The 121,185-nt window shown below is 36.9% G+C and overlaps 3 protein-coding genes across 6 annotated transcripts; 2 read left to right on the top strand and 1 right to left on the bottom strand.

The window, feature by feature from the left end:
• The first annotated feature begins 30,860 nt into the window (after positions 1-30,860).
• On the top strand, positions 30,861-32,369 carry LOC126054167 (uncharacterized). Its single transcript, XM_049838555.2, has one exon. The coding sequence runs from the start codon at positions 30,895-30,897 to the stop codon at positions 32,320-32,322; it is 1,428 nt and encodes a 475-aa protein (XP_049694512.2). The 5' UTR covers positions 30,861-30,894; the 3' UTR covers positions 32,323-32,369.
• A 6,312-nt stretch (positions 32,370-38,681) lies between these two features.
• LOC126054166 (uncharacterized) lies at positions 38,682-40,217 on the bottom strand. The gene has a single exon (XM_049838554.2). The coding sequence runs from the start codon at positions 40,195-40,197 to the stop codon at positions 38,752-38,754; it is 1,446 nt and encodes a 481-aa protein (XP_049694511.2). The 5' UTR covers positions 40,198-40,217; the 3' UTR covers positions 38,682-38,751.
• Positions 40,218-42,649: 2,432 nt separating this feature from the next.
• On the top strand, positions 42,650-100,582 carry LOC110374333 (uncharacterized). 4 transcript variants are annotated; one of them, XM_064037239.1, is made up of 9 exons: positions 42,650-42,922; positions 82,152-82,286; positions 85,831-85,977; positions 94,529-94,669; positions 95,129-95,243; positions 95,919-96,015; positions 96,449-96,533; positions 98,237-98,278; positions 100,389-100,582. In XM_064037239.1, the coding sequence occupies exons 2-9, from the start codon at positions 82,187-82,189 to the stop codon at positions 100,514-100,516; spliced, it is 855 nt and encodes a 284-aa protein (XP_063893309.1). In that variant the 5' UTR covers positions 42,650-42,922; positions 82,152-82,186; the 3' UTR covers positions 100,517-100,582. The 4 variants fall into 4 exon arrangements, with proteins under 4 accessions (XP_063893309.1, XP_063893312.1, XP_063893311.1 ...); XM_064037241.1 differs by lacking the exon at positions 42,650-42,922 and adding an exon at positions 58,023-58,045; XM_064037240.1 differs by lacking the exon at positions 42,650-42,922 and adding an exon at positions 70,183-70,346.
• The last annotated feature ends 20,603 nt before the right edge of the window (positions 100,583-121,185 follow it).

The raw sequence follows: 121,185 nt of genomic DNA, 5'->3' as shown, positions 1-121,185 counted from the left end.
AATACTTACAACAAAATAACGCTGATCCTGTGTTATGCAACGTTTATCTGACTTTATCTATACTAATATAATAAATAAGAAACATTTTTTTGTCTGTTCATACCTTAAAGGCTCCAAACCCGATTTGAAAAATTCTTTCACCGCTGGAAAGCTACACTCTTCCCGAGTAACATAGGCTATATTTTATCCTGGTAAGGTCAGTAGTTCCCACGGGACGCGGGCGAAACCGCGGTAAAACGGTTAGTCTTTTATTATATTTATCGGTTCCTTAGTTACGGCTCTTAAAATATTGTGGTTCATTTACTTAGGTACTTATTATTTTTATTGGTCATTCATATTTTTTATTGGCGGTAGGTGCATTTTTTTTTTAACTTTTTTTACGTTTTTTTTTTTGCTCGTTTTTAATTTGTTTGCACTTTTTGTTATTGTTACGATGTTTTAATTATTATGAATAAACATTAATAATGTTAGGTGCCATAATTTATTGAGGTATTTTGTTGTGCAGATTATAATATTGTTTTTACAAAACAATAAATAAATGGCACGGAACAATATAAACGTGTTTTATAAAAACAACTACTTAGATTGTTGTTATTGCATTCAGTATTTGCAAAACCTTGATAAGTTATTTATTTTAAAAATATCAAAGTGGTGACTAACTGCTTTATTATAAATACTTTTTTAGAGACTTCATACAAACATTAATTATGCCGATATACATTAATTACCTAGTGAGCTGTGATTTAAAATGGTTAATAATTTTAGTTTGCAAGTTTTAAGTGAATAATTTATATTTTATTTATCTTTTTTTATTTTAATTTATTTTTAAATGTAATTTAGGCGTGTTATTAAAACAAATACAAAAATCATTTAACAAAACTTGGATTTGCTATAAAGTTGAAACTTATATAAATACCAAACATTTTTGCACAAAAAAAAACAATTCTTCAATTTTTGCACGCCGTAAATCATTAAATTATGTAACAGTCGTTCATACAATATTCTTCCGTACAGAAACTCCCTTATTCATAAAAACTTGACATTTAAGAAACTGTACAAATTACCGCAGTGTCCTTGTAATTTTATGTCATAAGTGAGAGTAACAAACTGCTCAATTGAAATGCGATACTCACTCACACATGCATACTGCACCATAGTTGCATATGCAGGGCAAGAGTAAGGTAACTTCTTAGCAATAGTTACATACTGTATATTAGAATTGATATTTTAAGGTGAATGTAAGTTAGCTTGTTTGTTTGTGAAGCTGAATGAAATATCTGATCAGATTCAGGTCATAAAGGGAGATAGGTGGAATCGTGGAGGTTTTAATTGGATAGAATGTTTTTTTGGTTTTAGAAGAATTTCATTTTTCTTAAAAAAAATCTTCAGTTCCCGGTATCACAGTTTCGTCGTAGCGCAATGGGAGTCTATGCACCCGAATATATCATGTATAAACTTCTAAAAACTTTCTCAATAAATGAGCTAAATTATTAATTATTATAAAGACACTAAAAAAACTGCGCTTTCAAGCAAAAAGACTGCTCCAGCTTTATAAAATAAGGTATTCTCTTTCATCCCTATCCGCTTCCAAATTCAGTTTATTCCTCAAATGTACCATTTAAAACCACAACAACAGATCCGGAGATATTTCTAACCATTTCCTTTTTCCTAGTGTTGAGAAAATTCCAATCTAGAGAAGTTTCTTCTAACTTTATATCCACCATTTTATGTTGACCTACGTCTTCTTATTAATTCTATGAAGCTATGGTTCATCACGCCTGGTTGTTCTAGACATGATCTCAAACTTATTTCAAGTTCTTTAACTTTAGAGTTTGCAATACTGCAGTTTGAAATGAGCGTTTCTAAGCAGCTTTTATTTTATGTAGGTATGTTTTATTATTAAAAAAAAAGTATTAAAAACCTTTTGAACATTTAATACTATAAGCTGAGCAAGAGTTAGTTTAAACTCGCTAATCTTAGAAAGTATTGCACTCCATGGGATTCACACCAAAGTATCTATCTTTTTAGAGATGCACTATACGTATTGACAGTGGTAGGGTATGTATCATGTATCATGAAATACTACACTGCTACATTTTATCCGGTAGAGCTGAGTCGTTCTCACGGGTCGAGGGCCAAACCGCAGATGAAGGCTCGTACCTATCCAAAGTTCCAAATCGTCCAATACAGACGTCAATAGCCGTATTCTTTTGCATTTCCAAAAGCTAAACCACACTACAACATTTTAGACACGCGTAACAAAAGGTTTCTTAAGAATCTTCACTGTTAAATTTTCCCTACGTGACCACATCCTTTACAAGATCACGACCATGCCCTAGTGATATTTATCTTAGCCAGTAAAATAATACCTAATCGTTTAAAAACTAAAGTCATGATTAACTTTAACTAAGTAACTAAACCAGACGATTCTTCGATATGGGAAAATCCATTTGAATATTGCAACCATTGCTGGGTTTTTAAACAAAAGGCGAACGATTGTTTAAAGTAAAGGAGCAACGTACGCTGTGTCGTTGATATTAAATTCATTGAACTGTATAAGGAAATTATGTTAGTTTTGTTGCTAAGATTGCGATTAAGATAACGATTAACGAGTAAAATATAACTTAACAGCTGTGGTTAACTTGTATTAAAAAAACCGGCCAAGTGCGAGTCGGACTCGTGCACGAAGGGTTCCGTAAATTACAGTTAAATCAACCTATCTCAAAAACTATAAGAGATACTTTGATCAAACCAAAAATCGTTGAAAAAGTTAATTAGCATGCATCACCTCTATTTTTTTTAGAATTTTATACCCCGTAGTTATAAAAATAGAGGGGGGGGGACATACTTTTTACGACTTTGAGAGCTGATATCTCAAAAACCGTTCACTTTAAGAAAAATGTTTTTTAGAAAATTTTATATCATTTTAAAAGACCTTTCCATTGATACCCCACACGGGTATGTACATCGAAAAAAAAAATTTCATCCCTCAGTTACATGTATGGGGGGCCCCACCCCCAATTCTTTTTTTTACTATTTAGTGTCATATTTTTGTAGCGGTTCATACAACACATATTCCCATCAAATTTCATCACTGTAGTACTTATAGTTTCCGAGTAAATCGGCTGTGACAGACGGACAGACGGACAGACGGACAGACGGACATGACGAAACTATAAGGGTTCCGTTTTTGCCATTTTGGCTACGGAACCCTAAAAATGATGATCTGTTATAAAGAAAATGATAAATTACTATTATAAGTTAATAAAAAAATGAGTACCTTCATTTTTTTATTCACTTCCGTCGATTAATTTTCCCGTATCCGGATAAAGTATAGCTACTCGAAAATAGTGTGGCTTTTCAACGGTGAAATAAATTAATTTTTATAATTACTACACCAGTTTTGGAGTCTTCAGGGTATGCACAAAAATTTAATGAAAGAATTTTAAAAATTGCTACAGTAGTTTCGGAGTCTTTAGGGTACAAACAAGCCACAAAATGTACCTATGTAAATGACAATCTACATAATGTATGTATTTAAGGAGATTATTTATTATAGAAATAACTATTATAGGTCCATGCACGCAGGTTGTCTACGTGACAAAAGCCTGAAAAATTCATTAAAGAAAACAAAAGCCGACACGATAAGCCGGTTCACTGACAATGCCAACAAACTTAAACTACGTACATAAAAAAAATAACAATATGACGTAACTAATTAACTATTTCACAACTAAAAATTGTCTTGTACAAGTCATTATCTAACGGTAACTGATAATAATGTTCTACTGTTTTTATTTAATTGTGTAATCTTTGGAATAATAGTTGACCTCTGTCGCTGTCTACCTGATTGTAGAGTGTTCCTATTCAAAGTTTCTTTAGGATTCTAGAAGGTAAGGAAGGAAACGATTTCTTTAACCTATCTATCTATTAGTTGGGTAACTAGAGTTAGAATTTTGTTATAAGCCCCGAATGAATTTAATTCCAATTTCTAATAAGCAAAGCAGCAGATAAGCAAGCTTGATAATCTATACTTCTAACATCATCATTAACTATCTAGCCTTTTCCCAACTATGTAAGCGTCGGCTTCCAGTCTTACCGGATGCAGCTGGTAATCTATAATTCTATACTACTATGGTAAAGAGTATGTACCTAAACATTATTTTGTTTGTTTTACCCCTAAGGCTACAATACTTTTGAAATGATTTGAAAAATCCTTTCACTATTCGAAAGCTACACTCTTCCCAAATAACATAGGCTATGTTTTATCCCTGTACGGGAAATAGTTCTCGTGGGTCTTGGGTGAAACCGTGGGGAAAAAGCTAGTAATTATTTAACATAATAAAAACATGCACCAAATGAATGTCACTCCACAGTTTCAGTATCAACTTACAAGCTAATTAATATGACAATAATCGATTGTGTAAAATTAAGAGATCATGTAATTAAGGGTTATCTACTTATAAAACAAGTCTAACCTTTCATGTTTGATGTATTTCTCGTTTTGAGAAAATGCGACTGTTGATAAGTATTTAATGAAGAATGACTTTATTTTAATGTTAATATGCGGGGGTTATGTGATAAGGTATATTGTAGTTCTGTTACGAAAGTGCAGTTCAATTTTAATTGGTGTCAAATGTTTGGGTGATCGAAGATAGTAGTTAAGTAAGTACGTTCTAAATAATGTGTAGTCTTTTATTAAAATATTATATAAAAAAATGAAACCGGCTTGACCGATTTGGCTGAAAATTAGAGGGGAGGTAACTTAGACCCGGGAGAAGGTTTTAGACTAGAATTGTTTTTGTCACCATCCGGCTACGGGACGCGGGTGAAACCGCGGGCGAAAGCTAGTATTTGATAAAATTTTAATGTGAAAAAGATTATTGAGGAACAAATTACGGACATGTTTAATAATATATGTATATAGGTACCTACCATCAGAAAAATAAGTAAGATAATATGCTTGAAATTGAGTAGCTAGCAAAAACAATTCAAGTTCAACTTCAAGAAGCAAAATAAAAAGCTGCTCGCTTTAGTATTAAAATTATTCATTCATTCATTCACAACATGATAAAATAATGAAATATTCAATCATGTTGTAAGAATCTATGACAGTTTCATAATAAACTCGAACCTATACTTACGTGACCTTTTAAAATATCAAAACTGTTTCTATTTATAATAAAAAGGTAAAAAATAAGATAAAATTAGACATTCGTTTTATTTACCTACTAATTGTATAAGTTGACTTAATTAAAAATATGCAAATTGCGTAATTTGTATGGCGGGATAACTGATGTTGTTTTGTTTTTTTATTCGCTGTTATATAGAACTGCTTAGATCCTGGAGCGACTCATATTTTGTTGACTAACACAATTATTTTTAATGTTGAGATCATACAATTGTAAGTCTTTTTGACTTCTTATTTATATTTCTACTTAGACTTATTGAGGCTTCTGCCCTATCTCAATTTCATTTTTTATTTTCTTGGATTTTCTGTCACCTCCTTCTTTTCCATGTATTTGGTGCCTTCTCACAGATAATATTCTTTCTAGCCATATCGTCTTTCATACAATCCTTTAGCCATCCACTTTTCTTATTAAGCCAACTTAAAATTACTAAAATCGTGTTCACTCCAAAACCAGTGATGAAAGGTAGATGAGATACTTTTTACCCTGCCCAAGGATGTAATTTTCCTGGAATTTGGATGAAACCAAGGGAAACAACAACTTCGAAAAATAAATAATTAAAAAAACTTCGTACTTGAAAATATCTTTAATGAATCAAACTGCATGTGGTATAAGACTTATCACAATGACCTTGGGTTAAATACAACTGATTTGCTATCGTTACTATTCAACCATGAACTTGAAAGCATTACATGTTTATGCTAAGTGACACACGGGTTTTTGTAAACATTACATATTAATTATTGTGTTAATTAGTTTGTCATGCAACTACTTTGTTAGCTCCTATCTTGGTAATAACCATTATGAGCTGATTAGGTCGGCTGGGTGAATCTTGACAAGCCGTGGATATTAATTAATGGGGGAATTAAGTCCCCCTTCGTACTATGAATCGAATTTAAACGGTGTTTCAATGACCTTATATTATGTCAGATGACTTTTTGATCAAACTTAGGTATGTACCGGGAACTGTTCTCACATACATACTTATTTTACATATTAAGTTCGAAACAGTTCTAAATAGATGATGACCGATCAGGGAATGGCCGTTACTAAAATATGAATAGAGAGTATTTCGTACTTCTAGTTAGTGACCAAATACCTCTAATAGCTACTTCTATAGCTTATCCTCGCAAATAAAATGGATTGCTTTTCTTCAGTAAGTACAAAGATAAACGCAAAATTAGGCTTAGAAGATCTCGTTCGTAAAATGAAAGTTATCTCTGTCAGCATTCCGTGATTTCTAAAAAGGTTTTCTACAATATCTATTGTGGGTCCTAGAAATACGAACATAGACTCGAAATATCTTTTGTACTAAAAGTATATTTAGGTTTCCAGCGGTCTAATTTTGGTAGGAAAGTTTTTCTTTTGTTATCTTTGGTAGATACTTACAGAGAAAACGGGCTGTTGAGCTCGTTAGGTACTTATTGGGATCGAATTTTAATAGACTTCAAAAAAAGAAGATAGTTTCATAAACCGATTTAACCGATTTATTAATGTCTTTCATGAACCGATTTCATAAAATGTTTTTTTCGTGTATACATTTAAGTGCAAAAAAATTTGGCTAGTCCATGTTGCTGATTTATAACTCACGTGAGCCAGTTTAATATTTGTACTATATGTATAATTTATTTTAATTATTCACATACGAGATTTAATTTGTTTAGTAGTTTTTCTCGCAAAATCTGATTTAATATTCGCAGAAATTACAACATTTCCTGACTCTGTTTTGGCCTAATAAATTTAGTTTTTTCGTATTTTTCAAATTTTTGTTCTAGTATGTTATTGTCGAATTTAAAAACATTACACGTTACATACTTGTAATCATTGTTATATGACAATATCATTTATTTTTCTCGACTACGAGTTGATATTTTTTTATTTTTAAGTTGTTTATTTTTTACATACCTACTAATCGTTGTTTATTTTTTTATTTTTAGTAAAGCGTGTCATTCACCATGACCGCGCAACACTACTGGCCTACTTTTTAACTTCCTTGTTCGAACTCGAAACCCGTTTTACTTTTGATTATTGTAACTAATACAAAAAATGCGTAGAATTAAATGTTTACAAACAACTTCGGTAAGACGTAGTTAAGTACTTCGCAATATAAAATAATATGCATTTTTTTTATAATTATATAAGCGACGTAATTTCATTGATTTGAGTCATAGAAATTATAACCTTTGGTCTTATTTTAGTAAACATGGACTATTGACCTTTTGAATACAATTATAATAGTTAATAATTTATTTCGTTATGTATTCACTAGACATTTGTATATTATACCTATGATCCCATGTAAGTACGCTTGACTTACTAAGTTTATTTTTTAGATACATACGTAATTCGCATGACAAGCAACAAAACTATGGGTTTTATTATTGTAATAGTATGCTAGTCGTGATTATTACTTTAGTCTAGACATTTTTTTATGAACTAGGCTGTTCATACAAACAATGATGATTGATAATTACAAATATTTATTTACTCTTGTACAATCGCTTGATTGATTATAATGATAATGAGTCATGGTACAGTTCTCCTTGTAAAGCACTGGTACACAGCTACATCCGGTTAGACTGGAAGCCGACCCCAGCATAGTTGGGAAAAAGGCTCGGAGGATGAGGATGATGAGTCATGGTACAGTTCCTTGATAACTATGAGACTACTGTTGCTAAGCAGATTCGTCTATACTAATATTATAAAGCTGAAGAGTTTGTTTCTTTGCTTAAATCTGATCTCAGGAAACAGTATTTCCGATTTTATAAAAATATTTCAGTATTAGATAGCCCATTTATCGAGAAAGGCTTTTTGTCCAGGTTAATGCAGAAGTTCCCATGGTAAGTTGGTGAAACCGCTGGCAGTAGCTAGTTCCTTATTAATTTAGTTTTTTTTTTTTTTAAATGGCCTATGTATTAATATCATATAATATCGTGTGCTAGTTGGACGAATTTGATTACCAAGCATATTCAAGTTAATACATATGTATGAAGTAATATTTTTTTTATTACCCATGAATGACATAATAAGGCTTATTAGTCATTGATTCGAATTCTGCCGATTTTCTATAAAAAAAAATGTTTTTACGTAGATTCTGCGAAATTATGCAAAATATCTACAAGGAAGCGTTTAAGACAATAACACTGATAAAATGACGTAAGTTTCATCAAATAATCTACAGTAATAAATCAAGTTTATTTGGCTAAGTAACAGCCGCAGGTGAAGCATCGCTTAGCCCGATCGGAAAGTGGATGGGTGACAATCTATGACATATGACACATCTACGTGTTTCAGTATATGCAACGTATTGGGAAAACGGTCAGGTGGGGGAAGAAAAAACATGATATACGAAATATAAAATATTTTATGAATCTAATAACAAAATAAAGTGACCCAATTTGATGGCACTGAACTGTACGAAAAACAATATTAAATACGCAACCTTCAGTCTGAAATCGCTCAGAAAAACTACTCAATCCTAAGAGCATTTAACGAACTGGAGACGCCATTATTTCCCCTCTGCCAGAAGTATGAAAGCGTATTACTCGTGTGCCAAGTGTATGCTTGTATTTGTCAATTTTGTCGATGCGTGCATAAAAAGCGAATGAAAATGCAGGAGTGAGCCATCACTATCGTCTACTATACTGTTGCCTTGCAAATAGGCAGACTTTTTCGCAGTCATTTGTGCTCATGGCAGCTCCAGTTGGTAAACAATCTAAGCCTCAATCTATCGATATAAATGTTAACGATCATTTTATACATAAGGAAAGGGAACACATTTATCATTAAAGCGTATAAAAATAGTTTTTCATGTTAATGAACTTGATCACACATGATGCAACAAGCATTAAACTTTCATAATAACTGGTTATGTAAAGTGCATTCTAACTATTATTGTTATGGTGATAAAGTTATGATTATGATTAATGTTTTTTCGACTATGTGCGTACCCCGGTTTGGGTTGCATTCCATCGCTATATTATTGAAGTACACAACTAAGATAATGGTGTGTCCTTCTCCGTGTGAGAGGAGGGCTGTGCCCAGCAGTGGGACGATAAAAAGGCTGTAACAGTAAACAGTAACACAATTAAGGGACAAAATCAGCCGGTCAACTTTTTTATCATGGTCTCTCTCCGAGCTAATCTCTCTATAGGTACTCAGATTTATAGGATCGAAGGAGTTACTGTAACCTAGAATGCAAAGGGTAAAGAAAAAATAAATATAACAGAAAGACTATTTAGCTCATTATTCATGTTTATTGGAATTCATTTCTAATCCTTAAACAAAAAGCAAATGGTCACCCATCCCAGTATTCTATCGTACGTACATGACTCAGCTTCAAAGGTGAGATAGGCAGTCGCTCCTTGTAAGGCACTAGTACCCAGCTGCATCCGACTGGACTGGAAGCCGACCCCAACAAAGAGGTAGTTGTGAAAACGCTCGGGAGATGATGACCTACATGAACAAACCATAACCTGCTTGAACAGCTGAAATGCCTTTAAATGCAAGTTCCTCAGTAAATATGATGATTACCTATTACATAACTTCTTATACTGGACCGTTTTCTCAGAAAAACACGAACAAACAAACGTACTAATTAAATATACCAATCAACACGTGGATAAAGATTAGAATAAATAAATCCTCCGTATATTTTGATGACGTATTCAGCAACAAAGATACAGTTCAACTTAATATAATCTCATTATAATTTATATTGATGTGATTATTATTCAATTATTTAATCTGTCATGTGTATAGAACCTAATGAATATTGTTGCTCCGATTTGTGATAACAGTCATTTAATATAACTGTCACGGTTCCGTATAAAGATTTTGATAATAGGTACTACTATTAATAATAACATGAAAGTGGTCGGCTAACAGGCTACATTAGGAGATCAGCCAACTGCGCAGGACATTATTATAGCGCACAAGCATTTGCGCTAACACAGGTGCACTCACTATTCCTTAAGTCTCATAGCCCGATGGAACGGGGATGAGAGTGATCTGGCGCAGGAACGATATTTTCGGGCACGGCATCACCAAATTCTAAGCTTCACCAATTTTCAAACATTGGCAAAAGCTACTATCGAAAAAAAATGAAAAAGGAATCACGATCTTATTAGTATGCATGAAAAGCATTCGCTCCTGGCATCAGGAAAACGGGCAGTTACTAAAGATAAATTAACCTTTCAAAACAAAGGTGTAATCGAAGTGTTTACTTACTTTACCTTTTCTATAGGATTAGAAATCAATAGGTCGATTATTTGATTACTTTGATGTCTCAATAGTTTTCCTGCTGCTGCAATAAAGTCTCTTAATAACATAATTAAGGAAACTTGTCTTTGGTTTTGTTTGGTTAAGTGCGAATACTTTACTTGTAGAATAATAATTATTGAGACAAACTTTGCTAATTGCTCATAGAATTAGGACGCTGAAGTACCTCGAAGTGAGTCGGTCATGTCTGCAGACGGACGGATAGTCAATGGAACAGACATGTTTTAGAGTGGAGACCATGTTTGTGCAAAGGTAGTGTAGGGCGTTCTGCCAAATAGTGGTAGCTAGCTACCCAACCCCGGGAAGGTTGGCGCTCATTGTATGTTCCTATATTCAGCAGTGGGCCATTATGACGATGACTGAATCTTCTAACTTAGGTACCCCAATCGACGGCATTTTTGCTTGCCATAATAGTTGGCACATCTGCAAGATTTTCTTTCTTCGTTTATCGCAACAAGTTTTTCTTTGTTGAACCCTAATAGCTAACAATACAAACTGTATCTAATTGTGTCTGCTAGATTTACGATTTGTTTATGAATTAGAAGCAGATAGAGCAACGAACCGAGATATTGCATCATAAACTTATGGAAGGTTGTTGAATTAATTAGTCGGACACTTAGTGAAGCTGTTCAAATGTTAATTTGATGTGGTTTACTACTGATTAGAGTTGTGTAGAATGTTGTAGAAGTTTCGTGTCACGGTTAGGGTTTATCGCGCAAGCTATGTGTACTAATAGACTTTGTACCACGTTCCCAATACAGGTGGGACACAATTTTTTATATTTATGAGTGTTTTTTTATGCAGTATCGAACATAAAAAAATACTGAAGAGTTTGTTTGTTTGTTTGCTACGCACCAATCTGAGGAGCTATTGGTCCGATTTGAATAGTTATTTCAGTGTTACATAGCCCATTTATCGAGGAAGACTATAGGCTACTTTTTATGGGGGTACGTGGAAGAGGTTTCTCCCGCATCCCGGGATGGCAGAAGCTATTGTAATTATAGGTATTTTTTAATTAACGAAATCAGAAGATAAACGCTTTACTGAAATAAGACTCACAATGAAGAAGATACAACCATATTAGAGGATTTTTATGTTTGTCCTTGGAATAAGAAATGGTACCTGCGGTGACTTATAAAAACGCGTAATTCCTATCTTCTAGTATTTAAAAAAAGAATTTTAAAAGTGTGTTAAAATAAATAAGAGACTAACGCATAAATATAAAATTCAAATTACTTCTTCAGGTAAACTAGGTTTACTTTTGCACAGTTTTTTTTTGTTAGCATAAAGTTTGTGTTCTTATTCAAATTGCTCGCCTAATAAACATACTTTGCTTGCTTTTGAGGTTTTAATTATGAGTTTTTCTACTTTTTTATATAGGTACAACTAAAATTAAACCTATATTTACTTTAAAAAGAGAATTCATGAGACTAAATTTAAATCATCAAATAATAATTGTTCACCCTGAAGTGCCTACCTATATATGTATACCCAAAAGACTGGCAGCATTACTACATTGAAAAGCAAAAAAAACATGGGTAGATATAAAAATAAACTAACTGGTATCGAAGTCAAATAAATACTCGTTGAAATTGGCTTGTTTGACCATTTCAAAATTTCTGCGTATCACAAATTGGTTTTCCAAAAAATCGAAAAATCGGATGGTTCAAATCAAAGTTCCAATACCTATCCAATCCGAATGATTGATACCCATCTATTTGTGCTATGTCATGTTTGCTGCCAAAGTAAATACTGTTTTTATTTCTACTTTCAACTTACCAAGACTTTTCCAAATGTTTAATTGACCTCTAGTCTTAATTGCAGCTATAACTCAGTCTGGCAAATTATCCTAGAAGGTTCGAAGTTTTGGCAGATTCTTAGAGCATTGAACCTATCAGAGATGCCAAGAGCATAAATCTCATTCTCTTTACGGAAAGTCTGCACGTATTCTACGTGTAGGGTATAAGGCATTGCAACAAATATTGATATTATGATAGCTCACTCGTGCAATTTTTAACATAAGACATCGATACGTACGAATATGATTTTACAAACACAAGCAAAAACTACCTCTTTATTTTTTATTTTTGTAGGGATACACCTAGTATTAATTTTAAAAGGATATAGTTTAAGTTTTAATATATAGTGTGTACATAATTTACTTGTATAGAAAGACTAACAGCATAAACTTGATGCACACATGTAAAAGTACGAGTTCCTATGATCAGCAGTCTCGAATCGTCTGAAAAGAAGGCTTGGCAATAGGCGTCTCCTGTTAGTTAGATGCTCTTCTATCCTCAAAATAACTGCATCTATTGTACACAAAGCCACAGTATTTGCTCCCAGTTCCAAACGAAGATTATTTCAGAGTAACTTGAACTGTGAATCAGCCGCAACAGTAACTTGGTAATAAAGTTGGAACATTTATCATTTTGTTGCTCTCCTCAAATGTTATGGTTTGCCTTAACTTGTGCTGTTCAGAGTTTTGTATGGGTTTTGTATTGTTTCTTCTTATTGTGTGGGTCGTAATTGCTTTTCTTTTAGAGTGGAAGTTTGGCAGGAATCGTAGGTAAATCAAGGGGAATGATCTGCCATAGGTTGATTCGTAGCATCTTGATATGGGCGGCGAAGATTGGTGGTCTAAGGCTACTTTAAACAGATCTACATAGGTACATTTTCATGTCTAATTTAATCTAGTACAAGTCTATTTATATGTACTTTTAGTGTCGTATGTACTAACATTGTCTGAAATACCTCAATTCCAGAAACATTTCTGAAGACACAAAAATATTTTTTTTTCCTTTATTTCAGGTACATTTCAGGCGACTAAAGTCCATATAAACTACAAAGTACATACATAAAGTATTAAAAACTTAGCAATATTTATACAAAAAAAAACAGTCACCCATATTATAAACTACAAAGGACTTACATTAAAAAATCAAAAAACTTAGCAACATTTATACAAAACAACAGTAACTATAAAGGCGAAGACTATAACACTATTAATGTAAAAAACTTTAAATAGAACACAACTAAACCCAATTATGAGCTTGAGAAAAGATCTCAAACAAAACCTATTTTCTAAGTTAACTTCACTATCTTCCATTATCATAAAAGAGCCAACATCCGAGCATTTTATTTCCAGCGTACTCGAGCACAATAAGAAAGTTTTCAGAGATCAAAACAATCTTCAAGTCTCGAGACCGAAGTATGAAAATTACTTTCAAGACTATTAAATCTCTTTGTTGGTTTCATTTCTTTAGTTTAGCGGAAAAATAAATTGTGGGCGCTATTTTGAGGTTATTTTGGTTTAAATAATTGTTGGTTTGATTGACAAATTATCTGAGCTGATATTTATGGGACGAGTTTTGCTGCATACGCCTACCTGGAGGGTCACTAACGAATTTTCAGAGCTATAATTACTTACTATAGCTAGCTATACTTACTACTGTTCAATGCACGGAATAGTAGAAAAGTAGTTAAATGAAGTTCCAACCATGTTCCTTGAACAATTTACGGATAAAAGTAGCTTATGTGTTCGGAAAGGATCGTTCCTTTTCTTTCATTGGAAAGTGAAACTTTAATTTATATAAAGAACATTGGTTGTTTGGTTCTAAAATTAAAAATTTTGCTTTCTTTATCAATATTCAAAATTTCTTAGTCTTTAGGGAGTTCCGAAAAGTCTATTCAGCAATTTTATTACTAGTTAGTTTAGCAAACTGGGCCTGGAACTATGCCTAAGTAAACTGAACTTTGGTCATTCATCATTTACTTTAAGACTCGTGTTTTAATATAAACGACCTCGATGGCACAATGGTCACCATGCCGGACTGCCGAACCTGAGGTCCCGGGATCGATTCCCGGCTCGGTCGACATTTGTGTGATGAGCATGCTTGTTAGCCGTGGTCTGGGTATTACAATATGTAGCTATATGTAGTTTATCAGTTGTGTTCGCACCCATAACACAAGTTAATTAATAAGTTACCATGGGACTAACCGACCGTGTGTGAAAAAGGTGTCCCGACATTATTTATAAAATATCAAGACTACAAAGATGAATTGATTTTTGTGGAAGTTTAAACTTAGAAAGTGGACCTACTCTTAATTTAACTAATGCAACCTTATATACTCAACCCTTAGCCAGTTAGTTAGTTTGTTATTTCAACAAGCGAAAACTGGTGGTGGTAAGCGGATTTGGCTGAATCAACTCACAAATGTGAGTTCATTTTTGAATGCTGCTTTTCACTGCTAAGCCGCTGAAACTATTGAAATGAAAAATATAAAGGTATATAGGGCAGAAAAAACTATTATTTTATGATGTGGATTAAGTTACTAAAAACAGCATGAACTTTATTTTCATATTGAATATTCGATTTTTATAGATCATGCAGACAAAGTAACGATCAAAAGCCAGTTAAATCAAGAAGAAGATAACAAAATCCTTTGACTTTATGTAGGTTGTTTCGTAGGTGGATGTTTATTTATCCTCCAACATAATTTCCTACGCATTCCTAAGGCTGTCAATCCAATGATTTTATTTGAAAATTCTATCGAGAGTTCCTGCCTACACTCTCATAATACTCCTACACTTGTCGTATTTAGAGGAAGAAAATGTTAATGAGTTATTTGAGATGCAAGGGTATTTATACTGACACCTACAGAAAATCACTCGATTGCCGATCTGTCTACTATTTTATATATCTATTCTCTTTAGCATCCCACGTAGTCAACGGTGTCACTAACGAATTTACCTTCTTTCTAATGCTGTGTGAATTAAAGTCTTCGATATCCTGTGCTCACCTTTTGCTTGTCGATAACTTATTATCCGCTTCAAAATCAGAATGTATGCCATACCACAATTCATATAGCAGATATCTGCTTCTTTAGAAACTTCACCTACCTAATGAAAAAGGCCAAAAAACTTTTTAGCTTTCAAAATTGGTTATCTTCAACTTATAGTGCATCTGCAGGGCAAAGACCTGACTTCCCTCCTTCCATTTTACTGTCTCGAGTGACCTAAGGCTATTTCTTTAGTAAAGAGTCCAATTCATATAAAAAGTAAACTTATTTTCGAAATTGAAAACTAAAGTGAATTACATTGTCTGTCAATCTTGCAGGTCTTCTTACATAATAAAATATGGATTACATAGTTTGGTCAAGCAATCTCAGATTGTAAATCGATTTTAAGATTACGTCAATGGTCGAGGGCGTGCGAGCGTTGATTTCGCCAAGTCCAGACGGCCATTAGATTTGACTATGCTTCTACCTTCAGCCCTCGACAAATTGAGCGTAAAACGATGTACCTACAAGTAAACATTGATATAGTGAAACTAGCTTTTCCTCGAAGTTATGTTCGCAAAACGAAGGAAAACAATCCAGCACATAATTGTCCCAGCACATATTGTGTACCCAATTTTAAATCGGTTCAGTAGTTTTGGCGTGAAAACGCTACACAGACAGAGTTATTTTTGCATTACCAATATTAGTAAGGATTATACTATTTCTCTATACCAAAGGTTTAAGCAAAATGCTGCATTTAAACCAAGCTTTCCATACATAGAAATGCGGAATTTTCCATTTCAATTTCCCTAGTATTCCAAACGATTATATTAAACCATTCCGTTTGTGATACGGATATCGTTGTTCAAGGAATTTAATATATAACGTGGAAAGCGTCTTATTTTCGTTTATAAATAAATCACATAAGTACTAGGTACGATCGGTTGAACAATTGTTATTTCCTTGTTTTCTTGTTATTTTACTTTCTAACTAGTTTTGATGCAAACAGAAGTTTTTATGTAGATATCGAATGATTTGGCGGTATCTCTCTTCTCAGTTCAAACAATCACAATTTTATTATTTGCATTTTTGCGATAAACTACTCAACAAAGGTATTGTATAGACATCATTTAATTATGGTTAGTAATTTTCGCTAAAGGTTCCTTCAAATTGGATGTTTCGTGTACCTACATGTCGCTGCTGCTGTGACATACTTTTTGGCACCCTGGTTTCTCTAAAGTCCAACAGAAAAGAATGTAATTTATATCAAACCTTAAAACATATTCCCAATTACAGACATATAAAATATACATTACCCGGCCTGAGTCATAATATCCTTAATGTACCGTTAAATAAAATTAAATTAAATGTGTCCCTCTTTAAAAACGCTGGTTTCACCGTCACATACCGTCTATCTGCTTCCATTTCGAGACATTCAAAGCCTCGAGGCGGATTTCACCAAAAATATTCGCTCAATCAACTGGAAACATCTCCACTGATTACGGCTAGGCTTTTAACTAAATGAAATGATGTAAAATAACGCTGAGAAAGTAATATAAACGCAATTTCAGTAGATTTGTGTCTCATTTCTTGAAAGCTTTGTATTTACAGGGAATTATTATTGTAAGACTAATAACATTCTTGTGAGGTAATAACGTGAGTTGGTATTGTAATATTAAGAATTTTATAAATATTTTACTTTTATAAATGGAGGAGTCTTATACAAGATTATTATTATATTTTATTCAATGTATAGTTATCAGGGTGAAAATAATTTGAACACAAATCTAGGTAAGACACATACCTACTCATTCTTTTTTTTATCATTATAGTTTTATTAATACTAATTTAATAAAGGGAAATATAATAGTTTTTTTGTTTATACTCTAAAGACTCCGAAGCTACTGAACCTTCTGAAATATTTTAATACATCATCTAAAAATAGTTTTACTAAACTAAAATAAAACATAATCCCCATTTTCACTTCAAATTCGCTTCAACGGCTTTACTTTCCTTAACAGCCAGTTAGAGTAAGTACTTAACTAAAAGGTGAGGTTAATAGGGTGAAAGGGACGTAACTGCCTATTTCTGGTTCACCCGTATCTTAAGGGTCTGTTGACGTTAGAAGCGGAATGAAAGAATAACACTTTTTCTTATAGGTTGATTGGAGTAGGTATACTTACCTATACATTGTACTTTTAAGTAATTGCGTGAGAAAGTAAGGAAGGATGACGACTCAAATGGGAAAAATTGCAATAATTTTTGCTTAAATTCTATGAGTTAGTGACATGCCGATTGTAGACCAAGATGATGAATAGAAAAAATAAATCTTTATATTGTTGTAGAAATTGATTCTAGATAGTCTTAAAGTTAGAGTCTAACAGTTAGACTAAGACTAATATATTATGACATCCTGGAATAATGTAGTTTCCTTAAAGTAAAATATTTTTAACGGATTCAGTAGTTGAGGAGACATTTAAAAATTCGCCTTAATAATAATAGTTTGATTAATGCCTTTCTAAGCTTTTGGAAGTCGGTTTTATTACTCCATCTTACACCCTGTCTAAAATAAAAATCTTAAGTCTGGTCGTCAAAACAGAGCTAATAGAGGAGAGCCTTAATGAAGCTTGAAATACGGCACTAATTGGAACATTAATATCTCATCATCATTATGTCCTAAAAATACAGACAAAAGTCTAGAAGCTTTTCTACTTGGATGACGTCATAATTTGGGGTAGAAAGCTGATGGACTGACGAAGCTTCGTTAGATTTTGTAATTTGCTTGTCAGTATTTACTTTAGGACAATCTTTAATTGTAGTCGCGTCTTTTTGGACAAGTTGCAGGTAAATGAAACTTTTTCGTTGATTTTCTTTTGTTTTCTTAAAAACTTATTAATTTGATACCTCTGCAAAGGCTGTACTTACCTAATTATAACTGCTTTTACAAACTATATGAAAAGAGCAAAATTGATAGTTTTGACCTTTTGAAAAGTAGCCTGATCATTGCAAAAATAATTATCAGACCCCACAACTAGTTTTTTTACCATTCAAAAATCTTAGGTTGGACCCTTGGCAGTCGAGTAAAAAACACTTAAGATGACGTAATAAGAAAATATTTTAGTAATTCAAATTTCACCCTCTTCCTGTCAACCGATTAATCTGAAATTTTGTATACACCTTTAATTCCGATGACAATACAATATAGTAATATCAATAACATTGTAAATCCAATATGGCCGCCGGCACAAAATGGCGGATAACGTAGATTTTATCAATCCCATCAATATGGGTATCAAATGAAAGGGCTCAACAAGCAGAATACAATGTACTATATAAAATTAAAATCCAAGATGGCGGCCTGTACAAAATGGCGGATAACTAAGATTTTATCAATCCCATCAATATGGGTATCAAATGAAAGTTCTCAACCAGTAGAATACAATGTACTATATAAAATTAAAATCCAAGATGGCGGCCTCTACAAAATGGCGGATAACTTAGGTTTTGTAAATCCCATCAACATGGGTATCAAATGAAAGGTCTCAACAAGTAGAATACAATTTACTATGCAAAATTGAAATCTAAGATGGCGGATAACGCAGGTTTTATCAATCCCATCAATATGGGTATCAAATGAAAGGGCTCAACAAGCAGAATACAATATACTATAAAAAATTGAAATCCAAGATGGCGGCCGCTACAAAATGGCGGATAACGTAGGTTTTATCAATCCCATCAATATGGGTATCAAATGAAAGTTCTCAACCAGTAGAATACAATTTACTATGCAAAAAAAAAGTTACCGCGGCCCTGGTACATAAAAGGCCTCCGACGGAACAAAACGGTTTTTAGTCAAGAGTCTGGCACTCCCTCACCGCTGCTGACCCACAGCAGGAGAGGTCATGTGATGATTTTTGGGGTTGTTACAAAAACAAGTTTCTGGAAGGGCTATGTATTGAGGAATTAGATTGTAATAAATTGTCAGGTAAGAGACCGTGTAATAATGATGCACTAAATGAATTAGATAGAATGAGGAATATTCGGTAGGCATTTTCATTAAATACTAAAAACTAGAAAATAAAAAATCGTTAAAAATCTTTTAAGTTAAACGGTTTTATCTTATGTGTACTGAAAACTAGAAAATAAAAAAATAGTTACTTACATGTCAACCTACGTAGGTGGTCCCGGTCATATTAAACTAAAATAAAAACGTGGGGCCCCTGTGAAATCCTACCTATGGCAAAGCATATCGTTATACTTTGGTAGATCATGAGCTCGGCATTCGCTGGTGAAGCCGCTACGGCTGATTATTGATTGTCAAAATCTCCAGTTACGATTATAGTAAGTCGATGCAATCCACACCTATTATACCTCTAGAAGAAAGTACTACAGCAATAGTTAATGGGCCCCACGTTTTTATTTTAGTCTAATATGACCGGGACCACCTACGTAGGTTGACAGGTAAGTAACTATTTTTTTATTTTCTAGTTTTCAGTACACATAAGATAAAACCGTTTAACTTAAAAGTTTTTTTACCGATTTTTTTGATACCTAGCTTAGCTAGTAGGTACTTATACTTATATATTTTTTTTAAAGTTTGATGTCGCAAAGGTCATTCACCTATTGTAAGTAATAACGTGAATGAGAAACATAATAGTTTCACCAATTAAGTGGTTTACAATAAGTTATCGTAACTTGTGAAATAAACAAAATGGTTTAAAATCATAAAATATTGTGTAACCTAACGCTTCTTAATTAATTTCTAATGAGTGGAACAGTTTAATGGAATAGTTTTAATTAAATATGATATTAAATTCATGTGTAGGTATATTTTTGCACGCTTTTTACGATGAATTTTGTTGTATACGAAGCACAGTTAGGAATATAGAAGATAATTAGTAGACCTGAGTAAGTACATACATATAGGTAGGTATATATTTGGAATCTAAAGTTATCCAAAACTGGTCATTTCTAAGTTACTTCTACCTATTCTCCTAAATTTAATTGCAGACTAATAGCATTTTTCAAAGAAGAGATGTTAAGACAAGTAAATTTATTTTCGCACTCATTACTTAGTTACCTATAAGTACCTGAGTAACTTACATATTATGTATTAACATGTAGGCATTAAAGTAGTAAGGATATATGGAAAGTTTAATTAGCTTATCTCTTAAGAATGATGAAATGTTAGGCAAATACCCCCCAGAAAGGTAATTATATCAAATTGCCCTATTTTTTTATCTAAAGTTAACGAGCTTGTTAAACAATAACATGTTTGTTGATCTGATTAGTTATTTGTTAATGGTTCTTATAATTAATATTTTTTATTGTTATTTGGTTACATAATAAATATATTTTTTGCATTTTTATGAGTAGTTTCATAAGTATTTACTTAGGTGCCTGTGTAAGAAACCAATATATATACCTACCTACATACCAAAGAAACGATGGATGGATTGTGTGAAAGTCGACATGGCTAAAAATTATGTTACTTGTGAGAAAACACATAGAAGATAATGGAATTATCTGAAAATATTCTGCGCTAACCACAAATAAAATTGGGATAAGGGGATGATGATATCCAATAGTATGTACCCATGTAGTGTATAAAAATACAAAATTAAAGTACATAATATATTCTACCTACGTAACCTTTACAAAAAATGCATTCAATTACTAATTATATTATCGATTTAGACTGTCTACGCAAGGTAAAAAACTGAATTACCTTGCTAGATATCAAATTACTCGATAAAAAGTAGGTGCTCGCAATAAAAAGTATGCAAGCATGCGCTTAAACACGTGAATTCTATAGTACAACATATGAACTTGAAAGTTTTTTATTCGTTTTTCTAAAATCACGTGTCAAAACTAGTAAGACCACCCTGGACTAGTTTTGTTTTTATTTGTTAGTAAGCTGGCACACTGGAAAAGTTTGAGCTAAAAGCCAAAATACTGCAGCTAAATGGTATACCTCATGGATGTAATACGGAATTCATAATAGTAGGTACGTCATCTATCTAGAGTTTTTCCCAATTATGTTAGAGTCAGCTTCTCTTCTAACTAACTAATCGAACCACGATGCCTCATGGTGAGACTGGTTGAGAGACTTTCTGGCTTCCACCTGCCGTAACGACGCAGCGACGTCCCGGGTCCCAATAGGTAATTTAATGCGCCTTCTTAAAGCGACCGACAAGGGATATTGGAAGTGAGACAGTCTAGGCTGTATAATATGTCTGAAATCATCAAACGATAAGGAAACATTATGATTTCAGCCAATGAACGTAGGTCATTGATTCTCAAAAAGCGCGAAGTCGCCTGCATCAAATATAAATCAAAATCTATTTATTTAAACCCATACAATAGCCTATGATTTTAAGCAAATACCTAAGTGTACACCTACTTCATTTTATATTATGTAGTCAGTAACTTTATCCAGCGGTTTATTACGTTCTCACGGTAAACCGCAGAGCTGAGATTTTATTTTGGTTTAGTCTTAACCACCCGGTAGTCTATAGGTATATAGGTTCTTATCTAATAGTTGTGACGTCATAATTATGAACGTCGTTTTTAAAAAAAACATTTTATTATATTTTAAGCGACTGCTGAAAAAAGAGGACATCATACCTAGTCCGACCAATAAGTAAGTATTTTGGAATCCCATTTTGTCCAAAACACAATCATGTTGGCTTGAGAAAAAAAAAGCATTCAATTGGTTCGAAAATACTAGTAACAAATAAGTGGGAAAAGCTTGAATACTCAAAAAATTTCAGTTAAACAATCTCCAACTATAGAATTTCAGAATAGTAGCGACATCTATCTATGCTACGTAGAACTGCCACAAGTCCACAGAAACTTATTACCCAAACAATAGCACTGCCCTATGTGCACTTTAAGTTAGTTCCGCTATTACACAACAGATGGCGGTTAACGAGAATGTATAAGAAGTAAAGAACACCAAAAATGATTTTACAAGATATAGTGCACGGTACGCGGTCGAGTACGGACGTGTTTGCGCTGCACTGTATGAATTTTAAATTCGCGAATTGCGCGGCTATAGCCGCTGCCCGGTTTTCGCTATGAGTGCGCAAACGCTCATAGCCAACGAAGTGTTGGCATTTATCAAACATGCCATCGACTACATGGACGAGGTTAGCATCTTGCAGATCTGCAAGACCTCGTTCAAGGAAGATGAAATTAGCAGTGCCAAGTTGCTGCTGTTCACGACGCTTGGCAAAGTTAGCCAGATGCCGTCTCGTCGTAGAGATGGCACAGAGAAGAGTCTCCAAGACATCGTCACGTTGTTGAAGGAGACCGACCCGGACGACGTGCCTGAATTCGTGGCGAAGGATCTCCACAAGCTTCCTCCCGTCACATTCGACCACGTAGACGTCACCAGGCTGCTGAAGGACATCACACTCCTGAAGCAAAGCCAGGCCGAGATGCAGCATCAGCTGGAGGTGTCCAACAACACCATCAGTGATCTCGAGAAGGTCCTCAAGGAAGATTTCTGGCCGAAAGGTGTTGTGTACCGCCGGTTTCGTGGCCGGCTACGTGACACCAGTCAGCGAAACACGACGCCGACACATCGTGTGCATTAGTTTTAAGAATATTTGTTATGTATTTATAGTATGTTTAAGTTTTTTTATAGATGTATAGTATTGTATATATTAATATGGATAATTGTATGTATTAGTTTATAAGTATTGTTATGAATAATATGTGTGTATTTGTATTTTTATGGGCCCTAGTTGCCTGAAATAAAGGAATAAATAAAATAATAAATAAATATTTACCCACGTTTTAACAATATGAGAGATAATGTTTTGAATATTTTCATAGGTTTTCTTACAGAAGAAGTGGTTTCGTTGTAAGTTCTTCCATTTTGGTTAACTTGTTTCTCAAGGAACCTGAAATTAATAAAGAAAGTTATTGTAGGTTCTACCCTGACGTGATGGCAAGGCGTCTTATTCGTGCGTGCAAACTATTGCTGCGTGGCGAACCATTATAAATAACAACTTCAAAATAAACATTACCTAGTAAGAAATATTACAGAAAAACAAACGATGAAAAACTTTTAATATATTCATCGTGCTTACTTTATTGTAATTGTTACACTATCAAGGTTCTTAGTGTATGCTGATAAACTATGCAGGTGGGGGAAAAATTATGCAGGTAGATGGGCTATTTCCTTGTTATTCATTTTTATATTATACATATATCAGACAATCTAAACCATAAAATAAAGATGGGTTTGGGTACACATTAATTAATTTAGAAGAACTATATTTGTACCGAACACCTATTTTACAAGATGGTTTTTATAAATTGAGAAAACTGCGTTTTTATCAAAACACAGGTATGTATGTAAACATAGGTATGTAGTCACCTACTTACCTTTTTTCTTTTCAGCTGTCTTACCTCTTCTTATCTACTTGATCATAAAGCCAGATTCATACAAAACTAAAATCTCGAGAATACTTGAAACTATTTAAAAAGGTCAAGTCCAAACGTACACTTGCGTGCAAAATAACGTCAAAAGTTTCAGTCTCCGCAGAGTAATTTAGTTCTCTGTGCAGTCCTTGGCACGTTCACACACTTGATGTGGAAACTGGATTTTCTACGTGGGGAAAAAGCATTATTGAATCACTGTTTTTTAGGAGAAAATAGCTAACGTAGGCACTATTTTTACCATTTCAAAGTTGAATGAAGTATTAGGAAGTATTTTATAATTTAAGTAGCTAGTTTATTTTTATTTGCCATAAGTTCTATCAGACTTGAATTGAGAGAATTAAATGTATGAAAATTATATATGCCATAGGCTGCTTTTTATTCAGTTGATGGGCTAAGTTCCTGGGACGCGGGTAAAACCGCGGGTGTAGTCGTATAGACCTAAAATGTGCAGTTTTGTGGGTGTCACCTAGGTACTTACCTATCACTCATATCTAATGTACTCGTATATATGATTTCAACTATGTAAATAGCATCACTACCAGATTAGCTACCAAAACTTCTATGAGAAATATTATTTTTAAAAGTACCACCTACCACCATCTAATCATTTTGTTAAATTAAGACATGAATAGTTTCTTTGATAAAATCACGGTAGAAAAATCAAGCATAAACTAGGTTACAAACTAAGTTTAATCTAACCTGCCCTTACTACCTCTATAAATATAAATAGGCGTGTGTATTGGAGCGGGAATCGAACACGTGACCCGAGCACTCGCGTTCGACTGTGATTAATTGACACGAAACCCCTGTGGGTTGGTGTTCAGGCGTTACTTTGGTGCTGAAACTGAAGGATTCAAATACTGTAAAACATAGTTTGACAAGGGGAAAAACTATCATCGTCCTGCCCCAACTGCTTACCTCACCTGCCTGAGGCAGTCGCTCCTCCTAAAGCGCTGGTACTGAGCTGAATCCGGTTAGACTGAAAGCCGACCCCAACATAGTTGGGAAAAGGCTCGGCGGATGATGACCTGCCTATGGTGCACCCTGCTGAAAAAGTGATGAGGTTTTGAGGAACAACCTTTAAATGTATGGTTACTTAAAAAAAAACAGTTTAAAGTAACCAACTTAATTTCAAAGGAAGCCGGTAAAATTTAAAAAAAAATGTTCAAAGTCATTCAAACATTTATTTGCGTTTGTGACGAAAAGGAAAATAAGACTACCTAATTCAATTCATTAATATTTAATTCATTAATTACTTTGTGTCTATGCTTAGCACTTGTACCCTTGTACATTTCCATGGCAATCTGACCTCTGAGTTCCGAATTGTTAATTAGGTAGGCACCTAATTTAATTACTATTTACCGTAGGATTCGCAGGTAGAAAATGAAATTTTATTTCCTGCTCTATAACTCACTAATATTTTTTAATTCATTCAGAATATGAGTTCTAGTTTATGTAATCTATTGGTTACTAAATAGCTGAATGTTATCTAATGTCTATTTTCATTCGAAAATAATAATGACTCTATACGTTTGTTAATTTTGATCTATATTTTAAAGCCTCATAAAAATTAAGTATTATTTACTGTGCTGAAAATACCATACAAAATAATCCTTTTTTCATTTCCCATTGCCATTGTACCGGGACAAAAGCCTTCTGTCATGAAAACTGCAACTTGTAAAGCACAATACGTCCTGCCGTCGTTTCAGAACCTTAGAGAATCAAACCAACTGGATACGCCATTGCGGTGCCTTTCTCTTACTCTTACGCAAACGTATGTGTCAATTTATCATGAGCGTGCGCAACGATGTAATGGAAAACGCATGAGTTTAGCTAAGTATCACTATTTGCACATTGGCCAATATAGAAAACTAGCTTCCGCCCGCGGTTTCAGCCGCGTCACGTGGTCAACTGTTTCCTTAAGCAGAATGGTAACAAAAACTTACTTAACTATCCTAAATCGTTCTCCCGGGTCTAAACCTCTAAAACTAAACGGGTCTAAAACTAACCTCCCCTCAAATTTTCAGCGTAGACGGTTCAGCCCGTCTCAAGTAGTGTAACTAAGACGACGATCTTTTATATATCAACTCCTCTGTCACAAATTGATTTGTGCTCAAGTCTGTTCCAGTTGTTCGAATGCTCTAAGTCAACATTAACAATTGATCGGTGCCCACCGAGCCACCGGCCGTTCCCATTGGGAAAGTCCAGAATGCAGGCTTAATTATTTAAAATGGCGGTTCGTGGAATACTGCATTTTATTGGAGCAAAAACCTCTTTTGCACTTTAATGGGATATTATTTTTTGATGACGTCAGTGTTTTGTTTTGTGGCTTTTGTTGTTAGGACATTGTTTTTTTTATAGAAAAATGCTGTCCATAGGTAGGTATTGTTCCAAACGGCGTATTTCTCTTTGGAAAAATTGAGAAGATGGAAGCTACTTTGAACGATTTACTTTAGGAACAACTTGTGTACTTACATAGATTAGCTTAGAATGCATTACAATAAATTGTTTACTTTTTTAAAACAACGAGCATAATTCATAAAGACAGTTAATGTCGAAGTAATAATTCAATGGGCTTTCATTTATCACAAATTAGAGAACAAAATGACGATCACATTTTTATTCTGCGTGATTAATCCTAGCTTAGATATAAACAATACTCACCAATTACAAAACTAAACAAAAATCAAGCTCTTAATATTCCAACAGCAACTCCCAAACAATTCGAGAAGGATGAAAGAAGAAAATATTCCTAATATAACACCCGTCGGAATATCGGACGAATATTAATTTTATAAGGGACCGCATTTCGGAAGGCTTCCATGCGAATACGTAATGTGATTCGCTTGGAGGTACATTTCTGCTGATTTCAAGGTAAAAGGAAAAGGGGAATATTGTGATCTCGGATAGTTTGTCATGGATTTTGTTGAGGTTTGACGATAAGGATAGTGTTAGTAACATTTTAAAATCTTCGTCATCAATTGTGTTGCATCTGGGTCAGGAGCAACCCTGACTTCCTAAACCCAGTTACTTTGGCAACCTGGTACTCCTTGGTAAGACTGGTCGTCAAACTTTCTGGCATTTGACCACCCGTAACTTAATTTAAAGCTAGACATTTAATTGAACACCAGTTCCTGTAATGCTTTAATAATGTTTTTTTTATTTCTGAGTAAAATAAAATAAATGCAATTGGAGCGTCAATGAAAGGCAGCGATTAGCGACAGACTGGTTTATTGACCTAAAAGATTAAACTACCCACCACCTATATTTATTACATCTAAGAACGCCACACTTCTCCCTCACTAAGTTTTCGAATACATAAGTAATAGATTTTCAAACCAAGTAACTTAATTAATTTAACAATGACCGGCCACTTCGTTTGGCTCTGTGGTACGCTCGCACTGCTCGAGCAGACGCACCAGGCGGTGCCGGGGTTGGCGCTAAGTTAGGCTCGGGCGACACCGGCGCGGCCCCGGGCGGTGACTGCGTCTGCGGGGTGGGTTCCTGTCCCGTTACAACCGGTGCCTCCCCCGCTTCACCGTCACCGCTGGATGCGTCTTCAAACACCTCACCTTCGGCTCCCATCTCTACTACTTGCTGGGGATGCGGTTTCTGTTCTACGCCCGATAGACTCATTCGCGATAATGAGTATCTATTTTTACTAATTATCTGGTCGGCGTGACGACGCCATTCTAAACCCTTACCAATATCTACTGTATATGATACCGGACCCGTCTTTTTTACTACAGTTGCTTCCGTCCACTTTTCCCTCCTTGCTGAATAATTGCGAGCTAGCACTGCATCGCCAACATTAAAATGTCTGTCAGTACCGGCATTACGTGCCACCTGCCGTTCCTGCTTGGCGCGCACCACGGCCGCGACATCCGGTCGTAGTACGTCCAGCCGATTACGCAGCCTCCGGCCTTGTAATGCCACTGCCGGAGACACTCCCGTTGTGGCGTGCTCGCAATTCCTATATTGGAAAAGAAATTTTGACAGCGCGGCGTTGACGTCTTCGTTTTCATATAGTGCTCGTTTTATAGCTTTTTTTACAGTTTTAACCGCGTTTTCGGCCGCACCGTTTCCCTGGGGTCTATACGGAGCCGAAGTTGTGTGTTTGATACAATTATTTTCACAATATTGCTTAAATTCTTGAGACGAGAAAGGTGGTCCATTGTCAGTCACGAGCTGTGCTGGCAAACCGAACCGTGCAAAAATACTTCTAAAGACTTGAATGGTAGATAGTGCATTCGTACTACGCATTGGAACAGCCTCAATCCATTTGGAATGCGCGTCTACTATTATCAAATACCGCACTCCACCACAATCACCAAAGTCCGCGTGTACACGCTGCCACGGGTGCAATGGAAACTCCCACGGGTGAAGCTGCGCACGCGGTGGCGCGTCTCGCACCATACGACACGCCGTGCACGACCTACACACCTCCTCTATATCACTATCCAAACTAGCCCAATAAATATAATTCCGTGACAAGCTTTTCATTTTGTTTATGCCTAGATGGCCTTCATGGATTTCTTGTAATATTTTTTTTTGTAAGACGTACGGTACTACAATTCTATATTTATAAATTATACAACCCTGATTAACTACTAAATCCTGTTTCCTAGAAAAATACGGCTTTTCCGCCTCACAGCTCGGTACCGATGGCCAACCAAAAAGCACATAACCTTTAATCTTACATAATAACTTATCGCGTTCCGTCTCTTTAGCAACATCGGCACAATTAACAGGCAGTGAATCCTCCACTAAATATAAGTATTCTATGGTGTCAGCGAAGCGACCCTCCTGAGATAACGGTAGTCGCGACAAAGCATCAGCCGGACCGTTGTCCGCTGATCGAACAAATTCAATACGAAAATCATACGCAGCCAGACGTGCTGCCCATCTTTGTAAACGACTAGCAGCCGTCTGCGGGATGCCGCCCTTTTCCCCAAAAATATGCGTAAGCGGTTGGTGGTCAGTGCGCAGTGTAAATCGTCTCCCAAATAAATATTGGTGATGTTTTGTTACACCAAATAAGATAGCCAAAGCCTCTTTATCAAGTTGGCTATAATTGCGCTCGGATGCATTGAGTGTTCGCGAAACACAGCTGACTGGCCGTTCGCTGCCATCTGCGTAGCGGTGCGCCAGCACGGCACCCAGTCCATACGCGCTACTGTCTACCGACAGCACCAAGTCGCGCCCCTCCTCATAGTGTGCTAATACCCTCTCACTCAAGAGCGATCGCTTGGCCTCACTGAAAGCATTATCACAACCGGAGTCCCATTTCCAGCTAACATCTTTTTTTAATAAATTATGTAAGGGTTGTATAATTTATAAATATAGAATTGTAGTACCGTACGTCTTACAAAAAAAAATATTACAAGAAATCCATGAAGGCCATCTAGGCATAAACAAAATGAAATAAACATGTTTCTCTGCAGCCTCTAGCGCCAAAGCTAGCTCCACCGCTTCCTTATATTCAATTTTCTTCTCCGCAAAGATCCTCGAACGCATCACGTCATTAGATAGTCCCGATACAAATTGATCACGTAGATTCTCTTGTAGCGTTGAACATGACTGACACTTGCCAAAGTTACATGTAGACGCTAGATGTTTTAAAGCTTGAAGATACTCTGTGAGTGATTCACCAACACGTTGTCGCCGCAATCTAAAAATATGGCGTTCGGCAATTTCTGAGCGTTGTGGTTCTAAATGTCCTTTGACTAATTCCACTAACTCATCATACTTTTTCGTCTCCGGGAAATCAGGTGAACACAAATCACACATCAACGCGTACGTTTCTTCGCCCACCACCGTAATTAACAAGGACACCTTCAGATCATCTTCAACTTCATTTAGTTTTATGTATTGGTTGACTCGACGTATATACGCGGGCCACTGTTTGGAATTTAAGTTAAATGGTTCAATTTTTCCAATCGGCATTTTTGTAGTCCTAAAATCACTCGTAACACGCGTAATAGGATTCCAAATTAGCTCGTCGCCAATGGAGCGTCAATGAAAGGCAGCGATTAGCGACAGACTGGTTTATTGACCTAAAAGATTAAACTACCCACCACCTATATTTATTACATCTAAGAACGCCACAGCAATGAGCAATCATAGCCAGAAGTCTGTATATAAAATGTTCCTGACAATATATTACTGTTGAAATGGTAGCCGACTAACATAGCTCCTGTTTTTGAGCCAAAACAATAGCTCTGCAATAAATTGAGGATGCGTGCCAAATAAGTTCTGGAAAAATCTAGAACAGGCTAGACTTGCTGATTTAATGTCTGTTGTTTATTTGATTATGCTCTGATTTCCTTTATCGGAATACGACTAGATATTAGCATTAAAGATAGAGGTTTATACAAAACCTCATTTTCACTATGCACTCGACAAGTCTCTATGTTACGTCTATTTAATTATACAATAAACTAACTGTGCCCGACAGGGTCCATGTGAACTATTTATGTATAAGTATTACCACCTAAGAATACATGTGGAAAGCAATAAAAGTATTGAGTCTGAAAACGTCCACTGCTGGACCAACCCCCAAGCTGGGAAATTCGCTCATACTCACCTTATACTCAAACTAACATATTACATATATTTATATAGTTGCCTCGGATCTATGTGGAACCACAGGCGTAAGCTAACTCTGATAATTACTTAAAACTTTGATAATAAGGTGTACCTACTATATATCCATTACTCATAGTACAGTCCTGACCTTTTGACCCTTTATTTATCGAAGACTTTTGCTTTTAATTTCTGACGCGTATCTGCTCGATATTAAATATATTTTTTTTACCTATTACATGTACATTGAGAAATTAGTTATATCATCCCTTAGATGGAGCAAGTTGGAAGCGCTCAACTGCAACTGTCAAAACGTGCAGCAACTGCATCAAATTGGCGGCATCTGCACTTCTGGTTCATATTAAATAGTATTTTAGCAGTAGCAGCAAAATGCAGTCACCTTCAGCTACCGATCGATTACATACAGTCATGCATAGTTGATGTCATGTGAACAGGAAAACCAGAAAGAAGTTGTTTACAAAAAAATTGAAGCTGATAAAACGGTACGCGATTATATTTATTTTGGATACACTTAATAGATAATGGAGGGGAGTCCTAATATAAGAACAACAGAAGCTGTGAGACACCATATCAAAGTAATACAATGACTAGATCAGTCGTACTATTGTGTGTCACAGCATCGCTGTTCTCTAGTGTGCTGTGCTCATGGGAGTATCACTCCTACCTTGAAGCATTAACTGACGATAATACCCGGTGTTTGGGAGAGTGTCTTCTGGGGCAGTGTGTCTACTATTGGAGTACAAATATTAAACCATGTCATCCTACGAAAAATGAAACGAAGTTCTACACGTCCTATGACAATTATCCATGCCAGAGCAACTGTGACAAGTTCCGAAAAGGATATGAATGGTGCGTTACGGGTGAAAATCAATGGGACTACTGCAGTCGTGCTGTCGCTCTCAAAGGCCGTCTCAGACACACCACACAAAATGATTACTTGACATGCTCTGACGAGTGTGGAAAGCACGACTATCCAAACTACGATAATTGGTGTCACACGATCAAGAACTACCAGTATTGTGATGTGGACGACAAAATCTTCGTGCCTGAATATCCAACCTACGATGGAACTACGTGTGTAACTCCGTGCATGTTCTACGACAGTGAGACTGAGACCTACTGCTATGACAACTACGGCTCCTGGAGGCGATGCTACCTCAACCCACAGTACGAGCACGTGCTGCACTCACTCACGCGCAAACTACGAAGCAATTGTATCAAAAAGTTTGGCAACTACACCAGCAAAGGATACAAAGTGTGTAAAAACTTGTCAAGATCGAAACGCTACGATTTTTCATTCCACGAATGCGATTTGGACGTGAGTGCTATTGCGGAACGACATAGAGCTGAGAATCCATCCGATCAGGTGCGTGTTATAGACCCACATGAACCTATAACCCGCGACACGGATCCCATCTTATCGTACACCATGATGCCGAGGCGAGTGCGGTTTGGGGATCGCAACAACGTGGCAAATGTCGACCTGCCACTGGTATTAGAGGCGCAATTGACACGCTACACTCTGTTACCTGTCGGCGCTGATAGAGAAGGATTTACTCCCTATGTGAGTAACCACTACAATCGCATGAACCCTAACCGAAGATTTACCACTGTCAACAATAACTACGATGAACGAGGTCACATCTTGGCGTCTAGACTAGGTGGACCTATGGAGGCCTTCAATATCTTCCCGCAAACATGGCGTTTGAACCACGGCAGTGGTTCTTCGTGGTTTGAAATGGAGCAACACATGGCAAACTTTCTGCGGAACCGCGACGACCGGTACATCGAATTTCTGGCGGTGCTCGGCTACCTGCGAGACAATAATGGCCGTCTGATCCCTCGACCTGATCACATCGGAATCCGACTGAGATTCCATCAGAACAATATTTTGGTGAACCGTTACGGTAACAGACTCAACTCTTTTGAGGACAATGAAACTGAAGACATGTTCTTTTCTAATGATCCAGATGATGATTGTGTTGTGATGGTGGCCAATGGAGTGCTATAGAATACGTAACAACTTTTTTGTGAAACAATAAAAATGTATAAGTGTTATCTGTATTTTCCTTATATGATTATTATTCTACGAAGGTGGTGTTATGAAGGTGTACTAAAATTTGTCACTGATTTCTTAGTAATATTTATAGTGGTAAGTTTAGTGTTATTTTGCAGCCTTTGGAAGTCCTATTATTTTTATTCAGTTGAAAACTGTCAATATTCACACTCATATTATCTATCTTGCCAAACATAAGTTTTTCTTTGTAGCTGTAAAAATACAAACTACAGATATACCTATTTTTGAATAAAGTTTGTTACTGAAATAGGTTAATACAATTTCACAGAATGCATAAAATTATATTTCCGTAGCCACTGAACTGTAATTAACTTATATGAATAAATTCATTCCAACAATATATTTTCCATTCCTGACCACATTGCAATTCACGGTGAATAAACATTTAAATGTATGTAAATAACGTAAATGCTCACAGGAGAATTAAAAATGATGAACAAGCATGAATATGTCATGTAAATATTATATTACTAGCTTCCGTACGCGGCTTTGCCCACGTGGTATGTTGATAAAAAATGGCCTATATGTTATTCCAGGGTATCACCTATCTCCATACTAAATTTCAACATACATGAAATAATAACAAACATACATCCATACATTCCCACAAACTTTCACATTTATAATATTAGTAGAAGTAGATTATTCTGAACACATAAAAATGTTTTCCATATTTTTATAAGATCCAATACAAAAAGGTAATGGACAAAGACCTAACCTAGAGTTGGGTTGTTTTACCTTTAGCCTAAAGATACGATAGGGAATGGTAATCAAGGAATATACCCAATATAAAACCACAATATCCTAAAATGGAAGGAATCGTGAGGAAGAATAACTGTTTCTTTCATTTTTTTTCTCACTGGTGCAGTAATTTCTGAGATTACCGCGTTCAAATAAACAAAGAACCAAACTTTTCAGCTTCATAATGACTAGTTTAGACTAGACTGTGACTATTGCCACCTTCTTTAATTTCAGTACTCGTTTCAATAAATGTCTTGCACCTGTGTCTTAGCGATAATGTGTACAGTCTACAGTACAACATGTTACTATGACGTTAACGTGCAATATATTGCTACAAGTGGCTTTAAACACGGCACACACCTGATTCACAACATAAGCACAGGTGCAACAAATATCCTTTAGTATCTCGAGTAAGTAAACCTACTCAAATCTTGCAGACACATGTGTAGTTAGTAAGTTATATAGCGCCACTTCTTTACAGCAAAAACAATTTATAAAACTAAAATGACTTCAGTATCTAAAATACATAAAACCTTCTCCTAAATAAACACAATGCTGAAAATACCATTAAAGTAAATTAAGCCAAACGTGCCAATAACTGTTCACATAGCCTCGAGATGTGTAAAAATTTCTAGCAGTTTTTTATTCATATCTTTCAAGTCAGCCAAGATAAGCCATAAACCGCAATGGCTTATCCAATAAAATCTAACTAGCTCATATTTCACTACCCCTTTCAATCTTTAGGCCGCGTTTCCACTGACGCGGAGCTGGGCGGAGAGGAGCTTAGCGGTGCATAAATTGACCAATGACTATGCTTGAAATCTCCGCTCCGCTTCAATGGAAACAGTACGAGCGGGGTGGAGCAGAGTATAGCGAATATTCATACATCGAGGCGGTGCAGTGCGGAGGACAGCGAGCATTGGGGTGCAGAGCGGAGGACAGCGGGGCGGGTACGGAGCGGTGCGGAGCGGGGCGGTGCGTGACTCGCGTGCAGTGTGTCAGTTGTCTTCGTTACGTCACTAAGTGCATTCAAAATCTTCATCGCCCCTCTCCGCCCAGCTGCGCTCCTCTCCGCCCAGCTACGCTTCAGTGGAAACACTGACCACTTTTCACCGCTCTTCTCCGCTCCTCTCCGCCCAGCTCCGCGTCAGTGGAAACGCGGCCTTAATGTTGTGTTTACCTCTTTTAAAGGAACATCTTAATAGCTGTCAATGAATACGTCAATCAAAAATAAACTGTATATCTCAAACTTTAAAGTCTAGTTTTAATTGCGGTGGGAGAACTTGATAGCCTGCCAAAAGCAAGCAATCAATAAGTTTATTTGGCCACGGAGGCACTTTAGGAAGCTAGAAGGAGGTCCCGGTTATTTTAAAGGAAATGCGGAGATAGTCTTCATCTTACTATGCATTTTTTAAATTATTTTCTGCAGTATTAGATGGTTCACACACTACACCGCGGACCACCGGGGTATTTTTAATTTAATAGTGGGTCCACTAGTACTCTGCTGGTCAAAAGTTTCCCCCAAGGGCGATTTGCCCATACTCACCAGTATGCATATGTAATACATAGCATATGTAATGAAACTTTAAAACACTAAAATAAAATAAAAAGAATTTGCAAAAAAAAACACTTTAATAAAATTTCACATCACATGGTCTTGTAAAAATATAACTTTCGTAAATCTTTATAGATTGCCGACACGCTTTCTTTTAATACTCATAATTCTCATCAAAATAGCAATATGCTCCTATTTTTATGTAGCCTACAGGACAACTTGCACACCGAAGGGGCACAGCTTTCGGAATAAATCCTGTCGATGCTGCTCCATCTTTCGTCGGTACTCTAATTAAAGGTTTTTCTGAAGTCGTCACAAAATTCTCTCTCTTGTCAATCTCTGTTGAAAGTACTGGGTACTTGCCGCCCTTATTGTTCCCCTCTGGAGACATTGGCACTTCATTGTGTTGTAGTGTCAGGCAGTCGATGCACGCGACCAGAGCCAGGCAAACAGCGATCTTCACGAACATTATTACTACAACTTTGATGAAGAACGAATGGTGGCAAGATACGAAGTGTCGTTGTTATCTGTTGAGAGCAATTTTTATATCTTTCTGTCGGTTTTCCCTAACTCAACGGTCTAGCACGTTCGACTACACTGCGCACACGGGGTCTAAAGTAATAACTATGAGCATTTTAATACGGATACACTGATTTAGAGGCGATTATTTTAATTAAAAGCTGGTGTTTTTATATTGAGTACCCTTCGAAAAAAGCTGTGCGGTGCCTTAATCTACGCTCTACGTATCTGATAATTACCAACTCACAAGTCTTAAGACATCAGTATTTCCATGAGGATACGCTAATACTGTGTCATCAGCTAAATATCTGCCATTACACAGGGTCGGGGTACAATCATGAACGCAAATCACTGACAGAAGCATTAGAACCCGGAACATTGGGTTAAGCCTTGGGCATTATAATATTACTATGTGACTATGATATTTAATATCAGGGGGCATGAAATTATGCACATAAAAGTGATAGGCTAAAATATTAAATACCTACTCGAAATAATGGTGTCCCTTGGTTTTGCTCACATCACGAAAAAAACATAATCAAATGGATAAAAATGACCAAACAATTGGATTTAATCTGACTTATAGTGTGTAGTAATATAAAATTAATAGTATTAGCGTAGGTATTCACTTTCAGTGCTTACAAAATCTTAGGTTATGTTATGCAAATTTTCTTACGAACCTAAAAAACCCAAACTTTTGGATGTCGTCTCCTGAACAAAGTCTTTTGTGAGTTCTTTATTGTTTTTGACAGACTTTGCTACTATGAATGATGGTCTTCCAACATTGTTTTTAGTTGAAGTAAAGTTCTACATAAACGTGTCAGCTTCTATAAACCTAATCCAATTTTCTATGATTGAAGAGCTGACGTACTAAAAGTATAATAATGTATGCTAAGAGATGTATAAAAAGAGGTTTTTTTTATTTTGTTTGTACTCGAAAGACACTGAGACTTATAATTATTTCACGGTTGGGAATCTACAGTCTTCCCGCGTAATAGAGGCAATATTTTAACCCGGTACGACCAGTAGTTCCTACAGGACGCAGGTTAAACCGCTCGAAAACTGCTAGTTTATTATATAAATATGTTTATTATATATATAAAGTTGTCCATAATGTAAATGCAAGTCGTTACGGTTCAACAAAGTTTGCTCAAGGCTTATCGCGTACCCCACTGAGAATTTGTTTAAAGCATTAATTTCCAATCATGTAAAATAGGTACATAACATATTATTGTTTGGCTAAATGATTCACCAGAATGATTCAAGCACAAGTCACAACTCTTTCTTCTAGGGAATCACTAAGCTCTTTGCACACGAAGTCGTAGCGTAACCGTATCGTTACCACTGATATCTGCAGTGTTGCACAAACCAATCGTCGCTTATACGTATTGCTTATAATATCCTAGCATTAGAAATAATTATAGGATAGAATTCCTATGTACCTAATTGAAAATCAATTCAATTTTATCAACTCAATTTCAATTTAGGTGTTTTTTCATGAATAGGTATAATGAAACGTCTAACTTATTAGGTACGCTACGAATATCTTAATATCAATATCGACCTGAAATATTTTTAAATATGTTTTACAAATAATAAATACTTTGACTTTGAAACCACCTGCCATTCGATGCACCATGGCTTCTTGTGCAGTGCTCTATGATAATGCTCATGCTCGTATTGATGTCGTTGTACGCGCGTATAACATACGCTTACATTAGGTACCGTATGCAGAGTGCTTTAATCAAACATGCTTGACCGTTGACTTAGGGAAAAAAGACATCAAAATATAAAAATGATCTCAACAGATAACAACGACACTTCGTATCTTGCCTCCATTCGTTCGTCATCAAAGTAGTAGTAATAATGTTACACATGTAATCTGTGCTCTAGTCACGTGCATCGACTGCCTGACACTACACCACAATGAAGTGCCAATGTCTGCAGAAGACAAATACCCAGTACTTACAACAGAGATTGACGATAGAGAGAATTTTGTGACGACCTCAGAAGAGCCGTTAATAAGAGTGCCGAAGAAATTTGAAGAATCATCGACAGAATTTATTCCGAGAATACAGTCCGGCTACTTGTTGACAGTCCCCAAATGTCCTCCTGGATATATAAGAGTGAGAGCATTCTGCTTTGTTGATGATGATTATCCTAAATTTAGATCCGATTTTTCTATCACTAGATAACTTTTTATCTAAAGAATATGTTTGACAGTTTTGTGTAGAAAATATGTCAAACCGCTATATCTATCCCTCAAACAAGAAGAAGTTAACTGCAGATGAAAGATCGCCTCTTAGAATATTAAATAAACATTACTCACAACTGATAACAACGTTATTCCGTATCTAGCTGCCGTACGTACATTACATGTGTAACAGTAATACCTAATAATGGGCTTGAAGATTGCTGTGTGGCTGGCTGTAGTCGCGTGCATCGATTGCCTAACACAACACCATGCAGTGCCAAAATCTCCTCACGGGATTTTCCTGCAGACCATACCGAAAAATAAGGGTGATAAATACCCAGTGTTTTCAACAAAGATGGACAAGAGAGAAAATTTTGTGATGACTCAAGGAAAGCCTTTGATTAGAGTGCCGAGGAAAGTTGGAGAATCATCGACAGAATATATTCCAAAAATAGATTCCAGGAGCTTCATAACTGACCCCAAGTGTCCTATTGGCTATGTTAGAGTGGGAGGTTTCTGCTTTTTTGATGATTATTATGAATATTAAATGTAAGCGTTTCGACAATATGTGAAGTAAAACTTGTCAGTGTTTATTAAAAGTGTTTTTTTTTTTCTTTATAAATGCTTTTTCTTTAATGTTGTCCTCATCATCATCTTATCAGCCAATTGTGTTCCCCTGCTTACCGTAGGTTCCCGGTCATCGGCAGCCTCAAGTTTTGCCAAATGAAACCATATAGTTGTATGTATATTGACAAAGATGCGTCACATAGGAAATATTGTTACAGTAGACGTTCATTTTACGACGTTTTCTTTGTTAGTTTAGTTATCATTTGTTTATACATCAACTTTTGACCTCAGACTGGCAATTTGATAAATATAATCACCACTTTTTCAAAAATAACATGTATTTAATCAATGAGTTAGATGATACACATTACAATTTACATTGGGTTTTTCCTCCTATTTATCTTCCAAAATATTTTATGGCAGAACAGATTTTACCTCAATGCCTAAAATACTTGGGAATAGTTTTTCTTTTTAACTTCTAAAGCCATCATTAGCCACTGATACTATTACTAAATTGAAATGCTCTAATCTAATCTCATTCTACTGTTTCTTATATTTAACAGTATAAGATTTTTTTTGTTGCTTCATAAACACTTACAAATACATAATTATTGCTTTTGCTTCCAGAATATTTCTCTTTGAATTGGAATAGGTTTGTATGGATTTATGAAATGGCTTAGGGTGAATTCGAATAATGAGGTAATAAAAATATACGTGTAAGAGTCACACAAACACTTTATTTTGGCATAAATTGCTGTTACACCAATATTTAAATGCACCCCATTGGCTACCATATATGACAATCTTCATCTGGATCATTAGAAAAGAACATGTTTTCAGTTTCATTGTCCTCAAATGAGTTGACTTGGTTACCGTGACGGTCCACCAAAATATTGTTCTCATAAAACCTCAGACGGATTCCGATGTAATCAGGGCGAGTTATCAGACGGCTGTTATTGTCTTGCTGATAGCCGAGTACTGCCAGGAATTCGATGTACCTGTCATTATGGTTCCGCAGAAAGTCTGCCATATGTTGCTCCTTTTGGTGCCATGCCGAATCATCACCTTTATTCAAACGCCAAGTTAGTGGGAATATGTTGTAGATCTCCGTGGGTCCACCCAATACAGACCCCAGTAGGTAACCTACCTCATCATAGTTATTGTTGATATTGTTGACATTGCGCAATCTTCGATCGGGGCTCATGTGAAGGTAGTGATTGTTGAGGTAGCTATGAAATTCTTCTCTCTTCGAGCCTTCAGGTAACAGGGTGTATTGTGTTAGTCGCGCCTCTAATACTAGTGGCAGGTCAACATTTGCCACGTTGTTGCGATCCCCAAACGACACTCGCCTTGGCATCATGGTGTACGATAAGATGGGGTTGGTATCTCGAGTTATAGGTTCATGTGGGTCTATAACACGCACTATGTCCGATGGATTGTCAGCTCTGTGTCGTTCCGCAATAGTACTCACATCCAAATCGCAAGAAACCTCGCGTTTGGCTCTTGACAGGTGACCAGAACACATTTCATATCCATTGCTAGTGTAGGTGCCAAACTTATTGATACAAGCACTTCGTAACTGGCTTGTGAGTGAGTGCAGTACAGGCTCATAGTGTGGATTGAAGTAGCATCGCGTCCACAAGCCTTTGTTGTCATAACAGAAGGTCGCGGTCTTACTTAGGTAGAACATGCACGGGGTTACACACGTATTTCCACTTTGGGTTGGATATTCCGGTACGAAGACTTTCTCGTTCTTTTCTCGATCGTTACAATACTTCCAGACACTGATTGTGTGACACCAATCATCGTATGTTTCAAAGCCGTGCTTTCCACACTCATCAGAGCATGTCAAGAAGTCATCACGCGTGGTGTATCTGAGACGGCCTTTGAGAGCTACAGCACGACTGCAGAATTCCCATTTAACTTGATCTTCATCAGTAATGCACCATTCAAACCCAATTCCGAACTTGTCGCAGTTGCTTCGGCATGCGTGATTGTCTAAGGACGTGTAGACCTTCGTTTTGTTACTCGTCGGGTGGCATGGTTTAGTCCTTACCTCCCCTTGAACACAATTTATGGCGCAATAGGAGACACACTGTCCCTGTTGACACTCCCCTACACACCGCTTATTATCGTCAGTTAATGCTTCGTGATAGGAGTGATAATCCGATGAGCACAGCACACCAGAGAACAGCGATGCTGTGACACACAACAGTACGACTGATCTAGTCATTGTATTACTTTGATATGGTGTCTCACAGCTTCTGTTGTTTTTATATTAGCCACTCCCCTCCATTATCTATATCTATATACATATTTATAAATCTGTGGAGGAGTCATTTTTGTACATTGAAAACGTAACCAAAATGGGTTCTTGTATTATAGCATTTTTGGGATTTTCCTGTTTGTGTACGAATTAAATATAGACAACGTTTGCAACGAATTATGTACGCATTTTAAGCTATAATTTAGTTATTGTTTCATCAAAATCAGTTCAGACAATCAACAGTTCTAATCAATTTAATGACTGTGTTCAAGAAGTAAAATATCGAACACACAAGTCAGTTACTGGTAAGGCCATCATACGGAACTAATGTATAGCTGTTGACAGTTCAACTCCATATTTGATAGATGGCGTTGTAATAACCATTTACGCGGACGAAGTCGCGGGCAAAAGCTAGTTTTTTTATAAAAGAACTTTTGACCTCAGAATATGCATTATTGATAAATCCTTATTATCGCCAAAAAAAAAAACGAAATGTATTCATGTTATCATTTATATTATGTTTAATGAGTTGTAGAATTTATGTTAGGGTTTCCTCCTATTACTTCCTAAATGGTTTTGCAGAAGAATAGGTTTAACCCTGGGTTTTACTGAAATGCAGAAAAGACTTAGGGATAGTTTTCTTTTAAACTTTCAAAGCCACCATTAGCCAATGTTGATGACTTCGTTTAATAAAATCTTTCACTAAGTTCTGTATGCTGTCAACTTATACTCGGTTGATAGTTCGATCTGGCTGATGAATCAGTACTTATAGAGATGAATGGAAGTGCGTACACTGCAACGATTAGGTATACCTATATTGATGAAATCCTTGATTACCTTCAAATTAAACTGGCAACCAACCATCGGGCGAAACATTGGCTGACAATTGAGTCCGAGGGGCTCTATAATAATATAACACAGAAGAAATATTTGTTTGTATCCTAAAAGCTTCAAAACTACTCAACCGATTTGAAAAAAATATTTCGCTGTTGGAAACCTACACTCTTCCCGAGTAACATAGGCTACTCTATCAAGGTAGGGAATTATCAGTAGCTGCCTCGGGACTCGGGTAAAACCGTAGAAAAACAGGTAGTACCTACTAAAATAAAATAGTTATGACCTCGATATAAACCTCACAGCTGACAAGTGGAAAGTTTGATAACCTCACCAACCAATTTCCAGGAAATATGCCAGTTGCTTTATAATGCATCGGAACATTACACAACGAGTTTTCAGAAACGTTTAACTACAAAACCGGTATCGATACTTTATTATATAAAACTTTTGATCGAAAATCGAGCACCTATCGATACTTTGAAATTTATTTCAAGCATTCGTGAATTGGACAGTTAATAAGTTTGCAACTCCTTAACTTTAGCGAGCTGAATATTTGTTTATACGTACACTAGCTTTATTCAGCGGTCTCACCTGCTCAAAGGACCTGCTTTTGTTATTCTGATTATAAGCTAAATCACTGTCATGTTTCGTCAAAATCCATTTGATAGTTTTTGCGTGAAAAATGAACAACGTCTATTCATACAAACTTTCCCGTTTAGGTATTATATTACCATCCTGTTGATTTTTTGGATTCTGTTGAAGTTATGGAAACTTATATTTCAAACTAAGGTTCGTCTATCTAAGATGAACTAGTGTTTTTGGCTGGAATTATACCTTCAAAGCTACTAATGAACCATTGAGTACCTACGTATACAAATTTTCGCCTGTTTCAAAATAGAAATATTAAAGTTACTGATTTAGTTAGTTCAAAATAACTCTATTAGTAAAGTTTTAAGTAAGCTTAGCTTCGCATAGCCGTAGTGCCACAGTTGACTAAAATGTATTATTTACCACAAAACGTTGGGGTCTGTCTGTCTGTTTCTACTGCGCATGTGCAGAATATTTATAGGGATGAGACACGGACCGGTTGCGGGAAAACTTTGAAGCGGTAATTTTCGGTAAAGTAATCTGGTAAATATTTTTTTATGTGATTTTACTACCTATACAGTCTTATTTCGGATGTGAAGTGTCATAAACTCTTAGAAGCTCATGTATTATTTAATGAAATAAAATACAGGAGAAAAAAACTGGTTTTGTGTGTTAATAGATTAGATTAGATAACTTTAAGAAAATGCACTTTTCATTAAAATAATCCCCCGCCATGAAGATTTATCCCTCGTACTCATTTATTTTTATGGCGGATACCTTATTTGAAGATAAGATACAAAAGAAGAACCTACATATATTTTTATTATGCAGTTAAACACAAGCCAAGTATTTGTGTAAAAATTTAAACATAATAAAACATCATCATGAATTTATGACATTAAAGTTACTAGAAGCCAAAATTACCACCAGTAATGTACCGGTACTTTACCACACATTTTACCGGGCGACGACTCAAGCCCAGCCCTAGTAGCGTCATGCAGGGTAGTTCGCGGCCGTACGGTAGAGGCCGCGCCCGCTTCCACGTTCCCCCTTAAAATATTCCGCATTGCACACACCATAGGTCATCAAAATTGAACCTAAAATGCAATCACTAAAAAAATTCAAGTGACGCGTCCTTGACCAGTGTTTCGGGCAAAAGTGCGAGCGATTTTGACACATGTGGCAGAGGGGAATACGATTCAATACCGCTTGGCACAAGCCTGGATAGCTCAGTGAAAAACAGCCCTTTGTGCGCCGGAATGACACGGTGAGTACGTGTGTCTAATTTTAATACGCTCCAGGTATATTATGTGGGTTAAAATGAAGCTTTTTGTGGTGGTATATGCGGCGTTTTTCAGCTATTAACATTTCTTTCTTCTGCGTTTTTATTTTTGGACGGCGGAGGTTATTTTCAACTTCTTTAAATAGTTCTTAAGTTTGTACTCGAATCGAGTTACTATTTTTAGTTTTTATAACGCAATATTTTTAGTATTTATGTACAGGCTACTGGAAAGTCTTTCCTTCTTTCTTCTTTTATATTATTGTTTTAAACGCTGTATAGATTTTCCTTTAATAAAAGTACCTGACTGCGTCAACGAACTTTTGTTACTCCAAAACAAACCTGAATATGTATTATACATACCTACAATTTAAAATATTACACACCTACAGTAAACGAAGTAAAACTAAATACCTGAACTGCAGTACTAACTAGATTTTTTTAATTGATATGTCTCTCTCTCGCTGTAATCTGCCAAAATAATTAACGAGTATTCAATACACTTTAATGGAGACCATAAAAAAGGAAAATAAAACACCAAACAATAACTCCCAAGCGGCGACATCCCCATGCAGCCGTTGAAAACATACGGGAGTTTCAAATTTTGTGCGTGTGCGCTGCGGTTTTATTTCATCATGTTTCTTTATGATTTGTGGCTGTATAATGTTTGCAGAGGTTGCCAATTTTTATATTTCGTATCTGCAGTCCACAAGCAGTCGACAAAGGTTTAAAGAAGCTTCTAGGCTAATTAAACAGAACTTATATTTTGTTGAATTATGTTTGAAGTATGTTGTGGTGGGCTAGTGGGTAATGTACAAACCTCTCAAATATGAGTGTTTAGATTCGAGATCATGACAGACAAGTACCGTTGTAACTTTTCTAAGTTTGTATTTACTACCTATCTGAGGTCACCAATCAAGGAAAACATCTCAAGGGTACCTGGACTATAAAGTCTGAAATCACCAACAAATATTGAGCAAGCATGGTGTTTATCGCCAAATTATTAATAGAAGGAGGTGTGAAACTAATAAAAAGGCTTACAATGACACTAATAGATTTACTATTGTAAAGCGATATCCTTATTACTAACTGCTGGCTCTAAACGCACAGTTAACTGTCTTATGTATAAAGACCAGGTTAATTCAATATCATTTTTATGCTTCAGACTTCATTCCATCATGCAGTCGAGACGACAAAACAGCTGAATCTACCGTATGTGTTACAGTGACATCAAACTTTAAAGCCACTGCAAAATCAAGGATTTTCGTCGGCGTCTCCGCCCACTTTAGCCACCCATATATTTACAGCACGGCGTGTAACATTATGCGTTTTTCCCTGGCACCACGCCAACGATGCCATGGAATCAGGCCATTGTTCACGGATTAAGAGAATAACGACAATGGTTCACCATGCTAGTATATTGTCCGGATTTTTTAAATGTTCTCGTAGGCCTAATGGTTTTTTGGTGAATTGGCGATTTTATAAAGGAAAAATATAACGGTGCAAAAAATTTTTGATCAGGATAGTATGAAGAACGTTTTTGCGATGCTTGTTTGAGACATTTTACAACTGCACTGCACTGGACTTTTCTAATGCAAAAACCAGGAGGAAAAATCATCGGGACGTTAAAAGCTGGGAACAGTCTTGCATCAATATAATACGTAACTACTTAATGACAAAATGCAATTATATCCACTGTCTTCAAGGTTACCTTTAAGTATCTATTAACGCAAGCTCCTTCGATTTTTATGCTGGAGTGAATTACCTATTACACGGCTTTCTTCCTTGCTCATTAAGCAAAACAATCTAAGCATCTTTATATATCATTACTAATTCATATTGTGCTGTCTAGACATTTTCAAAACTCCTTCAAGTTTAATGGCACTCGGTAATAAAATCAACGTAGGTAGACGAAATTGCATGATTCGTTTATAAGCTACTTTACGTCTCAAGACGTTGATGTTCGAAACAGCGTTGGTGCAAAGACGTGTCAGGTTTCAAGTAATTTAAACGTTTAGCTTTAAGCATAAAATATTAAACATCGAGTTCAACAAGCAATGAAACTTGATGAATATATTAATACTAAGTAGTTTAAAGCTGGGCGATAAGATTTACTAAGCGAAGAAATATGAGCAGTAAAAAACAAGAGATATAAATATAAAAGCTGCAAAAATGTCCATAAATCTTGTAGATGCTATAAGTAATGATACAGATATAAAAAATACCGAAGAAGCTTAAATCAATGCTGCAACGACACATGTGACTCTAAACGATACAATTTATCCGCGACAAGAAAATGTGGAAACAAAATTGGAGTCAGGCGAAGGATTGCTAAGCCACGCCTTATGTCCGCAATGGAAATGTCGAAAGCTAAACTTGTGTAATCTAGCACTGGGTGAGCGATTTAGCAGCGAAAGTTGGACAGAATGAATGTGAACTAGTTAGGAAAAGTTACGAATGAAAAATAGAGGAATTTAGATAATAATGGTTTTGGTAATCAAGGCTGAATTTGGCATTGTTGGATGCACATTACAAGGTAAAATCGATTATATGTTTGATCTGTTATGACAGATTTGAAAGAAGTAAAATGGGGAAGCCTTTGCCCAGCAGTGGGAGATTATAGACTAGTAAATAGTAAATGACAGATTGCATCAAGTCATTGCTTAAAATGTTAAATGAAAAAAACAAAATAAATCACTTCAGCAACAGTTTTTCTTAATTCTATTTCTAACACTTTTTCCAGTAGATTGACATGTAAACTTAGATTAAAATGTTCTCTCATTTGTTTATTTTGCGTAGGTTGTATTGGAGTTGGTAAGCAAACATTTGCTAGTGAAATGGTTTCTTAGGGAGCGCTTCTTGCTTATACAGAGGTCGGTGTATGCGACAGCTCATTTATGAGTCATGTACCCTTATCAAGTGTCTCGAAATACCCTCACCTGGGATGATGGCTCTCTTTTCAAGAGTTATTTTGATCTGGATTGAAAAAACAGACTGGTGAATAAAACTTTGGAATAGGAAATGTTATTTTCGTTAAAGGTTACTTCGCGGTTTGTTATTTTGAAATTGGGTGGCTTATCGTAAAGATATTCTGACAGTTTATAGATTTCTGCCTCCGAGTCGTTGTTTTTGCTTTATTTGAAAACAACAACATCCTTGTTTGAGGGATTTGGTGTTATTGGATATAGAAAGTTGTTTTGCTCATTTTGAATGTCACCTCTTTGAACTTTGGTAGATAATAATATTTCGGATTGATACACAAAGCTATTTTTATTATTAACTTTTTGTTTTAAGCCATCATAAACAAAATATGTCCAGGAAATAAGTTTGCCCTTACGTTATTTAATAAATTAAGTATTTCAAAACACAATAAGTTAATTAAAGTCAGATGAAATTAATAAATCAGTATTCAACAGCTCATCGAATAAATTAATTTGCAATTCATAATTTCATATTGGAGAATGACAATATTTTCGAAAAGCTCACAAAATTATTCCTGTATTGCATTTCTGATTTCAGCTCTTATTGTTTTAATGTTAATTTTCGGTACCTACTATTTTTACGTAATAAATAGGATCGGGTCGGGAGAAGAGTGGTTTTTTTTTTGTCTGGTTTTATATGTTTTCCCTCAATTATTTGTCCTTTGGATTTATTTATTCAATGATACGTACAAGTGCTTACTTTAATTATTAATGTACACACTATACATATATTGTCCTTTTAAAGTTGTAAGTTTTATTTCTCTAAAGACGAATGCCCACATTTCCTGAACTGCAGTAATATTTCAGTCTGTAAAATTATTTTCACACACACAATTAATTTTAAAGGCACAACATTACTGTAAATTTTCAGCTCTGGATTTTAAGTCTTTCAACTTGCACGGGGTATTAAGCCGCGGATACATAGCTTTCTTCTTTTTAAAGTAAATACTTTATATTATATTATGTACTAATCTTACTAAGAGGTTCCTAATTTTTTAGCTTTCACATTTTACGCAGCATTTTTTCCATCTTCTACCAAATATTTGTCAATACATTTAGTAATTCAATCCTTAAGTGGTTTACTGTATCGTATTACAATATTTTCGTTGTCTCTATTAAGAGTTACTTTAATTAAAAGCTTGGATTTTTCTACATCCAATGTTAAAACGTTTTCTGTGTTCAGTTTTTATTTTTTTATTATTATTATCTACATTTGTGTCTGACATTCAGCTTGTTGGAAAACGTCTCTAAAGATAAGTGCTGAAGCGTCTATTGTGTCTCGAGTTGAATGATTACAATAGTCTTCAAGTATTGACAATATCGGACCATCGTTTGTGAGTTCTATTGAAGATATCTACCTACTTGTGTCTTAAGAGATTGTTATAAAAAATCTAGTAAGAGTCAGGATGACGGGTCTACTTTTGTACACTTATTTTATCTATATTATTTTATCTATATTAATCTAAATCTATGGTAGATGATAGATATGTGACTGCAACGTATGTAAATGGTCTGTGTAAAGTCCTACGATTAATTTACATCTAGCAAGTTTTTAACCGACTTCCCAAAAAGGAGGAGGTTCTCAATTCGTCGGGATCTTTTTTTTTTTATGTATGTTCACCTCGGAGACGCCTGAACCGATTTGCAAATTTTTTTTTTGTTTGATAGGGTTTACCTCCCAGGTGGTCCCATAGTCACCAGGTCAGGATCTGATGATGGAAACCCTGAGAAATCGAGGGCAACTTTCGAAAATTGTAGGCATACGTAGGGTAAAAGCTTGACACTAAGGCGTATGTCTGATAACACTATGCAACAGTGAAGGTTAGAAGCTGACCTGATAACGGAGACCAGCGAAGGTCGAGGGAACTTGACAATTGAATATGTAAACTACCTCGTGTTTGGGCTTATATTGTTCGTATTGATGAGAACTTTCCACTGCGGATATGACATACGGATAGTGACAACTATGCTTGTCACTGAAAAGCTAAAAATAAAAAACTTTTTACAAAAAAATAAAACCGACTCCCAAAAACACTGAAAAGCAAAAAAAAAAAACTTTTCTTAGGTGCATCGGCCTAGAATTCGGTGGCGAAATAAACTTAGTTACATCCATTAGACACTGACTTCTAGGCCGATGCACTTAAGAAAAGTTTTTTTTTGCTTTTCAGTGTTTTTGGGAGTCGGTTTTTGCACCCCGAATGCTTTACGAAAAACTTCAAAATCTTTTGCCTTCCTATTTTCATACCGAAATTATTTGCCAACAGACAGAATTATTGGATCACACCATTGGATCATAATCATTCTGATATAATATGTAAACGCACAGGAGGATAGTTTCATTGGGCGACAAGAAACAAACATACCTGAAAACGCTTATTTCGGTTAGAAATTCGACCCACATTAAATCTTCCTTCGCAGTTATTATACATGAAGCCACTGAAAAATACCTATATCGTAAAGTGTTCCGGGACACCATTACAGAAAAACGTATCTATTGTCAGTCGCTCATGCGGACTCAAGTCACGTTTTCAACTGATCCCGTCTCGCAGGACCATCAAAAAAACAAAAAAACTTTAGACTGCTCTCAGTAGGTATAAAAAGTCACGTTTTTTGCCTACTGAATGCTTTCCACGTAGTTTTTGACCTGCTTTTTTGATTCGTTATATTTTAATGTTACATAAACTGAAAATGCTGGAGTATGTTTGTCCTCGTTTATATTTACTGTTTATTTCAAAAGTGCTGGTTAGGAGAGTGGAATAAAAAAGGCTGGCGTATTATTTTTTATGATGACGTTGAGTGAGGGTCGAATTTTGAGACTGGTTTGTCATTTTAATGAGAATCTAAACTAACAAGAAGGAACTTCCAATAAAAGACAACAAAAACAAAATAACAAAAGAAACTAATAGCGATGTGAATCACATAAGAGCAAGAACAATTTTCTTCAGAAAACACGTCTGATAAAACCTGACTCGTGTCATACCTACTAGACATAGATAAGTTAGTTCGTAATGTTACTTGCGAACAAGTTAGAGGAACAAGACTGTGCAGAGAAGCTTAGGCAGAGACTATAACGAAGATGGATCAACTAAGAAAAAAAACAGTGTAATGATAGTTAGTGAGAAGAATGAAGGTTAAAAAACATGTCTTACAAAATCATTATACAAAAGACAAACTTTTAACATTATGGAATTGTAAAATAAGCCACTTCTTGGGGAATGTATTTTCATTTTTCAATAAAATCCGTACATTATATTTAAAAATAAACTAAATCTATATTTACATGAAATAAAATTAAAAGCCACTTCTTTATGTTATTTTCCGAGCTACATCCTCTCATGAAGATACAATAGCGCCGATACAGTCAATCAAACTGATTAAATCTTCATTAATATCCAGTGCACAAGTTTCCTTATCAAAAGCTTGAGTTACTTAATGTTTAAGTAAATCGTTAACAAGTTCAGCAATATAGATCTTGAGATCAACTTCTTGATCAAAATTCATTAAACTTCGTAGTTTGTTCGGAAGTAGAACTATCGCTCGCGATGCTGTTTTGTTTATTATTTATCTCGGCTCTTGGAATCTAGATAGAACTACTTTTATTCCTATTTTCTATTCTCTTCTGCCTTTAGATACGAGTTTTTTATCTGTATTATTAATCTCTTAATCATTGTTTTTAATATTTTATGCTCTTACCTATTTAATGGTAGTTAAATATGAATTGTCGTTTAAAATGAAGCAGATATAGTTTCTTATCTTTTTAGAAATGTTGTATTTTATTTATAGTTTTAGATGCTACAAATACAGGAAAAGGTTCTCATGTTGTTTTTACGAGGAAAATATAGGTGTAAAGAAACTTTCTTCGCGATAAAAACATTACAATGTCCTAAAACTCATATCTTTCCAACGGTGCGAAAAAAATCTTCACTGCAATTATATAAAACTGTACCATTATACTTCTGGGAGTAAGTAGGACAATCCCATCTTTTTGTTCCAATTGTCTAAAGCACCGACTGATGAGACCGCTTAAACTGCACCAGCTAGTAATTTATTCCAGCCGCGAACCTTTTTATCACAGTAATTATTCCAAGAGACCCGAGTTTAAAAGGCTCAATTTTCTGGTTTCAGTATGCCCTTAATGAAGTCCATAAATTGGCATTCGCTCCAGATTTGGTAGAAGATGGTCGTTAAGTTTCCATTTATCTTATGTCGTATACTCGCATAATATCATGTATGTGCGATCCAAGTTTTGCGTATAAAACTGCCCCTGTCAAAACTTTGTTGTTTTATCATCATCCTCATCTAGTCTAGCTTTTTGCCAAATATGTGTTATACATGGACTGCCTATCTTACTTTCTGAATCCATTTACCATTATTGGTTGAAACTATTTAAATTGTCTGTTTAAATATTCAAACTAATGGCTGACGCTAGATGTATGCAAGAACTTTTGCATTAAGCTCTGCAGTATTATTCAAAAATAAGTCCAGATTTAAAGTGAAAATTCTTGTACTATTGATGACTTTAGTAAGTAGAGATTCTGTTTCAGTTCTTCTATAAGCAGCTGGATATCGATTTTTACGTGATACAATAACTATTGACCTTATATGCTACTGAATAATTCGATACTACCATGGGTAAGATTGGTTACAGCAAACCCTAATCTACTATATTCAGAAAACTTTCACCAGGTCATATTAAAAGTTACATTAGTATCAATTAAGTGTATTCCACCTATACTTCAGGCTATTAATATTATCATATATTTTATGTCACAACTCTGTACCAAGGGGAGACTTGTACGGTCCTCGTTTCAACTTGGATAGTAGATGTGGTTACCACTAATGAATCTTTTAATTAATGGTTATAGGGACTGAAGACTTTAAAGTGATGTTTTTTTTAATGTGTGCCATTATCAGTAAGGCTGTTTCGGAGATATATATTATACTTAAAAATACAAAAATAGTATTATAAGAGACTTGAAAAGCTCTTCAACTTTCTAATATTAGCATACCTAGAAACAGAATTCTAAAAATACATTGCGAAGTAACGGTTCATTTAGAGGATTTGCTTTCCAGAAGTGACGGATGAATGCCGGATATTATGTTATCTGAAACCGGACACGGTTGGCGGCTACCAGCCCGATTAGCAGCCGGTTATCGATTGAAATCGGATCGTTCTAATTTGCCAGAATGATGATCGAGAATCGTTGACAGCTACGAAGGACATCGTTTTCAACTAATTTCCCAAAAAGGTGGTAGTTTTCAATTCAGATGTTGCTTTCACGGAAGAAAAACACCTTCACCCGCCTTTTAGAAGCCGGTTATTTTTGTAATAAGTTTTGTTACAAATACTTTGAACAAAATTTTCTAAGCTTAAAGTAATGTTCTTATTGAGAAAGATTGTGTTGTGTTTAAGAAACGTCTTTGTAGTGTGGGGACTGAAGTTGAATCCGTGAAGTTGTGTTATCAAAGCAAAGCCGAGACTGGCTTGTGAATTTGATGAATGAATCTCAGGTAGTCGAGACGAAACACTCAACCTTTATTGCGTTGACTGCAAGATAAAACGTGGCTGTTGTATGTAGGTACCGAAGTTGCTTAAAGTAGGCATTCATATCTTCAAACAACTTAGGTAAGTTCCAAGAAGAAAAGCTTTAAGAAACTTACAATTACTCTGGGCAGCATTTCATTAATGATTTTCTCATTATGCTTCCTTCTTTTCACGAAGAAGAATATAATATTTATTATCAAAATCATTAATGCAAAGAAAGAATATAGTAAAATATAATACCACCAACGTAGGCCACCAGCGATGTGGTTAAAAAGCCTGACAAAAGTTGCCGCCAGGCTCTGGATGCAGGTCACTCCAACCAGTTGGTTGCCTATGTTTGACAGTGGACGTCCTGGACAGAAATTATGAAAATTATGCTAAGACTATGCTAGGTTTAAGTAGCGATCCTTTTCAAACGTGTCCTAGTTGAAAACCACTTCGATCATATTTGTTGGCACGACTCCAGGTCACTTTAATGTCGTCGACGTACAGATTTTGGGTTTACGGCGAATATTACAGCAGAATTCAGATTTTGTATTTTATTTATTACACAGATACGTATCATAATTTTATTATGTACAGATGTAAGTAACAAAGCTTATTTTCATTGATAAAAGTTTGTATTTAATAAACATTATGCCACTAGTTTTTGGTCAATATCTCATTGAAGAAAGCCAGGACAAATGTCTACACAAGCCATAGCAAGGCCCTATATTTTCAATTTTTGTGTTTGTGTTTACATGGCAAGAAAAACTGACCATAATAGGCTATTATATTTGTTCCATATATCGTATATCGTTGTATAACATCTTATCTGTCAGTATTTCGTAACAAATCGCTACTGGGAAATTACAAATTGCAAAAAAAAATAATATTTATTTAACCTTTGTAACCGTTTTAAGATAAAAATGTTTTTTTCCATGTCTTAATTACTCAAACAACCGGCGTCTTTTAATTACGCGGTTAGATAGGCAGATTTTAATGTTTTTTTTTATTATTATTTACTTATTTAGAACCTACCGTTTCTGGGTTTACACTTGCGTCCTAGGGAAACTTTTTCCCGTAACTAGATAAAAGATCATCGGATCGGAAAGTTTAGCTTGTAAACATTGAAATATGTATATTTTTTTAATCGGTAAAGTTTTGGAGCTTTTTAGCCCAAAAATCACAATCGTCTTGATAATAGCTACCTAATTTTGATTCTTAATGCTCGTCAATATTTTACATAAACATAACGAATAACCTTACTTTCTTTCTCATTGTATCTGGGTTACTATGGTAAAGGAAAAAATCATCGTGCAGAAATCTGAACTTAAAAGTCTGTATTCACCAATCTATGTAACATGAATATTACACATGTCTCATTCTCTATCAGTTACCAATCAGATTAACAAATACCTACTCACCCAATTAAATAGGTATATAGATGGGTGATCAACAAAAAGTCCAATTAGACCAGTCTTTTCTAAACGCTTGATCAGTTCGTTTGAGGTTCAGACTAAATAAATGAAATGTAGTACTTACCTACTTCCAGTTCTCTAGTCTGATTGCCTAAATAAACTGAACTATCGCTATAAATGACCTTGTCAAGGGCACGGTTCCCAATTGATTGGTCTAATCGATACGACTCGGTAGACTGAATACTACCACTATTTTTACCGAATACCGATTCAATTAATAATTAATTGAACAGTGTTTAGCGATGTAATTGATTCGTGGGGATTTGGCAGGTTCAATTGATTTGAAAAATGGGTTACAATTTGATAGCTGTAGTGATTAATATAATAGGATGTGTCTTTTTATTATAGTATTACTTGATGGTTTTACACTTTTTTCATTTATTAGGGCATTATCGGTGGACAAACGGCCTAAGGGCGGTGTACAACTACTTGAGTGATAACAAACAATGGACCGCTAATGGCGTACAAACAATGACACCTGTAACTGCGCGACAGGTTTCTTTCCACGCGGAATGTGACGCTCATAGAAAAACTTGTGATATAGAACCAGTTCTTCAAGCCATCTCCATCTTCCGAGCCTTTTCCCAACCAAGTTGGGGTCGGCTACCAGTCCACCCAGATGCAGCTGAGTAAAAGTGTTTTCAAGGAGCAACCGGTTCATCAAACCATAAAATTGTGTTGCTGGGCAGTACGTTCCACCATTTTTTATTCTCATCAAAAACGGCGAACAGTGAACAGCGGATGTTTTTTAGTCTTTTGTAAACTTAACCTTCAACAAGTGCTGATTTTCAGCCGACCTTGAATAAATGACTCTTTATCTTTTTAAAACAAGCGTATGCGCACGAAAAAAACCTCGGGTTTGTGAAGCAGTTACAATCAGTTTAGAAAAATAAAAAATAACATTAGAAAAATTAATGCTCAAACATGTATAAATTCAACGCAATCAGACTGGAAGCTTGAAAGCTTGGCTGAAATCGTAAGCGTCTAAGCGCTGAAAAGGATTACATATTATTTTTCTTTTCACCACTCTTTCAGACAACGAGTTCGGAAGTAAAGAGATTGGATTGGTAATATCTTTTTTATATATTTTTTCGGGAGCTTCCGAACATTAAATCTTTCGTGATTATAATTTCCTTTTTGGATTCGAATTTCTTATTTACTTATGTACGGCCTCAGTATTATAAGATGGTGTTTTGTTTAAAAAAGTTTTTTTTTTTAATTTTTATGTAGCCAATATATTTTGTATTAATATTTTATAATCAGCAACAAAACTTGAATGGTGTTAAGTATTTAAAAAAAGTTAACTTTAATTTAAACAAATGTGTGTTTAAAAAAAAAATTGTATTAGATTTTTACCACCATATGACTTAAAGTCGTTTCAAATCGTTATCTTAAATAACAGGCTCACTAAGAAAATCAATCCCAAACGAGCAATAAGTACCTACTCGATAGTCGCTTAGGTACAACTTTCCCTGCAATTCAAAACTATGACCTAACTTCAACGACGCTCGACTAACGTAGCATAAGGCTAATTAGATATCTATTTTACTACAAAGTAACTGAATAAAAAATACATTTTATAATTGTACTGTTTACTACATCATCATCATCATCAGCCTATCGCAGTCCACTGCTGGACATAGGCCTCTCCAAGTGCACGCCACTGAGATCGATTTTCGGCTACTCGCATCCAGCTCCTGCCAGCCGTCTTGCGCAAGTCATCACTCCACCGTGCCTGAGGACGTCCTACACTACGCTTGCCGAGGCGTGGTCTCCACTCTAGAACTCGTTTACCCCAACGGTTATCGGTTCTTCGGCTAATATGGCCAGCCCACTGCCACTTCAGCTTGCTGATTCGGTGGGCTATGTCGATGACCTTGGTTCTCTGACGGATTACCTCATTTCTGATGCGATCCCTCAGAGAAATGCCAAGCATAGCCCTTTCCATAGCCCGCTGAGCGACTTTAAACTTGTGGACCAGCCGTACCGTCAGTGTCCACGTTTCGGCTCCGTAAGTCATGACAGGTAGGACGCACTGATTGAAGACTTTCGTCTTTAGGCACTGTGGGATCGACGATGTTAGGACTCGACGTAGCTTCCCAAATGCAGCCCAACCCAACTGAATTCTCCTATTCACCTCGTCCTCAAAGTTGTTTCTACCTAACTGCAATGTCTGCCCGAGGTATACATATTTCCGAACAACTTCGAGAACGGCGCCGTGTATCGCAATCGGTTCCGGTAGAACATGTTCATTGAACATGACCTTGGTTTTGTCCAAGTTCATCCGTAGGCCGATGCGTAGAGAAGATTCAGCCAGGTCGTTCAGCATCTGTTGTAGGTCCTGCAGCGTTTCTGCCATGATGACGATATCGTCAGCAAATCGCAAGTGAGAGATGTGTTCGCCATTGATGTTGATGCCACGTCCTTTCCAGTTCAGCGTCTTGAACATATCCTCCATTGCATTAGTGAACAGTTTCGGGAAATAACATCCCCTTGTCTCACTCCTCGATGCAACGGTATGGGCCTTGTTTGCTGATTTTGTACTTGGACGGACATTGTAGCGGCTTCGTAGAGACATCTCATCACTTGGATGTATCGCCAATCTACTTGACAACGCTGCAGGGACTCCAGAACAGACCAGATTTCAACCGAGTCAAAGGCCTTCTCATAGTCCACAAATGCTAGACACAGGGGCTGATTATACTCTTCGGTCTTCTGTATAATCTGCCGCACTGTGTGGATGTGGTCTATGGTGCCGTATCCGCTCGAAACCCAGCCTGCTCCGGTGGTTGGAATTCGTCGAGTCTTCGCGCAAGTCGGTTCGTGATCACTCTTGAGAACAGCTTATAGACGTGGCTTAGGAGGGAAATGGGTCGATAGTTCTTCAACTGGGTTTTGTCTCCTTTTGAAGAACAGGACGACAACACTCCTACTCCACGCCTCTGGAGTTCTCCTTCAAACAGGACGGCATTAAAAAGCTTCTGGAGCTCCCCCAGTACGGGCTTTCCTCCTGCTTTTAATAGCTCTGTTGTAATGCCATCCTCGCCAGGGGCTTTTCCATTTTTGAGCTGTCTCAGAGCGATCTCGATTTCGCCACTGCTGACTTCTGGCAGGTCTTCGGTGAAATGGCGCGTTAATGTGGCTCTAGAGTCCTCATTTCCGGGATCAGGTCGAGATGCATGCGATGCGTATAACCGGCCATAGAAATTTTCCACTTCCGAAAGGACTGCCGGCACCGAAGAAACGACTTCTCCACTTGTTGTGGTCAGCTTCGTCAAGTGGCTTCTTCCAAGAGATTGTACGAACACCTTTGACCCCCGATTCAGCTCAATTGCTCTTTCAATGTCAAGAGTATTGGAGCACCGGAGGTCGCGTCGTACGTGCTTGTTGATCTCTTGGTTTAGAGCCCGCTTAGCTGACGAAGTGACAGGTGGGTTTTCACGTCGTCTCTTCATAAGCCCTAATGTCTCTTCCGAAAGCTTTGATTTCTTGCCCTTACGCTGCATGTTACAGAATCTCGAACCTTCCTCCTGAGGATCCGAACCACATTTTCGTGGTTCTGGTTAACGTCTGTTGTGGTTTCCACGGCGGCAAATCGGTTCTCCAAATTTGACTGGAACGTTTCAGATCCTGTCATGGTTTGGAGCAGTGTTGGTCGGAGCCTGGCCTTCATCAGACGGAAACGTTCAGCCTTGAAGTTGATATTCAGAGAGCCTCGGACAAGTCGGTGATCGCTACCGGTATTAAACCTATTGATCACGGAGACGTCTCTGAATATGTGCTTCTTGTTCGTCATGATGAAGTCAATCTCATTTTTAGTCATAGTGTCGGGGCTTTGCCACGTCCACTTCCTTTGGGGCTGCTTTTGAAAAAGAGTTCATCAAAAGAGCCCCTCACGTTCGAGGAAGTTGACGAGCATTTGCCCCCTATGATTCCTGCTTCCAAATCCATGGGATCCTACTGCCGATTCGCCGCAAATCTGTACTCCCACTTTAGCGTTAAAGTCCCCCATGACAACGGTGTAATGGGTCTTTGTAGTGAAGTGGAGGGCCCTTGATATGTCATCAAACATATCCTCCACTTCATCGTCTGAATGTGTCGAGGTCGGTGCGTACACTTGCACTACCTTGAGGCTATACCTGTCGGTGAGCTTTAAGATAAGGTACGCTACCCTGTTCGACACACTAGACACCTCCACAACGTTATCAGCTAGGGACTTATTAACCAGAAACCCAACGCCACCTTGGGATTGTTGGTCTCCCTCTCGGAAGTACATTAGGTGACCTGATTCGAGGGTTATGGTGTCCTCCCTCTCTTCGAACTTCACATAACCCTAATATGTGCCACCTAATCTTCCCAAGTTCCACCTCGAGTTGCGCCAGATGCGAGTCAAGCCGTAGCGTGCGGCCGTTGTACGTCGCCAGAGTCAGTTTTGTTTGGTGGCCTCCCGTAACCCGGAGATTCTTCGCACCCCCTGCCCCGCCGTAACCACGGTCGCCACCATGACCGGGAATAGCGGGACTGCCGGGAACTAGGGGCCGTGGCTTTTTTGTGCTGCTCATAGAGGTATTTAGCCTACTGCTATCACGCTGGCCAGACGGGTTGATAGAGGGTTTTTTCCGAGTTTTCCTTCTCTTGCACTGGTGTTTGGTGCATTTTATACTCCATTAGTCGACTTTTACGACACCCACTGGAAGAAGGGGTAGCGACATATGTATTCTTAAGCCGTCGCTACACGGCTACATAACACAGAAATAACTCCGCTAAACACTGCAGTCGAGTCCAATGACACTTCAGCACGTCAAACTTCGTGACAAACGTTGGCCCAAATACTTAAACTGTTTCCAATTGACCATATGTTTGTACAAATATATGTTGCAAACATGGTCGTACTTTTTTTTCAGTAATGGGGAGTCCACACGCGCGCCGTCGGGTCTAACGGGCGCCGCGCACTGCGGTAACAAAAGTACGCATGCGTAGAGCTTTCAAGACGAAAACAACTTTATTTTTATTGCGATAAAGTTTATTTTTCTTTGGTGCGTGAAGAATTTCTGGGTGGAAATTCCGGGTGATTGAAAAAAGTGTGATTTCACGCCGTACGGACTAACAATGGAGTGATTGGACGGTATGTTTGGTTTTGGAACTAATGAGAGCTATTCCTTATCTGGTTTTCAATCTTGATTTTATTAAGGGCGCACAGAAGCTGAAAATTACTTAAGTAAACTAATAATGAGTTTTGAAAGTTAGTTTTGTGAATAAATAAATGGGTCACATCTAACATTAATTTAAAGAAGTATTCCTTGTGTAATGCTGTAGTAGGCGTTTTTTCAAGTGATTTATGGTTAAGGTGCCAGGAGCGACTTGTCACCAGTTTTCGGCAAAATAGTGTTGCCATGGTGTGCAATTTAATGTCATTGACATCACTTTTTATAAACGTATGGATCAACATGCAATATAACTATTAAAGCTTTGATAATAATGTCGTAATGACCACTGTACAATACAATTAAATTACGAATAAAATGAAAATATATCGTTTTAGGTATAAACATTATTTAATGTAATATAATTAGATATGCATTTTAAAATCTTTACGAAACAAACGATAGGTACGTATTTTTTTTTTTCAATCTATACGTTTCAGTCATAGATTTGTTATTTCAACTCTGGCTTCTTGAAAATTTGTTTTGAATTAGGAAATTGAAATCAATTGAGTGTGGATTAAGTGGTTTCTTTATAGCTGCAGTCGTAAAAACAATAAAGATTATAGCGATACCGATTAAATTCCTGCCCCAATTCACTGATGGCCGTTTCCTATACAAAAGAAACGATTCCTTTTGCTTGACGACGATAACTTTGGCGCTTTCTATGAAGCGTATATAAATGATAGAATAGGGAATCTATATATAAAAGAAAGTCGTGTTAGTTACACATTTTTTAACTCAAGAATGGCTGAACCGTTTCTCTGAAAATTAGAGGGGCTTAGACCCGGGAGAAGGACATAGGATAGTTTTTGTCACCATCCGGGACGTGAGTGAAACCGCGGGCAAAAGCTAGTAAAGTAATAAATATAAGCGCATTTCTTTAACTCCTATTTAAAATGATTTTTCTTTAATAACTAAAATATATTCAAAAACTTAATAGACGGCAATTATAAAGCAGGTAGACATACATATAGGTCCTATGCTAACCTAAAAGCGTTCTTAAAATAAATATCACCAATTTCATTTAATGAAAACTAAACGCAGAAACCATTGAAACAGCAATTCATTACACAGAACAAATAAAAAGGCAAATTCCATCGTACGTAACCATATTTACTTTAGCGTGTAAACGCTTTCCCGCAGCCGGGAACACACAACCACGTAGGTACCGTATCTGTACATATAATAAAATGATAGGAAAGTCAAAACTGTACATTGAATATTTTTTTAAAAGAATACTTGGGGGGTGATCCATAATCGATTCTGAACCCAAATATGAAGTTTTTTGATTTTTTGTCTGTATGTCTGTTTGTCTGTATGCTTGTCTGTATGCGGATAAACTCAAAAAGTATTGCATGGATTTAAATCAAATTTTGCATGACTATTACCTGAGGGGCGGTTCAACACATAGGCTATCACCAATATTATCACGCTATCACCAACAGGAGTTGAGCATGAACGATTAAATAAACGACATTGGAAATCTATATTGCCCACGCAGACGAAGTCGCGGGCAACAGCTAGTATTTTCATACCACATTATATCCGTGACTGAATATACACGAACCGTACGATGGAAATTCCGTGTCAATTGGTAATGGTATATCCTAGACATGTTATCTGTCATATCGATGGATATTCATCATCTGTAAGGCTGGCGTTATAGGTTTCAAGGCCCACAGCACAGGTGACATTGAAATTACCAATGACATACATTGAAATGACTTACCATTATAAATTGATATGTATGTGTATGATCTTCGTATCTGCTTTCCCATCACTGCTTCTACTCTTCATCATTTTCTTCCTTCTCGCTATGTTGCTGTAGGCTACCAGTCTAACTGACCTTCTCAAAGCATGGTTCGACCGTCAGGTTTTCTGGCTTTTGACTATTTGTAAGCATCAATAAAATCAACAAACAAAGGCTTAGGGTCTTACTATATAAACGTTGAACAGGTGTTCAACACACGTTTAAGGAAACTTCTCTATTCAAATCTAAAACATGTTTCGTCTGTTTAACTTTTTTTGTAGTAAGACCATTGAACCTTAGAATATAGTTTTGTTACCTCACGGAAAAATAAAACCGGCCAAGTGCGAGTCGGACTCGCGCACGAAGGCTTCAGTACCACTATTTATAAAACCAACAAAAAAAAACACTTTTGTTGGGAGCCCCCCAAAATATATTTAATTCTAATTTTCAGTATTTGTTGTTATAGCGGCAACAAAATACATCATCTGTGAAAATTTCAGTTCTCTAACTATCACAGTTCATGAGATACAATCTGGCGACAGACTGACTGACGGATGAACGGGCGGACAGAAAGAGGAGTGAAAACAATAGGGTCCCCTTTTACCTTTTGGGTACGGAACCCTAATAAGAAATGGTATTCAATTTGGCACTATGTATAGTCACCCTAGCTGAAGGGAGTAAATCAAGTTACAATCGATTTCGCTCGAATAGCAACATAATAAATGGTTGTGAACGCGTGCTATGTAACATAGTATTATGTATCATGATAGGTTTTCCGTGAAATCACGTCAAACCTATGGTTATCAGTGGTCGTGGTTATTATTGGTTACGATTATCATGAACGCAATCATTACGGATATCGAAGCTTTTAGATAGGTACAATATAATATTATTATCATCACTTTCATGTTATTAAATAGCAGATTGTTTAAAATTAATTTGCTTAGTAATTTCAATTTCTGATTCAATTTGATTGTAATTTCTGTTGTAATATGCAATACCTAGAAAGTTTACTATGTTAAACATTTCGCATGCTTTAAGATCTCTTTTTCCAAAAGAACACATCTGTATACCAGGTTTCATGCGAATAAACAAATCTTATCTTAAATTAAAAAAGTTCTTAGCCACGTCTGTCTGTCTGATCGCGATATGCTTACTCTAAAACGACTGCACGTAGTGAAAACACCAACTAAGCCTACATGAAATATAACAGTGATTTTTTAGACAATCAAAACGAAGAAAAACGCTTTCATTAAAAATTTTATTCCGCAATACATTTTCTTATTCTTAACAAAATGAATCACGTTAATTTTGTCGCCGACGTTACTTGTAGGTAGCTCTTATTTATTTTCGACCTTGTTACTACGTCATAAGGTTTGATTTTGTTCGCTGGCTAAAAGATAGGTCGACGGAACCTTAATAGACAAAATTGTCGCCACGCAATAAGGAAATGTGGCTGCTTTTTTGTAATATTGTGAGAAATAAAATAGGAAAAAAATGTTATTTTTTCTCTAATTTTCTGTATTATTTAACCTAATGGCTGCTTCCCCTAGTTTCAGCTACATGTACACAAGTTACTTTTCATATTTATAAAATCATCTTTTCATATTTTAAAGCACGTTTATAAAATCATCTTTTCATATTTTAAAGCACGTTTATAAAATCATCAAATAATTCTTCATTACCTACAACATTTTTATAGTGTAAGCTTTGTTTAAACCTGCTAATTGTTACTGTTCATTTATTCAATTAATTGTGTGCGGTCTCATTAATACGCGGTTGGGTCATTAGTGTTTCGGAATGTTACCTTTTTGTCCTACTTACAAACAATGACAATGTAAGTTATAAAATTTTTGTAATCTGAAATTGAAAATGGTGTTTAGGCATATAAAGAATAATATCCAGAATTAAATGAAAGACTAAAATATATAAGGTAATCAATAAAAACTACAGAATAAAGTACTTACACTTTTGACGTGATTTGTGCGATTAGTGACTTTCTGAAATAAACGGCAAAAATCGAGCAGTTTTACCTAATGCTACTTACCCTGAATTTAAATGTAAACTTAACTCTCTGATCTGCCAGACATCTTGCGACGCCAATCTCGATCTCACGACTCCTTTCGACACGTTAAATGAAATTGAGTTTTTAATCCTGTAGATAAAGTTTAAATTGCTTTTTTCTGGCAATGAATCTTACGACGTTGTTCCAGTAATTTGGCTAAAGTTGCTTTATTCAAATACCTACGTTATTGTGTTTCTGTTAACATTATTATTTTACCCTTGTACCGTCAAGTTTAATTAAATGTCAAAACATTTGCTTCAATTACAAAATGTTAGGTCGTTTTAATTATTAAGGCAAATTAATCACAAAGTTATAAATAGAAATGTAATTTAGTACCTTTAAGTATTTTAAATCCGAAAGCATGTCGATTCCTAGGAAATAACTAAGGCCTGAAAATACCAAAAATAGGTCCCATTTTGCAGTGTGATTTCGAAATTTCTTCATTGCTGTATTTAAGACCAAAAGGTGTCTTCATTTTGTAAAAATGCTCACTACACAATAATATATCATGGTTGTCTTGTCTAGTTATAGTATAAAAACTTATGGCGAAAAAACACCTTAAATATCCTAATCTAGTCATCTAAAACTTTCTCAGAAGTTTATATCTATAATCTAGTTTCCTAAAACTTTCTCAGAAGTCTGACAAACATACACACATACAGGTTACACTGAGAACCTCCTTTTTAAGTCTGTAAAAAATCCGACTCAATCTAAATTGAAAAAGGCTAGACGGGACACTGAATAAATTCTTTCAACAGTGTACGCATTTCCTCGTCAATATTTGCTTGGAGCTGCAACAATTCAATCTGTATATTTGTTTTGTCCGTTTGTTTGTTCGTTTGTATTCAATCAAGTGGACACTGCACGTTTGAAATTGTTTTATTTGTATGCCTTTTTATTTTCCTCGCAGTGTAAAGTTATTTTTATTGCAAGATAAATGTTTTAGCAGTTAAAGCAATTGGGTTTGTGTAATTAGTGACCTGTCTGTGTGATGCGTTTCAATTGAACTGAAACTCTGTTTAAACAATTTATTTGAAACATAACTAAACTGTCATACTAGAATAAACATGATTTTATTAAACACAGAGGCTAGTTCCTACACTAAAAAACATACAACTCAAAACGTAATTATTATTATAGTTTACATAAAAATATGCTGCCGTTTTCATGAAAGAGAACGGTCAAAACACTTTTTCAGTTCGTTAATAATTTTCAGGACACACAATGAATAAAATAAATTATGTTTTTTGCAATGTGGCGTAAGTTTTACGCATTTTTTTCTTTAAAATTATTTCACAATATTCGCAATTTTATATTCATGATCATGAAAACTGTTACATATTCATGAGCAACCACGTTATTCTTTTTATAGCACAAACGCAGTAAATTAAGGAAATATTACGAAGCCAGTATTCTCTGAAACAGCTGTGTTTAATGAAAATCGACGATGAACAAGCCAACTACTGTAGTTTTTATATTTACCAACTACCTTCCACCCTCTCACGGGAACCAATTCACGCACCTCGATAAATATATTATAGTTTTCATCAATATTTTGGCTACCTAACACTGAAAGACATATTCAAATAGATCTATTGATGTCGGTAATTAGTGCGCTCAAGCAAACCAAAACTGAAAACCACTTTTCCTTATTTCGTGTATCCCACCATAAGCCTGTAAAGTTCACACTCATTGTTTCTAACCCCCAAAAATTATACAGCTAATTATAAATACAACTAACCCCAAAAATTACGTACAAAAGCCAACGAGATTAAACCCGGAACCGCGTCATTAAAAATTAAACTCTACCCCATGAAATTAAGGTCTAATTTAATTCGTGGCCGCGGTAAGCAATAAACGGTCTTAGAAATTATAATTGGTCGGTGCGTGAGGCACGCACTAGGTAGGAATATTAAATCAATGCGAAGTTCTGCAATGTAAGTATTGCTTGTACTAGGTGCTTTTTAGGGTTCCATACCCAAAGGGTAAAACGGGACCCTGTTGTTTTCGCTCCTCTGTCCATCCGTCCGTCTATCACCAGGCTGTATCTCATGAACCGTGATAGTTAGAGAGTTGTTTTCACAGATTATGTATTTCTGTTACCACTATAACAACAAATACTGAAAACTAGAATATAATAAATATTTTTATGGGCTCCCCTACAACAAACGTAATTTTTGGTCCGTTTTAAAAATAATGGTACAGAATCCTTCATGCGCGAATCCGACTCGCGCTTGGCCGGTTTTTAGTTAATCTTGTTTGACAACGAAACACGCAGCTTGAAGTGAAATGTTGGAGTTCTTTTTTCTTGTTATTTTATTTGGAGTAACATGTTCATTGAATTTGTAAGCAAACGTTTTCGGTGGACTTCAATCAAATTATCTACCTAGTTCCTTTGTCGAAACTTATTTTGGGAGCCCCGTCAAATACACGTTAAAGATTTGAACACCTAAGAAATAACGTGTTTTTTACGAACATAAATTCGCTTTAGAACTCGTTTAGAAATGCGAAAAGTTTGGGCCCAAGTTTTTCATTTCAAACCATTATAAATGATTTGTGTTTAGATACGCAAACGAAATTAAAATTAGGCACCTCTTAACCGTCTTCGCAAACTTTGTGCGTGAGTGTGTTATGTTAAGAATGTATAGGTCAAATGATATTTCTTTTGAAAATGGGTTGTAAAAAACACTCAAGAAGTCAGTATTTCCTATTTGACTTCCTTGAAAACAAACACCGAAACAAACTCAAGGGTCACAGTCTCTTAAAATTCAAACATAAGTAGCTTCCCTTTCATGACCCTTCCATACAAAACTATGTACCTGATTACCATAGGGATCCATTAAAATTCGCTTACCGTTATTAAAGTACCCAGATACCTTTAGGCTGTACTAAAGAAAACTCGTTCTAGCTAATGGGTATCCGATATCAGGCGCAAAACGCAGTAAATTCGCGTACCTTTTTAATCTTTTATAAGCTAGCGTATTACATTTTTATGAGAAGTTATTTTTGGATTGTAATAGGGATTCTGGGTGTTGAATGGGATGTTTCGGAAGTCTTGTAGCCTTATTGCTTTGTAAACAATATTTTAAATATTTTTATACATTTTTATGTTTACTAGAGAGAAAACTTAAGGTAGAGCTCAGCATTGAGCCGTTTAATTTTGAATTTTAATCAAAACGTGGAACATAAACTTCTCTTCAATAAGTTGCCTGAGTTAATTTAAAAGCCTCCTAAATGAATCTGGTTTAAAAGTCAAGGACCTATTGACTTCTGATTCTAAGACTTCAGTTACTTACAAAGCTAACAATACTTGGTTCACCTCTAAAACTCCTGTCAATGTCACCCATATAACCCCTAGTTATATCAATGATTAATGATTGTTTTGAGTGGTAATTTTAGCTTATAGTTTACCGTGTAAGAACTGTCATTATGCCAAGAAAATTTTGAGTAATAATCCATACAAATTATTGCTGAAAGCACTTGTTGGTTACATTTGCTTTGATAATAACAAAACAAATCTTGACCACTTTAAAGCAAATAAAGAAAAAAAAACTAGTTTCCTTAGAGCATGTTAAAAAACACGAGGTGACAAATTCCAAACGTATTATTATAAAGATCAAAATACATACCTGAAAAAACAATATTTTCGGGAAAACGACAATTTCTGAAAAATTGCCTAGTTAGAAATATTAATTTCAGGAACTTCATTAAAGCCGTTGTAAATATCCAGATAATAATATGTACCTTTCTTTACATATATATCTGCCATCTTCAAATTCAATAAAAATACTCTTCCATAATATCACTTCACTGATATTACTTAGTACTTATCTACTATATCTATAGGAACGAAGTAAACATTAGGAAAATTCAATATTTCTTGCTTCATCAATAAATCATTTCACTGTACATTAGGCAAGGAGTCGATAATGACACAGACAGTACTGTATTTAAATGATCATAAATCTTCTTGACTTTCCTCACGTAAAATCATTTTTCGCTCGCAATTTTGATGGTACTGCGAAAAATGATGGATAGCGTTGATTATTTTTCCGACCCAAATATCGACCAATAGAATTGCACCATTCGACGTCACGTGGTACAACCTACAGGGTATTATACTGATAATTTTTTTTGAATATTTTCTCTGGTCGTTGCTACGTCAAACTGACAGGTTGTGGCCGACATTTGGGACGGAAAAATAATCCCCCGAATACCACACGAGCTTCAAAATTATCTGGCAATTCCCTCAATTTCTGCAACAAATAAAGTCGTCAAGTTTTTCAGGAAAAATCACTCGCGCTTCGCGCTCGTTATTTTTTAACCTGAAAAACTTGACTCCTTCATTTGTTTGCAACGAACCTATCGGAAAATACCCGATAATTTTGAAGCTCTTGTGGTATTATAAGTGAATGTTATTTTTGATGGGGACTCGGTAAATTACATCAGAGAAGAGTACCCGCAAACTGCGGACTAAACAGTCGGCCGATAGTTGTTTTTTTTTAAGAAGTTCATTAATTCAATAAATAGTTTTTTGTCGATCTGATACCGGCAAAATACCTGATCGTTATTACGTGTGTACATCCATTCATTTCCATATTGATCTATGCTCCCGAAGAATCTGTCGGCCGACTTAAAGTCTGCAGTGTGGTACTCTATCTATAGTCAACATACTCGTATAAACGCTTTCGCGGTTTGTAATTAATTAGAGCACTTTCAAAGTAACAGATCATCTGCTCGAATTTCCCGCTCACGTATAACCAACATTTTGCCAAATGCGTGTCCCGAATAAAATTTGTCGCGTAAAGTCTGATGACGAAGAATTTTCCGTCACCAGTATGTTCTAAAGCATTAGCAGCTTCAGAAAAGATTAAAGGTAAGCAGTTGTCGTGGTATAGACCCCTTGTACCGATCTATTTCAGATATGATATCAGAAAGTTAATTGTCTATCCGCCTTGAAGAAGCGTGGTGATTTATCGCTCATTACTTTTGTATATACGAAGATGCTTACACCTTGCAGTAGACCAGTGTTAAGAGGACGAATTGGAATTTTTGGCGCCAAGGATCTCAATTTTTCTCAGTAAATACAAAACGGATCAAAATACAACTTGGTTACCTGAAAGTTCATGATATAAACCTTATTTTGTTAGAAGTGAAAACTAGATACTGATTAGGTAACTTTTATAACAGAGAAAAATATATCAAACATACCTCTTTTTAAAAAGAGATTCACATATTATGGGCAAACGGGACCGATTTAAGCCTCTTAACTTTTTTAGTAGTTGAGTATATACATACTCTTTAAAATTGTAGAAAGAATTTTTATTAAATTATCATTTCTAAATATTAAAATTACAAAACCATTTTGCCGCTTACGACTTTTAGTTATAAGCTAGCGCGCGTATTGTTATCCTCGCCCCGCTCAGACGCTCCGACCCCTTTTGGCGCCTTAGATGCGCGTGCCGGTTATGGAATTATTGTTGACCAATTCCTCGCCTTAAGACGCTGATAATTTTACACCTAGTACCTACATTAGCCACACACACACACACAACCTTCCAGAGTCAATTTGCCCCAAAGGCACAATTATTCGACACCAAACATTATACAGTACATACACACTATTGAGCCGTCTTCTCCTTGGGGAAATTCACTCTTCACGACTTGATTTTTCCAATAAGTTTGTGAACGGTTATCCGCTTAGCGTTTCTTTTTATCCCCAAGGGAAGGAAATAACTACTTAGTAGGTATGTTATTCGTATGTTGTGTAATGTGATATAGCATTTGTTTTTTCGTTTCAAACTATGCTTTCGTCCGCGGATTTACTTGCGTCATGGTAACTAAGACCTCAATATATGCATGTTACGTTACACAGCCTTTTTATCGACCTACTGCTGGTCACAGGCCTCCTCTCACACGGAGAAGGAACCTATATGTGTGCCTTTCAGCAATTCGTTAAGCAAAAGTTTTCACATTTATAAAATTCACTTAAGATACTTACTATACTTACTATCAATACTTCATTTTACTGAAATACTTGAAATAAAATTCAGTTCTTAATAGCAATTCGAAAATTCTAACAACCTTTTCTTCAATATTTAAATTCATTCATTAAAAGGCAAAATCTGCTAAGAGTTCTTCAACTAAGAACCCTTAATTTTTAATTACGTAATTCAGCAAATTACTTAAGTATTTTCTAAACTTCATAAAATAGAAATAAGGCATTTGCTACAGTAAAAGCTAAGTACTCAATAGTTCGTTATTAATTAATTAACACAAGGTTAAAAACAATGACTCTTGAACTTTCAGTTAAAAGGCATATTTATTATTAAGTCATTCGCAAATAGGCTTACGATACTTTGTTTCAGAAACTTTAATTATGAAATAAACTGAGTTCAATTGTTTTATTCGTCTTTTGCTCGACTCAAACAATATACTGCTGTGAAGTCATTCAGCTCTCAAGAAGAGTCAGCAAACCTCAGTGTAGACCACCAGGACCAAAGCCTCAAATTTTTTGCGCGAGCTACCGCGGCCCTAGTACATAAAAGGGCTTGAGAAGGAATATGATGGGTTTTAGTCAGTAAGAGACTGACACTCTAAGTTGCTTATCTACAGAGGGAGAGATCATTATCCCACAAAAAAAAGAACGGCACGGCTATTTAACAGCTGTAATTTTCATTGTGTATTCAAAACATTTGTGTTTTAACAGCCATAACAAACCAATTATGCTTGGTTTGTCATAAATACATTAGATGTAACTGTTATGACATTATATGTACCAGGTTAACCTTTGACTATGAAGCTTATCTATACTAATATTATTAAGCAGACTTCATTTGTTTGTTTGAACGCGCTAATCTTATGACCTACTGGTCCGATTAAAAAAAAAAGCTGTTAGGTAGCTTATTTACTGAGTAAAGTAATGTAAAGGGGTAAAACCTCTGGCAGAAGCTAGTTTTTATTACAATTTTATATCATTACAATGTTTCTGGCAAGACACATTCTGCTACTTCTGCAGTCTTGAGTATAATGTCTTTTGTACTCCAACCTCTAACACGTTGGCCTCAGGCCAATACCCATTTGGGCCGTATATGGCCATTAAGTCAGTAATCCTTCAATCATTTTCTTGAGGCTTTGCCCAGTCGTAAGATGGTCTTAAGATTTGCTTGCTGGTTTAATTAAGTTAATTGCTAGATTGTTAATCCTTGGTATGTGAGAGTATGTTTGTCTGTTTTTCTACGTTTATACGGTTTAAGCTTCCGCCAGCGGATATCAAGGGGGAACTACTCTTCATTCTTTCCATCAAAATCTAGTCAGCAGCTTTTTCATGGAAGAGGAACAAACATCCATACATACAAACTTTCTCGTTTATTACGTCACTAGGGTCATATAATAGAAAGAAGCACATATAGGATTTAATGTGATTTGGAGGATCGAGATACTTTGAGACCATAGGTATGTAAGATACTGTATTTAAATACCTATGTATGTGAGCAAATCAAAATGTAGCGTGAAGAAAATCTCGTTTATCGGAATTTCATGATATACAATTATAAAATTAAAAGCTATTAAAATGTCCAGCAATAACAATTAAACCGATAACAATGCATACAAAATTACATAATAACACACTTGTTGCGGTTTTCTATTATTATGTGTGTTTTAGTTTCAATTATCCATAGTTAAATGTTAAAAGGTATTATTTTTAAAACTTTACATAGAATAAGCAAGCAATATTAAGTACATTTGTTTTTCAAAAAATATCTTATTTTGTTCCATCACCGGTCTAGCCTTTTCCCAACTATGTATGTTTGGGTCGGCTTTCAGTCTTACTGATGCAGCTGAGTACCAGTGTTTACAAGAAGCGACTGCCTCCCTGACCTCTTCAACCCAGTCACCCGAGGAACCCGATGCCCCTTGGTAAGACTGGTTTTCAGACAACCTGGCTGTTTAGTTCAATTATCTTTTTGCTCTCCGAAATTTTCAAGGTATATCAATCGCTCTTTTTGTAGTAAAGGTGACGGGTGAAACCGCGAGCAGAAGCTAGTTAAAGTTAAATGACTTGTTATTATAATAAAAACTGATAATATTCTTAATATAAACATAATTATCATATTCTAGCGTCAGCGGAATCGACATACAGAGTGCTGGTTTATGTGCTATCAAACGCAACGAATATTAAACAGTGAAAAAGTTTTAAATCAGAATTGTACAGACTCAGTGAAATAATTAGGAAATAGTACGATAAGTGCGTGCTTATGGGAAATAAGTTTCACGAACTGAAAAAGTGTGTAAAGTGAAAGAAAGATTTGTGTACTTCAATTTAGTTTATTTCAATCCATTAAATAACTTGGATATTTTTACTGAAATATTATCAAATAGTAATAGTGTTACTTCTTCGAAAAAGGTATGTAAATTGGTTGTAATTTCTATATCAGTTCAACTTCATTATAGTGTAATATTTAGGCTCTGTTATGCAGTGAAATATAAACGAATCCTTTAGTAATTTTAATGATGCTTAGTATAGAAAAGACTGAAAACAGCGGACAAAAATCTAGAAAGAATTTATTCTTAACATTTTTTGGATGGCTCAAATTACTCCTTCCAGCTTTCTTTAAAATATTTTCATATTCATTCAGACTGAAATTTTAATCCGAAAACTTTATAATAAATCTCGATAGACTTTTTTAATAACCTTCAAGTCAAGATTAACAAAGTTTTGTACTAACGTTGCTTGTTATCGTTTTCACAGTCGTATATAAAACCTCATTGAAGTTTCTTCGCCTTAATAAGTCATTTCTTGACAAAATGTACGCGGTCAGCAACGAGAGTCCATCAAGAAAATTACCTGATCACTAAATCTGTCCCATCATCTCTCATTATATGTAATTGACGTGACCACGGAATAAATTAACCTAGACATAGGTAAGTCGCTAAACAGATCCTATGCATTTCAGTTTTGTTTTTGGTGTTCAGCGACATTGTAGTTTTGTATGCGGAAGTACAGAAGGGTCTAAACTTATTCTTATTCTAAGGCTTATTCCATTTGTCATTTTTGTGTTCATATAATTTGAAAATTTTCGGGTGAAAGACTTTCGTGCTGACTGTACGATCAACATCAAAAGTAGCTGAACAAATGAAACTTTCAAAAGTGCCTAGCGTAAGGGGTCATAATTTCTTAACTACATAAACATAAAAATTTAATTTTACATCTTCAACTTCAAAAAAAGTTCATGAATACTCTAATACACTGTATTTTGAAGCAGTTTTGAAAATTTTAATTTGTTTAGCTACTTTTTAGCTGTATATTTTTTAAGCTATATACATATATCCAGCTTAAATAAATACAGGGTCTTAAGTGCCAAAGACTACAAGGTATTTTTCTCGTGTACCTACAAATTCAGGCTGTATTTCTCACATCGTGGGAAACTCGTGTAAATAGGTCACGATCGATTGGTGCATAAATACAATTTCGAAGCTGTTAAGCAGGGTTTGCACTACCTGTGCTTAATTTAGAACTGTAATGTAGTCTGGGAATATCTAAGTTGTTCGCTAAGTGCAAATGCTGTTTTTTCTCTGTGTTTATCTCGTTCGATTTTCTTTAAATGAAGATTTCTTTTAGTGTGGTGTAAGGTAGGATGCATTCAGTGAATCTGCAGTTTCCGTCTTGGCTATGCTCTTCTCTTCTCGGGCTTAGTATAGGTGTTATTTATTTGCGTCAAAAGTGAATTGAATTTAATAATCTTCTCTCTGTCTTTCTGTTGCATAATTCCTCCTGCCCATCATTTCAATTTATGTTTGGAATTGGCGCAGCATTTTTTTGTCTTCCATACCTTACTATCTGACGTCATCTCATAGTTATTACTCTTATGAACTACATCGTCATTGTTTCCTAAACAGTAATAACTCCACGAATCCAATATTTTATAAAAAAACAGACATCATGCCTAAGGTTAAAACATTTATCAACAGTATCCAAATAGTGTCTAAAAAGGTCTGATAAAAGCCGAGCTTAAACTTGTTAAGTAGACTGTGGTTTGGTCTAAGCTTTTTGCTTTCACAATTTAGTACCAACTTAGTGGTGGTACAGACTTAAGAGATTAGTGAGAGATACTGTTGACTGATGTGTGGTCAGCCTTTAGTCGGGACTAAGTAGGTTCTTTATGGGTAGCCATCACTTACAGAGAATTTAGAACTTTGTAAGTACTTGGAAGATTAAGCGACTTTGTCGCTTTACTGACTCGATCTTCATTAAGAACTAGCGGTTTCGCGTACTACTATCCTGATATAGAATGTACGAGCAGTATCAGGATGAAGATTGACCTCTTAAATAACGTGATACTCTTCAGGTCAGTAGATACAGAGGTTTTACGGGGTAACCTCACAACTCACAAACTTTAGTAGGTAGAGATATCGAAGGTAGATATTTGACGTTTACGGATCTCGGGTAGTATGGTGACCATGCTTTAGGTTCTTGTTTTTTATGAAAATCGTTCTGTGAAATAACTCCTACAAAAGCAACAGCATCATTATATTTGCAATTACACCTATCACCTGAATATTTTAGGATTATCTTAGTAAATTTTGAACAGGTCGTGAACTCATTAAAACGTACTGAATTTTCTAAAGAGATTCCACTACACGAGTTTCGAAGTAGTACAAAATTAATCCAAGTCTCTCCAGGGATGTTCTTCGTGTTTGGGTCACGTCTAGACTTGATGACGTCACTTGGCATGTGGCCAGTACAGTTGGCATTGAAATGAAAATTATTGTTATGCGGTGACAGAGTTCAGTAGGTGACGACTGCCGCAGTACATTTGAAATCTTTAAAGGCTTTTTATGGTGATTTGTAGGGAAAGGAAGTCAGTCGTTATTTGTAACACAGATCATTTACACTTTTTTTATTTGTACAAGATTGTAGTAGAATTAAATGGTAAAGGTTTTTTTGATACAAACTAACTGTATATTCCGCAAAAGGAACGCCTCTTCTTTGATCGTAATTTAGAAGGTTTTTAGAGATTACAAGGTAGAGGAAAATCAGGTAACTAATGTAGGAAGATCCTCTAAATATCTAGATAAATATTTTTAACAAACATGCTAATAAGTCTAGGTTTTTACCTCAAAAACTACCAAAAAAGGGTACAATATCGATACAAGAAACCCGAGAAACTTTCATAACATTAATTGACAGCTTCTACGTGAAAGGAATACTCTTAAGGAACCTTCGAAATTCCGAGAAAATATTTAACGTTCAGTGTGGTACAGTCAATCGCACATCAGTGGTAACTGTCATGCACCTTAACTCAATAGTAATAAGAACGATTTTCCTATAAAACTGTTACCACTGACCTGAAGTTGACTGTACGAGCCTAAGGGTTGATTTATGCTGATTGGGGATCCCAACAGAAGCCAGGGTAATTGCCTGTCAGTACGGATGAAGTCTTTATTACGCAATTTGTGTCAAACGCTTGTCAAAAATATAGAATTAGGTTTCTCCTTTTTTTCTGTTTTGAATTGATTTTCTTCGGGAATTTGTTAGATTTTGGAGAAGTTGCGTTTTGATTTAATTTCATAGATTACTAGCAAACCCGGCGAACTCCGTTTCGCCATCTTCATTCATTCTATGTTACATTTTGTTTGGTGATTAAAAGTTAAAGATTTTTTTATCCTGAATTTTCTATTAGGCTATAAACCTCATGGAGATCGAGAGCTTTCCAACGAATGCAAAACCGTGGAAATTGGTTCGTGCGTTCTGGAGTTATAGCGTAGAAAGGAAACTATATTAGATTGAAATACTGAAGAAGATACTTATATTTTTTCTACGCATATGTACACCGACAACGTTTAATTTTGAAAGTTGTTTTGAGAAAAACGGAGGGATATTGTCGGTGAGTTCGAAGTAGACTAGTTAAATTGTGTAATAGGTAAAAATATATTCTGTTTAATCTAATGGTTGAAGGTAGCTAAAAAATTCAGAAATACACACATGAGAATTAGACATACTAACCATAATTTAAATTATTTTTCACCACGTCCCAAAATATCTTTGCATAAATACACGTAAAACTTGGTCACCCTCATCAGAATATTCTGGCATCGGGATACATATTTTTATGGTCGACGCCTGGTGGCAGTCATGCGTGCATGTTTGTATATTTGTCTGTACGTGATTCGAGAGTATAAGCATGAGTAAGCCATAGAAAATGTATGTGGAATGTTATGTTTTATTTATTAATGGTTTTCACTTGCAGTATTGGTCTGTTACCGTTAAGACTTAAGGTACCTACTTAAGTAGTCACGCTGGTAACCCACAGCGGAAGGGGTCTTTCGTTGATTTCCCGTAAAAAAAGGTACTTCAGTGAAAGGTTTTTATTTCGTATAGACCTGTTATAGGTTATACACTTATAACTACTTATCCATTTATTTTTTTAACCTAAATATATTTTAACAGTTCCTTGGTTATTTTATTTTTATTTTATTACATAGGAACAGCAAACAGCCAGAATATACAGTATACAGCAGAGATAAAAACATGCATAATTGAAATTAACAATATTCTAGCCCACAACACTGTTCACAAATAAACAAAAGTATAAAAAAACATAAAAATACGCTAGGATAACTTACACTAGATACAAATTAACTTAAGAAGGTACTTAATTATACTTATCTCTCTATACACTTAAATACTAAAACATCTAGACATGTGAAAACTAAGCTCAGCGGGCAATATCTAGCTAGAGGAGAGTTCCTTAAGAATAAGTCCCTTGAACCTACTGAGTGAGCATGCAAAGATGTCTATATGTTCAAAGGACCTATTGTAGGAGTCAACCATTCTGCGGATGGGTGAACGTAAGCCAGAGTTTGAGTGACTAACACCCACTGCGAATAGTGTTCTCGCTCGAACCCTGCGTTTGTGAATTGTCCTGGGGACAGCATAACACAGCATATTAGATAACTCGATGCAGTCGAATTTATTATTCACAATATTAAATAGAGTTATCGCTTCTAGATATCTGCGTCTGTTTTCAAGTGTCTCGATTTTGTACTTGCTGAGTAATTCTTCATACGTTAAGTATTGACCAGAGCATCTATAATGCATTGCTCGTAGGAATTTGCGTTGAACAGACTCAATTATATCAATGTACTTTTTGTAATATGGACACCAGACGGAAACAGCGTACTCGAGTTGAGATCGAATTAACGATTTGTATAGGCAAATATAAGAAGAGGACTTCCTAAAATCTACTGTAGAGCGCATGATGAATCCATATAGTTGGTATGCTTTATTTACAATTTTACCTATATGTAAGTCTAGACAGAGCTTGGAGTCCAAAATAACTCCAAGATCACGAATAGATGTTACTTTATTCAGAGGGGCATCGCACAGCGTGTATCTATAGTCTAAAATGTTTTTATTTTTGGTAAACGTTATGCAGTTGCATTTAGGTAAGCTAAGTTGCAGCCTATTTTTTTGACAGTAATGAGTCAGTCGATCAAGGTCTTGTTGAAACAATTGATTATCCTGTGGTTGTCGGATGGTTCTGTATACCTTAAGATCATCAGCATATAATAGAAATTTAGTATGAAGAAAGCAACTGCTGATGTCGTTGATGTACAGAATGAATAAGAAAGGGCCGAGGATGGAGCCCTGAGGCACACCAGAGGTGACCTGCGCTATGCAAGACTGATAACCGTTAATCACAACTCTTTGACTGCGATTAGTGATATAGGAAGTAAACCACCTTAGAAGATTGCCACGTATACCATTAAATGCCAGCTTATCAAGCAGCAATTCGTGGTCCACCTTATCAAAAGCCTTGCAGAAGTCTGTATATACTGCATCTACCTGTACTCGATTGTCAATGCTATCAAACAAAAAACTTGAGAATAACAGCAGGTTAGTGTTTGTCGACCGCCGTTTGACAAAGCCATGTTGTTGTTGTATTACGATATTGTGGAGTGCAGGGTAAATTTCATTGTGGACTAACCGCTCAAAAAGTTTTGACAGAGTAGACAAAATAGAAATTGGACGATAATTTTCCATACAACGCTTAGATCCACTTTTGTAGACTGGCACAATATACGCATGCTTCCAGTGCATCGGCACCACACCTTCAGAAATGCATTTATTATAGATAATGACAAGAGGTTTACATATAGTATCCGCAGTATTCCTAAGAAAGTAAGGAGAAAGACCGTCAGGACCAGGGCCTTTAGATAAGTCTAGACATTTAAGCTCCTTCAAGATGGCGTCCTCAGTAAAGGATATGTTAGATAATGATACTTCGTGCAAGGCATTTTCGCATGGGGGTTTCCAGTGTTTCAAAGTAGAGGATGCAGGTTCGTACACCGAGTAAAAAAAGTCTGAGAACATGTTGCAAACTGTAACAGGGTCATTAGATTCAGCATTATCATATTGAAGCTTAGCTGGTATACCAGGCTTATCCTTACGGTTGTGTATGTAAGTCCAGAAGTGCTTAGTATTTTTCCGCAAGTTATCCTCCACAGACAAGATATAAGAGTTGAAACATTTGAGACATAAGTCCTTGAACTTTTCCCTAAGATCTGCAAAAGTCTCATAGTCAGAAATGTTCTTATATTTTTTCCATTTAATCCAGGCTTTTTGTTTTCTTTTAAACATTGTTGTAAGTGTTCGAGTGAACCAAATGGGACCAATTGGTTAGAATAAAAATGTTTGAAAATAAGAGCAACGTTTAAATATTCTTACACTCACATCCAATTTCCAAGACAGACTTCCAAATAGCCATACAATAAAGCCCAAGTTTTATAATAAACTTCTTAAAAACAAAAGGCAAACAACGGAAAGCTCGACCGTCACGTAATAATATTATGTCGCAAACAAAAGAAAATCGAAAGAAATATTGAAACAGCGACGCTGATCTTCATATATTTCTGAACAAAGCGGGCAATTCTCAGTTACATGAATTTTTATCTTATTTACTTATGTTTAAGTTTCTTATGCTTTGTTTTTCCTCGTTATGGTACAGCCGTGTTATCGTCCCACTGCTGGGCACAGGCCTCCTCTCATACAGAGAAGGATTGAGCGTTAACCACCACGCTTGCTCTATGTGGGGTGGTGATTTCAAACTTGATAGTCCAGGTTTCCTCAAGATGTCTTCCTTCTTTCTTCTCAATTACGGAAAAATTGGTGCAAAGAAAGACGAAAATCACAGGTCTTAATGAATTATGCTAATGAGCTAGCTTATTTTTTTTTTACAGTAAAAAACCTAAATTACATCATATGATAATTGGTATGGATAGATAGCACAAAAGCTATTTTTTTTCAGAATTTTACCTTTGCCTACAATGCCTGGGTGACATGACCTAGTCTTTTTTCACATTGACAACCTATACTAATATTATAAAGAGGAAAACTTTGTTTGTTTGTTTGTTTGGTTGTAATGAATAGGCAAAAACTACTGGACAGTTTTTAAAAATTCTTTCACCATTCGAAAGCACATTATCCACGAGTAACATAGGCTATATTTTATCCCGGTACGGGCAGTAGTTACCACGGGACGCGGGTGAAACCGCGGGAAAACGGCTAGTATCGTTATACAAAAGCAGAGTAAACTTCATAACACTGAAAGCTGTTGGCAATTCAGTAAAAAAATATGATTTTTGTATACAACATAATTTAACTCTCTCGGCTTTTGAGATACTTTCGCATAATAACAAAAGTTTCACAATTCATATTCTAAGCTTATAACAAGACGCTTATACGAAGAAGTCTGGAATCCAGAACAATCTTATTAGGCGGGAGTATTTTGTCACAAAAGTAAGGCTGTTGGTACAATACATATAAGTAGGCAGGTTATGAGGGTGAATAGAGCGATAACCCTCGTTTGGAAGGCAAACGACCCTTAAATGGTGGGTTACAAAGCAACTGAGTCAGAAGATTTACTCTATAACTTATATTGTGGAGAAAATATTTGTTAATTATCGTGTTTGTATAGTCCTATAGAGTAGTTTTTGAGACTTATAAGTGTGAAAGCCACTTCGCTAAGTACATATGTTTGTTAAGTTTAAGTTTTTAATGTAAGTATAGGCAAAGACATACTCAAAATATTTTTTATACTGTGACATAGTTGTATAGCGCTATATTTATCCTAAACTGAGCCTTACGTACTGTATTCTGGGTTACGAACGCTTAGTACCTTCCTACATATAGTAAGTATCACATATGATGATCTATTCAATCTTCTATTCATTCCTTACAGGACAGCGCTTTATGAATATTTTATTCTATGTAGTTATCTCAATAAAATAGGTACCTACTTATAGCGTAATAAACATTCTGACTCCCTATCCTAGTGGCGACAACCTACAAAATAAACCCTGCCCGATCTTTATCTCTGCTACTGAACCCATACTATAAGGTAGAAAAGCAGTGACCGCAGCTTGATTTGACAGAATTAATTGACCACTTGGCCTTCAGCGGGATTAAGGCTAAACTTTTATTTCGGTGAAACACGCTTGAAGTGACAAAGCGGCTTACTTATTTGTTATTGGTGTAGTAAGCTGGTGAAATTGGTCGATGTGTTTCCGACTTCGTTATAATGTTGCCGAGTTGTTATTTTGAATGTTGCAGTTACTGTTACTGTTACAGCCTTTTTATCGTCCCACTACTGGGCACAGGCCTCCTCTCACGCGGAGAAGGATTGAGCATTAATCACCACGCTTGCTCAAAGCGGGTTGGTGATTTCAGACTTTATAGTCCAGGTTTCCTCAAAATGTTTTCCTTCACCTTTTTTTATTAGCCTTTGGCGTCTAATATTCTTGGAAAGTAGGTACATACAAACTTAGAAAAGTTGCATTGGTACTTACCTGACACACGTTTTACACAACATTCAAATTGCTGTAGTTTCATTAATTCTACGAAATAGTAAAAAACCATGTAGCTTTTGCTTTACCAACAATAAAATAATTGTTATTTGACATACGAAATTGCTAGCTATTACTTTAGAAAGAGACAGCAACAACAATAACTGTAAAATCAAACAAAAACTTGAATGCAAAAGATGAACAACGTTGACATCCAGATTATTTTATTCAGTAATCCTGACAGATAATTACGGGATATTTTAGAGTTCAGTTACTTCGTAATTTTAGATGTTAAATGGTCTTTTGTTGGTGATCGTACAAAGCTACACTAAACATCGTTGGTAGCTAAATACCAGCAATTTAGTACAAGTGCTTCGTTGAAAGCATAATTGTCTAATGGGTTTTGTATTCAACAGTAAGTCTTATCTTGCAATTTCGTCCATTTCGTCCATGATAAGGACGAAATATGGCCGACTGTTAGACCGTAATCCATTAAACTTCTTTGCAGTTGTCGCCTGTTAAATGGAAGAAGAATCCACTAGAAGGCAATAGGATAAACCAGTTCGAAAGAATAAAGTTACTTTTATATAAGTAAAGAAAAGAAAACAACAATGTAGAAAACACTAGGTATAGATTTATTTATACAGCTACCTAAATAAAATTGATGCCTTTTACCCTTTCAAATTCAATCATTAAATATGCATATTTGTAGAGACTGAAGTACATTGGTTTAGCTAAAACATAAGTACCTATGTCAAAATAACACGGGCTACTTTTTATATCAAGGCACAGAAATTCGTTTGTGGTGAAACAATTAGTAAGCCGAATAAACCAATGTGCACGGCGTACAATATATTACACATCAAAGATCATAAATGACGTCTTAAAACAAAAGAAAAACGTAACAGCCATGGAAGGTTTATAGAAGCATTGAATTATCCCCGAGTCGTGACGTTACAATTTCAAGATCCGATCCTCACAATACAAATATACAGTTGTTACTGCGTCTCGGAAAGAAAGTATTCGTTCTTCGAATAACTTTTAATACCAGTCAACAGTATCTACAAGCAAATACGTAGGATTTAACAAACTGTTGCGTACACAAGGAGGATCGAAGTTCTATTTAAGTAACGCAGATTCTCCTTAAATGTTTTACTTGATTCCGTAAAGTTTCTTCGGTCTTTAACTTTTTAAACAGACGGCTCTGAATTATCTAGCGAATTAAGCATTCTTCCCTCTTTCATAACTTTCGGTCTTTCAGGTACCTCCGGGTTTATTTGAAACTTATAAAAATACTCGTATGAAATAGAAAAGTCACTAAAGCAATCTTTAAACTTGCAAAAACAAACTTCAATCAGGACTACGTATTTTAAGAACGTAACAAAACGTGAAACCAAAAATAAAATGAATAACATTCGTGGAAATAAAAATAAAAATCCACCTACATTTAGGTTTCAAAAAGTGAACCTAAGTTCAATCAAAATAATATATTAAAGTGTTTGTAAGCAGAAAATTCTTCAAAGCTCAAATAGAGCGTTTACTGTAAGAAAACAGTGCTAACAGCTCCAATGATAGATTGCACCAATCATTTGCGTCATTTCTCAGCAATCTATTTCCTTCAGAGTTCTTCGAGATGACAGGCGGAGTAATTCACTTTATTCCTTACTTCCCCGCGATATAGATGTTGGCAATAGCAATTTGATTGCTTTTCTCGAGATGGGACGTCATTTTCATTCTTTTTTTGGAATATTTAAATAGAAAATTGAAAGTTTGACTAGCAGTCTTACCAAAGGGTATCGTTTTGCCTATGTAGCTGGGTTGAGGAGGTCAGATAGGCAATTGCGCCATGTAAATCACTGGTACTCAACTGCATCCAGTTCGACTGGAAGCTAACCCTGACAAATATTATTACATTAGGTAGCAGGGTAGGTAGGTCCGTACCTACTGACACAATATTCATATTTTCATCAAGAGGCAGATCGACAAAAATCTATCAAAAGTCTATGCACAGATTGTATTGATACACAGGTATAACACATACTACTGATGATTAAAATCGTGCCTAAATCCAAGATTGCTATCAAATAATAAGGTAGACCAAACTCATGGTCACACTAACCCCTAAAAATAGGTACAAACTTTTATGTAAGTCTCACAAAATAACCGTCTTGTTTCATAAGAAAAGGGATGCTGTTTCTCCCTTAGTTTTTGCGATAACACTATTATGTAAGGCCGTAAGACCCTTCGGACCTCCGTCTATTTTGGCGTGTTTAGCAACATTAGGCTTCGGGAGAAAACAAGTGTTGCGGATATTTTGGACAAAATATGTTGTCTTGAGATTGAAGGAATAAAGGGCCTTTTCAGTTGTGCTGTTTTTGTTGAAGGTTCAAACTTTGCTTATATTGTGTTGGAGGTTTTTGATCTATGGTACCTTTTTTTAACGACGTTGTAGCCATTTTTTGAGATAACAACGTCCTTTTTGTTGACAAGGTTTTTTTTCATCGAATTTTACTGCCGTTTTAAGATCTCGACAAATTATTTAAAGAATCTACAACTTTTAATTTCCTGTAGTCTGCACTATAAAAACTCTCTAGAAAAAATACAAAACTCTCAGTATAGTTGCAGGTTATTGTACTCTCTGCAGATGTTGAAAATCCGTTTATTTGGTCTAGACTTTTATTCTTGTTTCTGAATCCTTTAGATGAAACCGCGTTCATTATTGAGAAAGCTTGCAGCAGATGGTACATGCTTTAATAATAGTATTGAACGGTAGCTCTAGACTAGAGTTTATAGCCTTTTCTGTAAAGGGTATTTCAGTTTATTTGAATTGAGATTTGCAAAAACAAAAGAATAAAATAATGATGGATTTTTGAAGGTCTATTCAAAATAAGAGGTATAGAATAAGGACCAATCGAATTATGAACATCTTATCATTGCAATAGTCTAACCAAAACTTATCGTTGATGGAGGTGCACCATTTACTTCTATGAAAACTAGACTATAAGTAGGCGTACTCTTCCTGACCATTGGCCAAATAAGCGATTTACCATCTGAAAATGTGTTATATGTAACACGTCTTACGTTTTAAGTGACACTTTTTACTTTTCCAAAGCCATTTTTTTTTTGCGACGTCAAAAATCATCAAATGAGCCCTCCCGCTGTGGGTTAGCAGCGGTGAGGGAGTGTCAGACTCTTACTGACTAAAAACCGTCGTGTTCCGTCATAGGCCTTTTATGTACCAGGGCCGCGGTATCTCTTTCGAACAACCCGCAGTTTCCAAAGCCTCAGGTCTCTATAGTCTCTTACCTACCTATGTACAACTATGTATGTATAGGTATTAATAAGTTTATTCTATTGTTCACAGGCATATTGGCATGTGACGCGGGCGCAGTGAGCGGCATGCGTGGCGAGCGCTCGACGCGGGCGGCGGCCTCGCTCGCCGCGCTCGCGACGCTACTGCTCAGCTTAACGCAGCGTGGCTCCGCTGAAATTACATCTGGTAAGTCTTTATCTGCCTAGCCTTTTAGCTGGTGTAGCCTATCTAACCTTGCCAACCCGATATCCCTTGATAAGACTAGTTTCTAGCCACCAAATCAAATCAAGAATCGTTTTATTCAAACTTGGCAAACTTGCAATACAGCACTTTTTGAACATCGGTAATTTACAAAAGACAGCCCCCAAAACCTTTCACTTCCTATGTGTTTTTGCTAGGAAGAAGATGTGGCGCATCAACTCCGGTAGGTCCAACTGTCTGTAGGTTAGAAGAATGAACCCGTAATGACCGCCAAATATGTAGGAACAAATCACAATCCAAATCTACAAATATTTTATGTATATCCCAAAATACGGAGGAACTTTTTCTCACATAGGTCACCCCTCCTCGAACCGTAGAAACTGAGCAGAAAAGCCACTGCTGTGAAACTGCTGTAATTGTATTCGTAGCTTTATTCAATCGAGATAAAGCTTTATTTATTTAAATACGAGAAAGTTCTCATGTACTGGTGTTCATCTTTTATTCAATCATTCTTATTTCGCGAGTAAAATGTTAATGTTAAAGTATGGCTTTTACTAGATACCGTATCGTGACTGACAAGTGATTGTGTACATAGCTTAACACTCTTTGAAAGGTATTATGCCGTATTACACTTTGTTCACGCGTGAAGCTTAGTTGTAAGCCCCTTTACGATGCCGACACCATTTTTATATCTACAGGTCTCTATATATTTTGTACAGGTAGGTGGAAGTAATATGAGATTCCGCACCAGTTAATATAAAAGGGGGTGCATGAATGTTCATGGAAACTGGGATAAGATCATAAGACGTCTCATATCAAAAATTCTTATGAGGTTTATTAGACGAAGGATTATTGAATTTCCTTTTCGCGGTTCTGAAAAAAAATAATAATAACCTAGACTAGAAGTTAATACCCAAAAGAAAATAAAGTAAGTATATTTTTTCACATTGAAAAGTTTTATAGCCGCTTAGTCCTACGTACCACCAGCTATACGAATTAACAATACCCATAAAAGAGGAGAGGCCTAAACATTTATAACTAAACAAGGAAAATAAAGCAATTCCAAGTGAACATGATACCTACAAAGTACACTGTTCATTTGATCCTCGTCTAATCATGACACCAGTAACTCGACCGTAAACCGAAGTGCTTCGATCACACGGAACGACTTGTCACGTCACTAGCCGTTACTAAGTAAGTGCTAACAGTAGTTTGTCATTGAATGAGTTCTTTTTATGGAACACTGGACTGTGTTAGTACTTACCACCTCTAAGCTTTGCGATACGAACATAGTATAGTAAGGCCTAAAATAGTATATTATAGTTTACTAGTTCCACAGTGAGCTGTGACTGTTGCAATAGCACTACTAAAGATATACTTACAAAAACTCGAAAATTAAACTTAACAGTTTTTAATATTAGGTTTCACAAGGGTACATAACTAATTTAAGTGTAGTATTACAAAGCAAAGGTTTTCGATAAAACAGATTGACTTGTGACGTCACTCGTTACTAAGTAAGTGCTAACAGTATTATGTGATTGAATGAGTTCTTTTTATGGAAGACCATACTTTGTTAACAGCAAGTCACAATGATACTTAAAGTTGGTGAGGATTTTGTTGCGCCACTTTTTCTTCCCAGCAAAAAACCTTGGGAAGTGGTGAAGGGTGAGCGTTTTGGGGGCTGTGTTATGTAAATTCCTGACGTTCAAAAAGTGCTGTCTTGCAGCCAAGTTTGAATAAATGAATTTTAATTATGATTTTTGATTTTGATTTTCAAAGGTTTGTGTGGTACTGACATTGGCTGAAAAACTACGAAAAAACGTATCATTAACTTTCTAGCAATACTTATACTATTTTAATTATTAAATAACATAGCCTTAATATAATTCCTAGGCATAATTATGAACGTAGACTAAGATTTTTAAACTAAACAAAAAATTAATAATCTACCTGTTGACGGATAAGGCCTTAATAAACCCTGAACGCCGATTTATTGGTGCTCTTCACAGGATTTCTACCCTTTAGGAAAGAATATTATTTTACCCGTCGTTTCTTATTTTTGAGGGATCACGTAAAGGCTGAATTTCACGAAGTCCAATATCAATTTTTCGGAATTTATTACCTACACAAAAAAAATCTATTAAATTGCTATCCCTTGTCATTTTATTCCGAAAAGAGGAAAATAAATTGGAACCAACTTTTCATTTAGCCGATACCTACCAGTGTGCGATCAATTTAGAAATATTTCAAAAACAACAACCAACTTTAATAAACCACGTGTTGGAGCTGAATTTTAAACGAATTCAGAGGAAAGTTAATTAGTTTCTGTGTAAATAACATTTATATTGTACCTACATTTTGGAGCCCTTCTTGTCAAAGCTGTAGTAAAACTTAATTATACGCTTTCATAATTAAACCTTCACAAATTGTGTTAGCTAGATACTATACTTTATGGACAGAAATACAAGTTTATAAAAAATACATATTTACTCTTAGTAACACTGTGAATTTTTGCATGTATTCAGTAGAGAACTATTTCGTAGGTCTTGACAATCATATTTATTTACACAATATGTCTTCAAGATTCGTTAATTATGTCGAGAAAAACGTTAGTTATAATTATGATTTTATTAGAAAACTTCATTAAGTGTTCTTAACACAAATTAACGTAAAATTAGAAAACTTCGAGATTGTCAACTTTTGTAACAAGTCTTTGACTCAGGATTTTGGCTACCAAATTAATTTACCACGAATAATCACTGAAAACAATGTTATTTTCCATTTTAACCCCACTATGCAAACCCTAGCAAAAAAAGCTCCTAACAACTTAACTAATTAATTACAAAATAAAAATTCTCCAATGAATAAAACGCATAATGAGGTGGTCTAATGACAATTGACGCGATCACCGCCTAGCATGGTTCTACGTAATCAATATGGCGGTGCAATGAACCGCACTGCAGTCACTGAACGCACCGCTATTACCCTCAATAATAGGCTGACGGCTTATTTCCTAGTAGGCCGTCAGACTGGTCGCAGCTGGGTAGGTTTAATCATGATGATGACACGTCATTATGGGATAGGTAAACTGACTTTTTTTGGTGATCTCTATCATGAGTACTCGTATTTGAGAATTCCATTTTATAGCTACTGGTTCAAAACGCTTATATGCAATGCTATAGGAATCAAAACTTTTCCATCCATCCGTCATAGCTTGGTCCATTGACGTAGGCTCAACAGGCTTGTCTGACTGAGCTCCATCGTTAGCGATCCTATTTCATAACAGACTCTAGGGATAATTTACTTATGTCATCGTAATATCAGGTACAAAATACCTACCTATTGATCAGTCTCCGTGGAACATCAGTAATAAGGACCTTCTTTTGTTATTTTTATTATCTAGGCCGATAACTTTTGTTGGCCATTTGATTTAGGAACATTCAAATCTTTTGTTCTCTTTGGAAATTGCTTTCGTCATCATTAATAGCTTGGACAAAATAGGTACTAAGTCTTGTCTATTCTCCCACAGATCCACTAAGACGAGGCCTGTATGGTGACCTGTGTTCCACCGTGGAAGACTGTCACTTCCCAGAGGCGGTGTGTGACGACGTGCAGAAGACATGCCAGTGCCACCCTGACGTGCCAATCAGCAATTACAAGGACAAATGTGGGAAACGTAAGTGTTATAGGCATTTTGAGTCTTATGACAAAGAAAATATGGTTTAAACTTCTTTGAAGATATTTTGAAGTATCTGAAGACTTGACCTTACCTGCTGCTGTGAGACGTACCTACACCTACTGTTACTACCTAATAATAATGTTATTCAATTCACAATCGTCTTAATAATATAAGGCATTTTTGGCATATTTGCAAGCGTGTTTCCAAATTAGGTGGGAACGGTTGCAGTTTTTATATGTTCGATTTTTATGTCTTCTGAATACATGTTCGTTACCAAAATAAAACATTGAAATGTATGTAGATTTACGGAATTGCAACACTTTTGGCGTTTACTTTAATTTCCATTTCGTGATTTTATTTAGTACGCCGCCACTCAAATTGGATATCTGGGTCAGTTTTATTGCAATTTATAAACGTTGCCTTTTATTTGATGTAATTGGTTAATGTGGCTATAAAAATGCAATCATAAAGCCAAACGACTCTTTGGTGTAAATTATTTTGCTTGCGGTATTTCCGACCCAATAGGACCTTCTAACCTTCAGGACTTGCTACTTGCTCGTCTGATGTTCCATCTGCTCTTAATGTTCTACTAACCGACTCTTGGGTTGAGAAACCGAAGACTGGAAGGAATGTTATATTTTTTGTATATGAATTTCTAAATAGCTGAGTTATGCATGGCGATAGATGTAAAGGCAAATCATCAAAGTACTCCCTAAATGATATCTTATTTTAAATGAAATTTCACGGTCATTTTAGAAATGTTCACCCGCAATATTTTACTGTTTACTAGAGTAGACCATAAGTAACATTTTGTGTGCATCACAGCGTTGAAATCTTGCCTTTCACGAAGTCGTGTAAACATGAACATTTTTGAGTCCATATTCATCCCTCGGAGATTTGATACAATTGTTTTTGCTCGTCCCTCAGTAATGGAAAACATTGTGAGGAATACAATGTCGCTACATTTTCTTTTTGAATAAATTATTCATAACTTCGTGGTTTTTGTGAAGCTCCATTTTGTGTTTTATTACCGACAGACTGAAGGACAGAAATTGTTCTTGTAAAATGTAAACTCAGCGCTTTCTTGTAGAAGAAAAATCTTTTAGAAATATTAAATTAAAACTCTTTCAAGATAGATCGCATGATACTGTTCTTAAAGAAATTTTTAGATTTTCCAGTATTAAAAAAAAATATGAATGTAATTATTTTTTTAAAACTACGTAGATATAACTTAGTAAGGACTTTTCAAGCTTACTTAGTCATGAGCTCAAAACAAGGTCGACTCATACTTAACTAGAAGCACTAATTATGAAAATAATGTGGAGAAAGTTATGATTTGAAAAACACGAAGTTATTCATACTTCCACTAACTTTGTTTGATATAAAAACTTTTGCTTGTGCATCAAAACTTGTTCTTCGAAAGTCGTTATGAGTAGTGAGTTGGTGAGTCAGGTCTTTTGTTGGGTGACTAATATTTTCAAAATACGGCTTAATTATTATTTTGCTGAAAGTAGGTCGGGGTTTTGTGTCTCAAACTTTCGAATTTAGCAACGCTGCACTTTGAATATGGTAGTGAAAGTCCAGTGCCATAATCTTTTAATGTTGAAATCTGTCCAAATTCTTCAATTCGGTTAAGTTGAACTGCTGGCGTCTGTACTTACCTCATCATCCTCCGAGCCATCTTCCCTACTATGTTGGGGTCGGTTTCCAGTCTAACCGGATTCAGCTGAGTACCAGTGCTTAACAAGAAGCGACTACCTATCTGACCTCCTCAACCTAGTTACCCGGGCAACCCAATACCCCTTGGTTAGTCTGTAGGTACTTACCTATTGCTTAAAAAAATTAAGGCTAATAACACCTTCCACAAATTATTTGAATAGTTCGAAGGAAAAATGTTTCCCTTTTACGCGACTTTACACAAATCTCCTTTCTAAACTCCGTACTGAGATATGAAATTATGTTCAGTTCTTTCTTTGTTCACGTTTAAAATGTCAAACATATTACCACAAGAATGGCATTAGTTCATATAAATGTTAATATAAATAGTTCGTGCTTAGGTGACTATGTAGCTATAATTTTCTTATAAAATCACGTTTTCTTTGAACTACGAGAACGTTAAATATAAATTATAACCCTAAGGTACTTTAAAGGTATGGGTCATTCATGAATGTGCTTCAAGTAGTTTTTTATTTTTTTTATTTTGATTAGTGAGTCATCATTAATTTGCATACTTCGTGGTTATAAACTCCTTTGTTATTTTTTCTTACAAATACCGACTGAAACATATTTAATAGGATTCTCCTTGTTGGGTGAATGGTTCATTTTTACTACAGTAGCCGTTTTCAGAAGTCATTATGTATTTGATCTCATTAACTTGAAACTCTCCTCTACTGATTAAGACTGGTAATCAGACTTTCCGACTCCTTTCCTTACTAACCAAGGGTACTGCTAAATATGTTCGAATGCTGACAGCCGGGGCACAAAGTGTCTTGTACTTTAAGGGTGCATCTACACGGTGCTAGTAGCTAGCGCATGTTGAGGCACATGTGCAGGTTTAAAAACGTGCGGGTCCAGCGACTCACTCATATAGGTACCAAAGCAAAATACCCAACCGCGTGCTCTTGTCACTTGTCATTTGCGCATGTTAACTTTCTCCAGCTATAAAATGCACCGTGTAGACGTACCCTAATGGTCGATCGACCCGTGATACCCAGCTTTAAGCATATTTTTCCTTATTTTCGAAATTAAATAACAAGCAATAAGTATTTTTCCATAAAAACTTCCACAATCAATGTTGCCATAATGCATATCGCGTGTCCACCTCCCAATATAATGCAGTAATTCAGTCCTTGGTTGTAAGTAGGATACTAAAGTCCTTCGCATGTTTGGTGTTAAATGTCGTATGTTTGTGTTTCCTTGGCATAATTAGTGTAGGTACCTACTTAAGTAGATTTATTTTGAGAAGAAATCTGAGTCAAATGCTTTCGTATAGACTTTAAGTCGATGAAAGTATCAAATGCAGATTAGAATTATTTTGTTTTCCTCTCAAGGTAATCATTAAAATTGTCTGTAAGCTTTTGGCAGAATGTGATTTTGTACGTGGTAGACAAAGACAATTGTTTTGGCTTATTTTTACCATTGGGCAGAAAATAATTTTGTCTAACCAGTCTTACTATTTTCCTGATTGTAAAGTACTGGTAACCAGGTACATCCGGTTAGACTGGAAGCCGACCCCAACATAGTTGGGAAAAGGCTCGAAGGATGAGTCTTACTATTTTACTTTAGGATAAAATGGCCCAACCGTTTCTTTAGCTTAAAAAAACAGTCGATTGAACTACCTACGTGAAATAATTCATAGTTCTCTCTGGATACGAACAAAACTGCTATTAACAGATCAAATATCAATTATTCTCAAAGAGACCCGTATCAATTAAACCTTCAATTTATATTCCAAGATATAAACCCAGCGAAGCATTAACAGCTATCGATCGACATTGAGCCTCCGTTCACAGTCAAGTGTGGCGGGTCACGCTCTTGCCGGTGGAACGTTACCATGGCAACGGGCTATAGGCTTGGTTTATGAAGGAAGATGGCGGATATAATTATTATACTTACTTGTGTTTTATAGGATGATGCGGTGTTGTTTTCGTGTTTTGGCATTGTGCTAAAAAGATATTAGGTATGAATCTGAAGGGTTTTTTGTTTGCTTGAATGTAACTTCTATTGTCTAGGGAGCAACTGGTGTTAGATAAATCCATTTATTGAGGCTTTTATGTGTTTTATCCGTATGTGCGGAGTAGTTTCACGGGATGCCGCTGTTACCGCTTGAAGAAGCCACAGCTGTAACTTTCTATATCTATCTATCGATTATCTTGAAACGGGTTAACTTTTGCCCAGTATATCCCATGGTCAAATTTGTCCGTATTGACCTATACTATTACCTCATGAAAGGATGCGGTCTACTTACCAGTAACCCTGTATATAAAAATTAAACCCAGGAGGTTTTAGTTTTAGTCACCATCCGACTACGGGACGCGGGTAAAACCGCGATTGAAAGCTAGTTAATAAAATAATAAAAAATGTTTTATTGACATAAAAAATAAAGTTTCTTAGTTATAAAGCTCGTATTCATTACTATAGTTTGAAGTTTTCAATCAAACTTCAACTACTAAATGCTCCTTACTTTGCTCACAGCGTATGGCAAAAGCTGATTGTAACAATTTAGAATGCATGCCTCATACTAAATTCTATTCCCATTTAGATCCCCAATCACGATTCCGCTGATGAAAATTGAAGTCAAAATCAAAACGAATTTCCTCGAAACGGTTTACTATTTAAAATGCACTTCAGGTTGTGTGTTTCATATGGTTGCTTCATTTTTATTTATTTAAAACAATTAATAATTGCGAAAACTTTATTTCGCTCACATATTTTGTTTTACACTTCTATAATCAAAAGTGCCTGGTTTTCCATGCCATCCTTTAATTATTTAATAACAATTTCACCTTATTGAAAGAATAACCAAACAAATACGCTCCTCTATTTTGAATGCTTGCTGGTTCGCGGCCATGGCCCATGGATGTCGAAAATGCATTGATGATTTTAGAAAATATATCGATATCATCATTTACATAATTTCCAAAATTATAAGAAAAACTTTCCTCAACTAGACACCACTTGAACTATCGAATCCACAGTCTTCCATAGGTACCAATTCTATACCACCACAACCAACATTACTATCTCGATTACCTTTCCGATTATTCAATAAAGGCACGGACGGACACTTCTTCCTGAATATAGATAAGCAGTAGCGAACATTCGAGAAGTCCGTTACAAATGACTTGGAAATCTCTGGACCCCCAGAAGGGTCTATGAATAACGATTCCATTAGCCGATAGGGTGAATCTTTTATTCAACATGGGAGAATAGCCAGTGGTTTCTGTTTCCGTTTTATCCTTATAAATAGAATAAGAATAAGAATAAGAATCTTTATTTGCAGAGACACGGTATTAGGTACAGGTGTTTTGGTAAATTACATAACGTACATGCATATCTCACCGCTCAATCGGTATGCAAATTTCGAGTAGACACTAGTACATACTACATTGACATAAAATGAAAAATAAATATTACAGTGTCATACACATACAGAAGTGTTATTTCAGACAATTCAATAATATTAAAATAAAATTACAACAATCAAGATAAAACAATTCAAATACTTGGATATAGCGTCTGGAGGTTAGTTATTTATGAATAACAGCGTTTTCACACCAAAAGATTCTCTGCTTGATTTTTTACCCACGACACAGCATTAATTAAAACTCATCGGGCGGTTTAAGTTTAAGGTCCTTGTTTGAATAGGTAGTTATCAATTGTTTTCTTGTTCGATCACCGTATCGCTCAGAAAATCCGCTAGTGTGAAATTGCTGATAGACTTATATTTTGCCGTATTCTATGAATGGGCCGTATTATAGTAGTAAAGATTAAGTAAGAAAACCAAGTCAGAATTTCCAGCTACCTATACCTAGCTAAAATTTACCTGGCAGAAAAACGAATCAACCCAAACGGTATTCTAACTAAGGATATGACCAAAGGCTGAGCCATTCCAAAATGAAACCAGATACCAGATAGATCGTATCGCTTACACAACGGTCGTTTTATAGCAGCCCTGTTTTACAGCACAGTAACGATCACAAGACCTTTACAAGCACTCTTTTTGAATAATAATGTTTAACAATTTGATGGATTAACAAGACCAAAAATCTATTTAAATTTATCAGCATTCCAGAACTCATTTGCATGATAAAGTCACACTAAAACATTTCGCGGTTTAATAAACGCCCTAATTTCAGCCCTGAATTCTCTAAATAATTGTCGTGAAACAACGTTACAGAATTTATAATACAAAATGACCTTTTATATTCTACCATCTGGAAAAGGGACAGAATTATCTCGACACGAAACATAGTAGTTTAGGGTAAAAAAACCGGCCAAGTGCGAGTCGGACTCGTGCACGAAGGGTTCCGTAAATTACAGTTAAATCAACCTATCTCAAAAACTATAAGAGATACTTTGATCAAACCAAAAATCGTTGAAAGAGTTAATTAGCATGCATCACCTCTATTTTTTTTAGAATTTTATACCCCGTAGTTATAAAAATAGAGGGGGGGGGACATACTTTTTACGACTTTGAGAGCTGATATCTCAAAAACCGTTCACTTTAAGAAAAATGTTTTTTAGAAAACTTTATATCATTTTAAAAGACCTTTCCATTGATACCCCACACGGGTATGTACATCGAAAAAAAAAATTTCATCCCTCAGTTACATGTATGGGGGGCCCCACCCCCAATTCTTTTTTTTACTATTTAGTGTCATATTTTTGTAGCGGTTCATACAACACATATTCCCATCAAATTTCATCACTGTAGTACTTATAGTTTCCGAGTAAATCGGCTGTGACAGACGGACAGACGGACAGACGGACAGACGGACATGACGAAACTATAAGGGTTCCGTTTTTGCCATTTTGGCTACGGAACCCTAAAAAGACGTGGTGGCCGTGTGGGTAAAGAACTGACCTCTCGAGTATGAGGGTGTGGGTTCGATTCCAGGTCAGGCAAGTACCAATGCAACTTTTCTAAGTTTGTATGTACTTTCTAAGTATATCTTGGACACCAATGGCTGACAAAAATGTAAAGGAAAACATCTTGAGGAAACCTGGACTATAAAGTCCGAAATCACAAACCCGCATTGAGCAAGCGTGGTGATTTCAATCCTTCTCCGTGTGAGAGGAGGCTTGTGCCCAACAGTGGGACGATAAAAAAGTATAAACGATAAAAGTTTTCTTATTATTTTTGTGGTACGTTAAGATGATGATGGAGTGTTATTTTATTGGCGATATATCTTTATTATTATTGCTTGTTTACGAGGTAATAATATCACAGAGGGGTCGACTAATATACTGACGTAATACACGAACCTACAATATTAATTCAAGATCCTTAACTTATCATCAGTTAGGAGGTACCTACTTATCTACATATAGACCAAGATCCTATTAATAAGGATTTACACGTAACCTGTAAGGCATCTGCTTCAAATCAAACTCAAGACTTCAAGAAACCTCTGCCACAAAGAAGTAAATATTACATACGTAATTATTCTGAGGACCTATTTCATAACGTCTGAATAGGTGAAATTCTAATTATAAATTATTATTGCCATGATCGAGAACTTAAAGGGTCGTTTGACTTGAATAACCTATTTGGCCAATGTGAACAGAACCTTAACCTCTTAGAAATCAATAGAATATACGAACCCAAAGTTAACTCAAGATGAAAATTTTAATACAATATTGAATTTGAATACGAGACCTATAATGAGGGTCGTTAACGATTGCGTCGGTAGAATTAATTACAATCGTTTGCGAGTTCTTCGCGAAAACTCGAGAAAATACCTACCTAACAAGTTTCGTGTTATAAGTAGCTCTGAATTGTCGGTCATTAAGATAAAAGATGATATTCAGATAGCAATGTGGGTCTTTGAGGAGGTCTTTAGAATAAATTGTCCCTATTTATTGTATTTATGAAACCATCAATTTAAGAACTTTAGATTGTGGAACGAAAAATTCGTCTGAGAGTTTTTCCGGAATTTTCTTAGGAAAATAAAATCTTATAAATGTGTACTAGTTAATAAATTGTCATACATACATACCTTAATACTGAATTAGGGCTACAAAAACGTAGGTACGCAAGTAGAGTTTTTGAGCTGGTATTGTTCACCCATATTTTAATAGGTCTCTAGTCGAAACGACTGCTCCTGTGTGTATAAAAGTAACTTAAGTACAAAGAAAACTAAGCACCAAGTAAGCTGATTTTCGGTTAACTGCTTGTGTTTGAGCTTTAAGTTCAGGTGTTGGCAAAATTCCAAGCTTCTTACGTAAGTTAATATAGGTTAGGACTTTGGATCCAAGGGCCTACTATGACGCTCTATCCTATAGATACACTGGGTAGAGACTCTAGCTAGTGCTTTATAAACCTTTATAAAGTCTTTACTCTATTTTTCAGTTAGATCATAACGACCATAATTACCCATCTACATTTATGGATACCTTTGCTATTCCCTACCGGGTCCATATTGTTACTAATATATTGTTTAAACTTTATAAAAATACCACCTGTATTACATATGGAACGCAAATAAAGATTTGAATTTAAGTTTTTTGAATAATAGCTCTAAAGTATGGACTGTTTATTTTAATAAATTCTTTGAGCACTTCGATTGAACGGCTATTTAAGCAGATGGCTTGGACATTTATACTCAAGTACATCAGAATACGAAGACGACGCTGAATGCAGGTCGCTTCCAACAGGTATCTGTGGAGATCTAAGGGGGAGGCCTTTGTTCAGCAGTGGACGTCCTATGGCTGAGATGATGATGATGATGATAACATCAGAATAATGTAAAACCTTCCATATCCAGGTGTGGCACGTAGTTCGCAGACTTCATATTTGACGATATATGTTTATTTATATTTCCAGCTGCCAGCATCAACGAGACATGTATGTTTAACGAGCAATGTGAGGACGTGTACTTCAAGACAGAATGCAGGAACGAACGATGCGCGTGCAAGTTCGAAATGGTACCCGAAGTGACGGTAGATGGCGCTGTTATATGTACTTGTGAGTATTGTCACGTTTGTGTATATTTTATTACATATATGAGGAAATGGTGAATTTTGATTTGGTTTTGGAATGGTCAAATGGCAACAAGAGCTGAGGCACTTCGCACGGCTAAACATCAAGCTATACAAAACCCGTTTGTCTTGCACTCGCTTTATATGATCTATCTACAAATTGCTTATACTCGTTTTGTATAGATTGAAATGTAGCCGTGTGTAAGTTAACTACTAGACCTGTACCTATTTATTTTATTGCTTATTATGATGTAAAGGGTCTATCAGTAATAAGCCATTCATATCACCATTTCCCCTTAATTTTAGTTCTAATTACTTTTTGACACCGGACAAAAACGAATCAAATCACATTTACCTACAGATTAGGAATTTTCGCTTAACATAACTTTAGCAATATATTTAAGTAGGTACTAAAGTAATTAATCTCTTGTTCTGATATTTCCAGCGGTGAAGCCGGTGGAAGAGTCGACAAGGACTTTGGATCCGGCTATGATCGGAGTCCTGGTCGGCATGGCACTCATGTTTGTCATCATTTGCGTCGTGCTGCGGCTGTTTAGCAGGTTAATATTTATTCCTCACTTAATATCTCTACTCTATCTATCTCTATAGATTAATTGCCTCGTTGGTCTAACTCTTGCCAGCGCGGCTACTGAGCACGAGGTCTCGGGTTCGATTCCGGGTCAGGGTGAAATCGCTTTATGGGTTTAAGAAACTTTCACAAAGCAGCCCATAGTCTGAAAGTTGGTGATTGATTCACCTGTGGATTGGATAGCACGTAAATGTCGGTCCTGCGCCTGATCTCTCTCCGGTCGTGTTGGATTGCCGTCCCATCGGGCTATGAGAGTGAAGGAATAGTGAGTGCACCTGTGTCTGCACAAATGCTTGTCCACTATAATATGTCCTGCGTAGCTGGCTGATCTCCTTATATGAGAACAGCCGCCATGGCCGAAATTGGCCTTTGACGCCATTATTTATTCCTTACTTTATAGATTATATTAATTTCTGAAAAAGAAATGCCAATCAGTCTCGAGTTAAGCAACTCACATTTGTAGTCCTTCATCACTCTATATGCGAATTTAATTTATATGTGTATTTTATATAAGCGTATTTAATTTGAACTTTTACTGTGGCTCTAACCTGATCCTAGCGGCAACCGAAACATGAATATTTCCAGATAAATAGAATACTTAAATACATTTATAATTAATGCTAAACATAACTTGTAATGTTTCCAGAGCGAGATGGAGGGAAAACCGCACGATCTTCAACACGCCCAACCCTCGGCTGATGAACGTGTCCTTGCTGAGAGACTCCAAGCTTTTGCATTCGCAGGTAACTTGAAAATCCATAATTATTTATACTTTACTAGTATTTAGTTGTTGCCTTCAAAGTCAAAGGGTAGCTGATAATTAAAACCTGTATTTTTGCTGGAGTTCTATACTCTGCAAATCTGCAGTAGTGTTTCTCGATAATACTATTCTGTACAAGCAATTTGAAAACAGGATTAATTTATTCCCAAAAGGCACCTCGTAAAAATCCAATTATTATACTTACTATACTGTCCCTGAAAATTTACATTACATTATTTTTTTTTCGTCATACTGCTGGGCACAGGACTTCTGTCACACTGAACAAGATTGAGCGTTAATCACCGCGCTTGTTCAATGGGGATTGGTGATTTCAGACATTATAATAGTCCATGTTTCCTCGACATTTTTTCCTTCATGACATGAATATATTATAACATTTTTTTTTTATTTTTCAGGACCGTCGTGGCTCCCGCGTCAGTGTTCGTCCTCCTTCGAGACAGGCGAGCCAGCAGGAACTTAGACCTCACTCGCCAAGTCCAGGTATTCATATAGATTAAACAAGGTCTACTTTTGTTAGACATGTAGGCGTATTACGTGTATTGTGCGAAGGAAATGCTTTTTACTCTGCTATTCTTTAACGTTAATGATGGGAGTCTATCTTTCTAATTTGGTAAAAAATTGCAACCGTCATCATCAGCCTTTTTTTATTTCCATCAAAAATAAAACATGTACTAGATACCCAAGTATTGTTTGCCTTCATTATTGGTGAAATATTTTGGAAGAATAAAAAGTATTTCCTTCGAAAATGTGTTTTGTTTGGATTTCTTTTTGAAATGTAATTAGTACAGTAAGTTGCAGAAGTAATAGTCATGTGTACTGAGGCTTCAATCTTAAAATTATAAATGAAAGGGACTTCGTAATGAGAACATTCCTATTGATGTCAATTATTACAAGTAAACCTACTAATTGATTTCAGGTCGTGTGAACTTTCGTTTCACGTGAAATATTCTTTGTTCCTACTGAATCCTTAACAACCAATGAACACAAAATAGTGTCCAAAGTACCTATTGTCCTGTGATTTTCAGCCTTACTACAAGAACTTAAACATCTGTTGAACACTTGTCCACAAAAAAGTGTGGCTGCAAAACAGACCTTATTTCAACGTCATAATCAGATTTTTGAGACAAGTGTTCAACAGACGTTTAACAGTTTTTGTGGTACGACGGTTTTTGTCTAAGTTTCCATTACGATTTCTCAAACAGTCTGTATTATAAGGTATTGTGCACTTGCAATGCAGCCTCGCCTTTATTTTTGCAGCAGACTGTATCTTGTGTACTGCACCAATGATGTGATAGATTTTGTTTATAAGTGTTTTTAACTATCTAAATGTGGTGTCTCCTAAAGTCCTTTTGTTACACAATTTTAGGGGAACGGGCAAATTAGCACTGCATATTTTCTTATTATTTGCTAAGCAATATGTTCTATGAACAAAACAGAGTACCTGAACTCTATACAAAAGTTCTGCACAGCACTCAACAGCAGTCCAATTTTTTTCACACTTAATTCGTTGTGCTAACTTTCTGTCAAGCTTAGCTTTTTTACACATGTAAGAATAAAGATGATAGTACACATATCAGCAAGGAAAAGGATTATAACCTTAGCCGTCAGGCGTACATAACAATAAAATTAATAACACAACCAATTTCCTCGAACGCTGGTTGGTGGTATATGTTATCGCTTGGCAAGAAAAGGGGGTTTCCACACCGGAATGGCAGCGGCCGGCAGCGATGCGGCCAGCATTTTTAGTGCGAAATAATTTTAAACTTTGACTACATACTTAAAATACCCGTACAGATGTTTCCGCCCGCGCTGCGGGAACGTCAACGAGACGAGCGACCTTTTCAAGCTTTTCAAGAGATACTGGTATTTTAAGTATGTAGTTGAAGTTTAAATTATTTCACACTGTCGTTGCCGGCCGATGCCATTCCGGTATGACTCGGGCCTAAGAGATCTGTGGCAGTTCGCGTCTGTCACTATCCGCTGATCGCGTCAGTCACGTCAGTTGAAAGGGCAGCTTAACAATTTAAAATTTACATTCAATAGTTGTTGGCCAAATACGTCTCACACCCAAGAGATGTGAATGCCATTATAAGGGAAAAAATATATTAAAATTCACTTGCCAAATATTGCCCGTTCCCCTCATCACTGACAATGCTAATCATGACTATTTCATGTATCGACAGCACGCCCTCATCAAAGTCATCAGCTACACCGAAAACCCTCAGGTTACATACGATGTCATATTGCTTGTTATGCTGTATTTATTTAGTTTTATATTTATTATATTATTATCTATTACTTAGGTACTACTATGTATACCGCACGATTAGGTTTTCCTCTGAATTTCTTTGAATGTAGGTACTTAGTAAGTATTTTTTTAGAAAATTGCAAGTTTCTCCTAATTTTCTTTAGTAGGTATGTCTGTCTAACCAGGTTTTTTTCTAGACTATTTTCTTCTAGAAAAAAAATAAAGAACATGATTTTCCTATAAGTATTATATGGGTTCTTTTCATAAAAAACATATTAAAAGTTCCATCAGTAAAATAAATAGATCAAGTATTTAGAATAGATTATATATTTTGATTGATTTATGATATTACCTTCTTACAAGTCAGTTAAATCTCTTATAACTACGTACATATTCACACTCACCAATATTACCAATATTATTATTATTAAGTAGTACTAATATTGTATTTTGATAAATTAAATCTATGATATCCACGCGATCTAAATAGTGACGTCACATTTTAGTTTACCGTATATCGTTGTCATACACCGTTTGTAAATAGTTTACACACAATATTTATTTTTAAGCGACAATTAACTAATAGGTACCTACTAGTATATTATTTCCTGTCCTCGATTTCAAAGTACCTAGTTTATTAGATAGATTCGGTATACGTAGGAATAGATGTTTTATTTCACGAATGCGGGTGAACCATAAATGTGTGCGTGAATATACATGCACGTTGTCTTTGTATGACGCGGCGACTCAGCCACTGCTGAGCGCTCCAGCGCTTACGCATACAAAGACAATGTATATGCATGTTTACACACACATGTATGCTGCCGTCGTAATTAAGAAAGGCACAACTAACATTTTACAAATGTTGAGAAAATCGAGTTTAAAATATTTTTTGAATTTTGTAAAAAAAAACACGTTTAAAATGTGTTTTTCGAAATTGTGAAAATGTAAAATAAATGTGTTTTTTTGGTATGTACACAACGATAGCAATATTATATTTTATTTTAAATGGATATATTTAATAATTAGCATAATTCTTTTTAACTTAACATAAAAAATAACAAGAAAGGAGCAATATTATGTTGAAAAGGCACATATAACCAAAATGCCTTTTCAATGTTAAATTTTTAGTAAAAATTTAAAATTTTACGATGAAAAGGTAATTTTTTAAAATGAATATATAGGTACAGAAAATATTAGAATTAATTCATAACGCCGATGTCCCTTTTTTATATAACATAAATTTATTAGCGTAGGGGTAAATAGAAAGAGCATAACTGCCAGTTGTGACTTTTCTTTCTACATTAATTGCCAAAATGTTCGTTCCATTAAAATATATCGATAGTAAAAAGGTAAAATAAAAGTCACATCATACAATATGCCTTTTTATTGTAATAATATTGTAATAAAACTTAAAAGGTGATGTAGTTGTGCCATCACCTTTTAGTTTTAAGTTTTAAGTTTATGCTATCTCTGTTTATTTTGCAGCTAAAAATCCACAAAAAATCAGGCAGATAGGCCTTTTTTTCCTGATTCCGAATATATATATAACTCATTTTGACAAAAAATGTTAGTTGTGCCCTTTTTCGGTAGCACGGCAGTATGGCCCACCCGCTTTTGTGAAATACAACATTTATAACAATATGCTACCCAATTTTTTGGATTGCTGCTACGTTAATAGAATATCCAAATAATGCTTCAGCCTAGCTAATGCTTAAAACAGTTTAACTAGGCCATCTCATTCAATAACTTCTGTAGTATAAATTTTCAGTAGACTTCATTATTTTACGAAGCTGAGAAATACCTGTTAGAAACATATGAGATATTCTAGCATGAAAGTTAAAGTTACTCATTAATTTATGAATTGATGCAGATATTAAATAAATGAATTTGACATTCTTACAACATTTTAGAAAGATTTCCTATTAGAATAGACTAAATTCCAGTAAAGCTTTTCACTAACAAAATCTTGTCTTCATTAAACAAGTTCACGGCATGTGATCTTTCAAAATCATGCTCAAAGCATGCTTTGCGTTCGTATTTTGATAATTTTAAATTTGTATCTACACATTGCTCTTTGCTTTCAGGGTCTCGTCGGGGTTCTAGGGCCAGCAGTGGTCACTCGGCGACATCTCTGAGGTCGGCAACCCTAAGGTCCCCGACCACTCCTGGGCCAACATCTGTTACCGTCGAAATTCGCGCTCCAGATGTGTAAAAAAATGACGATCATTTAAATTTTTAAATGATATTTAAAAAGGAATGATGATACAAAGAATGAAGATTGTAAAGTTCAAAATGAATGATCTCGGTCATGATAACACGCATCTGAGACTCTCAGATAGATGATATAAAAGTACTGTAAAAACCAGTCCATCGTTTAAATTATTTGTGATATATTATACCGATGGTTCAACAAATATTTAGGCTTATATTCATCCATTTTATAGCAATAATGTGCACTATATCTGTCTATTCAGTCACTTGGAAAGTGCCTCAAAAGTTACATAACAATTTTGATTCACATGAATATAATTTTGGTAATAAGATACAAATATAATAACACAAAGTTAGTAAGTAATGTTAAAGTAATAGTTATTAACACATTCACAACCCAATATAAGTCACGTTTAATAGAAGTAGAGCACACTTCAACGATTCATAGATTAAAACAACTAGGTTTACTTACGTAAGCTTTTTTAGCAATAAAAAAGGAAGCTTTTTGGCAAACATTTTTGTAGTTTGATAGTTTAAAATTTAAATTGTCGATTATTAATAGTTAAGTCGTAATGGTTTCTTCTTTTCGGTATCCCATGTAAGTAACTATGCTAGATTCTACTCCCTGCCTTAGGAATAAAGTTTAGCTTACAATAAGCATCGTAGAACTAAATATTTATTTACGGGGACCATCCTCCATAAGGGAGCGATCAGAATTTTGAACGGTGGATATTTTAAATAAACGGTGGGAAGCTTCGACGCTGCTTTCTATACTATGAGACTTTTGAATTTTAGCTTTAAGAGCCATTCTAGCTTTTCTTTAACCATTTCTATGAGAGAGAGTTGTGAATCGAAGTTAAGATTTCATTACTGAGTTCTTTAGTATCATTAGTCTTGTCTATGTGTAAATCGGGGAAATTTACACAGAGTAAAAATATAATAACTATTTCATAGGTTACTTCATTGCACCTCTGGAGCTTAGACCAATTTTTTCTGCAATGCGCACAAAATGTGAGTACATTAGTGGTTCTGCGATAAAATATTGTACAACGGCGAAAAGCGTAGGAAAAATGTATAGGAAAAATATATAAATTCAAAAAAATATCACCGTCATTAAAAAAGTGTGGGTAATACTTCAATTAAGGGGAAGAATTGACGTATGGCCGATACTGAATCATTCACTGTGGAAAGATAAATTACTGTAAGCTATTGTACTTTTAAACATGATAAAAATATGCTCACATTGTGAAAAAAATGTATTTCGTACACTGTGCTAGATATTACGTACCTACTGAAAATTTATGCTGTAATTTAATTATATATAAACTTTTATTATAATATAACTTATACTTCCCAAAATTGGAGTTTTATTTAGGACCTTCAATACCTAACTATTGATCCGGTTTGAGTCCCATCTCAAAAGGAAAACCTACCATTGTAAATATATTTGTGAATGTGATCAATAAACCCTTTTCTGGATCGTAAAAAGTTATTTAGTACATAGAGTTCCTGGGAGCATTCATACCTCTAGACTGTGGCTGCTATCATATTGGTAAAAATAAAAAAATAACTATAGTTACTGCCATAACCAATAAGAGTAAAGATTAACAATCCTCATAAGCGTTCACCTGAAAAAGTGAAAAATCCAGGCTTACTGCTAGATGGCGCTAATAATAATAAACCTGGAAACTTCAACCTCTGCCGGTTTTCACGAATGTTCCGTAAAGAGAGCGTTGAACCCTATTACAAGTTTCATGAATTTCCCGTTAGGTGGCGCTGTAATGTAAAACAAGATACTTTAGCATTAATTGGCCTACAACGAAAAGCCTATAGTAAGCGAGGGAGGATAAACCACAGGGAAATATCATCTAGTATCTCTTTTAGTATAAAAATATAATTGAATTGTGTAGCAAATTGTAGTAGGTGTGAGCTGATTGGCTTATAATACCATCTAGGCCTTGACTTTCGTGATAGTACTTCATCAAAATCACTATACGAATCTGAAAAAAACATCATTTATGTTTGAACGCTGCAAATTTTCGTAAACTACTATTCAGAAATAACGCTAGACGACACGACACGAAAATGTTCACACTCACCGCCACGACAGTATCCACAGGTTATAAGCAACAAATATTTAAATCATTCGTTCCATCGTTCCGCATTCTTTGCGACGTTCCTTTTTGGTGAACTACTTTCATAGGAGATTTTCTGTTATGGCACCTCCGTAGTAATTTCGTTATCCATGATTTGAAAACATAATACACAAGGTCCACTTCTTGAAGATAGTTCCGCCTGTACTATAAGGGAGAGTAAAGTAGGTACCTAAGTAGCATAGAGTGTCAGACTTTTACTGATCAAAGCCCACCATTGTTTCTTCTGAAGCCCTTTATAGACCAGGACCACGTCATAAGAGAAGCAGCTCTAGCAGGTTTTGGCCCTAAGGGGCCCCGCTGATGACTGAAGTAGCTAAGTACACTAAGAAACATGATTATTCAATATTTTGCCTTTTTATTAGGAATCTGGCTGGAGTTTAACGTAACACTTGATATTGACAATGCTAAAACTAAATCCAAAACGTCTGTGTTTATCGGATCAACGAATTTAATAAGCAACCATTTTATATGTCTACAAATGAAAATAGCAAACAAGATATTACCTTCAATACACGCGTACCATACAGGGTAACAAAAGTAGTGGAGCAAATATCTTATAGTATGCGAGCAAACAAGCTCACGAGCCTTGAATATGTGTGGAAACATACGGGGCTTGAGCTGAACGAGATGTACCGGTACCTACATTTTCAACTATGAATATTATAAACTAGCGACCCGCCCTGGCTTCTTGTATATATAAATCTTCCTCTTTAACCAGTCTATCTGTTAAAAAAAACAGTTACAGCCTTTTTATCGTCCCACTGCTGGGCACAGGCCTCCTCTCACACGGAAAAGGATTGAGCATTAATCACGACGCTTGCTCAATGCGGGTTGGTGATTTCAGACTAAATAGTCCAGGTTTCCTCAAGATGTTAAAAAAACAACGCATCAAAATCCATACATACATAGGGACATAGGGACACAGAATGCGACTTTGTTTATACTATGTAATGATGTGAACATGAAGCTTGAGATTTGTATTTAGGTAGATGAAGGCACAGACATGTAGCGTGGAGAAGGAGATGTGCTAGAACCCAATTTGATTGATTTTCGGCACACAAATAAATGGTATGTAAGTAGGTGCCTTGGAGATGTTGATAAACTCCTTACTAGTCGATTGCTAGAAGTTCGCCTACCAAGATAAAGATAAAGATAAAGATAAGTTTATTTGTTAAAAACATATGTTATAAAGGTGTTACATTCATTTACAGTGTCAATATGTTTTGCCATGTCAGGCGTACAAATTTACATTTATTAAACTAAAAGTGTCAGAGTATCCTCAAATATGCATAATGGCTACTGATAGGAGATTTTTAATACAACATTCAACATTCTGAGTTGCTGTATTTGGCGGTGTTGCTGTGTTTTTTGTAACAACTTATGAACCTTATGAACAGTATTCATGTGCAAATAAATACTTTGACTTTGTGTAAAAGTTTCTTGATCCACCAGGAAATGTCTCAGAAATGAACCTGAGTTCTGCAGTTGTACTTACGACCATCGGCATAAGGATCATAAGATGCGGCTTAACTGGTCACTACTGGTCAACGTGCTTACCATAGGGGGGTCAACATTAAACTCACGATTGCCCCGTCTCAACTGCTATCCCCGTATATTTCCATCAGAGAAGGCAGTCAAGAAGCTTATAGTCAGAACTGGGACAGTGGGGGAACTCACTATATTTCAGTTTCCAGTGAATTTTCACTAAGTCCGACATTCACGAGTTCTCTTTGAGTTAACATTATTTATTTTAAGTTTTATATGTAAATCTTGAACTCGTTCGTCGCCGCAGCTGCGCTGAATATTCCTAAACTGTTATTCTTATATTGGAATTTGAATTTCATGTAGTATTTCTCATTTTTATTTACGTACAATGTTCCGTGTGCTGCGGTAATACGGTTGAACGCACATACGTTTAACAGTTTGCTTGAGAAAATCTCAGTACATTACAATTTTCAACCTCTTATTTATTTATACAGCTGACATTCGAAGCCATTGTCCTGGAAAAATGTTGTAAAGACAACAAGTCCATGAAAATATGTTTACTAGAGTTGAGGTAGGGAAAAATTACAAACTGATTAACTAGGGTAAACCGAGGTATAACTGGCCACTTTCAATTATTAGCCACTATTCACTTTGACTGCATAAATTAAGAACTATTCTCATAGAACGCCATCTATTATTTATTTTTAGTATTACCTACTCAACTAGCTTTCATTATAGTGACAGTTTTTTCCTCTATGAACACTAGCGCCAAAAATATCGGTCATTTTGTGACAGCACGCGTACGAGTTCCGTCGTGAACGGTAAATCCTTAAATTTTTTTTAAGGTAATGATTGAATTTAAAAGTGAATTTTGTAATACTTCGTGTAGTAAACGTGAGTTGATTGTGTTTGTGGTATTGTATAGATGGTAAACGATCGTTTTTTAAGGTTTTATTCTGTCAGTATCTATAATAAAGCGAGATTAGTTGGGTGGCCAGTTACTGACGGATTTTTTTTTGTTGGACAGATTTTCTGAAATGTCTTTAAAAAAAACGCCAATACTCTAAAGAGGCAATAGAAAATGCTATCAAATTTATTGAAAACAATGAAGGTATCCAATCCAAATAAAACAATTTCTGTTGTCTCAAATATACCTTTCTCGGAATACCTGAAACAAAATCATCATAATCCTGCCCTTATCCCAATTTTATTTGGGGTCGGCGCAGCATGTTTTCTCCTTCCATACTCTTCTATTTGCCGTCATCTCACAAGTAACATTCCCACAATCCATCTACTTTCACACAATCCATCCATCGTTTCTTTGGTCTTCCTTTTCCACTATATCCGTCCACATTCATACTCATCATGTTCCTCACAACATGATTCTCATTCCTCCGCATCACATGCCCATACCATGACAGCCGGTTTCCACGCAGTTTTTCTGATACCGGCGCTACTTTCAAACTTCCTCTTGTATACTCATTCCTCACTCTATCCATTTGCGTAACACCACACATATGTACCTCTTAACATTCTCATCTCTGCCGCATGCAATTGTCTTTCATTCGTCGCTTTTGTGGGCCAGCACTCTGATCCATACAAGACAGCAGGTCTGACAATACTCTTGTAAATTTTCCCCTACCTGAAACAAAATACCTGAATACCTGAAACAAAAGTTGCCCGATTTTCCCAAACGACAACGAAAGCACCAAATTGAGCGAAACATCCAATCAATATGTTGACAAGATAAGAGAAAAACAATTAAAAAAAGCAAGAAGAAGATGCCGCAAAAGAAGAAAGGAAGAGATTACGAGAAGAGAAAAAGAGTCAAAAAGAGAATGATGTACCAAATAAAAAACTAAAGAATAAAACAAAAAAGACTGCTACTAACAAAATTATCAATAGTCGAGTCCAAGAAACTGTTGGAAAATAAGAAAAACCGATGTGTTACTTGTTGTGACTATTGTTTGAATCTAATAACAAGAAGGGTGATCCTATGTAGGCTCTGTAACAAACAATTTCATGAAAATACCATTGTCTCACAGGATTCATATTTCTGAGGCTGAATGTGATTCTTTTTTTTGTGCCATAATTGTTACAAAGAGAGAGATTACTCTCTGATGATGATGATGATGATGTAATTAATTAATTTAAGCACGTCAATAACTACAAATGATAAGTTCCTCGTTACCATACTATGATTTAAGTGCAAACGAACTGTGGTATACTGATCTCATTAAATTAAGCTAAGTTGTAGTTTTTTTTTACGAATTAAGAACCACCTTGTTAGAATTTGTTTTATTATGTTTTTTAAGTTTTTAATTTCTAATATAGTTGCTTTATTCTATGTATTTTAATTGATTTTAAATATTATTTTTGCATGGCCAGTTATTGGTATTATGGTGGCTAATATCTAATTTTAAATGGCCAGTTACTACTAAAAAATACTACTTTTTCATTCTGTTAAAATATTACTACATAATTCTATGTTGTTTCATTTTTTACTCACTAATAACGATAAATGGATACTTGCTTTAACTAAAGTTGATACAAGAATATTAATTTCTTGACACATTTCTCCATGGCACTTAAATGAACAACTCGCTGTCCTTAAGTGGCCAGTTACTGGTGAGTTTACCCTACTCAGTTACTAAAGAAAAAATACTCTCGGTAGGATTGAAACAATAAGGGATTTGATTTGCTTTATTTTTTCATCAGTTCGGTTCTTCGTAACAGGCATCCGATCAAACAGCTAGTCGTTTGATTAAACAAAGCTATTCAGTAACACGTTTATAAGTACTTCTTTAAGCCGACTTATTGACTGCATCGTTCAACATTACAACTAGATGAGCGACGCTTAGCCAACTCATTCGTAGCAATAGGTAGTAGGTTCAACATTACAACTAGCCAACGAACTAGTAAACATGCTGTTACATATCGACAAATTTAGCAAAATTATATTTCATGAACCTGAATACAATCCCAAAGACATATTCTGTTAACAAGTTAGCCAGTTACGATTAATGGACACAGGCAGTATGGTGACACAAAAACAAGCATAAATCCCTACCAATTAGCCATTAAACATTTAGCCTAACTCACTAGAGCCCTAAACTAAATTAAGTACAATAGTAATAGTTTCGGCCAATGGTCCATTCTAATTCCAGCGTCATTCATGTTATATTCATTGGGTAATTGCATAAATTATACAATGGACCATACCAATATGAATGCTAATTTACTGAAGTATGTTGTTGGCTATAACACTGAATTATTGAACATGTAAAACACATCCTGTTTTTATCATGTCAATGAGATCTTCTCTTCTCTTCTTAAGTTTGTAAAGCATGTATTTTTACCTGATGATAATTTGTTAAGACACCCAATGCACCGTTTATTTATTACTAGCTAAGAATGTGTTAACTTAAACATCATCATCATCAAGTTAAGAGCCCAGCTCTTGTCGGTGCAGCTCCTTCCATTAATGCTTATCTAGCGCCAACTCCTGAACTTTCTCTTCGTCACAACATTCACCTTCTCTTTAATTTCTCTTTAACTTCAACATATGTGAACATTAAATGAAGAAGTAGATAGTCAAGAAATTATGCTTCTAACTTTGCTTTTATACCGAGTGTCACCATAGTACGAATCGAAGTTTTATGGCAAAGACATACCATTTAACCAAACTATATTTTACCTCCATTCAACATTCTGGTTCTTATAAAATACACGAAATTACTTACTGCCTCCATTTTCCATGGCCATGCAAAGCCAATTTCCGAAACTAGCTAATAAAAAGATCGCATTCGCTTTGACACGGGTATCTAATATTTTACAAAGGTATGTCTTTGATTGGTATCCGGTTAACATAAATTTTGTTCGCGGTATTACATTGCGGTAGTCCCTAACAAGATTTGTGACTCGATTTCAGGATTATGCGATATTTTACCGATGTATAGTTTTGTAATTCGATTTTTATGTGCTCTGATGTTTTGTGTGGCTTTCAAAGTATTAATTTTAATATATTGTAGTCATAACGCCAATATTGAAAGACAAAAATATTGGCTGAAACCTTCAATCATGTCCGTTATTTTACTGACATCAAGCCTCAACCTGATAAGTAGTTCATTACCCAGTGGGAGCTGCCAATTCATTACCAACTCTGGACTATAATAGGACTTGCAATTGACTTTTTCATTTAAAAACGCAGTAGAATGTCTCCCGGTATACCTTACCAGTCAGTCAAGTTACCAACGCAAAAACACTGCAAGTCAAATACGCCAATTGCTACTGAAGCGCCACATATTTATTTACCTAAGGTTCTACGAAAGAAATTCCTTTTTCCTAGAAAAACAACCACAAATGTAGGTAAGTAACCGAGTTTAATACTCATAAAGGATACATTCAGTAAAATGAAACCGACGCGAAACAGCGAAAACTGTCTGTTCGAATAAAAAATGTTCAACGTCGATTTGCAAGCTCTATCGGAAATTATGTTCGTGTATGTGTGGGACTTGGCAAGCATTGGTGTCGTGTATGTCGCGTTCATAGTGAGACACTGTTTATTACGATGTTATAGAGTAAAAAAATGTTCTTGCTTACGTTTTAGATTAATAATAATAATAATAAAGCCCCGCAGGGCATCTGAGGCGGATGACGGGGAGTAGCGACCCCGCGGGGCTATATATCCGAGTGCTCCAGGGAGAGTATACTGTCCCCCATCTCCGGCGTGCCGGAGTGAAGCATGACGGGGGATAGGTCTCCCGCCTCTTGGCTTGCCTTCACAGGCCGGTCAGAGTGGAGTCGCTAGAGCAATGCTCGGAGGTTAGGTGCCTCGTGGTAAGTGGCGAGTGGGCCGGTGATGCTGGACCCACAGGGAGCGCGTGATCTGCGTTTAAAGTCCGCCGAGGTATCCTCACCCTTCTCAGCCGCTCATGTACCTGTTGCCCTCTTGTTGCTTTTCAGTGACTGATTCCCGGGGGCCCAGTAAGTGAGTTAGCGAGTCTCCACCTGATATTTTTACGTGTATTTATTACATTGTTATCGGCAGGTGCCATAGTTCCCGTAGTTTCCCCATTCCTAGTCCATTAGCATCCCATCACAATAGCCCAAGTAGTTTTCATCCATAGTTAGCAATAGTTTAGCACAGAACCGGGGATTGTCCTTAGGTACATTTCTATAGTGTATACAGGGATAATCGTCGGTTTTGTGTCACCATTTCATTAAAGTTGTCTCAAAAGGGCTTCAGCGTGTTGGCTTCGGCCCCACGTTCGCCTCCCAAAAATCCGGGACTCTATAGTCCCGAGGTCTGGTAGAGACATACAAGATAATAATAAGCCCCGCAGGGCATCTGAGGCGGATGACGGGGAGTAGCGACCCCGCGGGGCTATATATCCGAGTGCTCCAGGGAGAGTATATTGTCCCCCATCTCCGGCTTGCCGGAGTGAAGCATGACGGGGGATAGGTCTCCCGCCTCTTGGCTTGCCTTCATCGGCCGGTCAGAGTGGAGTCGCTAGAGCAAGGTTAGTCCTGCTCGGAGGGTAGGTGCCTCGTGGTAAGTGGCGAGTGGGCCGGTGATGCTGGACCCACAGGGAGCGCGTGATCTGCGTTTAAAGTCCGCCGAGGTATCCTCACCCTTCTCAGCCGCTCATGTCCCTGTTGCCCTCTTGTTGCTATTCAGTGACTGATTCCCGGGGGCCCAGTAAGTGAGTTGGCGAGTCTCCACCTGCCATTTTTACGTGTATTTATTACATTGTTATCGGCAGGTGCCATAGTTCCCGTAGTTTCCCCATTCCTAGTCCACTAGCATCCCATCACAATGGCCCAAGTAGTTTTCATCCGTAGTTAGCAATAGTTTAGCACAGAACCGGGGATTGTCCTTGGGTACATTTCTATAGTGTATACAGGGATAATCGTCGGTTTTGTGTCACCATTTCATTAAAGTTGTCTCAAAAGGGCTTCAGCGTGTTGGCTTCGGCCCCACGTTCGCCTCCCAAAAATCCGGGACTCTGTAGTCCCGAGGTCAGAAAGAGACATACATTTATAATAATAATAAATAAATGTTTTATAGGCATAAAAAAAAAAATACAATTACAAAGGAAGCCCTGGCTCCTGTGCTAGGTGAGACCTGTGTTACAGGAGCCAGTGTCTTCTCCCGTTTTTTGGAGCAACACTTTATATGCAGATTGAATACTTCTCGAAATAGCAAATCATTTTATTTATAGCTGTCTTGCGAGCTTTTGTGAAACGTCAAACTAGGCGCTGTGTGCTACCACTAGTAATTTTACCAATACCGTGTAGTCATTGTTTCAATCACGTTTGTAATCTGTTCTTGAGTATATTTTTTCTTGTATTTATAATCGATTGTGTTATCGATTTTTATTTTTTTTTATGTTCATGAGAGCCATTGCTTAAAATGGGACCAGGTAGCCAACATAAACAATATTTTAATCACCGACGCGATGGAAAAATTAGTTTTCGTCGGTTTTAAAGAACTTGTTTATTCCTATTGTTTCTTTCGTAGATATTTTTTTAATTTTTGGGCTTAATTTTTATGTTTTACGAATCCTGTGACCCCACAAGCATCCAAATATGTACAGCCACCGTTACAAAATGAAAGGGCCAATAGCGCAGCAACATTATTGCGAGCAATTTGCTCACTGCCTACAATAAGTCCACGTCTTATTCGATCACATACAAACGTATTATGTCTGTTTACCGGGTTATTTTTATTATTAGATTGTCACAAGTAATATTGGCAAAAGTTAAATATTGGTATACAAATAGTTGTTCGATATTCGGCCTTTTTTATTGCTGCGAAGGGAATTGAAGAGGTGAAAGAGATGTGAATTTTATGTTTAATCATGTGAATTTGTAGCATGTTGTAGGAAAAGCATTTTATTTTTGTAATTTGGAATCGTAGACGGAATTTACGTGTACAATTTTGTAATATTTTATTCCAATCTAAAATGTACAGTAAAAGAAGACACATTAGATAAATCTGTATTTATTAATACTTCTTAAAAATACTAAGGTATCCTTACCTATACGATATTATCCAGCACATGTTCTTTAAAAACTATGTATTTACCCCCTATTTTGACAACATGAGCCAGTAATTCACGGAACCCTTAATACGTAACTAAGATTATTTATCCCAAATTTATGAGCACGAAAGGGTTATCTATGGGGTGCGGGGGTGAATTTATATGTCCGTGTGACTGTGGTTCGCAGGATTCGATATCCTGTGTACCGGCCAGTTGCAGGGTTTACAAAATAAAACTTTATAGATTAATCAATTTATGTGGAGTGAATTTTGAGTAAAAGGGAACGTATAAATGAGCAGGAAGGAAAGTATGAGTGATGAAGAGTGAAGAGGGATGAATGAAAATTAAAACTAGATGGAAGACATTGGCGCTAAGATGTATATTAAATATTTGTTCTAACTTTTAACTTTATTCGCTTTATTGTGCCACTAAACGCCACATTTATAAAAAAAAAACATCTTCTCAAATCATTCGTTTATTTAATTTTTTCTATTTTAATTTAAAAATTTGCTTATGAATTAAAATTTGTCATTATTACCAGGTTTATTTTTCTTTTTTCCATTAAACTAAGAACTAAAATCTTACACTTTGATCCTATTTTGCAGACTGTACAAAGCTTTAATAAGTCTATTATATATTCTGTATTATGGAAAGGAAGTCGGAAATGTGTTGTCCGTTTCAAATGGTACATTAGGTACCTTCGTAAACAATCATTAACTAAATTACTTACCCATACTTGTTACTAAGCTTCAGGTACTGGCAGTATTTTCTCAACAGAGTTGATTAAAAAATCACACTTTACTTTAGGTGTCTATCAAACTATATTTATGAAGAGCCTAGAGGAAAGAAATGGGAGCCTGTGGTAAGCTAATCCACAGAACAAAAAGACGTTTCTTCCTAGATTTTTTTCTTAGATATAAACTTGACATAAAATATACTTAAATCCTTTGGGTGATACTATAAATATCATAAAAAAAATATCAGTATCTATATTTGGTGAATCATATTTCACTTTGTAGGTATCGTACCTTTTAAATTCCATCCAGCTTTACTCGCATAAGCTGATAAAACTTCAGGAAAAACGAAAGCCTAAAAGGTAATATTTCACGTACCATTTGGAATGAAATTAATTAATCTTTCTGTCATAATAAAATTGATCGCACTGTATAATTTATTTGATATTTCACGGTAGCTTTGACATCGATATTTTATTTGTTTGAGATAAGATAATGTTTTAGAAAGGTTCTAAATAAATTGACTGTTTTGCAAAAAATAATCCTGACAGTAGGTGACATTTTGCTTTGCCTCGTAATAAAATAATTATTGGTCTATCATTAATTCTCCAAGCCTTTTCCCAACTATGTAGGGGTCGGCTTCCAGTCTAACCGGATTCAGCTGAGTACCAGTGCTTTACAAGGAGCGACTGTCTATCTGAACTCCTCAACCCAGTTACCCGGGCAACACAATACCCCTATTATTGGACTATGCAGGACTGTAAATGTATTTTTTTTTAACAGCTAAATGAGTCATGTAATATTTATTTAAATATCTACGAATTTTTGTGTAGACCTTAGGAGCATAAGAGCCTGAAATAGACAACTTCTAAACGCTTACCTGACCTAAAATGCCACTTTCACGATCAGCACACCCCAATTTCAAAGCAACAAAATTAATTCAAACAAAATCAACATCGAACTTTAATTCTATTAAAGTTGGCAGCTTAAGGCAAAACACAGAGGCAACTTAACCAAAATGCCTGTAGACACGTTTATCTGAAAAACTAGAAAGTTCGTACAAAGCCGATTTAATTACTGCTCTCAAAGATCAAAGTGAGCCGAGACGGAGGAAGTAACTTTATACCAACGTAGAGGCGGACATATCGGGGGATGTACTATTGGACTTTGCTCGTTAACCGATGCAGTTTTAGAACGATTTTCTGTCGAGATTTTTAAATTATTTTTGAATGTGACTTCGGAGATGTCAAATTAATCAAGTTCGGTATTATTTCATTGATCAAATAAACAGTCTTTAGATAATGTAGGGAAAATAACTGTTTACACAATACCTGTTACAACAAAATAATATACATAGTTTTTATGACTTATAACTGTATAATATCGCAATAGAGTTTAAATCTAAAGAACGTTCCGTTAGTTACCTAATGACCAGTTCCTGTGCACCTTCGTCGGCAGTTAATCTTAACTCAAACTTAGTTATAATTTTGACGTTCATAAGTGCTTGTAAAGGCCTAAATGAAATAAATGATTTGACTTGACTTTGAAAATCTATTATTTTTAAGGGAAAATTAATAAGGTAATCTATTCCGAACAAGATTGACAGGTACCTTTAATTCGTGAAAAATAATTATATAATACAACCTACATACCTTTTTTTTTTTTTATCGACGTAAAATCATCAAATGACCCCTCCCGCTGTGGGTTAGCAGCGGTGAGGGAGTGTCAGACTTTTACTGACTAAAATCGTCGTGTTCCGTCATAGGCCTTTTATGTACCAGGGCCGCGGTATCTCTTTCGAACAACCCGCAGCCCCGGCAGGCCTTGGCCCTGCTGGGCCCCGCTGGGGTTGCTGACGTCTCTTTGAGGAGCGCGTGGAACAACGCGCGCCGTCGACACGGGTCTGTCGTCTATGAAGACAGAGGGACGATGAGCCACCCGAACTCACCGCCCACAGACCCACGCCTACGGTGGCCGGGAGTCATCTCGCGACACCCGGCGCCCATGGTGTCTACCTGGTCCAGCGCGGCGGCCGGGATGAGAGGTGCGAACTCTCTGGCGTTCCGCCTCCTCCTTCTCGAGCATGACCGCTTCGCAGAAGGAGGCGACGGCATCCCATTCCCTCTCGCCCCGGACCATGGCCTGAACCAGGGCCGGACGCGAGAGGTCGCCGCCGCCCAAAGCCTCGACGAGGACCCGGCGGTGCCCTTCCATGCGGGGCACACCTGGACTGTGTGGTCCACCGTGTCCTCGGGGCTGTCCGCACAATGGTGACACCCGGGCGCCTCCTCACGACCGATGCGGTGCAGGTACCTCCCGAAACAACCGTGTCCGGTGAGGACCTGCGTCATGCGGTACGTGAGGGCGCCGTGACTCCTCCCGAGCCACTCCTCAAAGAGGGGACTTACCGCCACGATGGTGGCGTGCCCTGCACTGGGTTGCGATAGTCGCCCTCCAGGCCACCATGAGATCGCGCCGGAGCTCCGCCCGCTGCGCGACAACTTGCCGCGGCAACGGGGTTTCTCCCCGGCGCTGAGCCTCCTCGCGCCAGTCGTACAGGCGCAAGAAGACCCTCGCCTCCAGATCCCACGGTGGCAGTCCAGCGAGTAGGCCAGCTGCTTCGCGGGAGATCGTGCGGTACCCCCGGATTAGCCTAATGGCTATCACCCTTTGGGGCACGTTCAGGTAGTGCACAGCCCGCGGCCGTGCCGAACGTGCCCATACCGGGGCCCCGTAAAGGGCCATGGACCGCATGACCCCCGCGTAGAGTTTACGGCAGGGGGCGTTTGGGCCTCCCAGGTTGGGCAGGAGCCGCTTGAATGCAGCACCTGCCTTCTCCAGTTTGGGGCCCAAACGTCGGAAGTGCTCGACGAAGCTCCACCGGCCGTCGAGGACGAGTCCCAGGTACTTCATCGCCCTCTCGACGCCGATGGTAGCCCCCACCGTGACTTGGGAGCCTGAAGGTGGCGCGTTCCGAAGCCCATGAAAGCACATGGCCTCGGATTTGTGCAAGGCCACCTCCAGTCCCAGCAGCTGGATCCTCTCGATGACTATCGCAACCCCGCGCGTCATTATGTCGGCCGCCTCCTGGTGCGACCTCCCTTGTGCCAGAACCAGCGTGTCGTCAGCGTAGCAGACCACGCTGACGCCGCTAGGAGGTCGGCGCGCAGCACCCAGTCGTAGCCGATGTTCCACAAGAGCGGCCCCAGTACCGACCCCTGCGGAACACCGCACGACATCTCTCGCCGGTTCCATTCCCCGTTGTGACCAGGGTAAATGATGGACCTATCCGACAGATAGGCCTCGACCACGCGACGAAGGTAGGTCGGCACCCGGTGATACCGGAGTGCCTCCCTGATGCAACTCCAGGAAGGGTGTTGAAGGCGTTGGCGATGTCAAGAGACACCGCCAAGACGACCCCCCCCCGGGACACAGCATCCCCCGTCGTGAGAGCTCTCACGCGCATGATGGCGTCCACCGTTGAGCGCCCCTTGCGGAAACCGAACTGGTGGTCCGCAAGGTCCGGCCCTATCCCCCCAAGGTGCGCGACGAGGCGGTGTGCGACAACTCGCTCAAAGAGCTTGCCCACCTCGTCGAGCAACACGATAGGCCGGTATGCGGACGGAGAGTCCGCAGGGCGCCCCGGCTTCCGTATGAGGACCAGTTTCCCTGTCTTCCAACGAAGTGGGAACTGGCCCCTCTCCAAACATGCGCTGAGAAGCCCCCTAAGTCGAGGCCCGAGAGCCTCAAGGGCCAGGACCCAGGCCTTGCCAGGCAGGCCATCAGGCCCTGGGGCGGTGTTTTTGGCTTTCAGCCTAGCCACCGCCACTCTCAGGTCCACCCCAGTCACCTCGGGGACATCGTCGTCGTCGGAAGTGTGGTCCGTACTTGACACCGCGGGTTGCAGAGACATGGGCGGGGGAGAGTGTTCCCCGCGCGAAGGGAACAGAGCGCTCACCACCTCCTCCACCAGCTGAGGCCGAAGACTCTGGGTCAGCGGGGGCCCATGGGCGGAGCTTGCCCCGCACCATTTTGGGCGCCCCCACGGGTCCCTGTCCAGAGACCCCAGCAGCTCCGCCACCTCCTTGGCCTGGACGATGGCCAAGGGCGGTCTTCGCAGCTCTGTAACCCTCGTACAGCTCTGCTTCCCTGGCTTCTGCATCCGGAGGGCGGATGCGCAGCCTGCGGTGTCTGGTGTACAGGTGCCTCGCAGCGACGCACGCCTCTCGAAGGGCGGCGATCTCGCGAGACCACCAGTACACCTGGCGTCGGGCGCGTCCTGGCGGGACTCGGGGCATGGCCACGTCACAAATCTCGGACATGGTCTCCCGGAACCACTCCGCCTCGTCGTTGATGTCGGCGGGCCTGTCCGGTGATGACACCCAGGCCTGCACGACTGAGGCTTCCAGGAGAAGCTCCCGGTCAAGGTGCCTCAGCGCCCAACGTGGACCACTCGGGGTCTGCAGGACCGGCGCGCTAGGGTTCTGGGCGGAGACGTCAAACCGGATGTACCGGTGATCGGAGTAGGTCTCCACCCCCTCCTCCACGCGCCAGTCAAAGACACGCGGTAGCAGAGCGGGGCTGGCGAACGAGATATCCACCACTGACTCGCCCCGCATCCGTACACACGTGGGGACAGAACCCCGATTGAGGACGACCAGGCCTGCTTCCAGCGCCCAGTCCTCCACCATCCTACCCGTGCATCTGTGCGTCGGGAACCCCAGGCCAAGTTCTTGGCGTTGAAGTCCCCTAACACTATCACGGGAGGGAATAACTTCCGACGACGACGGACAACTCCAGGAGGGAGTTGTGGAACTCGGCGAGAGTTCGGCTCGGGGAGAAGTACACCCCCACGACGACTATCTCCCCGAACCGTGCTGCGACGCAACCCCTTCCACTCTTCACCCCTTCGAGGGAAGGAGTACCAGCGGCGGCCGACGATATGATGGTCACTGAGCCGCTAAGGTCCTTAACCCAGTCATCCCTGGGAAGGACAAAGTACGGCTCAGCGACCACGGCGATGTTGATCGACCACTGCGCCATGCTTTGGAGCAACAGATCCTGGGCACGGGCGCAGTGGTTGATGTTCGCCTGGAGGAAGCGTAGTGGAGCCAGGCTAGCACTCCATCACGTCTTCCTCCTCTTGAGGCCCAAGGACGGGCGCTGCGGCAGCAGCAGTGGCGACGGCGACAGCGGCGGCAGCGTTGGGGGCGGCGGCGGCCGCAGGAGCTGCGGTGGTGGCCACTGCGGAGGTAGTAGCGGTGGCGGCGACGGACGGCCCGCCCTTGCCCCTACCCTTGGACTTGGCGGGTGGGGCACAGGACTTGCTCCCTGCCCGGTGTTCGGCCGGCTTGCCAGCAGCCGCGCATGCAGTGCAGTGCGGCGCGGCACTACAAGCCACGGCCTTGTGACCGGGCTGACCGCAGCGGAAGCAGAGGGCGCTGCGGTCGACCTCCGAGGTGCAACGGACACCCACATGATGCCCGACGTGGCATCGGAAGCACCTCAGCGGTCGGGGGTCAAGCAGCTTGACCTGCGCCGACACCCAGCCAACCAGCAATCTTCGGCCGTCTACGATGCGCTTGGCCGCCGTCACGGGGCAGCTCACCGTGATGGTGCACGTGCCCCTGAAGTCGGGACGTATGGTGCCCGCCTTGACTTCGTCGGCGGAGCACCCACCCGTCCTAGCGACGGCGGCCACCACCTCCTCCGCAGTAACTGAGTCGTCCAGGCCCATGATGCGCAGATCCGCGCACTTTGGGGCCTGGAGACTCGGGCGTCGTCCGCACTTATGGACGCCCTAAGCCTCTCGGCTAGAGCGTCTGCGGCGGGCCCACTGGCCGCTCCTGGGACCTCCAGCATTCGGGCGCCCGTTGCGGTCACCCTGAGCCGGAGGCCGGAGGCGATACCCAGCTCCTGCAGGTTCACCGCCTCCTTTGCTTGGGCGAGCACGTCGCGGTACGACACGCCCCTTTTGACCGCGTCCGGCTGTAGTGTGACTACTACAGCCGCGGTTTTGGGGCGCGGAGTTTCGCCGCGGCGGCTCGCCCCTGCGCCGCTGTTTCTGGGCCTTCTTTTTGGCCGCTTTGGCCGCCCTCCGCCTCTTTTTCTTTTCCCCCACCACCTGCCACTCAGACTCAGTGGCAGAAGAGGTAGGGGCCGCAGACGGTGTCGGCTTTGGAGGGCGTTTCGCCACTGGTGCCGACGACGGAGCCGGTGCTGACGGTGGCACCGGGGGCCTCTGCGCCTGGACCGCCCTTGCGGTCTTGGGCTTTGCCTGAGCGGGCGCCCTCCTGGTCGGTCCGTTCGGCGCCGCGACAGGGGGCTTGCTCGGCGGTCCCCTTCTGGGTGGGGGTGCCGCTGCAACCGCGGCCGCATAGGAGGCCCTTTGGGCCGCTGGGGGCTTCGACGCCGCGAGGGGGGGGCGCAGGACCCTGCCCTCCAGGACTGAGAAGCGAGCCTGGAAGGCCGCCATCTCCTGACGGAACCTACATACCTTAAACATTTATTAGTAGGCCCCCAAAAGTGACCTTATGAGACAATAGAATAAGTATTAGAAGTTAATATATTAGCATAAACTTTGCAAAGGTTATCTACCAAATTATTAGACACCCACTTCTAAGATATAAGACCAAGTGAGTGGGTGTTTGAACATTCGAGAACATTATCAACTTCATTATGCAAATTTATTAAGGATATCAACATGATATTGTAATAACAAAATGGCTGACAAGGAGCCTTTTTACGGCGCTTAATATTGTTTCTTTTATTTACTCTCGGATCAAATATTTATCGTAATATTGAAATGATATTGCTTGTGTTTGACATTGCCAAATAGATTCGAATAAATTGCAGTGTACCTGTCGAAATTATATGTTCTTTTATGAAATAGGTACTAGGTTCCGCCTGTGGTTTCATCTGCATCTTGAGAGAACTACGTCTCGCACCCGGATGAAAAGTAGCCCATAGCCTTCTTCGGCTATTAAGACACATAAATGGGCTATTTAAGACTGAGCAAATTGTTCTAAACGGACCAGTAATTAAAGAGTAAGATAAAGCTTTAATACTGTTTTACATTAAAGTTATTGATAGTTAGGTTTTTACCATACTTTAACTAAAGAAGTCGAAAGTTAGTAATGGACACACTCAGTGACACGCAGATTTTGTATGAGAATCTGTCACTAAGGAGTGACTTAAGTAATCATTTACAATTAGGTTTACATGTTGATTTCTAACACTTACGCGCATATTAGACATTTAAATAAAACTACTTTTACGGAATTTATCGCGGTTAAATTAGGTTGAATTTTAAAACCTCAGTCCTTAGTAGGGGTTCAAAAGTAGACACAATGTAGCAAAGGCTTTGTAACACTATATATTAGGTTATTTCACTTTGTTAAAACTTATTTGGTGTTGTCTTTTTGAATTGTACCCTTTGCTAGGGACGTCTTTTGTTGAAAGTTTCTTTTACACCTGCTTTCAAGTTTCACAATGAAGAAACTAGTATTTTTAGTACGAGTTTCTATGAAGTCCTTCGAGGAAATAGCGGGACACAATTAGTGTTGGCGTCGTTATACTTTAAAGCGAAATTACGTCTTTGTTAAAGAATCAAAGAGAGAATCTAATATTCAGAGAAAAGCGAGAACGGTTTGCAAACCATTTGCGCAAATTAATTAATGATTTCATTACGCGTAGCTTTTTTTTATATGTTGGAAGTATTTAAATTACTGTTGGAGTAACTAGCTAACGAACCTTTGTTTCCAAAACGCTGAAAACATCACGTATGCATCATATTTTCTATTTAAAACAATAGGTTTTAATATACATTGTGCTAGTTTAATTACCAATTTGGTACATAGTATAAAATTAATTGTTCGCTTCAATTAATTTTAATAGGGTTATATTTATATCGGAATAATACAATTTTTAATATTAGTTCCTCACGTACCTAGGTACATGCTACACACAATAATAAATTGTAAATAGCGCTACATGTACCAGATCTATTAAAAATTATCCCCTTGAGCTAGGTTTTTTTGTAGTATTTATGCATCTTTGCAGAAAGGAATATTTTCATTGTTATTTTTTTTAAGTTTCTAAACAACGATTAACTCCTAAACACCTTAAAAACGAACAAAACAAAATCCCACAACTAAACGAGTCCCAACGTTAGTATCTAACATACTCTTAGCAACTTTTCCCTCTAAAAGGGCTCCGGGAGCACTGAAAGAGGCGAGGGTGCATTAGCGAAGGGCCCCTGACACCGGGAAAGGGCCTCAAGACCGTAACGGCCTACAAGGGCCTGCGACAAAAACTGCGAGTTTGTGAGGATCTTTGCCTCCCAGAATGTGGGACGTTTAGTGGCGTTTTTATCCCAATTGGTTCTCTGTAATTTTCAGTTATTCCTTCCTGTTATACGAAAATGCGCGTTTTGTAGGCGTAAACGTTTTTTGGTGGAATATAGGTGATTATTTCGGCTGTGTGAATTTATATTGGACCCAATTTTCGGAATTAGTAATTGTACCACTAAACATTTTATACTCAAGTAACAAATTACATTTCAATGAAACCTTAAAGTAAAATCCAACCACATCAAAAATTAAAACCAACATTGTAACTAATACCAATATCTTCTTAATATAAAATAAACGAACTTAAACAATCAAGTAAAGCAAAGAATGAAGTAATAATCACGTCTAATGGATAATTAGCACTTTATACGGCGGAACACCTACGAACCATGAATATTGCAACGCTGTATAAATGTTTGAATTTCACGTAAATGTTTAAACGGGCACCGCAGTGTGTTGTTAGTGCTATTAAATTCTTTATTAATACTCTCTTGGTTTTAAAAGTTACGATTTTAATAAACTACAGGCTTTAATATAATTTATCAGCAGGACATGACACGAGAATGTTTGTTTGAGTTACTAAGTCATCCTACTACATACAGTCATTGGTGTCTAAGATATACTTAGAAAGTACATACAAACTTAGAAAAGTTGCATTGGTGCTTGTCTGACCTGGAATCGAACCCACGCCCTCATACTTGAGAGGTTGGTTCTTTACCCATTAGGTCACCACGACTTCCAAACAATAACTACAATGAAATAAAGATTGATGTCGCTTACCCTTCTTTATTTTATCTAGGTATAATTGTTAACTACTTGGAAATGGTTTACCCTTTAATCGAGGCAGTGATGCTTCTCCGCTTCCAACGCCACACAGGCCCAAATTGACATAATTGTA

The sequence above is a fragment of the Helicoverpa armigera genome, chromosome 12 (genome assembly GCF_030705265.1).
Source record: "Helicoverpa armigera isolate CAAS_96S chromosome 12, ASM3070526v1, whole genome shotgun sequence".
In the NCBI taxonomy this organism is placed as follows: domain Eukaryota; kingdom Metazoa; phylum Arthropoda; class Insecta; order Lepidoptera; family Noctuidae; genus Helicoverpa; species Helicoverpa armigera.
This window is presented reverse-complemented; position numbering and strand designations above follow the sequence as displayed.

Bases quoted from the DNA above. Each gene is read 5' to 3' on its own strand.
- LOC126054167 (XM_049838555.2), top strand. From the start codon at position 30,895: ATGACTAGATCAGTCGTACTATTGTGTGTCACAGCATCGCTGTTCTCT.
- LOC126054166 (XM_049838554.2), bottom strand. From the start codon at position 40,197: ATGACTAGATCAGTCGTACTGTTGTGTGTCACAGCATCGCTGTTCTCT.
- LOC110374333 (XM_064037239.1), top strand. From the start codon at position 82,187: ATGCGTGGCGAGCGCTCGACGCGGGCGGCGGCCTCGCTCGCCGCGCTC. The intron at 85,978-94,528 runs GTAAGTGTTATA...TTATATTTCCAG, and splicing joins CAAGGACAAATGTGGGAAAC to CTGCCAGCATCAACGAGACA. The intron at 98,279-100,388 runs GTTACATACGAT...CTTTGCTTTCAG, and splicing joins GCTACACCGAAAACCCTCAG to GGTCTCGTCGGGGTTCTAGG.